The following is a 143209-nucleotide window of genomic DNA, read 5'->3' on the forward strand; positions in this document are numbered from 1 at the left end:
TTTACCTCAATAGTAATCACGGAAATGCAAATTAAAACCACGATGAGATACTGCAACACATCCACCAGAATGACTAAAATTTTGTAAAGATTAACAATGCCAAGAGTTTGTGAAGATGAGAAGCAATGGGAACTTTCATGCCATGCAGGTAAGGGTGTCAACTGTACAACCATTGTGGAAACCAGTTTGGCTTTTTTTTTTTTTTTTTTTTAGGCCTGCACTTTCGGTATATGGAGGTTCCCAGGCTAGGGGTCGAATCGGAGCTGTAACCACCAGCCTACGCCAGAGCCACAGCAACGTGAGCTCTGAGCCGCGTCTGCAACCTACACCACAGCTCGGGGCAACGTTGGATCCTTAACCCACTGAGCAAGGCCAAGGATCAAACCTGCAACCTCATGGTTCCTAGTTGGATTCGTTAACCACTGAGCCACGATGGGAACTCCCAGTTTGGCATTATTTACCCGATCTGAACATATCTGTACACTAGCGGGGTAGAGAAACAGAAATGTGCCACTCAGATTCTCCTTCACGGAAGGACATTCTGCACAGGTATGGGAATGCCATCAACAGATAGCCTCCAGCTGCCACCTCCTTCAGATCTGCCTTAGCTGCAGAGCGTTGCTTTGCCTGAGGTCATGCTCTTCCTAAGGTGAATGAGCAAAGCAGGAGTGTCAGTGAGCAAGGCCTGACGCAGAACACACTGATGGGCACTCCTTGTTCCCAAGCTCCACGCTGAGTTGACTCAAGATGTGTCACACTTGTGTCACAGTTCATCTTCTCCCTCAGCCCAGTCCTACTTCCTCTGCCTTTCTCTCATGGGCCTGGGTCCTAATAAACATCTTGCTTTCAACACCCCATCTCGGCCTTGGCTTCTGGAGAGCCCCCAGCCTGTGACACCTTTGACCCAGGAATTCCACTAGAATAATACACCTTAGAGAAAATTATTCTTATGTACACCAAAATCTAGGTTCAAGGATCTTCATAGCAGCATTTGTCCATAATCGCCAAATACTGGAGTTCCCTGGTGGCCTAGTGGTTAAGGACTTGGCATTAACACTGCTGTGGCGTGGGTTACTGCTGTGGCTCTGGTTTGATCCCTAGCCTGGAAACTTCTGCATACTGCAGGCATGCAGAAAATAATAATAATAATAATATAATAGCCAAATACTGGAAACCACCCAAATAGTCATTAGGAGGAGAATGAATGTGATGTATTCATATGATAGAATATTATACATCAATGAAAATGATAGCTATATACATCTACATGCATGACCATAGTGAATGAAATTAGCAAGATATAAAAGGGCGCATACTGCATGATGCCATCCATACTAAGTTCAAAACTAAGCGGAAGTATTTATGGCTGCATTCATAATTGACAAAACTATAAGGAAAAGCAAATAAATGATTACCACAAAAGTCAAGATAGTAGTTAGGTCCAGGACGATCTTCAAAAAATTTAACGACCAGTGTGACTCATCATAGAGAAGCTTTTATACCTCGTGAGACTATGCTGGCGCAGTAGCAACCCTGGTTTAATTCTGGGTGTAGGAAGAAGGGGTGATCAGAGAGAGAAGCACCTGGTATGGGGGGCGTCTTCCAAAATGCTAACAATGTTTGGTTTATTGACCTGGATAGAGGTCACAGGAGCATTCACTTTGTAGTAAATTGTTAAGCTGTATGTATACATTTTATGCACATTAAAAGAAGAAACTAGATGTACTATAGGAAGATATAACTGCTTTATAAACATTTACTTTAAAACTGAGAAGCACTGAGGAGATAGTGGGGGAGTGAAGATAAGAAACATCAGAGCTCATGCTGTGCTAGCTCATCCTGTGCTTATTTGTTCTGTAACAATATGATGCAAAACAGACCTTGAGAAATTCCAAGAAGTTCCATAAGAGGTACATGAAGAAAAACACAGTTGTTCAGAAGAAGGAGCATTCTTTTCCAGCTGAGAGGTAGCAGGAGGAAAGCTTCACAGAGGAAGGACTACTTGAGGTGAGCATTGAAGAACAGTGAGGATTCCAGCAGGTACACCTGCAGAGGAGGCTGGGGGGAGAGACAGCGTTAATGAGATGCAAAGAAGTATGAATTGCATGTGATCAAGAAATTAGTCAAATTGATCAGAGCAGCATTTCCCAACTTCTTTCGATGCTTAACATCCTTGGGAAAATTCTAAATCACCCATTATTTTCTGCAAGGGAAATCTTTAGTGACACAGCCACCTTATGGAATAACTGCTGTGCAAGTTGCTAGGTATACAGCCTTAGCAAGACAGACGAGGTTGTAGAGTTTACCCTGCCTATGTTGGGACGTAATTTCTTTCTACAGGCACCATTCTTCCTGAGATCAGAGAATGATCTAGAATTATCCATGTCAACTCAGTCAGTTCATTGTGTGTGTGTGTGTGTGTGTGTGTGTGTGTGTATGTGTGTGATTTCATGTTTAAACTCAGTCCTCTTTAGGAGTCCCCCGCCTTCCCTCCTTCAGGCCCCTCACCTTGATTTTGAACTCCAGAGATTACGGAAGATGAAAATAGCAATGGAGGGGAGGGCGTGTCTACTTCTTAGGGTCCTGAAATATTCTGTCCCGGTCTTCTCTGAGGTGTACAGTCACCCTGTCGTTCATTCCTGCTGCCATCTGTTAAGGTGGCCACCTCCAAATCAGGCCTTTAATGGCCCCGGTCCCCCACTTCCTCTTGTCATAGTCACAAGACTCCAGCTTCTAAGTTTTCTTTTCCTATTCATCTCCTTCTTAGTTCTGAGGCTCTTTTTGTTTGTTTGGTTGGTTGGTTTTGGTTTTTTTGCTTTTTAGGGACACTCCTGCGGCATATGGAGGCTCCCAGGCTAGGGGGTCTAATCGGAGCTAGAGCTGCCAGCCTACACCACAGCCACAGCAACATAGGATCCGAGCCACGTCTGCGACCTACCCCACAGCTCACGGAAACGCCAGATCCTTAACCCACTGGGTGAGGCCAGGGATTGAACCCACAACCTACCTCATGGATCCTAGTCGGATTCTTTTCCACTGCACCACGATGGGAATTCCTGGTTCTGAGGCTCTTATATTAGGGAGGAGGGATGGGAGTAAGTAACATAACACATCTTTCCCAGGAAGTATTCTTCCCAGATCTTTCTGGACTAAGACATAAAACAATAGCCTAGAAACCAAGAATATGTTCTGCACTGAAATTGAGACCAGCCTCGTGTGTCATGTCCTGCCTCAAAAGGTCACAGGGTTGAAGTTCCCGTCATGGCGCAGCGGTTAACAAATCCAAATAGGAACCATGAGGTTGCGGGTTCGGTCCCTGCCCTTGCTCAGTGGGTTAAGGATCCGGCGTTGCCGTGAGCTGTGGTGTAGGTTGCAGACACGGCTCGGATCCCGCGTTGCTGTGGCTCTGGCGTAGGCTGGTGGCTACAGCTCCAGTTAGACCCCTAGCCTGGGAGCCTCCATATGCCGTGGGAGCGGCCCAAAGAAAATAGCAAAAAGACAAAAAAAAAAAAAAAAAGTCACAGTGTTGAAGTTAGAAGAGAGCTTGGGTGATCTTTATAAATCATCCCATTGCATCCATCACAGGGTAGACTAAATGCCCCAAATAGACAAAAACTGCTTTTAAGACCTGATTGGAATTCTTGAATTTTGCACTTTAAAAAAATACCAGCTTGTTTATTATGTTAATAATTTTTGTGTTTAGCCTCTAAATGATGACATTCGAGGATGGTTTTACTTGGTAGATGTGGATAAGTTTTACTCCAGATAAATGAAAAACTGAGATGAAGTCAGGCTTAACTCTGTATTCTTTTTTAGGGTTTTCAAATTATTATAGACATCTTTATGTGCTTTGTAAGAATTTTGATCAGATAAATGCAGCTTATGGGTCCGATAAGTATCCTCTTGAGAATTTGTAGAATTTTAATCATTTTTACGATCTGCATTTCAACATCAGCATCCCTTTGATTCCTTGTGGATATATTTTAAACAGCTTATGACCAGTAAAAAATAATTTAACGCTCTGTAAGGGTCAAGACCAGGATGGCAAGTTAGAAGTATTCGACCAGATGAGCAAAGGGAGCACCTGAGTCATGAGCACACCTGTCTGCTCGCCACCAACCACTGCGCTTGTTCAATTCCTAAGAGAAATACGGAGTAGAACATAAGGTTTGTTAAGAGTCGACTTGGTAGGTAACTCTGGAAAGATTGGTTCAGGACAGAATCCTTTTTAATAATTTTTAGATTTCTGAGGGAGGAGTTCCCTGGTAGTGAAGCAGGTTAAGGATCCAGCATTGTCACTACTGTGGCTCAGGTCGCTGCTCTGCCATGGGTTCAATCCCTGGTCTGGAACTTCTGCATGCCAGGAGACTGGCCAAAAAATAATAATAATAAAATAAATTTCTGAGGGAAAGTAAGCTTGGCCGATACCAGACCTGGCTATGGGATTTGTAAAGCAGAAAGGAGATCCTGGCCAAGCAGAATGAAATAGGGGAGGAGGGCGAAGGGAATTAAGAAACTAGCCAGGGAGCTCCTGTCGTGGCACAGTGGTTAACGAATCTGACTAGGAACCATGAGGTTGTGGGTTCGATCCCTGGCCTTGCTCAGTGCGTTAATGATCCCACGTTGCTGTGAGCTGTGGTGTAGGTTGCAGATGCGGCTCAGATCTGGCATTGCTGTGCCTCTGGCATAGGCCGGCAGCTGTAGCTCCGATTAGACCCCTAGCCTGGGGACCTCCATATGCCTCGAGAGCAGCCCAAGAAATGGCAAAAAGACAAAAAAAAAAAAAAAAGAAAAGAAAAGAAGCTAGCTAAGGCAGGAATACAGTAGCAAAGGGAAGGTGAGATGTTGAGAGGAGGAGGGTTGGGGCGTCAAGTGCCAAAGGAGAAGGTTATTACCGAAGGAGACTAGCTCCTCCGCCTGCCTGCTGTGCCTGACCTTTCGAATAAGTCTTTCTCACTCCTAATTCTATAAGGAATGAACAGTATAAATGAAAATATATAAATCAAAATGAGCTCTTCGTTACGCCGCTCTGCATGGAAAGCAATATCTGTGTTGGATTTGTGTGTGTGAAAAGCGAGGCTTTTCAACTAGTGGTGATTTAAAAATCAATGAATCATTTATGCCTCTGCTTGGCCTGCCTTCCAGCCCCTGGCTGCTGACTCACCTACGCGAAATCTTCCACCCCAGCCTCATCTATGTCAGGCACGCAGGCCTGTTTTTGCCTTTACAGGCCCTACCTATGCTCTCTTACTGGTGAAGGCTTCGGCCAGCATCATATTAAGTATATCAAAATGCATCCCCATCCTGCATTAAAAATTTATATTTTTGCTATAAATTTTTGAAAGGGCTTTTGTAATTTTGTTCTTAAAATTATTTGTCAGTGCATAGCGAATTTAATTTATAATGGCTGTGATTTCTCCATAATTATTATGCATACTTGGAAATTCTTGGGAAATGACAGATCCAACCTAAAAAAATTTTTTAAAGACAATGGATTTTTTAAAAATAAATCTAAAATTTAGCAATTAATGAACTTGATAGACTGTTATATTTTGTAGCCATTTAATTAAATTATTATTTTTGGAGTTCCCATCATGGCTCAGTGGAAACAAATCCGACGAGGAACCATGAGGTTACAGGTTTGATCCTTGGCTTCGCTCAGTGAGTTAAGGATCCGGCGTTGCTGTGAGCTGTGGTGTAGGTCTCAGATGCAGCTCGGATCTGGCATTGTTGTGGCCGTGGCATAGGTCAGCAACTGTAGCTCTGATTAGACCCCTAGCCTGGGAACCTCTGTGGGTGCGGCCCTAAAAATAAAAATATATATATATATATATTATTTTCACATTTTTCATTTTCTTCTAGTATTTTACAGTCTGTTTTCAGGATTTCGCTTTTTTATTTTGTCTCTAAAATGCCCTTAGGTCCTAAGGATTTAGTTATAGTAGCTTAATGGATGAAAGGCAGGCACCGGGGGGGGGGGGGGGGTTCCTGTCGTGGCTCAGCAGTAACGAATCCGACTAGTATCCATAAGGCTAGCATCCCTGGCCCTGCTCAGTGGGTTAAGGATCCGGCATTGCCGTGAGCTGCGGTGTGGGTCACAGATGCGCCTCGGATCTGGCGTTGCTGTGGCTGTGGTGTAGGATGGCAGCTATAGCTCTGATTCAACCCCTAGTCTGGGAACCTCTATATGTCACAGGTGTAGCCTTGAAAAAAAAAAAAGAGGCAGGCACCAGACACCCATTTACTCGTGTATGTGTGCGTGTGCGTGTGCGTGTGCGTGTGTGTGTGTGTGTGTGTGTTGGGGGGTGGTTGTGGTGATAGTGATGAGACTAGTGCTTTCTTGAAGGTACGGTTTCATTTATTAGAATTTTGTTCAATGACCATTTAACTCTGCATTGGATATCTCTTGTATGTAAATACAAGTATAAGGCATGAGACCTCTGTTCAGTTAGGCAAAATACCATCTGGTGATGATAGGTGAGAATGAGCAAAGCTATATATTAAGGAATTTACTATTGAATTGATAAAACTTGAGTTATTGGATATCAGAGATGAAGAAGAAGAAGGGTTCACAAATCAACCTGAAGTTTCAAACTTGGTGACTTGTTAAATCGTAGTAGCATTAACAACCATAGGTAAGTCAGAAGGCAGTTGTGGGTAAAACAGTAATTTTAGCCAACTTACAAAAATTGCTTAACACATGCAGAAGTCCGTAGGTAAGCATCATCCCTCAAGTGATCCTAAAAAAAATGAGGTACTTGCTGCAGGATCAGGCTTAGGGAAATGATGAAATTAGTCAGGCTTGCCTTGATTCCCCTCTGCTGGCCCTAGGCTGAGTGGATACGTTTCTTTACACAGCTTGGACTCCAGGGTCAGTTATTTGGTTACATCCTAAACCACTTCAGACTCCCTCACCCATGACCTTCCGTTCTGCCTGCTGTACCAATTCTTGAGCCGAACGCACCTTCTCGGGATATTTTCCCTACTCCTGCTTTCCATCTGCCAAGCCTTACCAGAGAAAGTTGCAGACCCATGCTGGTTTGAACCACTGCGGAAATCTACACTACCTGCCTCCAATTGGGCTCTCTCTGTTGCTCTGAAACCTTTATTGACTTTTCTGGATTTGCTCTCACTCTCCATCAGTACCTGTCCCTTCCTCTGCCTTGTTCAAGTTCCCAAACCCTCTACTTTCAACTTCAGTTTCATCAGAAATTTCATCAGATTAAATGTGATCATTCAGGTAGAGCAGTTACCATAGCACCTGATTCTAAATAAAACACTTGATGTTATGACTGTTAATAGTGAATGGACAGTATAATGTATTCGATTAAAAGCTCGGGCTTGGAGTTTTTGTTGTGGCTTAGTGGGTTAAGGATGGGATGTTGTTTCTGTGAGGATGTGGGTTGGATCCCTGGCCTCAATCAGTGGGTTAAGGATCTGGTGTTGTGTTGCCATGGCTGTGGTGGTAGGCCTCAGTTGCAGCTCTGATTGGACCCCTAACCAGGGAACTTCCATGTGCTACAGGTGTGGCCATAAAAAGGAAAAAATAAAAAAAAATAAAAAAATAATAGGCAAGTTGCTAAACCTCTCTGAGTCTCAGTTTTCTCCTCTTTAAAATGGAAACAAGGAGATCCCGCGTTGCTGTGGCTATGGTGTAGGCCGGGGGCTGTAGCTCCAATTGGACCCCTAGCCTGGGAACCTCCATATGCCTCGGGTGCAGCCTTAAAAGACAAAAAGACAAAAAAAAATAAATAAATAAAGAGAGAGAGAGAGAGAGAAAATTATCATCTCCCTTGTGAGAGACCACATTTTTTAGTGTCCTCACCTCAATATAGTTCCATTTTTTCACAACCTCTTATTTTTTAAAAAATTATTTCTCTCTCTCTCTCTCTCTCTCTCTCTCTCTCTCTCTCTCTTTCTTTTTTTTTGGCTGCCCCATGGTACATGGAGTTCCCAGACTAGGGATCAGATCTGAGCTGCAGTTGCAGCAACACCAGATCCTTAACCCATGGAGCTGGGCTGGGGATTGAACCTGTGTCCTGGCCCTGTAGAGACAGTGCCAATCCTGTTGCTCCACAGCAGGAACATCTAAAATTTTTTAAATAGTTTTTAAAAAATTTTATTGGGGTGTAGTTGACCTACAATGCTGTATTACCACCCGGTGCTATCAAATCCGGTCAGATCAACTTGGAGATTTTAAAGAAGTAAATATTACAGAGACAGCTGCTATTCCCTATATGGCCCTCCCCAGTCTCAGTCCTCTCAATCCTCTTGAACTTGGTGATGATCATGCCCTTTCATGTCTTATGTATTATTACCATGTTTCTGTAGCTGTAAGCAACAGATATTTTCAGACCTTATATAAATGGAATACTCTGCAACTTTTGTAATTTTCTCTTTATGCTCAACATATTTTTGAAATTTAACTGTTACGCATGTAGCTTGAGTTACGCATTTTAATTTCAAAACAGTATTCAACATCATGAATACCGTGATTTATTTATTCATTCACCTACTGCTCGACATTTAATTTGCTTTCATTTTTTTTTTTTTTTTTGTCTTTTTGTCTTTTCTAGGGCCGCTCCTGCAGCATATGGAGGTTCCCAGGCTAGGGGTCGAATAGGAGCTGTAGCCACCAGCCTACGCCAGAGCCACAGCAACGCAGGATCTGAGCCGCATCTGCAACCTACACCACAGCTCACGGCAACGCCGGATCGTTAACCCGCTGAGCAAGGGCAGGGACCGAACCCGCAACCTCATGGTTCCTAGTCGGATTTGTTAACCACTGCGCCACGACGGGAACTCCGTGCTTTCATTTTTTTTTTGAGATGATCAATCGTGCTGCAATGAGCATTCTTTTACATGTCTCCATGTGCACAAAGGTTAGAATTTTGCCCAGGTCTACAGCTAGAAATGGAATTTCGGGGTTGAAGGTTATTACCTATGCAACTTTACTATATGATGTCAAATTGCTCTTCACAGCGGATTTACCAACATATACTCCTTGTAGCAGTGATCATCAGAGTTCTATCTGTTCTACAGTCTCAACACTTGGTGTTGTCTGAATTTTTATGTTTTGTCAAACCAATGTTTGTGTAATAGTATCTCATGCTTTGAATTTTCTATTTCCCTGAATAGTAATGAGGTGAAGCATCTTTTCATGTCTTTATGGGCCATTTGGGTTTCCTTGACTCTGAATTGCTCATTCATGTATTTTGGGAGCCCCTTGGTGGCCTAGCAGTTAAAGATTCAGCATTGTCTCCGCTGTGGCTCGGGTTCAATCCTTGGCCTGGAAACTTCAACATGCCACGGGTGTGGCAAAAAAGAACCCCCCGCCCCAAAACCAAATAAACTCATATTTAGTCAGTTTTTCTACTAGGTGTATTTTTTCTCACTGATTTGTAGAGGTCCCTATATATTCTGGACACCAATTCATTCATTCCTTTAATCAGTATTTTTCTAACATCTGCTTTCTTCACGGAATGGCTCTAGGCACTGGGAATGCAGGAATGAACCAAACAGACAAAAAGCCCTGCCCTCATGGAACTTACATTCTAGTGGGGGAAGGTAAACAATAAACAAAATTTCTAAGTAAAATAGATAGAATAATGGGTAGTGATAAATCCTCTGGAGAAAAATTAACAGGGAAGAGGGATAGGGAGCATGCATGTATGGGAGTGGGAAAGGAGATTATTGAGCTGCAATTTTAAGTAAACTTGTCTAGCAAGACCTCACTGAGAAAGTGACATTTGAGCAAAGACCTGAAGGGCATGAGAGTGCAGGCAGAGTGAACTGCAAGTGTAAAGGCCCTGAGGCAAGAATGTCCTAGAAATAGCAAGGAGCTGTGGGATTAAGCAGAGTGAGTTGAAGAGAGTGGTAGGAGAGGAAGTCAGAGAGGTGATGACAGCTAGAAGTGTAGAACCTTTTAGAGTATCCCTTGTCGGTTATATGCATTGAAAATATCTTCTTCCCAATCTGTGATTTGTCTTTTAACTTGTTTATGTTGTTTTAAAGTACATACTTTTTTTTTTTTTGCTTTTTAGGACCACACCCGTGGCATATGGAAGGTTCCAGGCGAGGGGTTGAATAGGAGCTGTAGTTGCCAGCATATGCCACAGCCACAGCAATGAGGGATCCAAGCCGAGTCTGTGACCTACGCCACAGTTCACAGCAATGCTGGATCCTTAACCCACTGAGCAAGGCCAGGGATCGAACCAGCATCTTCATGGACCCTAGTTGGGTTCATTAACCGCTGAGCCACGAAGGGAACTCCCTAAAATACATACATTTTGAAATTTAAGGTATTTAAATGTGTCAATCAGTTCCCTTATTGTTTGTGCTTTTTAGTGTCTTAAGTAATCATTCTCATTCCCTATTCCAAGGTCAGAATGATATTCTGTTTTCACCTACAGGTTGTAAAGATTTGCTTTTCACATTTAGATCTTAAATGCACCTGGAATTGATTTTTTTTCTCTATGGTGTGAGACAGGGGTCTAATTTTATACTTTCCTATATGGATTATCAATAGTTCCAGCACCGTTTAGTGGATAATCCATTCCCCCCAACGTACTGATTTGAAATGTCAAATATGCTGCATATCAGCCTTCCATATGTGCGTGTAACTGTCTTGGGGCTCTGTATTTGGTTCCATTGGTTTGTCTACCTCCATTCTATACTGTCTTAATTACCGTAGGTTTAAAATCATTCTTTTTTTTTTTTTTAAGGGCTGCACCTGCAGCATATGAAGTTCCCAGGCTAGAAGTCAAATTGGAGCTGCAGCAGCAGGCTTATACCACAGCCACAGCAATGTCAGATCCAAGCCACGTCTGCAGCCCACAATGCAGCTCACGGGCAAAGCCAGATGCTTAGTGGGGCCAGGGATGGAACCCATGTCCTAGTGGATACTAGTTGGGTTCGGTATCACTAAGACACAGGGAGAACTCCAAAATCAGTCTCGATATATAGTTCATTGCAGATTTGAGCAAATGAATAACACAGTGGAAACATTATTCTGGGAAGAACATTCTTATGACTGTCGACACAGTAAAATGGTCAAAGGAGATATCACAAGGGCTTACACTTAAGCAATGGCAGTGCAAATGGCAAGAAAACACGGAATCTAAAAGTAATTCCAAAGAACATATTAACAAGGTTTTGGGCTGACAGGATACAGAGAAATTAGGAGAAAGGAGGAAAACACATGGCTTTGAAATTTCCAAGCCTGGGTCGCTGTGTGAAATAACCATGGGTTAGGTTTGTCATCCAATGCTTGCTATATTAGGCAAGGGATCTGGGCCAGGGATAATATATTTGGTCTTTGCCTGTTTCGAGGTGACCTAGAGGGGGCCAAAAAAAGCAGAGGTCTGATTTGGGAGGTGGAAAGAAGAAGGGTGGGTGGGGGAGCGGGGGCATCTAAGAGGTAAGCTAAACAGCACAGTGCATTCTATTAACCATAACAAGGATGTTTTGAATGGATGACATGGGTCCTAGTGGCCCGAATGCCAACGAGTTCCCCCATAGATGTGACTGTGCTTTGTTTCTATGGCCGTCTTCAGAGTCCCCACAATAAGTCTGGTGTCACAGGCAGCACTGAAAACCTATCCCTTGCTGGACGTGGTGGAGACGCCCCCAGTCCGTCGGGTCTTCCCCTGCAGTTCCGCAGGTTGGCCGCAGGGGGCGGAATCTGCGGCGGCCTGGAAAACTGGCGGGGGCGGGAGGCGCCGCTCTCTCTCGGGTCAGGCTCCCGGCTCTCGGCTCCCGGTTCCCGGCTCTCGGCTCTCGGCTCCCGGCTCCCGGTTCCCGGCTCCCGGCTCCCGGCCCCCAGCCCCCGGCTCCCGGCCTGGAGCCGTTTCTCTAAGGACGCGCAGCCGAGGCGAGGGGGTGTGAGGACGCGGGAGGCCGTGTCGTCGGATCCGCCCGCAGTCCGCAGCCCCGCCGAGCCTGGAAGCCGCCGGGATGGAGCCGCCGCTCCCGGTTGGAGCCCAGCCCCTCGCCGTATCCGCCTGAGAGAAGGGGGAGGGGAGGCCGCGCCGGGCGGGGGCGGGGGTCCGCGGGACTGCGGATCGCCGCCCAGAGGCGGCTGGGGGGCGGTCAGGCCCCGAGGCCGAGCCGAACGGGGGAGGGGGACCGGCGCGGGAGGCGCTGCCTCGGACAGCGGGGAGGGAGGGAGGGAAGGAGGGGGGTGGGCAGAGGGGCGGGAGCCTGCCTCCACCCCGCACCGCGCGTCCCCTCCCGGGCGGCGCTTCTAGAGGAGACCCTTAACTAGCGCCCGCATACTCTCGAGGGTATGGAGATGAAGGGTCCTCTCCGGGAGCCCTGCGCCCTGACCCTAGTCCAGAGGAACGGGCAGTATGAGTAAGTAACCACCTGATACCCACAGAGGAGGGGAGCCTGCCATTACCTCCCAACCCCAAACCGCGACAAGCCACCCACCGTTCTCCCACTGAGGCCCGCAGGCAACAGGTTTGGGCCCAGGTGTGAAGTGCCAGTGCTCTAACCACCGGGCTTTGTCCCCCACTTCCAAGGCTGTAGATGGATTACTCCTGGCCGTGCGGCTCCGTGGAAGGACTCAATGGGCGGAGAAGCAGGAAGCCTGGGTTCTTAGTTCCTGCCCATGCAACTGACATGGGTTGTGTAATCCTGGGCTAGTCAATAAAGTTTTCTGGCCCCTAGAGTCCTCGTTAGTTTAATAGAAGCATTAACTGCCTTACTATGGCCTTTGGAGTTTTAACTGGGAGAATAATAAATGCAAAAGTGCTTTACAAAAAGTAAAAGTGCTGTAGAAACGCCTCATTGTTAACCTTACAGAAGTGCTTTTTCTTAACCTCATTCAACTGGTTCCTCCAGTCTCCCTGCCCCCTTATTCCATTTGCTTGAAGGCGTATTCATTAATTCAGTAATGGTTTTGTGTAGGCCAGTAACTGCCTCACTTATTGACGTGACTGTTAGAAAAAGTAATGAAATGTGTAGAAAATGTAAACCACATTGGGCATTTCATCAGGGTGTGTTAACCTTCCACTCTGCCTTGCACATAGGAACTCAGTCAAGATTGTTGGCTGATTGATCAAAAGATTTTGATAAGCTATCACCATAGCTGCTGATCGGCCTCCCTTGCCGCTAATGTCTCATCTTCAAAGTATCCCTTTGTGACCAAGCCACCTCCCTTGGTTGTTCACTGGTTTCTTGACATCAGAGTTTAAAAATTGTTGATCCCTTAAATCCTGCCAGCTCCCAGCATTGGATTCTGACTAAAAACAGTTTTTTCTGAGTCCTTGCTTTTAGATTATCCAGACCCAGCCTGTGTCTGTGGTGTCCAGTTTACATAGAAGAAATTCCCCCTGGCCTAGCCTGCCCTTTTCTGAGACTCCTGGGGCCACTCTAAGTGGAGGTCAGCTCCTATGGAGTAGCTCTTCCCTAGTTCCTGCTTAGTCAGTTCTGTTGATGTGCTGAATTCATTTTATTTTTCCCAGATTTCATCAAACCCTGGAAGACCAGTTTAATAAAAGTAAATTCAACAGAAAAGTGAATTGAAAAGTGGAACACCACTGCCACTTCCCAAGGCAAGAATAGGGTGGGAAAATGTGAGCCTTGGGCAAATCAGTAAAATTTTTGCGCCCTCGTTTCCTCTTCTTAAAAACAAAATTATGTGGATTAAATAAAATAGCTACATTGTTGAGATGACCATAGCCCAGAATCTGGTCCTTTGATCCAGTAGGTTTGTAGCTCTATTCAGCTGTTAAAGGAGTGAGCGGCTGGCCTTGAGATAAATGCTTCATTCTGTTTGGTCTCTTGTCCTGGGAGAACTTTTAAACCTGGCAGGGTGGCTCTCCTGACTGTGCGCCCTCCCCATAGGGAAATAAAATTCTGTGTTCCAGTTCGGTATAAGTTACGAGCCTAGCACAACTAACACTCGATGGCTTGATGTCTGCCAGCACATTTGTGAACTAGTTCATTTAACCCTCAGGTGAGGATTTCTGTGAAATTGTAATATCATCGTCATCCCCCTTTTCTAGATACAGAAATTGAGGTACAGAGAAGTTAAGTCACTAGTTCACAGTTAGGAAGTAGCATAGCTTAGATTTGAACCCATGTAACGTATCTCAAAAGATATTACATTGTCTGAGAAGTTTCTTTTGAAATCATTTGTTAGAGGCACCTAATACTGTCAAACCATCTATAATCCTCAAATCCATGTCTCTGGGGTGCCTTCTTTGATTTGAGTGTCCAGAACTTTCTTACTTTGGGCCTTTTAATCTTAGAACTTGAAGCCTATTGTAATCTTTAGTTCTGTAGTTCTTGCTATCAACCGTATGAAAAATTTACCTGAGACAAATTACAATTAAAAATAAGGGTTTTTTGGTACACAATGGATCAAACACTAACATTCGTTTTTTAAGGCAAGTGGATTATGATGAAAACATAAAAAGACAACCTGTTGTCTCATCTTAAACCTTCCTTAAACAAATTGAAGTATTTCTTAGGGATTATACTGAGTCCGCATCATTTGCAATTTATTACTCTTTTCTGTTTCCAACTACCAAATTCTGATTGCCATATTGTTTTGCCATATCCCATTATTTTTCATCTTTCTGTGTTGAATGATTACATTTAGGTAGAATTTTTTATGTTTATTCTTAGCCCTACTCTTTTGCTACAGTTTATTTGGTGACTGACATGTAGTAGATATTAAATAAATATTTGCAGAATTGACTTAAATTCCAAATTTACCTTTTTTTTTTCTCCCCCGTGGAGTTTTAGGGCCACACCAGCAGCACATGGAGGTTCCCAGGCTAGGGGCTGAATTGGAGCTACAGCTGCTGGCTTAAGCCGCAGCCACAGCATCATGGGATCAGAGCCACTTCTGAGACCTACACCACAGCTCATGGCAATGCTGGATCCCCAGCTTGCTGAGCGAGGCCAGGGATCGAACCCTCATCCTCATGGATACTAGTTGGATTCATTTCCACTGCACCAAAATGGGAACTCCCCAAGTTTACCCATGTTTTTGTGATGGTCTTTTTTTTTTTTTGGCGGGGTGGGGGGAGGTATTAATTTTTTTCTCTCTTTGTTTTGTTAGGCCACACCCATGGCATGTGGAAGTTCCTGGGCCAGGGATTGAACCTGAGCTGCATTTGCAACCTGTGCCACAACCACAGCAGTGCCACATCCTTAACCTGCTGCGCCACCTGGGAACTTCCACATTTTTTTTAATTGGGATGTAATTGATATATAACATACTAGTTTTAGGTGTACAACATAATGCTATTTGTATGTATTGTGACATGAACACCACAGTAAGTCTTGGTTTTTTGGTTTTTGGTTTTTTCTTTTTTTTTCAGGGCTGCTCGTTTGGCATGTGGAAGTTCCCAGGCTAGGGATCGAATCAGAGCTACAGCTGCCAGCCTACACCACAGCTCATGGCAATGCCAGATTCTTAACCCACTGAGCGAGGCCAGGGATCGAACCTGAATCCTCATGGATACTAGTCGGGTTTGTTACTGCTGAGCCACAGTGGGAACTCCCAGCCACAGGAAGTCTTGTTAATGTTCATCACCACACATAGTTAGCAATTTTTTCTTGTGATGAGAACTTTTAAAATTTACTCTCAACAACTTCAAATATACAATACAGTATTGTTAGTTATAGTTACCATGCTGTACATTATATCCCCATGAGTTATTTATTTTATAACTGGAAGTTCATATGTTTTAACCCCCTTCATCCATTTTACCCTCCTGCCACCCCCGCCTCTAACAACCACCAATCTGTTCTCTGTGTCTTTGATTGCAGTATTTGGGGATTTTGTTTTTCAGTTTCACACACAAGTGAGATCATATGGTATTTGTCTCTGTCTGACTTATTTCACTTAGCATAATGCCCTCAAGTTCCATGCATGTTGTCTGTTTTGTGTTGGTTTTTAACAATATAATCCAGTTGAAACTTTACTGTGACTGTTCAACACCATTTCTAGTTTATGATACTTGGAAATCATATTCATTTCTGTTAATTTTCCTCAAAGAAAACTCTTCATCCTTGCCCCTTGTTTGGTTAGCCTTATCTAGTTTCTGGTTTCCATCTGGGTTTACAGAACTCTCTGCTCGACTCATGAACTTTGCAGGCTGGAAAGGGCCTGCCCCATATTCCTCTGGTCCTCTTAAAATATAAGCCCCTGGCAATTAGGCAAGCAGGATCAGAGCAGAAAGACAGCATTAATACTTTTATTTCTCTTAGTTCCGTCTAAGCAGTTCCTTTCCACAAGTTATCTCCTTCCAGGTTAATGCTTTAGAGAAAAATTTCAAAAAGCTAAAACAATAAGTCCCCCCCAAAACCAAAATAGAAATGAAACCCTTCAAAACAGTTGACATTTTTAATGTCAGAAGTTAAGTATATTTAGAAACGCATCTCTGTTTATAGCTTAATTAAATTGTTTATTCAGCCATATTTATTGAGCATCTATTAGGTAGGAGACAAAACTGAATATGGTAGAGTCTTTGCTTTCAAGAAGCTCACGGCAGGGAGGGAAATAAATATAACTATTGTGGAGTGTGTTAAGTTGCTCTATTCGAGGGACAAGCAAAGGGCTTGAGGCCACTAGTTCTGCTTAGGGCTATATTGGGAGACGCTTCACAGAGGAGGTGATCGTTGAGCTAGGTCTCAGGAAGAAGACTGTTCCTGGCAAAAAGAACCACCTGAAAAGTGATTTGAGGGAAGCTAGGAAATGTTCAGAATGGCCATTTACCAGTAGGTTATACCTTGATTCTGAGCTGCAAAGAATTATTAAATGAAAATTAATATTCAGGAGTACATAGGAATTTAGAAGTCTTGCATCTCATACTGGGGTGCTAATTTTTTTTTTAAGGTCAATCCTGTTTACCAGAAATACCAGCATGAAACTGGAAACCAGAGTAAAAACACAAGGGGTGTAACGGCAATCTGGTTGTGATACCTGCTACTGTTATTGGTCAGTGGGATTCTTTTGACTGATCCAGCTGGCTGGGTACCTCCTCTTGCATCGCTATGAACTTGTATACTTGTTTGACAAGACAGAACCATTCTTCAGTAAAAGCTATGGGAGCATAATCGGAAAGCTAATTGATGACATTTTTAATTCGTTTTTTCAACAAACTTGAGTGACTGCTGTGTGCCAGGCACTGTGCTAGGTTCTAGAAATACTACGGTGAAAAGACATCTGTAGCCCTGCTCTCATGGACTTCACACCTAGCTATTCTTCACCCTGGTAGGCGTGATTGGAAGGTGTGTGCAGTGTAATTCATGCTCTTAAGATTGTAAACTGTTCTTAGGAAACAGACTAGTTCTGTACTCTATGGCTTAGAACAGTGCAGATATTCAGGTATTGATCACCGCTAATATCCTTTTAGACTAAAACAATGTCTATCACGACGCTCAGATCCAGGGAACGAGATACAGCAAGTCTAATAAATACAGACTAGATTTGTATAACAACACAGCAGTGTATTTTGTTGTTGAATGTTTGAGTTTTTCAGTGGCTATTCGTTGATGCATTCTTCTGTTTCCTAGGCTAATAATCCGGTTGCACAAGAAGGAAGAGCTTGTTCAAGATATCATTCCTATAAATAGCCATTTTAGATGTGTTCAAGGTACTAGCTTTAATTGCTTAGTTAGTTTTAAAATGTTTTCCTCAGTCATTATTGCATTATGTAATACCATCCATATTTAAATTTGTCACTGCACATAAAATGAAATGTATTATTCTCAGTATGAAAAAGATAACATTACTGATCTAGCATTGAGAAGATGATAAATGTTTTCTCTAAGAGTGCTGAAAGAATATATTGAAATATATATATTCTCACCTGCTTCCCTGGCTGGGGTTAGAGATGTATGTGGTCTGTTACTATGTAGGTGGTCTTTTATGTTTATGAACCTGTATATGGATTTAAGTCACATTCTTGGGTTTAACTGATAAACTGCTTGTTGTAAAGTATCAAGGTCACTTGGATTCAGACGCGTTCAGCACTTTTCTCCCCACACTATTTGAAATTAAAACATTTGGCAAGACGCCTTGCCAGATTGTGATACCTTACACTTAATTGTGCTGATTCTCAAACCTTGACATTGGTGAATCATAAGAAAATCTACTCCGGGGAGGAAATATTTGGCTTCCTGCCCTGAAATTTGGGGAAAGAGAACAGAAAATCTGTTGTTTCATCTGCTACAATGAGACTCAAAAATTGGGAGGTTTGTGTAGGAGGTGTTGCTTCTGTCATCTCACACTGCTCCAGAAAGGAAATTGATTATTAGAGAACAAATGCATTATGTTTCCGGTGGGTCCATTGGATTCATCAGACAGGCGTTCTGTATCAGCTGCGGCTTCTTGGAAAACCTGAATCCTCTCTTGCATGGATTCTTTCTTAAACTACATTCAGCTTTTTTGATTGCAAAAGTAATATATGCACTATAAAAAAGTTTGGAAAGAACCCAGGATTATAAAGAAAATAAGTAAATCCACGTCCTTCAGAGAGAAACACCTTACATTTTCCTTTTTTTCTACATATGTAACTTTTAGGGTAGGTAGGACTCATACTATATGTAGTTTTTGGTCTGTTCCACATGCCATCCTATTACGAGTGCTTTTACATGCTCTTAATAACTATATACTGTTCCATTTTATGAATGGCCTATAATGTAGTTATTCTCTGTGTTTATCATCTGTGTTATTTTTTATTAGTATAAATAAGTAAGGAATCTTCCTGCATGAATTTTTTTTTCTTAGGATTTATTCCTGTAAGTAGAAATGCTAAGTGGGCATGCATTTATTAAGAATTAAAAATACCCACAATGAATAGCATCCACATTGTATAGAAGAATCAAGTCTTTTATTTAGCCATTTAGCCTGCCCTGTGTGAGAGACACATTGAACAAGGCACCAGCATGCCTTAGTAAGTTACTGTGGTCACCTCGCTTTTCATAGTGTAATTAATGCCTTTTGTTACATACTCAGCCCTTTAAGGAGGAGAAAAGCTAAAGAACATAACTTTAGTATCCTAGTAACTCTATACCTTTTTGTGCTACTTCTAGAGGCCTTTTATCCTATTTGTCTTTTTTTTTTTTTTTTTTTTTTCATTTTTGGCTACACCTGTGGCACGTGGAAGTTCCCAGGCCAGGGATCGAACCAGCGCCATAGCAGCGACCCGACAACACCAGATCCTTACCTTGCTGAGCCGCAAGAGAACTTTTCTTAGTATTGTTTTTAATAAGAAATAGAAGGTTGCTGGATTGGAATCTAGGAAAATATGTATACATATACACAGTAGTTCCCCATAACAGAAGGAACAGTTACCTCCTTGAGTTTTCACATCCTTTCTGTCTCCTGACCTGTACATCTATTTTGAAAAGGCTACAAGTACTTAGGTTTTAAAGAATTAAAGTTACTGAAGAGCAGGGGTCAAGATATAATTCCTGTGTCCCAATGCACTGTTGTCCCTTGCTTCATTTGTCATGCTAGTAAGACTATTGAGACTATACCACTGGACAGCTTAGTTCCTTACCAGTTGCTTCTGTTGCACCTGAATAATGGAGCTGGATATACACACCAGGCTTGTGAGGGAGCTAGAAAAGGCTGAGACTACTCCATCTGGTCAAGGTAGATCCAAACTAATCCCAAGCAGTTAGTACCCAGAGTTTAACTAACCAGGAGACTTTGGCAGATGCCGTAGACCAAATCCAGGGAGGTCAGAGAGGAAGAGATGGGTTGGGTCTAGACACCAGACGTAAGAAAGGAGGTCCAGGTGAGCCATTGGGAGAAAAGAGAACTCCGAACTTGGAGACTGTGCTTTGGCCTATTTTGTACTTCCTTGTTGGGTCTGGTAGGCCTTGGACCCACAGACGTTAATGGCAGCCTGAAGATAAAGAACCTCAAGTATTCTCTGTTCCTGTATGGAGCAGGGGTGAAGGTCATGAGATCACTGGGAAATTTTGAGAAACTAGATTTGAGTTAAGAAAGTAATTCTCCTCTAGGCCTTTGGGATCACCTTCTTGGCTTTTTATAAGAATTAGCTAAATGATACGGCGAGATTATTTTAAATTAGTATGTTATGGTTGAGGGGAATTAAACTCACCTTCGCCTGTGTTAACATGTTATATTCCCTACTGTTGTCATTGCCTGATTTGCTTTGAGGCCTTTCATTTGGTTGCCTGTTCAGTTCATTTTTCTTTTTGTTGAATTGCTCATAATCTTTAGAACCTAGTGCTGTTAAAAAAATTCTAAACAAAAAAGCAAAGGATTGTTTTAATGTATTCTAAAAGCTAGGAGTGGTGGTTGAAAGAAGTAATTGTTTGGTTAGGTGTGTACTTCTTTTGGTTGTAATAAATGGTTTTCTCTTCTCTAATCCTGTTCTTCTTTTCCTTCAGAAGCGGAAGAAACTCTTTTGATTGACATAGCCTCAAACAGTGAGTATCTTTCTGAATGGAATTGATTTTTCATCAACAAATGTTTACTTGAATACCCACTATATTTAAGACACCTTTTGTGCACATCTTCCATCTGACCATCTTATCCTTTATTCTCCATTTTCTTAAGGCAGGCAGCCATGCAAATTAGCATTGCCTCTTCAAAACATTTAGCCTTAGCTTAAGAAAAAGCAGGTGGCGGAGTCTCCTTGTGGCACAGCGGGCTCTGGATCCAATGTTGTCACTGCTGTGGCTTTAGTAACAGCTGTGGCATGAGTTCAGTCTCCAACCTGGGAACTTCCTCATGCTGTGGGCACAGCCGCCAAAAAAAAAAAAAAAAAAAAAAAAAAAGGAAAAAGGAAAAGCAGGAAACTGGCAACAAGAATCTTTAAAAAGTTGAAAATGTCACCTGCTTTTCTAACACTGAACTTCTTCGAGCTACCAGTATTGTTGCTATCAGTTAAGTCACTGCTGTGGAATTGAAAATTGTAGGAAGGGCCAGAAAGTGTTTAAAGCACATAAGGTTTATGAGTGTTTTTTCAAACCGCTGTTATGTTTTAGGCTTTCCCCCCAACACGTACTTTTTTGTTTTTGCATGTTAGATCATACTGTTTTTGTCATATTATTTGGGGAGGCAACAGAGTCCCTCTTATACTAGGGGTACTTTTTTTTTTTCTTAAAATAATTTTGGTCTTTTATTTAAGCCCATCCTCTCAAGGTCCTTTAACAGAGAGAACGTGGTCTTCTTTCTTCTTTCTCTCAATTCCTTTTCTCTCATTTTTATCTGTTTGAAGCAGATCATCATTGACTTTCTGTGCAAGCTGTTTTCCACTTATCATCTAATTGTACTCTATTAACATGGGGAAGAGAAAATGGGCACTTGAATGCTACTGTGACTACTCTGTGGTTGCTATGGAAAAGCATATGTGATCACATTAGTCTAAGTCAAATGGGTTGCCTTATCTTTTGGTTGAGTCCTTGGATGAGTGGATGAGTGGGGTTTGGCCCTTAGCTTGGGGCTATTAGTTTATACATAATTTTGCTTAGACACAGTCCCTCTCCATGGCACTGTTATTTTGTATTCAACAGTTTAGGCAGGCTTTTCTGGTTTGAGTCGTATTATTCTTTTCTTTGGTATTGGATTATAGAAGTCTTTAAGTAAGGGCTGATCCTGAAAGGTTAAGTACATCTGCTTCTGGCTTCCACTGCAGATACCCAGGAGAGCAAATAACTTAATATCTATGTCTTATTGTGCTTAAAAAGGAGGAGACAAAACCAACACTCATAAAGCAAAATTTCAGCAAAGGCAGTTCAGCAGCGACTGACGCTGCTGCTGAAATCGGATACCTAAATGTCCTGTTCTTGGTATGGAAATAGGTATTTGATCCAAAGCTGAAAGTTAAACTGAGCTGTGCCTTTTCTCTTACAAATACCTAATTTATGGCATTCATTTTTTTGGCCTCTCCTACATAGAAATTACCGTGTGTTCCTCTGTCTGGAGTTCAAGTTACTGGATCATAGATGGAAGTGAAGTAACCACTTAAATCCTGTGTTATTTCTTCCCATTTATTAATATTTGTACAGAAACCAGATTTTATCTTGATCCTTGGGCTTCATACAAAAACCTTTAGAGCATACAGTATGTTGCTAGAGGGGATCTTGGGTTTGTTAAGTGGGCTTAATTTTATTGTTACTGTGTTTTCTCACTGTCTGGATGTTGGTATTAAACATTTTGAAAATTTTTTCTGATTATAGAGATAATACATGCTCATTATGTACAATTTGGAAAATTCAGAGACGTTCAAAGTATCAAATGAAAATTATGCTCATGCAACCTAGAGATCACCGCTATAATTAACATTTTAATGTATTTCCTTCCAGTCTTTTATTTATGTTTTCACATAATTGGAATCCTCATATGTAAGTTTTAGCCTGCATTTTCATTTAACATTATATTGTGACCATTTCCCATTTTAAATAATTTAAAATTATTTAAAAACATGATTTTTTTTCTTTGCTTTTTAGGATCACACCCACGGCATGTGAAGGTTCCTGTGCTAGGTTCAGCTGCCGGCCTACGCCACAGCCACAGCCAAGCAGGATCTGAGCCATGTCTGTGACCTACACCACAGCTCACAGCAATGCCACATCCTTAACCCACTGAACGAGGCCAGGGATCGAACCTGCAACCTCATGGTTCCTAGTCAGATTCATTTCCACTGCGCCACAACGGAAACTCCTAAAATCATGATTTTTAATGGCTAATATTTCACCGTAAGTAATGTGCCAAGTTTTAGTAGATTAATTCCTTTATAAAATTAAGTCACTATAAGGAACTTGGTATACCTCTCACTACTTATTCAGGTTCTCTTTATATCTCTCAGTAACTTTCTGTAGTTTCTTCATAGGTATCATACATTTATAAGTTAAGTATTTTTTGATGGATTTTTATTTGTTTGCTGCTATTGTCAGTGGAACCTTTTTTCTCTTCAAATTGTTTATTACTAGTACACAGAGCAGCTGTTGAGTTTTAGATATTTATCTTTTATCTAGCCACTTCACAGAAATTTATTTTTAATTCTGGGGAGCTGTTTATGTTCTTTTCTGGTTTTGATAGCCCTAGTCATCTGCAAACCTGTGTCCTAATGGATGCTATCAGATTCATTTCCGATAAGCCACAATGGGAACTCCCGAGTTTGTGTGTTTTTGTTTTGTTTTGTTTTTTGTCTTTTTGGGGCCACACCCGTGGCATATAGAGGTTCCCAGGATAAGGGTTGAATCGGAGCTGTGGCTGCCAGCCTAAACCACAGCCACAGCAATGTGGGATCTGAGCCATGTCTGTAACCTACACCACTGCTCGCTTGTGGTAATGCTGGATCCTTAACCCACTGGGTGGGACCAGGGATCTAACTTGCATCCTCATGGATGCTAGTTGAGTTCATTACTGCTGAGCCACAATGGGAACTCCAAGTTTTTCTGGTTTTTAAAATCATAAATGTATATTGAATTTTTTCAAGTGTCTTTTCAGTATTTATAGAGATGATTCTCTTATTCTCTCTCATTTGACCTATTGATGGACTGTATTATACTAATGCCTAATATTAAACACTCCCTTGTTCATTATTCAACAAATATTTGAATGCCTTCTATTTGCTAAGTGCTGCACAATCAGTAGAGAACAACGCAGATAAGGTTGCTGCTCCTGCTTTGCTTCTTGCCTCTTTGATGCTTGGTACTAGTGTCACATGGATGCCTATAATCCATTAATGCATCCCATAAAGATATGAATACCTTTTATGTGCCAGGCACTGTGCTTTAGGGATATAGCAGAAAGCATTATAGTTATGGTACTTCATGAAATTTAATGCATGGGAGTTTCCATTGTGGCTCAGCAGATTAAGAATCCAGCATAGTCTCCATGAAGATGCAGTTTCAATCCCTGGCCTCACTCAGTGTAACCCAGGCTGTGGTGTAGGTCACAGATGTGGCTTGGATCTGGTGTTGGTGCTGCTGTGGTGTAGGCCTTAGCTGCAGCTCCAACTTGACCCCTAGCCCAGGCACTTCCATATGCCTCAGGTGCAGCCATAAAAAGAAAAGAAAAAGAAAGAAACTTAGTGCAGAAAACAGACTTTAAACTGATAAGGTATGGTTACACATTTGAAGGTTTGATAAATGCTTTTAGGGGGAAATACAGACTGAGTGCTTATAAGAGTGCTAACTAAAGTAGGCAGGGTGCTCAGAAAAGGCCTCTTTGAAGTGACATTTAAATTGAGTAAGAGACAGGTGAAAATTGGGAAGAGAAGGGTATTCCAGGTAAAAGGAACCGCATGTGTAAAGGCCCCAAGTTGGGAAGTAGCTTGACACTTTCTTTAAAATGAAAGAAGTCCAGGAGTTCCCGTCATGGCTCAGCGATTAGCAAACCTGACTAGCATCCATGGGGATACAGGTTCCATCCCTGGCCTTGCTCAGTGGGTTAAGGATCTGGCGTTGCCGTGAGCTGTGGTGTAGGTCACAGACATGGCTCAAATCCTGAATTGCTGTGGTTCTGGTGTAGGCTGGTGGCTAGAGCTCTGATTTGACCCCTAGTCTGGGAACCTCCATAAGCTACAGGCGCGGCCCCAAAATGACAAAAAAAAAAAAAAAAAAAAAAAAGAAAAAGAAAAAAAGAAAGAAGTCCAGGATGTCTGAAATAAGGCTTAGGCACCAAGGTAGGACAGCTAACACCAGAACCAGTAGGATCTTAAAGCCATGATAAGGAATCTGGATTTTTTTATTTTAAAAATTGAAAAGATATGAAGGATTTTATTTTATTTTTAAAATATATTTCCATTTTCTTTTTTTTAAATTTTTTAAAATTGTTATTTCCCCAATAACAATTTTTTTTTCTACTATACACCATAGTGACCCAGTTACACATACATGTATACATTCTTTTTTCTCACATCATGGGAACTAGGCATAGTTCCCAGTGCTACACAGCAGGATCTCATTGCTAATCCATTCCAAAGGTAATAGTTTACATCTATTAACCCCAAGCTCCCAATCCACCCAACTCCCTCCCCTTCCCCCTTGGCAACCACAAGTCTATTCTCCAAGTCCATGATTTTCTTTTCTGTGGAAAGGTTCATTTGTGCCATATATTAGATTCCAGATAGAAGTGATATCATATGGTATTTGTCTTTCTCTTTCTGACTTACTTCACTCAGGATGAGTCTCTCGTTCTATCCATGTTGCTGCAAATGGCATTATTTCGTTCTTTTTTATGGCTGAGTGGTATTCCATTGTGTATATGTACCACATCTTCCTAATCCAATCATCTGTCAATGGACATTTGGGTTGTTTCCATGTCTTGGCTATTGTGAATAGTGCCATCATGAACATGTGTGTGCATGTGTTTTCTATGCTGGATGTCATCATATGCATAGAAGCCAGTTAGGAGGCTGTTTCAATAGTTTAAGCTAGAGGGTGTGGTGGTGGTAGGGATGGAGAGAAGTGGACAAATTTGGTAAATGTTTTTGGAGGTTAAATCAGCAGAGGTTGGTGTGCGTGTAGGGGGTGAGTCAAAGAGAAGTATCAAAGATGAATCCCAGGTTTCTGGCATGAATGTGGTTGATGGTACCATTTGCAGAAATAAGAACATTGCAGACAGAAGGAGTTTTTCTGCCAAGGTGGCAACAGAGGGGTGGGGTAGTAGTCACGAATTCAGTTTTAACTGTGTGTACTTCTAAATTTCTTTGGCATATTTGAGTGTAGATGATGAGTTGTGGTTGAATATATGCATCTGAAGCTCAGAGGTAAGGTCCGGGTCACTAGCACATAGATGGCATGTGCTACCACAAGAGATGTTGTGATTGTGTACAGAGCTGTGCTATCAGATACAGTAGCCACAAGTCATATGTGCCTATTTAAATTAATTAGAACAAAATTAGAAAATCAGTTCCTCAATTGCACTAGTCACATTTCAAGTCCTCATTGGCCACATGTGGTCATTGGTTACCATATTGGACAGTGCAGTTATGGAACATGTCCATCGTCAGAGAACGTCTTATTGGACAGTTACTGATATAGAGTGAGAAAAAGATTTAGGATTGAACTCACTCAACTTTTTGAAGTTCAGAGAGAGGAGGAGACCTCAAAGGGCATTACTAAAAATTAGCGACCAAAGAGAGACTAACTAGATGAATATGGTGTCATGGAAGCCTTTGGGAAAGACTGTTTCAAGGAGTGGTCAACTGTTGCTTTCTGCCAGTAGGTCTGACAAGATGACTGAAGAATATCCATTGTATTTAGCAATACACAAGTGATTGGTGACCTTAACAAAGCAATTTCAGAGGATGGTGGGAGCCAGAGTCATATTGGAGAGGATTAAAGAGAAATGGGAGGTGATGAAGTAGCAACTGTGTGTCTTTTCAAGCTTGACTCCAGAGGGGAATATAGAGATGGACTGGGGCTGGAGGGAGATATGGGGTTCAGGAAGGTGTTTTTTTTGTTTTGTTTTGTTTTTTGTTTTTTTTTTTTGTCTTTTTGCTGTTTCTTTGTGCTGCTTCCGCGGCATATGGAGGTTCCCAGGCTAGGGGTCCAATTGGAGCTGTAGCCGCCGGCCTACGCCAGAGCCACAGCAACACGGGATCTGAGCCGAGTCTGCAACCTACACCACAGCTAACGGCAACGCCGGATCGTTAACCCACTGAGCAAGGGCAGGGACCGAACCCGCAACCTCATGGTTCCTAGTTGGATTCGTTAACCACTGCGCCACGACGGGAACTCCCCTGTTTTGTTTTTTAAGTGAGGAGGATTTAGAGCACAGTTTATTTTAATGCTGATGGGAGGGAGCCTGTGTGAGGGAGAGAGGTCATAGATATTGGGGAGAGGGGTCTAGGGAATGATTGTGAGGATAAGCTTCCCAAGAGAATCCAAGGGGTTGTAATTGAGAGAGAAGGTGGCCTTTGTTAGGAGGACTTTTTTTCCTTGTAACAGGAGGGAAGGGAGAAGAGGAGTACAGATACAGCTAGTTTCTGTGTGACAGCTTCCATTTCCTCTGAAGTTGAAAGTAAAGCAGTCTGTTTGGAAGGAGAGATCTTAAGAAGAGGAGGATCCAAAGATTGAAGATAAATGAGAAGGTGTGAATAGTTGTTCCAGATAGTTGTGGGAAACTAGTTGACTATGGACCTTAGATTGCTGCCTATCATAGAGAGTCCCCTGTTGAGGTCAACAGGTAGTTTATAATGGGGTGTGGGTGTGTGTGTGGTGTGGTTTTTACTCCCTCTTACTGCTCAGGTATAAATACAGAGAAGGCAGATAGTTGGATTTCTGAGGGTTGGGAGTTAGCCAGGTAGGTGTTGTGGAAGAATAGAGCGGTAAGGCAGTTCTGGGTTTTTGCAGCAGAGTAAAAGATGGCATATTTTTGATAAGAAGGCACGTGAAGGCAGGAGGGAACGAATGGATAGAGAAAGTGGAGAGATCAACACGCTGGAGGTTCCCATAAGAGCAGGTAAACTGGAAGGAGTAACAGTTCAGAGTGGGATATTAGAGACTTCTGAGGGGATGGTGTTTCTATGATGAAAGGTCCAGGGTGTAACTGAGGCAGTCCCAGTAGGGACTGAGGGAGTAGGTGGCCGAGATGGAGGGACAAGGTTGTTGGGTGAAGACGCTGAAGGGGCTGAGTTTTCTGTGCTAATTTTGAAGGGACCCAAAATTCAAGCAGGGGTGTGAGTGGAGAGGAAGTCTTATGTCTCAGGTGTTGAACCCCGGATTCCAAAGTTTCTGGGAGGATGGTACATGATCTCATGGAGGCAGGAAGGAAAGAAGCTGCCATTGCTCAGTGGCTGAGCCTATAAGGAGAAGGAATTTTTCCTGAAGGAGGAGGAGAGCGAATGGTCTGGAGACGCCATTAGGGCAAATAAGGACACCAGTCTTAAATTACATAGGGTGTGAGAGATGATAAATAGCCTCTGCTTCAGAGGGCCGCAGAGGGCGCACTACTCTCAGGGGCCAGCCAGTTTGCAGGTGACTCGGATTTTCAATGTGGATGCACTAGAATCACCTCGGGGAGTGTTTAGAAACCCTCAGTGCCTGGGCTTCACCCCCAGAGATTCCATTTTATTGGCCTGGGGTGGGACCCAAGCAAAGTGCCTCTGGTAATTGTAACGCACCCTTACTGAGAACTCCTGAGAGATGCAGGGGGTACCCAGCGGAGAAGCTGAGGCTAGAGGAGGGTTTACTGATGACAAAGAGCCCAGAGGGGCTTGGGAGGGAGGAGAGTAGAAGATTGGGTCCTCTTTCCCATGCAACACGATGAGAGAGCGTCTAGTGTTATTTTGTAAGCAATTTCTGGCTCTTCTATCCATTAAATGGGTCAGCTTGTTTTTTTGTATTTGCTGAAATTTATCTTTTAAGGGTTGTGGGAGAGCGAGAATTTGTGTTCTTGTTCTCAGTTTCTATCACATAGAAACTGCTCTTCTGCATTTTTTTCTGCTTTTAATATAATTTATCTGAGGAGGAGAGGACTGCTTGTCCTGAAGGAGGTTTTCCCCACTCTTCAAGGCTGCTCTAATTGACAGTCCTTATTCATGCCGCCTCCTTTTTTCTCCTCCTTACAGTGGATTAATTTTCTCATCACTGGTCCTCTTGGGTGCCTTCTTTTTCAGTTTTTTTCCTCTATTTTTATCTCTTCTGATCACTCAGTCTGTGAAGATGGAAACTGAAGTAAATGCAAAGAAAAAGCGAATCAAAGGTTCTAAGTGGATTTCTACCATAAGAAACTAGGATTTTCATTTCATTTTCTCATCTCATTGTTATTTGCCAGTGGGAAAGAATCTAGTTCGATAGTCATTAAATGCCTTCTATCCGTGAAGTCTATGTCATTGTTACCAAAAAAGTGACTGATGGATGAGCTTTCGAAGTCCTGAGTCCTGAGAAGCCCCTCAGTCCCAGACTACCCTGGGAGACCATCGAGAGTATTATGTTGAATAACCTGCATGTGCAGCTTGCCTCTTGCCCTCAAGGAGCTCATAGTTCCCAGGGCCATGAAAAAGCAGTATATATAATAAATCAGTTAAAATAAGAATATAATCAGGAACATAGGTTTCCTGGATCACCACGCCCAGACATTTGATACAGACGATAACTATAGGGCATTAGAAAATGGGAGGCAGGAGTTCCCGTCGTGGCGCAGTGGTTAACGAATCCGACTAGGAACCATGAGGTTGCGGGTTCGGTCCCTGCCCTTGCTCAGTGGGTTAACGATCCGGCGTTGCCGTGAGCTGTGGTGTAGGTTGCAGACGCGGCTCGGATCCCGCGTTGCTGTGGCTCTGGCGTAGGCCAGTGGCTACAGCTCCGATTCAACCCCTAGCCTGGGAACCTCCATATGCCGCGGGAGCGGCCCAAGAAATAGCAACAACAAAAAGACAAAAAAAAAAAAAAAAGAAAAAAAAAGAAAATGGGAGGCAGTAGGTTATATACATAAGAAACTAAAATCCTAGATAACTTTGCTTCTAATTATACTGTTTTCCAATTGGCTATACTTGAAACAGACCACTTCTGGACATAGGTCATTATGTTGCTTTTGTGAGTTTATTCAAGACATATGTTTTTTCACTTGAGGTAAATGAGCTATAGATGCTTCTTGTCAGACTAGTTCAAACCAATCCCATTATGCTTTTCTTGTTTAACTAGTTTGTAAATTCAGTCGTCTGGGTACAGTCTATACCTAGGAACAAACTATCCTATTTCCATTTTTCCCTTCACACTTGAGAGACTCTTACTACATGATTTAGATTTGAAATGGTAGGAATTTCCAGCTAGAAGATGGGGGAGGATGGCTGAGGACTTGATCTTTTGGTAGAATTTGGACGTTGACATCTGAGTGATAGGTCAGAACACAGGAGACCATATTTCAGTACATGTCATATCGCTGCATTGGGCTGCTCGTTTATACAGTTGATGAGCCTCCGTTAGATTTTCCTCTCTGCACTGCCTCCAGCATCCCCACCACACCGAATCACTTGATCTTATAGGCATGCTTCCTACATTAGAGGTAGGAAGAAGTAGAATATTTGTAATCTGGACCTTCCTCCTATTAAATTGGTAAATTAAAAACATGACCCCAAGAAAGCATTATATTCCGTAGCTGTATGTGTGTGGATCTCCATTCTTTTTAGGTGGCTGCAAAATTCGGGTTCAAGGGGACTGGACCAGAGAGCGCCGCTTTGAAATCCCTGATGAGGAACACTGTTTGAAGTTTCTCTCAGAGGTCCTTGCTGCTCAGGAAGGTAACTCAAGATTCAGCAGTTTTCTTTCTACTCTTTGACTGGGACATGTTCTATAGAGGCAAGTGGCCCGTAGCAAAGTACCTCACCCTTTAAACCTTGATAGGCGATTTTTTTTTTTTTTCCTTTAGGAATGAACCCATGGATAGGTTAAGGAATAAGTCTGTCCAGCTTTAAGGATACTGAGTCAGTTCCCAGAATCTTCAGTTTTATGTCTTGGAAAACCTACTGCAGACTATAATCCTCCTCGGATATTAGTCTCTTCCTTTGTATTCGGGAAGGGCCCTGGGCTCTGCACTTAAGGAGTGCTGAGTGAATGGCCTTTGGTTATAGTAAAGTCCTTTCAATGGAGGGCTCCTCAGTTTCTGACCATGACCCTTTTCTCTCCAGCACAGTCACAACTTCTTGTTCCAGAGCAAAAGGACTCATCCAGCTGGTACCAGAAATTGGAAACTAAGGACAAAACTGTGTTTTCAGGTACTGAGAAGATTCTTTTCCCCCCTGGTTGCTGTGATCATTGCAGAGCCAATAGATTTTATCAGGGAGGATAAAATAATGTGAATTTATGTCAGTATCAGATACCTTCACCTATAGAGTGGTTTAATGAGTCAGTGCCCACTGACTCGTGTTCACTCCACTCCTGATCCTTTCTGTGGCTCTTTGGGAGCCAGCTTATTAGCAGAGAGCTAAAAAGTGCAGCCTCCAAGGCCAGACTGCCTGGGTTTGAATCCCAGTTCTCTGACTTACTAGTTACATGACCTAGGTCAAATTACTTTGACAACTCTGCGCTTCTGTTCTTTTTCTAGAACATAGGATTTTTTTTTTTTTTTTTTTGCTTTTTAGGGCCACAGCCGTGGCATATGGAAGTTCCCAGACTAGGTGTCATATTGGAGCTGCAGCTGCCAGCCTACCCCACAGCCACAGCAACACGGGCTCCAAGCTGCATCTGTGACCTACATCACAGCCTTAACCCACTGAGCCAGGCCAGGGATCGAACCCGCATCCTCATGGAAACTGGCTGGGTTCTTTATCACTGAGCCACAGTAGGAACTCCCCCATAGGAAGATTTTTGATAGTATGTGTCTCATGGGGTCTTTGTGACAATTAAGTGAAATAATGATATAATCCCTTCCTATCAACCAGGTATTGTGTTAGTAAGTCTTCTGTATTATAAATGCTAGCTCTTGTTATTCAGGTTCCAAATTAATGTAACTTACTATCATTGTAGTTAATATGTCAGTGCTTCAGGGATAGATGTGCTTCTTTCCCCGATCTAAGTTAGCACTACTCTTAAACCTCTGTGTTTGGTGAGACCAATGAGCAAATAGTGATCAGATCAAAACTATTGCTCAAAGCAAAGTCCTGTCTATCCTGCATAAGTTGGAGGTTATCTTTCACCCCCTTTGACTCTGGGTTTTATGTCCTTCAGGGCTTCTTGAATTTGAGGATAATTTTTCATCTATGAATTTGGACAAGAAAATAAATTTGCAGAATCCACCTACAGGGGTTCATCGGGAACCTCCACCCCCACCCTCTTCAGGGAATAGAATGTAAGTCCTTTGTTGAAATATGTTTCCCATGTGGGAGACTTTCCTGTGTAAGGCAATTTCACTTTTGAATCCCTCATTTATTTGCTAGGCTTCCACGTGAAAAAGAAGCTTCTAACAAGGAACAGCCCAAAGTGACCGACACCATGAGGAAGCTGTTTGTACCAAACACCCAGTCTGGGCAGCGGGAGGGTCTCATCAAACACATCCTGGCAAAGCGAGAGAAAGAATATGTCGACATTCAGACTTTCAAGTTAGTCTCTTTTACTTACTGAGGCTGAAAAGTAGTAGTTATAGCAGAAAATGGGCTTTTGGTATTTAAGGTATTAGTTTAAGTAGCTTAATTAAGAATCAGAGTATAGTGAAAAGGAATGGTGAGCTGACTCAGGCCCCTGTCTTTATGCTGATCAATAACATACATTTCCAAAATAATGCAAATGCCACAATTTCCCTTGGATTTTCTAATGACTAAGGATACCACATCTGATGTTTCTGTCCACTCTTAGAGAACTGATGCAAGCTCACATGTGATAGAGAATTGTCTCCATAAGCAGGTGTGTTTATCTTATCTGACCTGCTGAATTTCTCCTTACCAATATCGGAAAATTAAGTGTACCATTACCCCTAGACCTTAATTTACTTTGGGAAGTTAGTAAAGGAAGTCTCAGCCAGTCCTCTTGATTGAGAGGTCTATCTTGGATTCTTTCCTCTGTTATATTTTTCATTTCCTATTTACTTGTTGATATCCTCTTTTCTGGACCCTCTGTGTGTGGTGTGGCACGGTGTAGCATGTATCCCAATGTGTAAAGCAGCAACACTTTTCTTCGTTATTTGCGAACAGCATGTACCCTTTTAGTCCAAGATTCCAGTCCCATCTGCTATTCTATTATGCCTCATTTATTCTAATTCAGTCATAACTATATCCCTATGCTGAAACCTCCAGTTCTTCAGATTCCCCATGATGCTTATATTTGTATGTAAACAGTTAAGACAGTCATGATTTTTCCCTTCTGCTTTCCCTCTTAATACTATATCTGTCTCAACAGAATTTCCTACACAGATGTCTTTGTAATCCTTCGGGAAGTGAGTTTTTGGATTTAACTACAGCTCCTTATGGAACAATTATCCATATTAGACATCCTTACAGCATGAAGATACCTCTTTCCCAAAAACATGCTCTCCCTTTAAGTATGAATTTGGGTGGAATTTAATTGAAAGGAAATGTGATAGAGCAATTAAATGTGTGTTTTTAAAATAGAAACTTGGTTCCTTTCTGTAGGTTTACCTGATATAAAATTTCAAAAGAATAATCCCACTGCCTTTGTGTTCTACATGCAAGAGGGGGTTTTTGTGTGTGTGGCAAAACAGTTGGAGAAATCATGTTGGCTGATTGTGAACATACCCTTGTATAGAAGTGATGAGAGACTTTCCATTGGTTCACACTTGACCTTTGTTTTTAAATTATTTTTTGGTATTATGTATTAGATTTTTTGTTGGAACTTGGAACGTGAATGGCCAGTCTCCAGACAGTGGGTTAGAACCTTGGCTGAACTGTGATCCGAATCCTCCTGATATCTACTGCATTGGGTAAAATACATGTCTGGAATTTCATTTTGGCTGTATGTTTGGTGTTAGTTGATGTGACTTTTGCCTTCCTTTTCTTAAAAAAAAAAAACTATTTATAAAAACCTACTGTAGACTGTATGTGAGAGTTAACTTGTGGTTCAAATTTGTGAGATCATAACGGAACAGAGGCCGAAAGTGGTGTAAGGAAGCCTCGAGTCCTCTCAAAACCCATAGAAAACTATCTTATTCATAGAAACTGAGACCTGAGATTAATTCTTTTTTTTTATTTTTTATTTTTATTTATTTTTTTTGCTATTTCTTGGGCCGCTCCTGCGGCATATGGAGGTTCCCAGGCTAGGGGTCCAATCGGAGCTGTAGTCACCGGCCTACACCAGAGCCACAGCAACGCGGGAGCCGAGTCTGCAACCTACACCACAGCTCACAGCAACGCCAGATCGTTAACCCACTGAGCAAGGGCAGGGACCGAACCCGCAACCTCATGGTTCCTAGTCGGATTCGTTAACCACTGCACCACGACGGGAACTCCCTGAGGTTAATTCTAATAGTGACTATTCCTAGGATATATAAGCAAAGCTCAACTTTACCCCCGTGGAGGTTTTTTGGTTTGTGTTTTACATAGCTTATGCATATAATTGTCGGGGAGTCTTTTCTTTTCTTTTCTTTTTTGCTTTTTATAGCCAAACTCAAAGCATATGGAGGTTCCCAGGCTAGGGGTCGAATCGGAGCTACAGCTGCTGGCCTACACCACAGCCACAGCAACACCAGATGCTTAACCCACTGAGTAAGGCCAGGGATCGAACCTGCATCCTCATGGATACTAGTCGGATTCGTTTCCACTGCGCCACAACAGGAATTCCTAGGGGAGTCTTTTGAAAAGAAAGCTGCTTGTCAGTAATGATCACCTAAGTCAGCAGAGCAGTTCTATAAAATTTCTCTCTCTCCCATTCCTTTTTTCACCTAACGTCTCAGAAAATAGAACAGGAAATAGAGATAATTATGGGATGTGTGTAGGTCTCACATCATCCTGTTTTCTCAGATTCCAAGAGTTAGACTTGAGCACCGAAGCCTTTTTCTACTTTGAATCTGTGAAGGAACAAGAGTGGTCTTTGGCTGTGGAGAGAGGTTTGCATTCCAAAGCCAAGTATAAGAAAGTAAGCCACATTTAATTGTCTTTTTTAGAATACGACTAAGCAGAACTCACTAGAAGTTAATTCTGTTATCTATACCTTGTTCCAAAATAATGATTTAATTGAATTATACCCTATGTATAGTAATAGGACAGACTAATCTTTTTTATTCCTATTTCGTAGAAAAAAAAATCCCTCTAAGTTTCCTGAGCCTATAGTTTCATTGCTTAGATAACTTTTAGGAGAAAAGAAGAATTTTATTGTTCTCATAACAATAATTAACTCAAATGATGTCATGTAAGGTAAATGATTTGTGCAGTAAGAGTTTAAAATTGAAAGTGTTCACTGCCATGGTTAGACTGGATGCTTTAAAGAAAAGCAGTTTGAAGCATGTTGATGCATAGGATATGCTTTGGAATTGGAGCAAGAACAGGAGTGTTGTGGAATTTAAATGAGCTTTAAATTTGGTTGTAAGTCAAGAGTAGAGTTGACTTTCGCAGGGTGGGCCAATTTGTTGGTCTTTAGAAGGCACGTGGTAGAGGCTACCAGAAGAATTACTTTAATTACAGGCTACCATACCAAGCCCTTTAAAAGGAGTCATGACCTAAGTAATTTTCTTCTGCATCATCTAAAAGCTGACATAGGTAATAAGACTCTTGAAATGTTATTCCTCTCATATAGGTCCCTGCTTAATACTTGTTTCAGACATATTTCTAACTCTGGTTCACAGACTTAATCAAAATTTTAAAAAAATAATCCAAGTAAAAAGGATTGCTATTTTATAAATTTTAATTTCTTAGGAGACAGTACATCACAAACTAGGAAGGAGAAGCAGAAGGAACAAAATGGGATGGAGGCTTTCTCTTTGTTAACTGAGTTGTTAATGCTGCCTACCATGGTAGGCTAAAGGTGACGAAAACAATGAATCTAGAGCTGAGTATATTCATTGTCCTCAAAGACTTTTAACTTTTACTGGTCCAAGCCAGATTAGAGCTGTCCCAGGGAAGTTTCATCGCCTCTTCAAGGGGTCCACTAGGAAATTAAGAGTATTTAGATTCAGATTGGGGCATGGTTATATCTTGGTGGAGAACTAGTTATGGCAAAGAGGAGTGTTAACACAAAACTGTTCTAAATCCCTGGAACCCATAGGTTCAAGTAGTCCGCCTTGTTGGGATGATGCTCCTGATATTTGCCCGAAAGGATCAGTGGCCATATATCCGTGATGTTGCTAAAGAAACAGTTGGAACTGGAATCATGGGGAAGATGGTGAGTTACTTTGGACCTGAGCTCGATTATGACTTATGACCCTGTGAAGTTCAGGTGCTAGTTGTATCTTTGTACTAACTGTGAGTAATTACTCTTGCTAACAGGGAAACAAAGGTGGGGTTGCTGTGAGATTTGTGTTTCACAACACTACCTTTTGCATTGTCAATTCCCACCTGGCTGCCCATGTGGAGGACTTTGAGAGAAGAAATCAAGATTATAAGGACATCTGTGCACGAATGAGTTTTGTGGTCCCAAATCAGACCTTCCCACAGCTGAACATCATGAAACACGAGTGAGTGGTTAAGTTTCCGTTAGCCTTTGAATAGTGGAGCTGAGAAGAGATTGAAATGGAGAGAGAAACTATAGAAATGTGAGGAGTGAGAGATTACTGTTTAGGTATTGGAGTCACGAAGAAGAGGGTTCTTTTGGAGGAATAGCAGATACATTGAATTGGAAATTAGATTTGCTGTCAGAGGAAAGCACATAAGTGGGCATCTAGAGTAATGGCGGAGGGGGTCTGTCAGTCAATAGGAGTCAGCTTTAGTTTTTATTGGCCGCACCTGCAGCATGTGGACGTTACTGGGCCAGGAATCGAACTCCTGCCAAAGCAGCCACCCAAGCCATTGCAGTGACAGTGCCAGATCCTTAACCCACTGTGCCACAAGAGAACTCCCTATTGAAGTCAGTTTTTTATTATTTTTATTATAAAATAGAGATGGTTGTCACAAATATAGTAAAAGGAAGAGTAAAAAATCCCTCATTTTTTTAATGGCCACACCCATGGCATATGAAAGTTCCCAGGCCAGGGATTGCATCTGAGCCACAGCTGTGACTCTGCTGCAGCTGCAGCAACACCAGATCATTTAACTCACTGTGTCAGGCTGGAGATCAAACTCATGCCTCCACAGCCACCCAAGCTGCCGCAGTTAGATTCTTAACCCACTGTGCCATGGCAGGAACTCCAAAAAATTTCTCATTTCTTATCTCTACTCTCCTTGGCCAGTCTCTCGCTCCAAAGAAAACCATTGTCAACAATTCAGTGTGTATCCTTCTAGATCTATGCTGTCCAGTATGACAGCCAGTAGCCATAGGTGGCTGTTGGGCACTTGAAAGTAGCTGGTCCAAACTGGGATGTGCTGTGAGCATAAACCCTACACTGAAATTAGTAGGGAAAATATGTGAAATATCTCAATTTTTTAATATTGATTACATGTTGAAATGACAAATTTTGGATATATTGAGTTAAATGAAATTCATTATTAGTTATTTTCACTTGTTTTATACAGCTACTAGAAGATTGTAAATTAGTGAAATGTGTTGTATTTCTTTTGAATAGTGATTTTCTAGATTTTTCTCACACATACTCATTATAAAAGACTGTATTACCCAATTTATTGTGACTCTCTTTCCAAACCAGTAAATATAGATCTACATAATTCTTTTTACTGGCTGTGTATGATTAAGAATAGGGGCCATGAGAAGTTCCCATTGTGGTTCAGCAATAACAAACCCAACTAGTATCCATGAGGACACGGGCTTGGACACTGGCCTCGCTCAGTGGGTTAAGGATCTGGCATTGCCATAAGCTGTGGTGTAGGTTGCAGATGTGGCTCGGATCCCACGTGGCTGTGGCTGCAGAGTAGGCCGGCAGCTGCAACTCCAGTTGACCCCTAGCCTGGGAACCTCCGTATGCCGAGGTGTGGCCCTAAAAAAAAAAAAAAAAAAAAAGAATAGGGGCCATGGAGATGTAAAGACACCAAAGGATGATATGAAAGGTTAGTGAAGAATGTGACTTAATAAGAATAAAAACAGAAATCAGTCGAGGAATAGATTGTTGGCAGAAAATGATGAGCTATAAGGAAATTAATACTAGTAATTGAAATTCTGAGAGGGTGATGAGATTTGGAATAAGTGGTTCTAGATGTGAATTAGTAAGAAAACAAAAGATAATTTGGTGGTATTAGAATCAGTAGAGAGTCGGGTAATTGAGGAAAGAGAAGGGAGAGGTGGTGAGGCTGGCCAGTTTCCATAGTGTCTCAGCAATTAGGATCATATGGAATTCTGGTTCACGGTGGTAAAACAAGATCCTGCACCAGTGGTCATAAAGTGGCCCGGAAGTTCCTTACATTTATGTACCGAGGATTCCTTAAATTCCATGTTTGCATTTAAGGTTGGCAAAGAGACCCACTTGGAGCTTGAGATAGCTCACCACAGAACCCATTTGGATGTGATAATTTCAGGGTCTCCCCTGTGGGTCTCAGCCCACCTAGGGGCCTGTTGCTGTGACTGGGAGCCCAAGGCTGTCAGAGCTCGTCATTCTCCTTCCTGCCTGGGACTTGAACCGTGGATTGGGGGCAGGAGTAGACAGACGGGCTACAGCAGAAAGCCCCAGACCTACGTTTGCTGGTGGGCCCTGCCTGAGCGAGCTGCCATTCAGACCATGCAGACCTTAGTGGAGAGCCTGCAGAACATCAGGGCTCGGAGAGGCAGAAAACGTTCAGATTCTCTTCCCCTAGAGACCTGGCAAGCAGCCAGGCAAAATTTTGAAGCTAGTCCAGCTACATGCTTCTCCCAGGCAGTTAACTCCTTTGCTTCTGAATCACACACGTATGCTGGATTTCACTGTCTCTATTCCCCAAGTGTGGAGCACCTGTCCTCCTGCTCTGCCTAGTCCCTCTCGGGGGTTGAGAGTCCTTGCCCCCAAAGGACAGTTACAGCTGTCCTTGGCAGATAGTGATAAATGAATGCCTGTCAGTACTCTACCCGATGTTGTTCTCTCCATTCTCGTCCAATTGATGCTTATGCTAACTACTGCTACTTTTCTTCATGTATTTCTTGATCCTCAGTGTTGTCATCTGGTTGGGAGATTTGAACTACAGGCTTTGCATGCCTGATGCCAATGAAGTGAAGAGTCTTATAAACAAGAATGACCTTCACAGACTTTTGAAATTTGACCAGGTAAGTAAATTTTTACAAGAACTTTCCTAGAGAGCAGATAAAGTCGTTGGGTTTATGAGTTAGACCCATGAGAGGCATATCGTACTGTAGAAGTAGATGGAAAGGTCTCATTGCCTTGGGAAAACATTGCGAATAGTGATGTAGTGAATACACACAAGGTTTGTAGTGCTGTTCTTAAGTGCTTGGATGGGAGGAGGGCAGACAATTTTGGTGATGAAAAGTCAATATAACACTTATTCACTAAGTCTTTATCACGAAGAGATTTCAGAGATTTATATAAACGAATTGGAGAATGGGTGGGTTAATTGGAGAACACTTCCTGGAGGAAGTGGGCCTTCAGCTCTGTTGATGTGGTTTGGCAGATGGAACAGGAAAAGCTGCTCTATGATTCCTTGGCAGGCTTAGCAACAGCTTGGAGGTAAAAGAGGGAGGCCCTGTGACGGGGTTGGGAAGCATAGAGGAGAAATTTGTCTGGGACAAATACCACAAACTGTGGTCTAATGGGAGCTGATGGAGAAATTGGGGCTAGCTGGCTTATAGATGTTAAAAACCTGTGGGAGAAGCATTGATTTGGTAACATTTATATAAAACTTGATATTCAGGAACCTAGTTTTCTATGAATTTGCCTGGGATCCTGGCACAGGACTTGAATTTTCACTTCAGCATATGGATACCGGCTGCTAAAAGTGAATGCTTCTTATTGAGGGAAGAAAATATTTCAACTTGATTTGAATGTCTTAAATCCTCATGTGAGACTTTTGACCTTCAGACATAGTGAGAATTCTGGTGTTTTGCAGAAGAATGATTTTTACAGTGAGCTTTTCTTGGCTGTGCCCACCTTCACATCGAAGTTGGCAGGCTAACCTTGTATTTCTTCCTCTGTCCCGCCTCCAGAAGGGGTACAATTGGAATAAGTTCTGAATCTTACATAATTCTGATAAAAATATTTGAGTGACGATAACTTTCAAAATCATCTGTAACTATTCACTGTATTTGGCTTTTGGAATTACCCATTCAACATTTGTGTGCTTTTGTTTTTAAATTAAAATTGTGCTGCGAGTTCCCATTGTGGCGCAGCAGAAGCGAATCCGACTAGGAACCATGAGGGTGTGGGTTTGATCCCTGGCCTCGCTCAGTGGGTTAAGGGCCTGGCGTTGCTGTGAGCTGTGGTGTAAGTCACAGATGCAGCTCGGATCCCGCATTGCTGTGGCTGTGGCGTAGGCTGACAGCTCTAGCTCTGATTAGACCCCTAGCCTGGGAACCTCTGTATGCTGCGGTTTCGGCCATAAAAAGCAAAAGGAAAAAAAACCAAAATTGTGTGTTCCCGTCAAGGAACTTAGGGTTACTCAGTTTCATTTTTCCTTTTTACCCTGAGCATTATCAGTGATAAAAAAAAAAAATTAGTGATGTGCTCACTAGTAGCATCCTATCTGTGGGTGAGTTTAGATGCTGTAGGAATGTCAGAATTTAATTCATAAGGCATGGAAATTGCTTGTATGTACTCTGACAGTTGTTCAGACATACAGAACCTAGAGAAATGGCTGATCAATGTGATCATCACTTATATTGACATGGTGCTACCCTGCTTATGTGATACTTTTTTCTATCTCTAGCTAAATATTCAGCGTACACAGAAAAAAGCTTTTGCCGACTTCATGGAAGGGGACATCAAGTTTATCCCTACTTATAAGTATGACTCTAAAACAGACCGATGGGATTCCAGGTAAAATAACAGGAACCTCTTCCTGGGATAGGTTAAGGCCTGATCTTATTTCTCTCCCTCGGTATTGATGAATAGCTGGGAAGTTTTTAGATCTTGCCAGAAGCAGATCTAAAAACCTAGTGGCTCAGTGCTATTACAAAAGAGTTTTTACTTCAGGTGTCCTCACAGGTGAACTTAGGCCAGTTTGAACTGTCCTGTCAGGCTGTGGAAGTTTTATGGGCTGCCTGCAGCGCCTTCTTGCCACCTCAGCAGACTGGCTCAGACTTTTGCCCTCCTGACCTTGCCCCAATTTCCTTATCCACTGCCCTATTCTGGCTCTTTTCCAAACTGTTTCACAACTCTACTCAGGATACCAGAGGTGACAACAAAGCACCACGAAATGTTCTTCCAGCCCAGTGGTTCTCGATCTGGAGTACACCTTAGAATATCTTAGAGGATCTTTAAAAATACCGGTGCCTGCACACGAACCTATTTACAGAGAAGAAACAAACTCATGGACATGGAGAACAGACCTCTCCCCTTGCCAAAGGGGAGAGGAGGGAGTGGGATGGACTGGGTTAGTAGATGCAAACTGTTGCATTTGGAGTGGATAAGCAATGAGATCCTGCTGTATATAGCACAGGGAACTGTATCCAGTCACTTGTGATGGAACGTGTTGGAGGATAATGTGAGAAAAAGATTTCATATATATATGTACAGCAGAAGTTGACAGAACATTGTAAATCAACTGTAACAAAAAAATAAATGAAGTCTTAGAATCCTTAAAAAAAAAGAAGAAAATATTGGTGCCTGGGCCCTAACCTCCATAACTGCTGGAGAAAGCTGAGGGTCCCTGTCATGGGGTTCCTTTGATTTCCTGACCACCCCCTAGTAAAGTGCCCACGTCAGTACGTTCCTGGTGACTGTCTTCTTCCTGCCATTTCTTTGTTTCCTGTGGTTTCCTAGCTGGCTGAGCCCACACGTTTGAAAAAGAGAATCCCTAGGCCTATTCGGCTTCTTTAGACTTTGAGAGCGCTAGGGCAGGGTGAGGAGGGGTCTGTATCCCTGTCCCCTGAGGGAGCTGCTGGGCAAGTGAAAGTGCCTCTGACAGATCTTGGACACATTGCCTTGCCTTGTTTCTTCCACTCACCTGGCTTCAGAGTCAGCTGAAGAGCTACTGACAAGAACTTTATTTGTGTCACTGCCTGGATCAGGTGCACAGGTGTTGCTTATTTTAACAGTGTGATGACTAGGCTTTTTTTTTCCTACCCTTGCTGTTCTTATGGGTTGTTATGTGTTCAAACTTGCATGCTTAGATGTTAGCACCTCTTCATTTGAGGAAGCTAGGCTTGTCCATAAAAGTCCAGATTTAACAAAATCTCTACTATTACCCATCTCTAGCAATTAAGCCCAGTCTAGGAATATAGGATTGGCTTTTTAGATTTTATTTAGTTATCTATGTGTTGCAAAGTGTCATTGCAGTTGATAGAGCAAATGAAGAGTAAATGTTCTGAATATAATCCTGCCCCCTTCTGAGGGTATTTTAAGAAGGCGCTATTATATTTTCCCCCTGGGGCAACATTGTTGAAGATTTAGTCCAATCATGGGAGCACTGCTTATTCATTCATTAAATAACTACTCATTGAGCACCTACTTTGCATCAGATACTGTGCAAGGGGCTGGGAATTCAGTGCCAAACAAGCAGACACAGTCCCCTCACAGAGTTTGCAATGCAGTAGAGAAAATAACAGGTGAGGTCGTTAGGGAAGGAGAAGCATGTAACAAGAGGACCTGACTCAAGTCTGAACCAGTGTGGTAGGTATTCTGTTCTTTTGTGATATATCCTCCTTCTAATTCCTTGCTGTATTTGCAGTGGGAAATGTCGGGTTCCAGCCTGGTGTGACCGAATTCTTTGGAGAGGAATTAATGTTAATCAGCTTCATTACCGGAGTCACATGGAACTGAAAACCAGTGACCACAAGCCTGTTAGCGCCCTCTTCCATATTGGGGTAAACTCTTGTTCATGCGTTCATTTATTTGTGTGTTAAGTATCTATTCTTAGAGCTGTTATTTAGACTCAAAATGGATCAGTAATTCAGCGAGCCATAAATGTTTCCATAACCAAATAATCGTTTGCGGCATTGAGAAGTTAGTGCCCTTGACCCTCCTGTGCTGTCCACATGGCTCTTAACGTGCTAGTCCTTTTAGTGATGCACATGTTTCTCATGTTGCGTAAGGGCTGGGTAGCAACTTTAGCCTCCTGAAGTCATTATACATAAAGAGGAGTTCAAGGCTAGGTTTTAAAGGATGAACAGCTTCTTATCAGAAAGATAGTAGGGAGAAAAAGCAGCGGGAGAGAGGTTCCAGGTGGAGGGCTGGGGACAGCAGGAGCAAAGGCACACACTGGTCAGAATACAGCATAATGTGTATATAACCTTAAGAGGCATATTTATTAGTCCTGCTAACTAAGACAGTGAAGTCTTCCCATCCAGGAGCACAGGTTTTAAATTTCTCTTTAACTCTATTGCATCCCCACCGGATTGATGGCCAATTATTTATTTATTTTTGGTTTCTATTGCAAGTAAAGTTGTTGTTTTCCCATTGTATTTTATAGCTGTGTGTTATTAGCATGCAGGTTATGTCTTGGGCTCCTGTTGATGTAATTTGCTACAGGTAGTACATTTAGATTATTTCTTGTAGATTTTCCAGACCCGTGGTTGTGTAGTCTGACAGATACTGTACAGGGAAATGCTTAATAGAATGGACGTTGTAGCTAGACTGCCTCAACTGGCATCCCACCACTTTCTAACTGTAGCCATGGAGAATTTATGTAACATGCCTGTGCCTCAGTTTCCTCCTCTAGAAAATGGGGATAACAATGGTAGCTACTTAAGAGGATTAATGAGATAAGACATGCGAAGAGCACAGGAGGAGGGTGGATTTCTTTCCTCTGTATACACGTTGATATCTTTGGCTTCTGAGATAGATTATCACCAATGTGTTTTATCCTGCTCCTGTCTTAGAGGGGAATGACTTTGGGGCATTTCCTTTCTGTACAAAATTAGTTCTTGGCCCTAGAATAGATTCTGAATTTCATTGAGACAGTCATGTCTTGACTTTTGTCCATTTTGAAATTTAAAAAAAATGAATAATAATAGTACATGTTCCTCAAATAGTAGCTAGTATGGACCAGAGACTATGCTAGGCAATTTACACACATCTCATTTACTTTTTCTTTTTTTTTTTTTTTTTTTTTTTTTTTGTCTTTTGTCTTTTTGTCTTTTGTTGTTGTTGTTGTTGCTGCTATTTCTTGGGCCGCTCCCGCGGCATATGGAGGTTCCCAGGCTAGGGGTTGAATCGGAGCTGTAGCCACCGGCCTACACCAGAGCCACAGCAACGCAGGATCCGAGCCGTATCTGCAACCTACACCACAGCTCACGGCAATGCCGGATCGTTAACCCACTGAGCAAGGGGCAGGGACCGAACCCGCGACCTCATGGTTCCTAGTCGGATTCGTTAACCACTGCGCCACGACGGGAACTCCCTCATTTACTTTTTCAACAATGCTTTCAGTTAAATGTTTCTCATTTAATAGATGAGCAAATGGAGAACCAATGAGTTTAAATAAACTTTAAGAGCATTCAGCTGAAAGGAGAGCTGAGATTCAAATCCTAAGCCTATTTTTTTGTTTGTTTGTTGGCTGCACTTGCAGCATGTGGAAGTTCCCAGCCCAGGGATCAGACTTGAGCCACAGCAGTGACAATGCCAGGTCCCTAACCTGCTGAGCCACTGGGGAACTCCCTTAAGCCTGTTTAATTCCCAAACTTATAGATGCAATTTCCACTACCCCCACCATGCCTCTAGAGTTCCAGAGAACTTCCTGACTAGATATACCTTCAGATACTACTTTTAGCCCACCTAATTTCTAGCTTATACTCGTGAACTACCCTGTTTTCTTCATTTGAATTCTCTTAATCCATTTTTAAAAGGATATCTTTCCCCCAAACACTGACCTTTTTGATTTAATCAGCTGTGCCTAGCTTTTCTGTTTGTATTTCTTTTTAGAACCTCAGAATATTTGTAATACTCCATACATATTAATTCAGAGCTTTCAGCAGAATATTTAAAAATTTTCCATGTTTCCTGTGTATTTTTATGTACTTTGAATAAAGGTCTACCTTTCTAGTTGTTTAATACTTTTTAAATTACACAGGAATCCAAGTGTTTTCCCTTTAAAATAAAAATAAGCAAAATTCACAGATTAGGCTGAAGTTCATCAATCCTTGTATGTTCTATCCCCCACTCCCACTTTTGCCAAACCCCTACTCCGTAGCCTGGCCACCCACCCTTATGAATTCATTTCTTTCTAGACCAGCACTGTCCAGTAGGTTTTCTGCGATAATGGAAGTGTTCTAGATCTGCCTTATCTAGTACACTAGCTACTAGCCACAGGCGGCTGTTACTTGAGTGTGACTGAGAGAACTGAATTTTTAATTTTATGTAATTTGAGGTAGTTTAAATTTAAATGTCCTTATGTGACCACTGGCTATTATATTGGACACCACAGTTCTAGACCTTTCCATATGCTTTTCTGTTTACCTATATACAATATGGGTATTGTTTTGTATATTGGTGTGTACATATCTCATACTGTGTGTGTTGGTCTGCACCTTGCCTTTTTTTTTTTTTTTTAACTCAGTGTTGTAAGTATCCTGGAAAGCTGTCCGTGTTATTACATAAAGATGTAAGAGTTCCCATCATGGCTCAGCAGAAAAGAATCTGACTAACATCCATGAGGATGCAGGGTCGATCCCCGGCCTCACTCAGAGGGGTTAAGGATCCAGCGTTGCTGTGAGCTGTGGTGTAGGTCGCAGATGAGGCTTCAATCCTGCGTTGCTGTGACTGTGGCATAGGCCAGCAGCTACAGCTCTGATTCGACCCACAGCCTGGGAACCTTCATAGCCGTGGGTGCGGCCCTAAAACAAACAAAAAAAAGATCCAGCTCACTGTACTTATTTCTTAATTCCTAATTTTGTTGGACATTTCCTTTTCTAAAATGGATGTATCAGGTGGGGACATTCTGTGGTGACATTTTCCCCTTCGTTATCCTTAATGCACATTAAGGGTATGATCATGATAAACCACTGAGAAAAGCTTTGATTTTATTGGGTAACCACACTGTATTTTGGACTCTTGGGCATGCTATGATTAGGTGCTTTAAGAACCACAGTACGTTTTTACCACTATTCACATCAGTGATTGTTAACGAAGGTGCTCAGTGGTGAATTAACTCCAGAAGATTTGCTGTGGGCTGGCTGAGATTAAGCTGATATGGGGTTCACACCGTTGTAATTGGTAATGGGATGGGATCTGATGCATTGGTTCTCAGACTTTGGCGGACATCAGAATTGCCTAGAGAGGTTCACAATGCATGGACCCTGCCCCATAGAGATTTTAATTAGTGGGTTGATGCATCTGTTTTATTTGTCTTTTTAGGGCTTCACCCAAGGCATATGGAAGTTCCCAGGCTAGGGGTCAAATCGGAGCTGCAGCTGTCAGCCTATGCCACAGCTCATGGCAATGCTGGATCCTTAACCCACTGAGCGAGGCCAGGGATCAAACCCACATCCTCATGGATACTAGTCAGGTTATTAACCTGCTGAGCCACAAGGGGAAACCTGTAAAATACTTTTTGAAATTAAAAGTTGTAAAATGGGGGAGTTCCCGTCGTGGTGCAGCGGAAACAAATCCGACTAGAAGCCATGAGGTTGCGGGTTCCATCCCTGGCCTCGCTCAGTGGGTTAAGGATCCCGCATTGCCGAGAGCTGTGGTGTAGGTCGCAGATGCAGCTCGGATCTGGTGTTGCTGTGGCTCTGGCGTAGGCCAGTAGTAACAGCTCCAATTAGACCCTTTAGCCTGGGAACCTCCATATGCCGTGGGTGCGGCCCTAAAAAGACCAAAAAAAAAAAGTTGTAAAATGTTGTAAAATTATTTAAAAAGTATAAAATTCTTCTTAACCTAACACTATACTAGAGACTCTGGTGACGCTAGTGATTGCTTTTGCTTCAGTTTTCTAAGTGTTATGGTTCGGATTTGTAAAAAGCTCCCCAGTCTTTGAGATATTTGGCTCAAAAATATTGTTATTTTCCATATTTGCTTTACAGCCTCTATTGCATACATCAGTCTTTTTTTAATTAAATTGGTGAAGTTTTCTATTCTAAGAAATGAAACTGGAATCTAAATAAGTAAAAATGCTATATTAATTATGTTCATTTGGTGCATCCGTTTGTATAAAGTTTGTTTGTTTTTTTATGGCTGCACCTGGGGCACATGGAAGTTCCCAGGCTAGGGGTCGAATAGGAGCTGCAGCTGCTGGCCTATGCCATAGCCACAGCCACAGCGGATCTGAGCCGCATCTGTGACCTATGCCGCAGCTTGCAGCAATGCTGGATCCTTAACCCACTGATCGAGGCCAGGGATCAAACCCACATCCTCATGGATACTAGTTGGGTTCTTAACCCACTGAGCCACAAGGGGAACTCCTGTGTAAAGTTTTAATAGTTAAAAAAACATAGCTGTATCAGGAAGCTGAAAGTGCTGTGTCAGATGGGAGGGTGTTTTTGATTAGTCAAGATGATTTGTTTGTCTGTTGTCATCCTTTTAGTCTAATCTGGGACATTTTTTATCAGCCATTTTCTAAAATGGCCATAGGGTCTATTTACTAACACACCTTTCATGTAATCTGAGCATTGATATTCTGATTCTTAGCATTGTGCATAACAGCTAATAGACTTAAATGCTGTTGTCATTTTTCTGCTGTTTTAGCACTTTATGGTCATTGTCAGAAATAGTAATAGGTATGTTTTGTCACTGTCAATATGTACGGAGCAGGAAGTAATTTTTAGCACAACCGTCACATTTTCTCCACCTCCAGATAACAATGGAGCAAGAAAATATTCTTCCCAAATAGTTATTATTGCCAAGCTTCTTTGCACAGAGGTTTAATTTTTCTAAGAAGTTAATCATTTAACCTTACCTTTATCTTAAAGTTTGTGATCCTTTAATGCTTGGTTTTTTGTTTTTGTTTTTGTTTTTTGTCTTTTTGCTATTTCTTGGGCCGCTCCAGAGGCATATGGAAGTTCCCAGGCTAGGGGTTGTATTGGAGCTGGAGCCACCGGCCTATGCCAGAGCCACAGCAACGCAGGATCCAAGCTGCGTCTGCAACCTTTACCACAGCTCACAGCAACGCTGGATCCTTAACCACTGCGCCACAACAAGAACTCCTTAGTTTTAATTTATGTTTGTTTTAGTGACTTTTTAAAGATGATTAGATTCTTAGAGATATATGAGTTGAGAGCACATAAGACTAAACTAAGGACCTGTTTGTTTTTTCAGGTAAAAGTTGTGGGTGAAGCAGGATTTCAGAAAGTAATTGAGGAGATTGTTTGTACCACAGTTGATTTGAAATGATTGCTGTAATGACCAGTTTTAAACTGTTAGGTAATCTCAAAGGAAGATGAGCTAGGAGCATGTAAGACTGAAAAGAGGGTTCTTTTTCTTTCAGGTGAAGGTTGTGGATAAACGGAGATACCGGAAAGTGTTTGAAGATTCTGTACGCATCATGGACAGAATGGAAAATGACTTCCTTCCTTCATTAGAACTCAGCCGGAGGGAGGTGAGCAAACATACATGGCCACCCATCTGCTGCCCATCGTGGTTAGCACAAGGGAAATTATGTTTCTTACTAGGAACAGGCAGCACAGGAAAGTTGTGAAGGCTGTGTGACCTGAGGGCATACTGCCTCCATTCCAGCCCCAGCACTGCCATCTGGTAGAGGTGTGACCCTCGGCGAGTGTCTTACACTCTCAGAGCCACAGTTTCTTTTCTGGATAAAGGGGCGGTTGTGAGGATTACACAAGTTAATATGTGCAGGGCCCTTAAAACAGCGCCTGGCACGAAGTTAGCCCTCAGGTGGTAGCCACTCTTATCTAATATTTCGGAGTCGCTGGCTAATTCATATCTCAGGGACCAGACTTGGTCACGGGATGAATGCCCTGACCCAAAGTCGGGTTACCCTCTTCGGATCCCAGGACCAATCAGAGTAGCCTAGAGAGGTAGCAAGAGCTGCCTAGCTGCCCCTCTGTGTCGTGAGTATAATAATACAAGAGCAGGATGGTGGACAGCTGGCTCATTTGGTGACTGTGTCTGGCAGTTGCACACCTGGTTAATTACCCTATTCTTTATTCATATTCTCTATGGAATAATCCAACTGACGTTCTTCCCCTACTAGTGATGCATGTTTGTGTCTGTCTGTTATTCCCCAGTTTGTGTTTGAGAATGTGAAGTTTCGGCAACTACAAAAGGAGAAGTTCCAGATCAGCAACAATGGACAGGTTCCCTGCCATTTTTCTTTCATCCCTAAGCTTAATGACACCCAGTACTGCAAGCCATGGCTTCGGGCTGAACCTTTTGAGGGCTACTTGGAGCCAAGTGAGTTTCCCCTTTACCATCGTCTCTGCTTGCGATGTACCATCTCCTCGTGACTCCCACCCCCTCCCTTTGTTTAACTTCTTGTATTCTAACCACACGTCTCTTACCTTCACTGTCATTATATTGGGGCTCCCTCTTTCACGTGTCCCCTTGCTCCTTCATCACTTGATTTTTTTAGAAGACACTTCTTCTATTGGTTCTCATGCCCTGCTTTTCCACTGAAAGTTTCTGTTACCACACATCATGTTTACATTGCAGATGAGACTGTGGACATTTCCCTTGATGTGTATGTCAGCAAAGACTCTGTGACCATCCTGAACTCAGGGGAAGATAAGATTGAAGATATTCTTGTCCTTCACTTGGACCGAGGCAAAGATTACTTCTTGACCATCAGTGGAAATTACCTCCCAAGCTGTTTTGGTACATCCTTAGAGGCTTTGTGCCGAATGAAAAGACCAATCCGAGAAGTTCCTGTTACCAAACTCATAGACTTGGTAAGAGGCATCCTAAGACATGAATCTCCTTTAAGTAGAGCTTTCACAGTACTTAAGTCATGTTCTCCTTGTCTCTGTGCTTTCTCATTGGACGGGTCTGGCGGTGCGGTGGGTGGGGGGGTGCGGATGGCAAGTGATAAGTAAGAATGTCCCTTTACTCCAGCACGCCTTTCATTGGATTAAGCCTAACAGGAAAGAGGAGAAGCTAATCTGTAATTAGTTCCTGTCAGGAATGTAATAGATCATGCGAAGTTCACTGAATTAGATTAAAGCGTCCCTTTTCAAAGATAGAATGCTTACTTGTTACAGGCCTCCTCCTTTCAAGTCATTTTTGTATAAATTAGCATGTATGTGAGGTCCAGTAAGTGGGGCGGGATGGTATTATCCTCGTTAAACATGTGAGAAAACTGAGGCATAGAAACAATAACTTGCCCGGAGTGGAATAAGTTAGCGACAGATCTGTCGCCCAGATTTTCTGACTCCAGTCCAGAGCTCCTCACTATATCATCATATATAATCCAAGACAAACTCAGCTGCTTGTTGCGGCCCAGATCATACATGTGAACCTCAGAGAACCTGTTTCAGAATCCACCCCCACCTCGCCCCCCGCGAGGTCCTTACGCAGGTACAGGCCCCTCCCCTCACTCACCTGGCCACGAAATCAATGCCTTAGGGTGTGACGCCTAGGGATCTGCATTTTATCAGCATCCCAGGTACAGTATGGTGCCCCGAAGTTTGATACAAGTTCAGTGTGACTCATTTAAGAAAGGAAAGGAGGGGGACCTCCCTTCCCCAATGCCAAGCTATCCTCGTGATGTCCTTATGGAGGAAGTGCCTATTATCTTCAGAAACATAAACTGCCTTAGTAACAAATTCATCCTGTTAAGAACCTTTCTTTTAAGTGAAAATATTGTTGGAGTTGTGTGTAGACCTCTTTGGGCTATGAAAGTGTATTCTTGATCTTTTACCAAAGGAAATTAGATGGCCTGACAGCCATATGTTATCATTCCCGTTAGTATTCACATTGATTTTTTTCAGCCTAGCCAGAGCAGTGATTGTATCATCTAGCGGGGAGGGCTGGACCCGCCAGCAGGCTGCTGGCTGGTCAGAGCGGGATCTGTTCTGTTGCCATGGAATTGTTTCAGTGATGACTCAGACGGCCGATTAAAACCCTTGAGTTCAGTCCCAGCATTCTTTCTTGGAATTACGCTTGTTTCCCTAGAGCCCTGGTGAGTGAGTGTATTACCCTTGGTTGAGAGAGCCGTTTCCTTCAGAAATTGATATCCTGACATTGTTATTTTCCGTGATACTTATTTTTCTTCTACCGTGATATTCCTATCTTTTAAATGTATTATTTACCTTTTAGAATATGTTCTAAAAAGAAATTGTTTTCTTTTTCCTACCCACATCCCTCCATCCCAAACACCATTTGCCAGCTTTCTTTTTCCTTTTATTATGAAAATGGCAAATGTGTAGAAGAATCGAAAGACCAGTGCAGTGGACACCCACATGCCTTACACCCACATACACAGACATGCACTTGTTTTTTGCTATACCATTTATTTTATTTTATTTTATTTTATTTATTTTTTTTGTCTTTGTCTCTCTTTAGGGCCACACCCACGGCGTATGGAAGTTCCAAGGCTAGGGATCCAATCAGAGCTGCAGCCGCCAGCCTATGCCACCGCAATGTGGGATCCAAGCCGTGTCTGTGACCTAGACTACAGCTCACAGCAACACCAGATCCTTAACCCACTGAGCCAGGCCAGGGATCGAATCTGCCTCCTCATGGATGCCACTCAGGTTCGTTAACTGCTGAGCCGCAACGGGAACTCCTGTTTTTTGCTGTACCATTTGAAATTAAGTGCTGATGTGTCACGTCACCAGTGAACACTTGGGCCTGCATCTCTTAAGAAAAAGAACAAAAAAAAAAAAAAAAAAAAGAACAACCTCTGTATCAGCACAATGCCTTGTGATATCTAAGAAAATGAGCCAGTTGCTATTTAGATTTCTCCAGTTGTCCCAATAATTTCTTTCATAGCTTTTTTTTTTTTTTGGGGGGGGTCTTTTCGCCATTTCTTGAACCGCTCCTGCGGCATATGGAGGTTCCCGGGCTAGGGGTGGAATCGGAGCTGTAGCTGCCAGCCTACACCACAGCCACAGCAACGCAGGTTCCGAGCCGCGTCTGCGACCTACACCACAGCTCACGGCAGCGCCGGAACCTTGACCCACTGAGCAAGGGCAGGGATCGAACCCACAACCTCATGGTTCCTAGTCGGATTCGTTAACCACTGCGCCACAACGGGAACTCCTCTTTCATAGCTTTTTTTTTTAAAGCCAAGATCCAATCTGGATTCATGCAGTAATTTTGATGAGCTCTCGTGCAGTCTCTTTTAGAGTAGGACAGTTCTCCCCTTTTTTTTCTTAATGACATTGGCTTTTTTAAGAGTCCAGGACAATTGTCCAGTCAAGGGTCTACCATTTCCTAAATTCGATTGTTTCCTCTTGGTAATTTTTTAAAACTCTCATTTTGTACTCCCTCCTCCCACCCTATTTCCTATAAACAAGAATCTTCCGGTCAGAGTTGGAGAGGTGGCATTTTACTACCTTTCACTGTAATTGCCCATATCAATTAAAGTGACTAGAAAGAGGCTCAACAAACGTTAAAAATTTTTATTTTATTTAAAATATTATTGGGGGCATCCCCATTGTGGTGCAGCAGAAAGAAATCTGACTAGTATCCACAAGGATGCTGGTTCGATCCCTGGCCTCGCTCAGTGGGTTAAGGATCTCATGTTCCCATGAGCTATGGTGTAGGTCACAGACAAGGCTCGGATCCCCCATTGCTGTGGCTGTGGCGTGGGCCGGGCAGATGTAGCTCCCATTCAGCCTCTAGCCTGGGAACTTCCATATGTCACAGGTGCTGCCTTAAAAAAAAAGGGCATTAAATAGATAAATAAAATATTATCAGGTAATTCAGCCACATTTGACCATGAATAGGAAGTGGCCAAAGTCTTTAGTGAAGTTAATGGCTCTATAGGAAGGCTTTTTCCTTCTTTTTGTGCACAAATGATTCATCAGAGTTTTAAAAAAATAGAACCCTGATCATTTTTTTCATTACAGAATTGCTGAGTTCTTCTTAAATTGTATGTGCTGGTCACCATTTATTCTGCTAAAGCTTTTATTTTGTAGGATTTAGGGTTCTGATTCTTTTCACAGCCTATTGTATTTAATTATTATTAAATTCCTGGATGTCGGAGTTCCCGTCGTGGCGCAGTGGTTAACGAATCCAACTAGGAACCATGAGGTTGCGGGTTCGGTCCCTGCCCTTGCTCAGTGGGTTAACAATCTGGCGTTGCCGTGAGCTGTGGTATAGGTTGCAGACGCGGCTCGGATCCTGCGTTGCTGTGGCTCTGGCGTAGGCCGGTGGCTACAGCTCCGATTAGACCCCTAGCCTGGGAACCTCCATATGCCACGGGAGCGGCCCAAGAAATAGCAACAACAACAACAACAAAACAACAATAACAAAAAAAAAAAGACAAAAGACAAAAAAAAAAATTCCTGGATGTCATTGATGAGGAAATTATCCATACTGGTGTGGGGCAGTAAATAAGAAATCTAAAATTATCTGTACCCTGTTTAGAAATACCTTCCTGCCCTGTCTTGGCTTGATTTGACCATCTGAAATGCTTTCGTAGGTTGTTTGTTCATGCTTGTTCCAAGACCCAAGATGATCTTTCAAATCCCATGAGACAGTGCTATTAATAATGATACCTGTTGTCCTTTATTTATTCTAAAATTTGAGTGAAACCAGAAATGAGTTCAGTGCCTGTGTTGACTCTCCACATACTGTTTCGGAAAGATTCTTGTGCCACATGCTCTTCCCCACAAATGCAGAGTGAAGTAACTGGCAGAAGTGGCACAAGTCCTTTTCATTCTTCCTGCCAGTGACTTTGCCACTGCTAGAATAGTTGGGGTTAGCTCAAGTGGCAAACAGAGGGGAGCCTGTTTGTAATTATCTTTATTATTTTCCAGAATTAAGATAGATTTTTCCAGTTTATCAACTAGCACATTAAGTAGTATGTAAGCATCAATATTTATTCATTATACATTGGATACAAAGCATTATGGAGCTTATGTAGGTTTTTGTAATTTAATGGTGATGAAAGTTTATTTGAATGTGTCATAAGTTCTAAATCACAGTTAATAGGGAGTTTGGTTAGAAATAATCTAAACATTAACCACCTTTACTGGCTCGTGTCCAGTATGTTTGGTAAGTCAATATTTTGGAAAGTCACTTAGAATGAGAGTTGTGGAGCTTGTAATTTGTATTAGCAATAGATTCCTTTCCTGTCCTGTTTACTCAAGCCCTTATATGCTATAAAATCTTATTGATTGACCAACTAATCCCTGTGAAAATCAATGGCAGAATCAGCCTATTTTGGCTTTAGTGAATATTTGATGCATGTAACATTAACATGAGTAGAAATAAGTTCAGCACATAAGAATAAAGTGGGCTAGGAAAGGGATTTGGATTTTGAATCACGTCCAAGTATTTAAGAAACATGTATTAATATATTGGGTGAGCAGGCCCTTTCACATGTAAGGGACATCATGAATAAATGTTAGAACTTGGAGGCGAGAAGACCATGTATAAAAAATTGTATGATTCCCCTGGGTAGAGTGAAGATGGAGAATAAAGTAAGGTATGTGAAGCTGGTTAGGTAGGGCCGGAGCAGGGGATAGAGTCTTGAGGTCAACACATGAGTTCAGACTGGAGCCAAAGGGCCTCTGGAACCATCAGAAGGCTTTGATGAGTAGCATGTGGTTGTAAATAGACACATTTGGAGGAACATTCTGGTCTGCATGTACACTGGACTAATGGAGAGGAGACCAGGCTTAGACCAGTCAGATCTAGTTAAAGCTTTGGCTTGTAAATACAGAGCTGGAAAAGGTTGAGGGATGAGGAACCAGCTATATTTGCTTGGGGAAATGTCTATTAGGAGAATGATAACCACAGTTTTCAAATAACAAGAATAACAACTTGATTAATTTATTCCCAGTGATCTCTCTAGTAGGTGTTTACTTTGTTGTACTGATCTTATCCTGATGGGTTTATGGTTTGTGTTTCTTCTTTATTTTTCTTAAGTTTTTTTCCCTTTTTTGGCTGCACCCCAGCAGCGACCTGAACTGCTGAAGTGACAACACTGGCTCCTTAACCCACTCAGCCACAAGAAAACTTGTGTTTCTTCTTATATTTCATGTGAACAAATCCTTTCTAGAACTTCAGTATCTGTTCAGTTTTCTGCTATTTTTAAATTTGAATCTGCCTCTAAATGACTCTTTTTACATGATTTTAGCTGCATTTACTGCTGGGAAAATTTCTCCATGGGTGATGCTGGGGTAAAGGATAATTTGTAGTGCTTTTGTGCTATGCCGGTGTGGCACCGCTGAGGACTTCTGAACTCTTTCCCCTTTCTTAATGTGATCAGCACGTAGCCTTTTACAGAGTGGGCAAGTCAGTTGAACTAAGTGATTAGCAACAACCTTAGAACCACCTTAGGAGAATGTTCTTTATTAGCGGGGCTAAGTGGTGTTTCTGTTGTCAGGGTTGAACCTGGTGTTGAAATCAATAGAATTTACATCTACTCTATTTGAAGACAGAAAAATAAACACTCAATATAAATCTGCTGCCTCTCAACCAGTATCAAAGTCCTTTTGATTCATCTTTCAAAGTTTTCTCGTGTCCATTCATTTTTTAAAAAAATATTATTTTCCCAGGGAGTTCCCGTCGTGGTACAGTAGAAATGAATCCGACTAGGAACCATGAGGTTGTGGGTTCGATCCCTGTCCTTGCTCAGTGGGTTAAGGATCTGGTATTGCCATGAGCTGTGGTGTAGGTCGCAGACGCATCTCAGATCTGGCATAGTTGTGGAAATGGCGTAGGCTGGCAGCTGTAGCTCCAATTCGACTCCTAGCCTGGGAACCTCCGTGTGCCGTGGGTTCAGCCCTAAAAAAAAGGCAAAAAAAAAAAAAAAGTTATTTTCCCATTACTAGTTGTGGTGCTTACTCTCTCCTGCTTGACCTACCTCGATAGCCTTTTAACGATTCCCTTCACCTCTATTTCCCTAGCCTTCTTTTTTCCTCCGTTAGACTGATCTTTCCATAATACAGGTTTGGGGCCTATCACTTCCCTGCTTAAAGGCAGGCATGTGGCTCCCCCAAGCCTGCTGAGTACAATCCAGATTGCTTTACCCATCATTCAGGCCCCACAAAGTCTGGCTTCAACACACCTTTTTAGATTTGTTTCCTGCTATTTTTCTCATTATCTGCCCCCATGCTCCCTACAAACCAGATGACTAACTTTTCCCTAATCTCACTTTGTGACTTGCCTTCTCTGCACCTTTGTTTATTTCTGCCCCCTTTCTTTTGTAATGTCCCCACCCCATCTCTACCCTTTACAGTCCCATGAGTCTTTTAAGGGCTAGTTAGGTTGCATCTCCATTGTGAAAAGTCCCCTGACAGCCCCCGCTGAAAGCCATCTCCTTTGAACTCCTGGGATGTTTGTTTGTTTGTTTTAACCATTTATTGAGAACTCAGATTGGTGAATTACAGTAATACCAGGTCATAAATTCTGGGACTCCTTACCCCAACTCGGTTGCAAACCTGAGTCAAGGACCTTGTCTTTCCACTCAGGGTAGTCCCATTTTTCATTTTCCCGCCACCGCTCAAAGATGTTTAGCTCAGTGCCTTGAGCTGGTAGATGGTCAGCGCTCAAAGAAAACTTTGAGGGCTTGGTTTGACAGGTTAGTATATAAAAACTGCTTGGTTTTACTCACCACATCATGTGGCACATATTCATGGGAGGGAAAATAGAGAAGTCTATCAGACAGGCAGACTCTATTTGTTAATAAGTAGTCCTAAATTTAAAAACAGGCTGTGCTCCAAAATTGTGTTAAATTAGGTGTTTAGCATTCAGAATTAGCTTCCATGTTTAAAAGTATGGTAATTACAATACTATAAATATTGTATACTTTAAAAGCACTATTACTGTGATTATTTTTATTTCATTTTATATGTGGTATTTAAAAGTCTAGGTAAACCTACAAAAGCATGTGTGATTCCTAATGTATCTAATAATAGTGCAGACCCTACCCATCATATATAGCAGTCATTTAGGGGAATTGCAGTCAACGTTACTACTAGGAGGCACAGGGAGCACATACTTCCCACTTGTAGCCTCCCACGCATGTCCAGTGGGAAGATCAGGATTTCTCCTTGTACTGGAAGATCAAGGCACAGGATTGATTTTTTTTTTTTTTTTGGTCTTTTTAGGGCCACACCCATGGCATATGGAGGTTCCCAGGCTAGGTGTCTAATCGGAGCTGCAGCCACCGGACTACATCACAACCACAGCCACACAGGATCCAAGCTGCATCTGCAACCTACACCACAGCTCACAGCAACGCTGGATCCTTAACCCACTTAGCGAGGCCAGGGATCAAACCCGAAACCTCATGGATCCTGGTCTGGTTCTTAACCTGCTGAGCCACAACCGGAACGTGGAGATGCAGCATTTATGTTCAAGTTCTTGGCGGCCCATGGCAGGGCTGGGAGTTGCTGGGGAGGCGCAGGGAGCTTTGGGAAACCAGGCCAGCTGCTGGCATCCTGCCCCACTCCTGCTGTTCCTGAGAGGTAAATTTTATTACCTCTGTTTTAGAAATGAAGGAACTGAGGCTCTGTGAAGTTCAGTAACTTGCCTGAGGTCTGTACACAATTAATACGAAGTAGAATGAAGATTTGTACCCAGGACTGTCTAACCCTGATGCCTGTACTCTTTCCACTAACTCTGCTGCCGTGTAACCGCCTGCAAGGGAGAAGAGTACATTCTCACAGCTTTCCCCTGCCTCTCTCTCCAGGATGCAGCCACTTTATCCTTTTTGAGTTATCTAAGGGAGCAGAGTAGCAATGCCTGTGGAGTCAGGCCTGACTTCTAATCCTCATTCTGCCGCTTAATACTTAGTAGTGTGACCACGGGCAAATAATTTAATCTCCCAGCGCCTCAGTTTCCTTGTCTGTAAGATGAGAATGATATCTGCTTTGCACGCATGTGCAGACCAAATGACACTGTACAGTTTTACTGCTGCATGGCAGATGCCCCTAAGTGGTGGCCTTAGTTATAGTTGCCGTTGTTGTGGCATTGTAATAATAGCACAAAAGAGCTGATTTTAAAAAGTACCTTCTTCCCTCTCCCCTGCTTCTCTTTTTGTCTTCTCCCCCGTGGGAAAACACAGCAGGGGCTAATGGTAGCTCTTGGAGTCCCCAGAAATCTGAAATGAAATGAACTTGCATTTCAGAGGAACCTCCATATTTGGGGGCTCTACTGGCCCTTGAAGAGGGGAGATGGAAGGGAGTATGGATACCGTTTAGGAGGCTCGCTAGGGTGAGAGGCGAGGCAGTGGAAAGGAGAGGAGCTTCATCCCCTTCCGAATGGCCGCTGTCAGGCTCACAACAAAATCCTTCCGTTGAAGTGACATTACGGTGAGCGGGACTCCGCCCCGGGCGGCAGCAGGGCCTGCCTCCAAGCAGCTTGTGAAAGGGAAACATCAGTGGGCGTCTGGCCAGGGCAGCTGGCAGCTGCCAAAAGGACACGAGTCTAGGACAACACATGTATGTTTCTTGAGTGATATTCTCGATAAACTGCACAAAAATCTAACATGCATAATAGAGAACTTGGCATATGAGAATGTGTTGCATTTTCAACAGTCATGATTTATTTGAAGAATTTAAAGCTGTTTAAAGTGTATGTAGCTAGTAAACTAGTTCATTCTAATAATACTGATCTGTTTCTAATTCTGTAAATTAATTCTAATCATTTTCTATCTGTCAATGACTTTCTTTTCCTGCTCTGCTCTCAGGAAGAAGACAGCTTCCTAGAAAAGGTAATGCAATCCATTGGCGGTTATGCCTTTCCCCGTGCCTGATTAACAATTAACCGTGGCCCCTGAAATTTATCCCTAGGCTTTCCCATATCAGAGACCTGTGACTCCGTCACAGTCCCCCAGATCCTGCCAGCTGTCTTTAGATGTGTCTGAAGTACAGGAAAGATAGTCCCTGCACCAGTCAAGTCGTGGAGACCCAGTAGATAAGAGCAATAGGACTGAAGGTTCCAGATATATCTTTTTGAAATGAGAAGTAACTAAAGAGCTGTCTTGATAGATGTGAAAGCTTGTGAGACAAAGGAGGATGCTGCCTAGCTGTCCTCCATTGCCAGTGATAATAAAAGCAGAAGTGGATTTCTGTTGCCTTGAGAGTGATTTGGGGATAATGATTATAGTGATCAGTTACTGAAAGAACATGCAGATAAGGTCAAGAAATAGAACATAGACTAGAATCCTAGAGCTGAATGAGGTCATAAGGGATCATCTGGTAGAGCTCCCTGCCTTCAGACAGGGTAAGATGTTATCTCCATTCTAATAGATGAGACAAGCAAGGCCCAGGAAGGTGAAAAACTTGCTCAAGTCGTACTGCTCTTGACCTCAGGGGTATGGTTGGAGGGGACTAGGACCCGGGTCTCCTGAGTACCTAGTGAAGGAACCAAGTGAAACGCTCCTTCTGTGGTGCTTTGCTGCCACCATCTCCAAGCTAGAGAGAGTGCCTGGCTCCACACAGGGCCGTCCGGTAGAGAAACATGGGCTTGAAAAGCATTCCTAAAGCACTTTCACACAGAATCTAACGTGGTCTCCCCATTTGGTGGAGTTGAGTGCATTTCAGTGGTGGGGATGGCATACTGATTTTGTGCTTCGGTTACTAGCACTAACATTACCAAGTGTGGGCTTGTCAGCCACTGCACGTGTCCCACTGAAAGAAGACAAAGCATTCCTGGTTTCCCTTTGAAAAATCAGAGCTCAGAATAATTTGTGGACTTTTCAAAAAGTACTGTTTCTTGTGCATAATCTTTCTCTAGACTTTAGAGACACAAGTATGACATTTCATGTTATCACATGTGAGTTCGAAAATGGATAGTGGATGGTGTATATAACCTACTGGCATTTTATTAACCTTTTTAAACCACTAAGGATTGAGACAGCTCTACTTCCCGGCCCTTCCCTGTTAATAGCAGGCCATGTTCTGTCTTTTCATTGAACAGTGCCTTGTGTTGCCTTAATGCCTTAGCACAGGAAAAGTGCTAATTGGTTGTCAGATTTTTAAAAAGTACATGAATCAGTGCTGAATAATTTATATATGGTAAGTTTGGAGGTGTCTGCTAAAAAATCTGTACATGTGTTGCATTTGCTCCAGAAAGTGAGCAGAGTGCACTGTGGACAGTGTTTTGGCTCAGATCCCATGCGGATGCCTGGATTTAATACTTGCAACTGGAAAGAAGTTACTGGATGAGCCATTGAGAGAAGTTCTGACGGTTGTAGGCATCGTGAATATCAAGTGATACAATCCCAGGGAAAGAAGGAAAGAAAGCAAAATGAATGTGAAGAAAATAGATTTTAAACGATAACCAAGTGTCATGCTCCCTTCTCTTCTTTACTCTCTTAGAAAGGCACGACGGCTCTAAAAGGTCACCAGGGCGTATAGAAGAACAGAATGTTAAGAGGAGCCCTCTGTTCTGCTCTAGTGTACACTCTGGAAGTAGTGAAACGCTTCTTTTCTTTCCCATACAGTGACATGGCTGAGGGTTGCGGGTAGAATTGACAGCATTTCCTGAAGTTGAACATACATAGTGTATGACCTGAAGCCAGAGGTGTAGAAGGGGGCAGACAGATGCCCAAAAACTGGTCACCATTTTCTCCACTAGAATTTTTCTGAAGGCTGACTTCAGATGCCTGTTAATCTATTCTAGAAATCTTTTTGATAGAGTTTATATTTGACTATATAAACATAAGACAGTTGAGTCTCTTCCCCAGCCATTTGCAAGTTCAGATTTAGCTGTTGATCTAATTTATATCACTTCTGGATTTTCCTCTGAGATTCTTCCAGGAGAATTTAACAGAGAGTAAAAAATTAGGTGAAAGAAGTGAAGGCCCCGAGAAATCTTTGCTGAGCTGTTACTATAAAGAATAACTTCTGGACCCAGAGCCTAAGTTTTTCATGGTACTTCTGGCTCTTGGTATGCTGTTTTCAGTTTACTATTTTTGGATCTTAAGGATTAAGTGTTTGAGTACCTTAAGATTAGACATTCTGTCAAGCCTGAAATATTCATGTATGTAGGTCCAGTGTGGAGAAATGTTTTTACTTCCTGATGACCAGAGAACCTCATTTAAATTAGCAATGAAAGCTCTGATATTTGTAGTAAGACCTGAAGAAGAATAAGTTAAAAGTCAACAAAAACGTAAGTAGATGCTGCTCTTTCGAAGTGCTGTGTTGACGGTTGTAATTTAATGGTCCACAAGTCTCCGGTGGTGCATGGACTCTGCCGTGACTGTATTGCTGGTTCTCAGTGTCACCCTTGAAAGGATTTACAACATGCAGTGCATCCATGTGATAAACATCATAAACCCAAATGGAATGCTTAACGCTTAAGTGAAGCATTTAGAAAAGGAGATCGTTAACTGTGGGAATCAGTATTGACTGCCTTCTGACCAGGAGTGTCCCAGTGAGAAAAAAACAGAAAAATCCTAAGAGACGAAGATCAGATTGTATCCACATAAGCAGAATTTGAAGGAGGTTATGTTACACCCAGAGTTTTTATCGCGACCCCTCTGATTCTCACCCCTTTCCATCTATTAGGAGAAATCCCTTCTGCAGATGGTTCCCTTGGATGAAGGTGCCAGTGAGAGACCTCTTAAGGTCCCCAAGGAGATCTGGCTTCTGGTAGATCACTTATTCAGATATGCCTGCCACCAGGTGAGTGAGAGTGGGCCTGCCCTGCCACTTTGGAAGATGTGTAAGTCCAGTGGGAAATGAGAATAACTCGCGTCAGTATATATAGTACTTGTGACTTCCCCAAGCTGCCTCCACGGAGCAGCACTGTCACATCAGATTGCCTGGGCAGATGGAAGTGTCCCTGTTTACAGATGGGAGAGCCAAAGCACGCAAGCCGTGTGATTTTACCCAAGATGCGGCCTAAGCGTAATGGCAGCCAGGGCCAAGCAGAGCACACCTGTCTCCTGGCTACACACGCTTTCCCTGGCCTGCTGAGCACCCGAGTCTGTGATGCCTGCTTTAGCTGTCACATTAGGCATTGCAGATTTCAAAGTCCAAAGCAAACTTGAAGCCCCTTTCTTTAACCTAGTCCTGACTTTTCTTTCTTTCTTTCTTTCTTTTTGGAGAATTTTTCTTTTTTTAATTTTCTTTTTTTATTTTTTAATTAAAAAAAATTTTTTTTGTTTTCCCAATACATTTTTTTCTACTGTACAGCATGGTGACCCAGTTACACATACCTGTACACATTCTTTTTTCTCACATTATCACGCTCCATCATAAGTGACTAGGCATAGTTCCCAGTGCTACACAGCAGGATTAGTCCTGACTTTTCAATTCTACCCCAAATACTTGCCAACCCAACCCATTTTCCCAAAAGAGAAAACTTTCTTGGGACTGAATTGAAGGGTAATGTTGTCTCACCTACAGAAAAGTGATAGAACTAGAGAGCAAGGCTTGATGTGGACATGCCATTTACTCCTGCCCTCGCATTCTGTATATCAGTATCGCAGTGTGCTTCTGCTGTTTGGACTCTGCCCTCTACGCCTCAGGAGGCTGCAAGTGGGACCACCTGGTCTCCCCATCTAGCCCTCTAGTCTCTTCCCATATCCAGCAGAGGCTCAAACCTTTGAAGATACTTTTCTAGCTTGAAATAAAATTTCAGACGGATTACAGAGATGATAAAGGGAAAGGTGCCATTGTCACACCTCCGTTCCTGATCAGGAATATGCATGGCACCCTTCCCTTGGCTTCTCCTGCTCTCCTGATCCCTGGGTAATCGGCAGAACCTTAGGGCTGGTTTTCTTGACTTGTTCCGGTGATTGTGACCTCTTTGGTAGGAGGACCTGTTCCAAACTCCTGGAATGCAAGAGGAGTTGCAGCAGATCATCGATTGTCTGGACACCAGCATTCCCAAGACAATCCGTATCCTTTTTGACAAAGGCCTAAGAAGCTGGATATTTTACTTGCCCCAAAAATCTTCCCACTGGGATTTGATTTTTGTGCTTCCATCTTTATTTTCATCATAACTCTTATTATAAGGTATTCAATGACTATATAGTTCCCAGCTCCTGTCAGGAACTTTTGACCTCCCTCTGTGTCACACTCTTACCAAAAGAAATCCAGGATTAGATAACAGTGTCTATTTTTTTTTTCTTTTTAGGGCCAGGCCCCCCCAGCATATGGAAGTTCCCAGGCTAGGGGTCGAATTGGAGCTGCAGCTGCCGGCCACAGCCACAGCAACATGGGATCCGAGCCACATCTGCAACCTACACCACAGCTCATGGCAATGCCGGATCCTTAACCCACTGAGTGAGGCCAGGGATCGAACCCGAGTCCTCATGGATGCTGATCAGGTTTGTTACCGTTGAGCCACAACAGGAACTCCGACAACGACTTTTAATGGGCATGGGACATAGGACCCACAGCATGGGTACTGTGCTGCTTTAGGCCAGTGATCACTCCTGCCACCACATGTACTGTCTCTAGGACAGAGAGGAGGCTGGGAAACATTGGTGACTAGTTTGCAGTGTGAACTGTCATTCCGGAGGCCACATTCCTTTGACTATCCAGTTGGGCCAACCCCGCCTCCCGCCCCAAGACTCTGGTCAATTCTATAACAACGCAGCTGCAGCCTCCATGGACCAATAAAATATCAAACCCCAGTTAGGATCAGGGTACCCTGAATAAGAGGAAGGAAACCATCCCTGAAGGAGCTTGAGGAAGAGAGCAAATAGGGTCTCTGTGGCCTTTTCCCTGGAGCCTGTTTCCCTTGACATAAGGCAATCCAGCTGGCAGTAACCACTCGGTGGCTGAGGCACTGCTCATTTTCCTGGAAGCTCTGCCAGAGCCTGTTATCTGCTACGAGCTGTATCAGCGATGCCTGGACTCTGCTCAGGACCCCCGGATCTGCCGACAGGTGAGTTTTCTTGCTCTAAGCATGTGTTTGAGGGACATTTCCCTGTAGAGAAATCATTGGCTTTACAAAACCAGGTGGGCAGCCAGCTCTGCGGTAGGATGGGTCTGGATCCGTTGTTCGTGGCAGGACACCAGCATTGGGAGTTGGGACCCTTAAATTTTAGGTTGTGTTGTTTCCTGTTATATTTGCCACCCTTTTCCACTTGGCCTCTTGAGCAGGGTGAATACTCTACTCTGGGGTAAGACTGGTGAACCTGATCGTATGTGGGATTCTGGCTGTTGTGACCAGGAAGGGTGGGTGACACTTGTGATGAGCCTTTCTTCTTGGTTTTTGTCTTTAATCTTGAAACGATTTTGATATACAGTAGCTGAGAATCCCTCTGAATCAGACTAGTGAGTATCGGGAGGCGTTCCCATCCCATACTAGTGGGTCACACTGCAGCTTGGCACATGCCACAGCTACCTGCCTGGGGAGAGGGGAAGAGACCAGGGTAACACCGACCTGCTTTTGAGGCAAAGTGTGCAGGTGGAGGGAGGTATGATAACCATGTGGACAGGAGCCAAACAGTATGACCATTCTGCCTCGGGAGTTATCATTTACTAGGTCCCATCTTGGTCATGAGTAAATAAAGGACGACTGTGACAGATGAATGGGGTCCTGTAAGGGTTGGAGTATAAACTACTTCTGCTTCTGTGGCAGCTGTGAGCTCTTCTTACTCCTGCCTCCACCTCTTCTCCTCATTGCCCACCCCCTTTTTTAAAAAACAGGTGATTTCCCAGCTTCCGGCATGCCATAGAAATGTTTTTCGTTATTTGATGGCATTCCTTCGAGAACTCTTAAAATTCTCGGAATACAACAACGTCAGTGCCAACATGATCGGTAAGAATACTTTGTAAGAACAGCCACACCGGGTGTTGGTCAGGACAACCTGGGTATGTGTCCAGGAGCATGGCAGTCACTTCCCTCCCACAGCCCTCATCCCTGGCCCCCAACCCCGTCCCTGAGGCTCTGCCTAGGTTGTGTGTGACCAAGGGTTTTTCCCCTTTTCTTTCTCTCTCCTTCTAGCTACTCTCTTCACGAGCCTCCTCCTAAGGCCTCCACCCAACCTCCTGGCAAGACAGACTCCAAGTGACCGCCAGCGTGCTACCCAGTTTCTCCTGGGTTTTCTGCTGGGAAGCGATGAAGACTAATGATAAGCCTTCTCCTCTTACTACTCTCTGAGATTCTAGAGGCGGAAGACCCTGGGCACCAAGTATTTCAGAATGCTTTGAAAAGTCATGCCACAGGAAGGGTCTGTTGCAGAAAAAATTGTGAGGCTGTTGGCATGAAGAAGTTCTGTTTCTAGTGCAAAAGGAAGAGCGTTTCCTAATCCCTCCCTTGCCATATCCTACACAGCAAGATACTTTTAGACTTATATTGCCAAGCCAAAGTTACCATATTTTGGTGTTTTTGTGTTCTCTCTTTATAAGGCAAAGAGATCTGTATTCACACTCTTTTACCTGGGGATGTGTTTGTTGCCCTCCTGCCCAGCTGTCATGATTGTCCGTGGCACCCTAAGCCTGGATTCGGAGATGTTCCCATCTAGGCCTGCAAGCACTACTTGCCGTAGCTCAGACTTGTCTGCAGTCCTTCGTCTAAAGCACTTTGGCCCCACCCCCTCCCCGTCTCCCCGGTGCACTCTCCTCCGCTAATAGTGTAACATCGAGGAAGGAAGTCTGGGTGAGGCTAGGGAGTCCTTGGGTGTCCCCAGCAGTGATTTAAGCATCTCCATTGGTTGGCACATGCCTCTGCATTTCTACCACAGTGGCATCTGTACGTTTCTGTGACATTGGCCTTACATGGCTTGGCAGTGGGGGGAACCGTCTTTTCTTGTCTCAGACCACTTAGTAACAGAACATTGGGGATTATTAGAGATGACATCCCATTGATGTGAGAGAATTCCACTCACAGTGGAAGCACTTGGAGTCTTTCAAGAGTGAGAATGTTCATGTGTGACAGGTCCTGCTTCCTACCATTGCCTTCTTTCTCACATTTTACGCAAGAACCAATCCTTGGTGTCTGTGGGACCCGTCCCCCACTTTGAACTCCACCACCCCCTCCCCCCCGACACCCCCCCCCCGCACAGTACTTGTTCCACAGTCAAAAAGGTAGTCTGCACCCCAAGTGGGCCTCCAGTGGGCCTACACTGGGAAACTGCTCTTCCCCCAGCAAGAGTATTGAGCATAACCATTAGAAGCCCCTGACCGGTCTCCTGAGGTACCAGGGGGCAGATGTCACACCCTGCCCCGAATCACAGCTGACTCTGGGCCAGCTCCCCTTGGCTCCCAGTCACCTTCTCAGTGCTGTGTAAAGAGACTGTGCAGTGGGACAAACCAGGTACCTTCTCACCCGCCCAAGACAACCCTCTGAGCTTGTTGTTTGCTCGAACTCCTCTGGGGCAGCCCTATCTAAAAAAAAATTAGTCTGTGTTGGTTGGCAAACCAGCCACCAGCCACTGACTGCAAAACTGCCTGATGCAGTTGGCTTCCTCCTGGTTTTCTTTCCTTAAAATCACCCTGAGTTGACTCATTTTCACATGTTTACATGAAATCCAAGGAGCCTCGTGTATAGGCTCTGTGCTCAGTCTTGGGTATTGACTCCTGACTTCTAGAGCATCGAAGGAGAGAGCCAGGGAAACACAGCCACTGAATGGTTCTCCAGTGCCCCCGTCTTTTATGCGTTAAGTTCTTTGGGGGGAAGAAAAGTTACGTATCCTGTGATGCTCTGCTTCACTCCTTTCCTGATTGGGAATGATGGAAGTAGGAGACAAGTTATTGGTGCCAAAGAGCTGCAGATCTGACAGGTTGGGCCTGAGTGTTGAGCTTAGTTAGCAGCAGGCTGAGCAGAGCACGTTTGTCATCTCCGCGAGGCCCGAAAGGGGTCACAGGAGAAGCAGATGACAGAAGCTGGGGCAAGGTCATAACTCAAAGAGCCAAACGCCTGTCCTGGGCACGTTTTCCCGTCTGTTGCCGCCCAAGGCCTTTGGGTGGTTGGCGGGGGCCGCGTGCAGCATCCGGCTCGCTCTGCACTAGACACGTGCACTCGGTTGCTTCGCTGCCTCCACCTTCTTTCCAGCTCTGGCTCTGGGATGTACAGAGGGTTGAGGGTTATAGACAATCTCCAAGGGGGCGGGACAAGAAACAGAGCAGACAGAAGAGATGTGCTTTCCTGCTGTGCCTCCCCCAGCACTCCACCCTCTTAAGTCCCAGGTACCTCCAGTGGGCTCTTTCCTCCTTCCTCTGAAGTAAGGACTTTAGAGCCGACTGGTAGGGAAGGACTCTGCATCTGTTGTTTTAGGGAAGAAATGGTTCAGCCCCACGTGGTGATGCTGCCTTTCCTGATTCACTGTTTCCTGATTCTTACTCTGTAATTGTTTGTTATATTTCCCCCCCCGCCCCCGATGTCTTGGTCACTAAGCAAAGCTGCTAGTGGGATCCTGTATTTCGTGTCATCTTTTTTTATTATAATTTATTGCAAATTTTTTTCTGAATAAATATATGTTGTGTGAAGAATCAAAGTGTGATCTGAGGAAGAAGGCTTATGTCCTTGGGTCCCACTTGTCTGCTTCAGTCCCCACAACTGCGCCTGACCTGTCATTTCCTGTCTTAACAGGGAAATATCCTAAGAATTCTCGTATACTCACCCTTGGAGAGGAGAAGCAGCCGTGTATTTTCAGAGGCTAATAAAGAAGTCACACTGCTTTCAGAGGCCAGCCAAGGATCCTTAGTTTAACCCCGGGGGTTCAGGCAACAAAATAACACCACCAGGAGAAAAGATGTTGATTCTTACTGCACATAAAGGTCACACTGGGTCAGATCCATGATTGCTCCGGCCCCGGAAATCTGACAGACTCTGTCGTACACATTTTGAGAGAGCCCATTTGTCCTTGCCAGCATAGCCTCAAGTAGTCGAGAGGCTGCGTAACTTCCCAAAGCCTCTTTCCACATAATTCATTCTGCAAACTTTTGAAAAATCAGTTTTGAACTCATGTTACCTTGGGGTGACCAAGTTCATAAATTTAGTACCTTGGGGGGGGGCTCTGATCTGAATGCTAACACTTTAAGAGGAAACCCCCCATTTAAGCAGGGTGTCTTTATTCCCCTGCCGACCTCTAGTATGAATCTGAACGTTCTGATTCCCTTCTCGTTGAGACTTCAAAGGGGCCTCAGCCGAAGCTTTCTTCTCAACCAAGGCCTTCTTCCAGCCTCTGACTGTGAACTTGACCCTGATGCATGTGCTGATTCAGTGTTGTCATGAGCAGCTTTTCTAGCCCCACCCGAAGCCTTGGCAGACGAAGGTGATCCTTCTTGCGAGGGCGTCCCCCCAGTGGATGGAGGCCGACAGCCAGCAGTTTGCACACAGCAGCAGCAGGCAGCTTGGCAGACGGCCTCCACGACTGCCTTTCCAGAGGTGAGCAGCTGCGTCCCTGGCTGCTGCTGCAGGAGGCCTGCGAGGGCTTTCCTGAGCACCGGGCAGGTTGCAGACCTGGCTCTTGGTGTAGTCTGGTGACCTAAGGCCACACACTGCCATGGCGAGATGGTCACCAAGTGTTAGGGAGAACTCTGGTGGGGATCTAATGCAGCCACATTGTTCTGATGGGCAACGTCGGGCTCAGAGGGGACAGCGAATGACTTACTGTCACATAGGTTAGTGACATGGCATGGCACAGTAGGAAAGAAAGAGCTTAAGCTGCAGAGTTAGACACAGTTCTTTTTCCCAACTTTTTACTACAAAATTTTTCAAAGGTAATAGAAAAGTTGCAAGAAGAATACAGTGAACACCCTACATGCACCCTAATCTGTGCTCCCCAACTGTTAACATTTTGCCACAATTGCTTCATCTCAGAGGGGCCCGGTTTTCAGTCTGGGTTCTGCCCCCGCCTCCTGGTGTGTGGTCCTGGACCAGCCAACCTCTAGTTGCCTGGTCTATAAAATGAAGTGGGCACAGTGCTGACCTTACAGGACTCAACCACATCAGCTTCATCACTTCCCTCTTAAAAACCTTTCAGTGACTTCCCAGTGCATTTAAGAAGAAAATCCAAACTTTCCCATGCCCCCCCCCAGGCCCTGCATTATTAAGTGAGAAAGAACAAAGTGGCAAGCCTGGTACCTGGCCCATAGTGGGTGCTATAAAGATGTCACTCTGTGCCACTGACCCCAGCTCTGCACCATGCACTGTGACCCTGACGACAGCCGGCCGCACTGCTGAAAGCTTTATGGCTCTCACTTGCATTGACAACCTCGTCAGCCAGGTAAAGCCTGCTCCACCGCCCGCCCTCCCCCCACTGCAGACACACCACTGAGTCACCTCCCATGCTTCTCTATTTCAGACTTTCGCCCCAGATCTGGGAATGGGAGTGAAGTGTAAATTAAAGGCTGACTAATGAGCTGCCGTCACCAGCATGTGACACCTGGCTGCTGTGAGCCTCGAAGGGATCCCCACCTGCCGCTCTGCCTCTCCCCCCACCGGCCTCGTTTTGCTCTTTCTTATGCCGCTGTGCCCCACCCTCAGTGCCTGGTTCCTGGCCCTTCTTCCTCTGCTTGCCTTCTGGGTAAATCCCCCTCTAGTTTCCACCTTTGCCGCTCCTCACCCAGGTTGATTTTTTCCCAACCAATGCTGCCTTCTCCCTCGCTTCCGTCCTGGGCAAACTATTCCCACGCCAGGGTTCCCAGGGAGGGGATGAGGGGCTTGCCTCTTCCTCCATGATGCTTTGAAGTCATGCCTCTGTGCTATTCACTGTCCTCATCTTCAGTTCAGATGAGTAATTCTCAGCCTCGGCTACTCAGCATCATCTAGAACATGTTTCTCAAAGTGTGCACCCCAAACCAGCAACACCAGGAAACTAGTCTAAATCAGTGGTTCTCAACTCCGGCTGCATAACCTGGGGTGCTTTAAAAAAGACCAATGCTAGAGTTCCTGTCGTGGCTCAGTGGTTAACGAATCCGACTAGGAACCATGAGGTTGCGGTTTCGATCCCTGCCCTTGCTCAGTGGGTTAAGGATCCGACGTTGCCGTGAGCTGTGGTGTAGGTTGGAGACGCGGCTCGGATCCCGCGTTTCTGTGGCTCTGGCGTAGGCCGGTGGCTACAGCTCCAGTTAGACCCCTAGCCTGGGAACCTCCATATGACCCGCGGCCCTAGAAAAAGCAAAAAAGACAGGAAAAAAAAAAAAAAAAGACCAATGCCTAAGCTCACCTTGGACTGCTTGAATGCCCACCTCCCCCACCCCCGCCACTATACTCTGACCGTGTCCTTTCACTCCTCCCAATGAACTGAGCTCTTTGCCACCTCAGGGCCTTTGCACCTGCTGTTTCCTCTGCCCAGAAACCCCCTTCCTCACGCACTTCCGAATGCCTCAGCCTCCATCCTTGCCATGCCTAACCCTGAGTCACTCCCCACTCCATCCCATTCATTCTCTTTGCTCTCATTCCTGAGTTCCTGGAATGAGCATGCTAGCTGGCTGGCTGCCCCAGGCCTGCCAGGTACCATTCATTCCACAAGCCTCTCTTTGTCTCTTGCTGGCCCTTCACAGATCCTCTCCTCAGGGACTGAGGTGGCAGGAAATTGTAGTGGTTCTTCACACAGGCTCCAACAGCCAGACTGCCTGGGTTCAAATCCCAGCTCTGCCACATGCTAGATGTCTGACCTTGGGAAAAAGTTAATTGACCTCTCTGGACTTCGGTTTCTACATGTTAAAATGGAAGTAAGAATTGTGCCTTTCCTCGTAGGATTGTCATGAGATGAAATCCACTAATACGTTTAAAGGGCTTGGACCAGTGCCTGGTGCCTAAGTGCTAAATAAATGGCAGCTGCTATCATTATTCCCAAACCCTCCACTAGCCTCAAAGCCTAGACCCCTCTTCTGCTGCCCTTCAGCTCTCAGCAGGTGACCGTACCCTTTCCTTTGTGAAAAATGTCAAAGCGGTCAGCCAAGCAGCCCTCTTCCCCGCTTCTTCCCACCTGTCTCGGAAATAAATGGCCCTTCCTGCCAAGGCCAGCTCTTCCACCCCGCCTCCCTCCACCCTCACCTTTAGCCTTGACGGTCACCTTATAGAGTACTGCTGTACCCCTCTTTCACAGGTGAACAAAACTGAGGCTCAGAGAGGCCAGCTAACTTGGCACTCAGCTAGTGGCAGACCAGACTATGACCCCAGACCAAAATTTGTGCTCTTAAGCATAGCCACTCTCTCCCTAGCTGGAGTGGGGTGAAAGGGAAGATGCTCCTTAAAATCCCTCTCCCTTCTAGATGCATCGCAAGATTTCAAGTCAGCTGGGTAACCGGCCAGGAGCTCAAATGCAACCTGACTTTGACCCTGACCAGCTTCTCCCAGCATTCTCCTCTCTCCCCATCGGCTTGAACACTTGGTTAATTTTTGGCACCTGCCCCACTTGTAGGCAGTCCCCAGTGGCAATCCCACAAATATTAATCAAGCCCCTGCTCAGTGTTGGCCACTGTGCAAGGTTTGGAAGGAAACCGAAATGAGTAAGACTGGTCATCCGAAGATGTATGTGAAATCTTTTAAAAAGAAGGAGGGAGGGAGAAAGGCAAGAAGGAAGGAAGGGAGGAGGCAGGAGGGGAGAAAAGGTGTGATGGGACATCCACAGACAAGGGGCCAAGGTCAGGTGGTTTGTAGTCTCCTCCGTCTGGCCCCTCCTTTCCACTGCCTTCCTCCCACCCCCATCAACAAACTCAACCGCTCATTGCCTCAGGCCTGGAGTGGCCCTTCTCATCCCTTCTAACTAGTTTCTCAGCTGCCAGTGCCTCTCCCTTTCAGTCCATCCTACACACGTCACAGCCAGGGGCTCATCTCGCCAGCGCCTCTCCCCCACACCCCAGAAGCACCAGTCCCTCTGCCTGGCGTTAAAGCTCTCGCTTGCTTCCACCCACCTCTCCTGCCGAATCTCCCACTCCTGACATTCTCATGCCCTCCCTGTCCCTAACCTGACACACATTTGCCTCTTTGGTTCCGTCTCTGCCAGCCAGCTGGAACCCTCCAGCCACCACCACTCCACCTGCCCAAACCCTATCCACCCCCAATGTCACCTCCTCCTGGAAGCATTTCCCCATGACTCCTGCCTCCCCTGAATTCTTAGAACCTTCCCTTTGTAGCACTAGTTGAACACACCCCACACTAAAGGGTGTTGGTGCCACTAGCAGCTACTTTAGAGTGAGGATTCCCCCCAAACCAAGCGAGGCATAGTTTGGGTTTCCCCATGAGGCCTCGCAGAGAGCAAGTGCTCAAGAAGATTTGATGAACAAATGTCCCTCAAAACACTTAGAGACATGAGTCTGTATACAATAGATGTTCCTGAAATGTGTGGACATTTAATTATTCGTATCGAGCTCTATTAACTTTGGAGGAGCTCGCATGTGTGTACTTCGTAAATTATATTGATGTAGTCCAAGAAGATAGCTTTTAGCAGTCATCCAGTACTACTTTCTATTGTTTTGTAGGCAACAGAATCGGCCTTGCTGAATTTGCTTCCTAAAAATCATTCTCCAAGTTCCTCAAAAATTTAAAAATAGAGCTACCACGTGATCCAGCAATCCCACTTCTGGGTATTGATCCAGAAGCATCAAAAATAGGGATTTAATAGATATCTGGGAGTTCCCGTCCTGGCGCAGCAGAAACAATCCAACTAGGAACCATGAGGTTGTGGGATCAATCCCTGGCCTCACTCAGTGGGTTAAGGATCCAGCGTTGCCGTGAGCTGTGGTGTAGGTCACAGATATGGCTCAGATCTGGCATGGCTGTGGCTTGAGGCTACAGCTCTGATTAGACCCCTAGCCTGGGAACCTCCATATGCTGCGGGTGCAGCCCTAAAAAGACAAAAGACAAACAAAAAAAAAAAGATATCTGCCTATATATTATTCACAAGAGCCAAAACACAGAAGCAACCGAAGTATGTACTGACAGATGAATGGAGAAACAAAATGTGGTATATGCATGCAGCAGAAAATGCAGCCTTAAAGGGAAAGGAATTCTGATACATGCTGCCGTGTGAATCAACCCTGAGGCCACTACACAAAGTGAAGTAAGCCAGTCACATAAAAAGACAAATGCTGTATAATTACACTTATATGAGGCACTTAGAATAGTCAGATGAATGAATAGACACAGAAAGGAGAATGGTGGTGGCCAGGGGCTGCGGGGAGGGAGAAATGGGGAGTTGTTGTCTATTGCAGACAGAGTTTCGGTTTTGCAAGATGAAAACATTTGGGGGACCTGCTGCGCACTACTGGACCATACGCTTAATAATGAACCAACAGTGGTAAATTGTATGTTAGGGTTTTTTTTTTTCTTTTTGCCATGACTTTAAAAAAAATTTAGTTAAAAAAAAAAAAAAGCGATTCTCAAAAGGCAAATTTGACCACACCACCCCTCTCTTTAAGACCAGTCAATGACTCTCCGGAATTCTTCCTGGGATCTACAAGGCCTGGTGGGTCAGAGTGTCACTGACTCCGGCCCCCTCACACAGTCTGCCACCCCCATTCTCTTGGCTTCGGCCATGTGGGGACCTGTGTCCTTGCCCGCTCTCTGCCCCCCTCACCGCAGAGCCACCCCCTCCTGTGCTATGTCCTCCTCACACCCTTCCCCCCTCCCCGAGAGCATCATCGCGGTTGCTAATTATACATTCATTATTTGATCAAGGCCACTCTCTCCCAGCAAGTCAGAAACTCGGCGGAGGCGGAGACCACGTTCTTTTTAAAATGCCCTCACTATGGTGTCTCCAGCAGTGTGTGTCATTTATAACTCGGGCGTTGGCAAAGGCGAGGGTCACCTGGCTAGAAGCAAGATGGCAATGTGTCTCAAGAGCCTAGAAGCATTCGTCTAGCAATTGCGCTTCTAGGAAATGACCCTAGAGGAGCACATGCGAAAAACAATCTACCTAGCCTTCCAAACCGAAAGGTGGATCAACACGTTGCAGATTTGTATGGCTAAAACATCATGCAGCCTTTACAAGGACTTTTGCTGAGGAACGGTGACACAGGAAAATGCCAAGATATAACATCGAGTGGAAAAGAAGACACAAGCAGATGTGTAGAGAATGTCCTAAATTTAAAAAGATCAGATATAGAGATAAGACATAACCACATGTACAGCATGACAACTAGAGCTAACGATGCTGTACTGTATATTGGAAAGCTGCTAAGAGAACAGGTCTTCAAAGTTCTCATCACAAAAAGAAAAAAAAAATGGAACTCTGTGCAGCAATGGGTATGAACTAAGCTTATTGTGCCGATCACTTCGCAATACATACAAAGGTCAAAATCATGATGTTGTACCCCTGAAACTAATATAGTTATATGTAAATTATATCTCAATAAAAAATAGATTTTTTTGTCTTTTTTTTTTTTTTTTTTTTTTTTTGTAGGGCTGCACCCACGGCCTATGGAGATTCCCAGGTTAGGGGTCCAATCGGAGCTATAGCCACTGGCCTACGCCAGAGCGCACGGCAACGCTGGATCCTTAACCCGCTGAGCAAGGCCAGGGATTGAACCCACAACCTCATGGTTCCTAGTCGGATTTGTTTCCGCTGAGCCACGATGGGAACTCCTCAATAAAAAATAAATTTTAAAAAGATAGCACACATTCACAAAAACAGCAGACAGCCGTCACCCCTAGGTGGTGGCCCTGTGGTCAGCAGGCACTCCAGAAAGTCTATAAAGGAAGATTTAGAAAACTTTCGAAGGGAGGGTAGGAGCTTTCTCCTGAAAGTACAAGCTGCTTTGCACGGCAAGCAGAGTTTTTCCTTAAATTGCATGAGTACTTAGACTGACTTTGGGGGTGCTGGTGGAGATTATAGTAAGGCCCCCGGCCAAGCCACCCTCTGGGGCCAACCTAAATGATTTGTTTTCACTTTTATATCTGTTTGGTTTTCTAAATGTTTTACAATGAGCGTGCATTACTTTTCATATCAGAAAAAGATTAAAGAAAACATTATTCATCAAAGAAAGAAACGTCTGTGTGTTGGATGAACAGACACAGTGTCCTGCTCGGGCACGTAGGCGGCAGGAGGTGGTGGCCTGCGGGCACGGAGCCCTGCCCGCAGCTCCCAGCTCCCCCACATGGCAGGCCTGCTCTGTCCTTCACATTGGCAGCCTTCTCCCCTCTAACATCTGACACTTCAGACCAGAAGGCCACCAGGCAGCCTCGGGGCTCCACGGGACGTGTTGCTCAAAGCCACGTCCATGCACAAAGGCCCTTGCAAGGGCCATGTAGCAATCCTGGGGCTGCTCCTCCACCTCTAATGATGGCCCCGCCTCGGCAGAGCAAGGATCATTTACTGCTTGTAGCTGTGGCCAGCAGATGGCAGAGAATGACCGTCCCCAGCTGTAAAACGGGTATTTAAAGCTGCCATGACTTTTCTGGTTTCCTGATCATTTCTTTCTATTTTGAGGGATTTGATTGACTATTCTTAGAATCTCATACCTTATGGCCTGAAACATCAACAAAAACAAAGACTTTTTTTCCAGACTGGCTTGTAATCATCTAAAGTCCGTGGAGGTTTCGGCCCTAACTTTTGCTGAAAACCCGGTGGAATTAAAATCTATTTTCCTCACTTGCCTCCTTCACTGTCCCTCTTCCGGGTTATTTAGAACTCGTCATTGAGGGTGGGGAGGTCATTTTGTGGCTGAAAGCTGAGGAGTTAGATCTTTTCTGGAGAACGGTCAGCTGGGAAGGAAGGATGGAGATGAGGCAGCTGGCAGAGAGGGAGGCACAGATGTGAATGGGGAGAAACGAATGATCTCTGGCAAGAGATGACAGGACAGGAAGTGGAAAGAATGAGACCAAAAGGCTAGTTATCTGTTGAACTGCGTCGCCTCCACCCCCTACCCCCGCCTCCAAACTTGTATCTCAGAGTCCTGACCCCAAGTACCTGTGAATGGAACTTTATTTGGAAATAGGGTCATTGCAGGTATAATTAGGTAAGATGTGATCATATTGGAGTAAGGTGAGCCTTAATCCCACATGACTGATGCCCTTTTATTTGTTTTTTGGGGTTTTTTTGTTTTTTGTTTTTGTTTTTTTTTTGTCTTTTTGCCATTTCTTGGGCCACTCCCACGGCATATGGAGGTTCCCAGGCTAAGGGTCTAATTGGAGCTGCAGCCGCCGGCCTATGCCAGAGCCACAGCAACGCGGGATCCGAGCCGCGTCTGCAACCTGCACCACAGCTCACGGCAACGCCAGATCCTTAACTCACTGAGCAAGGGCAGGGATCGAACCCGCAACGTCATGGTTCCTAGTCGGATTCGTTAACCACTGCACCACGACAGGAACTCCTTGACGTCCTTTTAAAAAAGATCCTTTGTGGGGCAGCTGGTTAAGGATCAGGCATTGTCACTGCAGCAGCTCAACTTGCTGCTGTGGCGTAGGTTCAGTTCCTGGCTAGGGAACTTCCATATGCCGTGGGCCAAAAAAAATAAAAAGTAAATTACAAAGAGGAAATTTGGACACAGAGACAAACACACAGGGAGAACGCCATGTGAACGTTAAGGTGCAGATCCAAGTGTTGCATCTATAAGCCATGGAATGCCAGCAGGCGTCTGGGAGCTAGGGGACAGCCTGGCACATACGTCCGCTCACAGCCTTGCTCTCTGACCTCTAGCCTCCAGAACTGGGAGACAAGAAGTTCCTGTTGTTTAAACCGCCCAGACTGTGGTACTTGGTTAGGGCAGCCCTAGCATCCTAGGCTCTTTCCGGCAAGTCTCTCAGGGCCAATGAGATGATGGCAGAAATGGACAGAATTCCTTAGCTCACCCCGGGAACCAGATGTCCTGGTGCAAAGGAGTCACACCTGCAGGATAGAAACCTCCCTGCTCTGCCAATCCATCACCACCCCTCTCCCTCACCCCTGCCCCGGGCACACTTCTCAGAAGAGTCCTCTTCACTCTCTGTGCCCTCTGTCTCACCTCGTCTCATCCCTCCACCCTTTCTGGCCTGTCCCTCTGACACTGCTGTTGCCAAGGTCACCAGCAACGGCCGTGTTGCCAAAACCAAAGATCATTTTTCAGCCCTCACCTTCTCACCTCTCAGCAGCATTCCACCCCTTCTTCTGGAACACTCCCCTCCCCGCCCCCAACCAGGCTGCTAGATCCCAAAGTCCTGTTCTCTTCCCACCTCACGCACCACTCTGTCTCAGGCTCCCTCGCAGGCTCGGTGTCCTCCCCGGCCCTCCCGCAAAAGCTAATGACAGCACATCCTGGGCGCTCGGCCACAGGCTGGAGCGCTTCTCCACTTACTCTGTATTCGCCCTCAGTAACCCCCGCCCCCACTCCTCCGTCTGCCACCTACGTGCCAGTGAGTCCTGAAACTCTCTCTGCAGCCACCTTCTACTTCTTTTTTATTTTTTTTTTTACTATTTTTTTTTTTAAATTTTACCTTTGGGAGTTCCCATCGTGGCGCAGTGGTTAACGAATCCGCCTAGGAACCAGAGGTTGAGGGTTCGATCCCTGCCCTTGCTCAGTAGGGTAAGGATCCAGCATTTCGGTGAGCTGGATCCTTAACCTACTGAGGTCACAGACGCGGCTCGGATCCTGCGTTGCTGTGGCTCTGGCATAGGCTGGTGGCTACAGCTCCGATTCGACCCCTAGCCTGGGAACCTCCATATGCCTTGGGTGCAGCCCTAGAAAAGACAAAAAGACAAAAAAAAAAAAATTTACCTTCTACTTTTGTTTACAATGGCGTCACATCCCATTTGGGTCTACTTTCTAAAGTCAGTTTCTTTAGGCAAAAGTTGTATATACTCAGAAAAACCCTTAAATACCCCAAATATCAAAGAATGTTCCCAGGAACCCGGCAGGCTCATGTGCACACACACACACACACACACACACACACACACGCAAGCATACACGCACGCATGCATGCACCATGTACAATGGCATCTTTTAAATACACAGCCCACCCCCAGCCCATGGATGAGGTCCTAGCACGACAGGCATGGAAAACAGAGACCCGGTGAAGAAGGAGCAGACCCACATGCATTCCAGAGCACAGGGCTCCCTGGGCCAAAGAGCGCATGGACTCACTAGAAAACGTTTTGTTGCCATTTTCTCTTTTTCTTTGGCGTTGTGAGCAGAGTTGAATTCAGGTATGTGCATGCTGGTAGGAAACTAGCCCCTGGCTACTTCGGCTGTGATGGCCCCCAGCCTCGCCTGAAACATCACCATACCCCAAACTGAACTCCGCATACCCCATAAACCTCCTCTTCCTGTGTCTTCCCTGACTGGCAGCACCAGGCCCTCCTGGCCAACCTTATGGCCCTGCTCTCCCTAGACACGGAAGGGCAAGGGGCAGCACAGGGTTGGCTGGCGGTGTGCTCGGCTTCGGCCAGTGAGCAGCCACAAATGGTTTGGCACAGTCAAGAGGCAGTTACTGATGTGCCATGGAGTTACCTGGTGGAGATGGCAACATAAGCCAGCCACAGCCTGGGAGACACGGAATGCCAGGATGACCTGCCCTGTGACGATGGACACAGGATACGCTGTGGAGGGACCCTAGCCAGAGGCCCCGCCCATCCAGCCAAAGGAGCCCATTTAAGACTCTCGGTGACCCCATATTCCACAGGGCATGCGCGTGTGTGACTGACGTGTAATTTCGCTCTGGAGACGTCGTGTAGAATCATGTCTCACTTGCACTCAGGGGTTGGCAAAGTGTAACCTCGGGGGCCATATCCAGCCCATCGTCTCTTTTTGGAAATAAAGTTTTAGTGGAACACAGCCTTGCTCATTTCTTTTTTTGTTTCTTTTGCTTTTTGTTTTTTAGGGCCACACCCATGGCATGTGGAGGTTCCCAGGCTAGGGGTGGAATCAGAGCTATAGCTGCCCACCACAGCCACACCATATCCGGGCCGCATCTGTGACCTACAACACAGCCACAGCAACGCGGGATCCTTAACCCACTGAGCAAGGCCAGGGAACAAACCCGTAACCTCATGGTTCCTACTCGGATTTGTTAACCACTGCGCCACGATGGGAACTCCGTAGATCTTTTTGTTTGTTTGTTTATTTGTTTGTTTTGGTCACACCCGAGGCATATGGAAGTTCCTGGGCCAGGCATTGAACCTGTGCCACAGCAGGGACAACACCCAAAGCTTAACCTGCTGCACCATCAGGGAACTCCAGTCCTTGCAGAGACTCGATCTCAGACCCCAAGAAGTATTCATCCTAACAACGACAAAGCGCTTTACTCTCTTAACTCATGTAGCCATGAAGAGAGGATTATTATTATTCCCACTTTACACATGAGACACATGATAAGTTGTATGTTTCTCCAAAGTCCTGAGCCCTGGAAAATAGGTGCCAGGGTCCCCAGGAGCCATGGCAAAGGCTGATGGTCAAAACCCGCTAGAAAGCAGAGGGTGTGCCCGTCCCCAAATCCAGCCGTGGGTCAATGATCACCACAGTCTCTCCCCACAGTCTGGGATGTTCCCATGCTCCCAGGGCAAGTGCCTGGGGTCAGAGGGCAAGGCAGGGAGCTGCATTTCCTGAGCCAGGCTCCTCAGACTTTTTTGGTAATCCTTCTGGGGCCTCACCTGCGGCATATGGAGGTTCCCAGGGGTCGAATTGGAGCTACAGCTGCCGGCCTACACCACAGCCTCAGCAATAGGGGATCTGAGCCTCGTCTGTGACCTACATACACCACAGCTCATGGCAACGCCGGATCCTTACCCACTGAGCGGGGCCAGGGATTGAACCGGCATCCTCATGGACACTACATCAGTTCTTAACTGCCTGAACCACACGGGAACTCCTTAGAAGACTTTTTCAATTCCTTCAGACCCATGAGGCCATCTGAGGCTCCATATGTCTCAGCTCCCCGGCTTGGGGCCCAGAGCTCTGGCCCTGGCCACACACTCACAGGCCCTGGTGTGGAAGAGAGAGCAGGTGGGACATGTACTAGTTTCTGACCAGCTGTGACCCCAGAGAGGGTTGCGGCTTGATGCAGAGTTGGACAGCCACCCTCTCCGGTGGCCAGGCCCACTGGTTGGCTGGCAACATGTACATCTGTCACACTCAGTCCCCAAATCCAGGTTCCCGAGCGCGGAGGTCCACAAGCAGGTATGGGCTGGGGTGGGGCTCAAACACAGCTACCTTTATTTGTAGGCTGGTTTCTGTCAAATATGGAAGGCTGGGGCTGTAAAGGACTCTGACCAGGTCAGCCCGGAGCGTCTTCCTGAGCCCCGCCAAGAACAGAGACCCCAGCCCTAGATCCTTTGGATATCATCTTGGGCCACCGAAGAGATGCTTTGTTCAGATCTGTAAGAGCTGAGGAGTGCCAACAGCACTGGTAATGGATGGCCACCAGCAGGGCCGGGCCCCCCTGCGCCCTGCCAGGGATCAGGATGCTGAAGCTTTCCCTTCTAAACCAGTGCAAACACCAGCCTGCCAGCTCCCCTCAGCCCGCAGTGTGCTGTGTGACCACTGGGGGGCACTGTTGGCTCACAAGAAGCTCTGAGAAGCCAGGCCGGCCCTCTGGTGGTCCCAGCATTCTGGCAGGGAGAACGCCCCTAGGGAAAGCTGTGGCTTTCTGGGAATGTTTGGGATTTTCCTCCTGGCAGGAAAGATCTGTCCTAGTCAGCCCGGAAGTCCTGGGCTGGGCGCCTCATGCTAGATGTGCGGCAGAGGTGTGGGGGCAGAGGCCTAAAGGGGCCCTAACTGGACTTCGGGCACCAGCCCATGGCTGATCAGCTGGACCAGACAAGGAGTAAGACCAAAATTCAGAACCAGGCAGGTGTGGAAGCCAAAGAGCCAGGCAGAGCCAGCCAGAGCGGGGGCCCACCGAGGTCTGGAGGGTGTCTTGGCTCCTGGGTTCAGGGGTTCTCTGGGAGATTTTAGGAAGGACCCTTGACCTCGGTGGGTGTGGTGTTTGGCCTGGGGTGCAGTTAGAGGACCCGACACAGAGCAAATAGGCCAAGCTGAGATGGGCTGTGACGTGTGACACCTCCCTCTCCCTCTTTCTCATCCACATCATCCCCAGCTTCTTCCATTTCCATCTCCCGAACACCCCTGGAATTGTTCCACTTCTATCCAAGTCTACGACCTCCAGCCTAGCCCAGGCCCCCATCGTCTCTCCTGATGACTCTAGGATGATAAACTTAAACTCCAGTTAAATTTGAATTTCAGGTATACGAATAATTTTCAGTATATTCCAGACAATACTTGGGAGAGACTTATACTAAAAATTGTTCTCCATCTGAAATGCCAATTTTAGTGGGCTTCCTTGTTTTTTGCTTCTCTTCGTTTTGTTTTTAAATCTGGCAACCCTCCCAAGAGCCTCTCGTCTTACAATTCGACAGCCCATTCTCTCCAAAGCAACCAGAATGAACTCACAGAAATTCACATCCAACCACATAAGCACCCCTCCCAAATCCCCTCAAGAATTCCCTAGTCACCCAGGGATCAGATCCAAGCGCTCCGCGTAATAAACAAGACCCCCATCCTCTGACCACCTGCCAGCTCTCAACTTCATCTCCCATAGTCCCCAGCATGGCCCCAGAATATGAAACGTTCTGTCATCCCTTGCATATGCCCTGTGCCCTCACACACAACCTATGCCGTGTGCCTTTAAACACAATCTCTGTCCAGAAGGCCTTAACGATCGAAAAGTCAGTCATCAAACTCAACGACAACCTCTACTTGCTAAGGGCTTCCTGACATGTCCCCTCCCCCACCCCAGCCAAACATAATGACCTTTAACACAGCCCGTATTTAACTGTATTACAATGATCTGTCTGTCTGTCCCAATAGACTGCAGCCCCATAACCAAGGCCCAGCAGTGAGGCCAGGGAAGAATCATAGGATTGGAGATACATGAAATATAGCCCATATTCCAAAAATGTCTCGGTTTATTGGATCCAGCACAAGGCAGAGTCTGGTCAGAGTAGGGAAGGTACAAGAGGGTAAGGACGCGCTCCCGGGAGAAGCCCACGATGGAGACATCTCCCCACAAGCGGCGGTCTCCAGCCTGGACACGGTCTCATGACAAGTGTGATCGGGAGTTGCCCTTTGTACTCCCAGGGTCTGGGACAGCGACACTCAGAACTGCTCCCAGCAGCATGCAGCCAAGGTCCTCCAGCCAGGAGTCTTCACATGGCTTGGCTCAGTGGTCCCTTTTTGAGTCCATGGGTCAGTCGGGTGTAGTAGTTACTCTCCAAGGGGCCTGGTCTCCATCAGTTGCTCCTGTTCCAGTGAAGCCTTTGTGGATATTGCCAAACAGATGCCTTATCCAAAGTGGCACTCTTGGAGTTCCCGTCGTGGTGCAGTGGAAACGAATCCGACTTGGAACCATGAGGTTCTGGGTTCGATCCCTGGCCTCGCTCAGTGGGTTGGGGATCCAGTGTTGCCGTGAGCTGTGGTGTAGGTCGCAGACGTGGCTCGGATCCCCAGTTGCTATGGCTGGGGTGTAGGCTGGCAGCTGTAGCTCTGATTCAACCCCTAGCCTGGGACCCTCCATATGCTGCGAGCGCAGCCCTAAAGAAGCAAAAAAATAAAAAAATAAAAAATAAAGTGGCACTCTTAAGACTCCAGCCCTAGACCCGATGTTTCAAAACCATGACTATGGAAGTTCACTTTGATCGCTGTGACTCCACTTAAACTGCTTACAGCTGAACATAGCTTAAATCTAATGTTTCACAGAAGATAAGTACAAATCATAACACAAAAGAAACCACATCATAACAAGCCCCCTTCAGGGAGGGGTCCTAGTGTCATTCGTTTTTGTACGCGCAGCGCACAGCACAGAGCTTGGCCGGCAGTGAGGCCCTCAGTGAATGTGTGAGGCATGAATGACCAGGAGTCATGACTCGCAGTCCTGAAACGTAAACGGCCTCGGCAGTGACTGCAGGGGCAGAGGAGTCCACCAGGGGGCAGAAGAGCCTCAGTTTTGTTTGACTCCCTCAGGGAGTGGTACAGAAAGCTGCCTCCCTGGTATGTGGCTTCCTTCTCCAGTTCCGAGTTTTTGTTGGTGTTCTGTTTTGTTTTTAAATCATGGAAACACGGAACAGGAAGGGACCTTAGGAAAACATACAGACCAGCCCTCTGCTCCGAGATAGTTAAAAAGTGCTTTCTATTTCCATGTAATATCTGCTTTCCGTTAGTTAAAAACAGTCTTGAAGTTCCCTGGTGGTGCAGCAGGTTAAGGATCAGCTGGTCAGGTCACTGCTGTGGCTTGGATTAGATCCTTGGCCTGGGAACTTCTCCATGCTGCAGGTGTGGCCGAACAAACAAGCAAACATTCTTTGATTTCTTACAGGCCAATCAGAGAGGTTTGGAGACCTACTCGAAGCTACACAGCAAATGACTGGTATGAGGTAGACTGGGGCCCACAGTCGGGCAGGCAGACCGGCTGCCGTTGCAAGAGGCGCCACCATCACCTTACAGCTGAGGACATGGACGGGGATGCGGCATTTAGCCGGATCACACGGTGGAAGGGCTGGGACATGAACACAGGGCCCCAATCTTGCTTTCCAGTGCTCGCACACAAAACTTTGCTTGGCTTTTTTGAGGGGAAGGGGCGCTGGGAGATGCTCCTTCCTGGCAACTTTGCTACAGATATCATCCAGGCTTCCCCTGGGGGCAAGGCTGTTCTGGGCATGCCCATCTAAGTCAAGGTCGGCTGGCGTACCAGCCCCAGACCCCATTCACCCCTCAAGCTGCTGTGTCAGCCTAACCCCAGAGGGGCCCCAAGGATGCCAGGGCTGTGAGAGCATTCTGAAGGAAGATGGGCGGATGGATGGCAGCGATGGTGTTTCACACTGGGCAACTGCCTCACTGCGGGATCTCCACTCACTGGGGTGCAGACATAGAAAGCTTTTCTTTTTCTTCTGTCGCTACCCCCAACCTGGGACCGGTCTGGAGCCCCCTCCCTGCCCCCCCACTTCAGAGTTCCCGGATGTAGGAGAAGCTCTTTGGCCATTACTTTTTCCAGGCATCACCCCCCCCACCCCCTACCCCCCCACCTGCCCTACGCCCACTTTCCCACATGCCTCCCGCCTTTGCTCCTGCAGGCCCCTGGCTCAGCGGCCCGGGGGGCTCAGGTAGACTAACAAGAGACAGCTCAAACCTCACCACCCCTCGGCTGACCCAAGGAAGACGCGCACTGCCTGGTCACACCTCTGCCGCCCTGGCCTGCTGCCCTGTCCTCCCTCCACTGCCCCTCGGTTGCCTCTTATAGGCTCAGGGCCGAGCCACAAAGTCTGCCACCCGAGCAGATGTCCAATCAGGATGGATGGGCCACTCTCCTGTCCTCACAGGCCCCCCTCACCTTGATGGCATTCTCTTGGGTCCCCTTACCTAGCTGGAGGCTCAGGGGAAGGAGAAGCCTCCCACCTTCGCGCCTCCTTGGGCTTATTAGAAAGGTCAGGAGGAGGTTGGGAGCAGTAGAACCGGGTCCATAGGCTCTTAATAAGCCCTAAGGGAAGGAGTTCCCATCGTGGCTCAGTGGTTAACGAATCCGACTAGGAACCATGAGGTTGAGGGTTTGATCCCTGCCCTTGCTCAGTGGGTTAACGATCCGGCGTTGCCGTGAGCTGTGGTGCAGGTTGCAGACACGGCTCGGATCCCGCGTTGCGCGTTGCTGTGGCTGTGGTGAAGGCCGGCGGCTACAGCTCCAATTGGACCCCTAGCCTGGGAACCTCCATATGCCGTGGGAGCGGCCCTAGAAATGACAAAAAGACAAAAAAAAAAAAAAAAAAAAAAAAAGCCCTAAGGGAAGCATCTCCAATCCTCACTGTTGGAAGAGCATTGGCAGTTCTCTCCTGTGACTTGTCCTCAGCTCTGGGCCCTAGTCACCTGTTCTAGGCTTCCAGGAGGGGTCCCACTCCCATCCTGTGGAGTGGTAATTGAAGAACCCTGTATGCCTCTGCTCCAGCTCCCAAAGATTGGAGAGAGAATGAGTCCCTTTATGGACTTGAGCTATTTTCCATAGTGCAGAAATGAGGCATGAAGCACCATGATGCCTGGAGAGACTGAAGGGATTCGATGGCGCCCAATTTGCAAGTAAGAGGCACCCTAGGGTAGCAGGAAAAAAAAAAAAAAGCAACTTGGTGTCACTCACTCATTGGATGTGTGCCTCCTGCAACTCTTGGAACTCTCTGAGCCTCAGTTCTTCATCTGAAAACTGAGGATAACACAGATATCTCGGGAATGCAGTAAGGAGCAGGTGGCATCAAGTATGCAGAAGCCCCATATAAACTGTGAAGTGCTGGTCTGAGGAGAGGAGCTAATTATGAACCAGTTAGAAGAAGCTCTTCCCATCCTCCAAGGGCTTGCAGGGATTGGGGAGCAATTCAAAACTGATGACAATGGAGGCTGAACTGTGGGGGGTGGCAAGAGGGAGTGGCAGTTCTGCAGGGGTCTTGGAATCTGACAGGCTCTGCTTCATGAAGCTAGCTGTGTGACTTTGGATAAGCCACTTCCGCGCTCTGAACTCAGATTTAAAGTAGGGCTGATTTTAAAAAAAAGAGTTCCCGTGGTGGCGCAGTGGAAACGAATCCGACTAGGAACCGTGCGGTTGAGGGTTCGATCCCTGGCCTCACTCAGTGGGTTCAGGATCTGGCGTTGCCGTGAGCTGTGGTGTAAGTCGCAGATATGGCTCGGATCCCATGTTGCTGTGGCTGTGGTGTAGGCCGGCAGCTGTACCTCCGATTCGACTCCTAGCCTGGGAACCTCCATATACCGAGGGGTGCACCCCTAAAAAAAAGCAAAAAAAAAAAAAATAAAACAGTAGGGCTGATAACACCCCCCTCAGGGTCCAGAGGATCCGGTGAGATCTCAAACAGGAGGTATGAGCTGGTGGAGGGCTTGGTACCTAGAGGCATCCCATAAATTTGGGGTGTAACTACTATTACTGGGAGGTCACAGGCCTTACAAAGGGAGGGGGGAAGGGAATGCTTCTTAGGGGAGATTCAGAGCTGAGCTTGGCTTTGAAAGAGGAGGAGAAATGATCTCAGCCTTGTAAATTAACTACACTTCAATAAAACTTAAAAAAAAGAGAGTTCCCTCACTGGGTCACCTTGCTGTACAGTAGAAAATTGACAGAACGCTATAAACCCGTGCTTAAATAAAAATCATTATAAAAAAATAAAAAAAGAGAGAAGAATCTGGAAGGCAGGATGGAAAGAGATGCTTGTAGGTAACTCCTGCTAAGCGTTTGAGTGAATGAGTGAATGAATGAATGAATGCAAGGCCTCCAAATTCACCTCCATCCTCTCTCAGGCATGATCGTGCAGGTAGGTGGCCTGGCCCGGGAGGACCATACCAGTGAGAAGTCACAGGCAAACTGAAGTAGCGCCATGGCCCTCCTGCTCCTGATGAAATTCAAACCTTCCCATGGGTAGAGGAGGGGTAACCCTGGGCCCCGCTGTGTGGTCTGCCTCCAATTTATGACCCAGGATCTGAGAGCCTGGGCCTGTCCGTCCACCCTCCCCTACGAAAACCATCCCTAAGAAAGTGCCTCTTGGCTGTCAGTGGATAATGAGGGACCCCTTCCAGGGAACTGGTATGCATTTCAGCAGGGCTGCCTGTCTGGAGACAAAGCCTTATCTCCCAGGGTTTCCCAGCTCTTTAGCCCATGGAGCTCTTGTTTTCTCACTTGCAACCTCAGCGGATTCCTTGAGCAGGCTACACCTTCATTGCCGCCTGAATCCCAGGACCCAGGGAGGACAGTTTGCATCTGTCCAGATACCAAGACCCCCTGGGTCCACCCACAGTCTTGGGGGGCAAGCGGGGCCAGAGGGCAAACCGCTGCTGGTGCGCCTTGGCTTTTGCTCTAGTTTGAGCCAACACGGTGTGTACCACGTTCTTTTCTCTGCCACTGTGCGTTGCCCAAGGTAAGCTAGGTGACGCTGCAGTACCACAGAAACCCTGCCATCTCAGTGGCTTAACACAGCAGGGAGAGAGAGTGCGAGAGGTGGGGAAGCCTGCGTCTCAGCTTAGGCTGCCGTGACCAACTGCCGCAGACTGGGTGGCTGAAACAACAGGAATTGATTGCTCATGGTTCTGGAGGGTGGGAAGGCCAAGATCAAGGGGCCGGCTGATTTGGTTTCTGGGAGAAGCTCTCTTCCTGGCTGGTGCCACCTCCTCACTGAGAGCTCTCTGGTCTCTCCTCTTGGAAGGGCACACCTTCTTTGAGATCAGGGTCCCACTCTTATGACTTCATTTGACCCTACTTACATCAAAAATGATGTCCGTGACCCTCTACCCCTGGCTGGAATTCGCCCCGTGGCCCAAACCTAACAGCAAGGGAGGCTGGGAAATGTAGGGGAGCCACCACATGTCTCGTTGAGCGCGATCTGTGCCACACGTGGTGGGTCGTCTGGGCTGAGGCTGCTGAAGGAGAAGCCGCTTGGGGGTCAGAAGCACAGCGCTGAGACCGAAGGTAGGAAACACCCACTCCTGAGACGGGCTCCCAGGCAGTTTCCAGGAGCCAAGCAAGACCTGGAACCTGATTCTGAATAGGCTTCTTGGGGCGGGCGGGGGAGAGGGTAGGAAACGTGTCTGTGGGTTTGGGATATTTTGAGGTTTACTCTGTCTCCTGCCCAGGATGTGAACACAAATGTTTCCTCACAGATAGAGCCATAGAGACTCAGGAAATCCAGATGAATTGGGCAGAGACCAGGCTTGGGATTCAATTTTTTTTTTAATTGAAATATTGCATATTTCCCTTCCCCAAACTGTTTCTTATTTTTTTAACGCTCATTGTCCACTGCAGACCCATAGGAAGAGAACTGACACAGTTCTCTTTTGGTTGCCAGGGAGGAGGCTTCGGGAGCCTGCTTGAATGACTCGATAGTTGAGCAACGTGTTCTGACAGGTGGTTTGAGGGGAAGGTGTTCATCATGGCTTCTGGCACAGAGGCACCTGTCTCTCCAACCTCATCTCTCTGCTTTTTTTTTTTTTCATCCCTCTGCTTAACCACCCAGATACACTGGCCTCCCTTCTGTTCCTAGAGACCCCAGACCCTTGGCTCCTCGGGGGCATTTGTGTTTTGCGGCTCCCTCTGCCTGGAATATTCTTCTCCCAGATCTTCGCAATCTGCCACCTTTTCATCTTTCAAGTCTCAGCTCACATGCCACCACCTCACAGAGGTCCGACTCCGCATCTAAAGCCGTAAAATCTCCTTCCTCCCCTGACCCCTGCACGACCACATACACAGATCCTCCACCATCAGCCAGTTTTTTTCTTTGATGGCAGTGATTGCAGGCTGCACCTACCTATTTCATTACTTCCTTTGGAATGGCTTGCAAATGACTTCTCAGGGCTGGACCTACTGGACTGAGTTTCCCCAGGGAAAATAGAGGCGGTGGTATGTATACCTTTTGTGCCCCCTATAAGAGGGAGGGGTATCGCTGACTCACCTATAAGAATGTTTGAGTCCTGGAGTTCCCGTAGTGGCTCAGTGCTTAACGAATCCGACTAGGAACCATGAGGTTGCGGGTTGGATCCCTGGCCTTGCTCAGTGGGTTAACGATCCGGCGTTGCCGTGAGCTGTGGTGTAGGTTGCAGATGTGGCTCGCATCCCGCGTTGCTATGGCTCTGGCGTAGGCTGGCGGCTACAGCTCCAATCAGACCCCTAGCCTGGGAACCTCCATATGCTGAAGGAGCGGCCCAAGAAATGGCAAAAAGACAAAAAAAAAAAAAAAAGTTTGAGTCCTAACGTGGCAGGAGTTATCAAAACCCTAAACGAAAGTCACACATGATAGTCAATTGTACACCTGCTGTGTGTAAGTTTCGTGCTCACCGCCTTCTAGGGCTCTAGGCAGCCTTGGCCCCTGCCTGCCTTCAGGGAGCTTGCAGTTCCTACAGAAGACACATCAATCAAGTAGTACCCCTCCTTAAGTCATTATTCTGGACCTGGCAGGGGGTGGGGAGGAGAAAGACACCCCCTCTCCCGACACATTCGTTGTTCTAGAAAGAATCATAGAAATAGTAAGTGACATTTCTATTGTGCTCATTACATACCATGCCTTGTTCCAAGCCCTCAACATCTATTAATTCATGCTCAGCCCTATAGCGCCCTGTGGCCCTGGCCCTACGAGGGAGGCGATATTATCATTCCCATTTTTACAAACAAGGATACTGAGGCTCAGAGAGGTCAAGCAAGTGGCTTGAGGTCACCCAGCCAGTGAGTGTGAAAGGAGCTATTCTTAGTCACTAACGGGACTTCCCCCGTTGCTGTTGTGGTCCTTGTTGACCCGGGTTGCTTAGGAAGTACTCCATCAATTCCTACTGCAGTTTAGATCCTGTCTGCTGATAGGCGCGGTAAACAACAATGCTGGAGGAGACCCGTGTGCGCCCAAAGCACTGCTGGATTTTCTCATTGATTCCGCGTGAGGTTGAATAGCTTTGAACCTCAGCGAGGCCCTTCCTCAAGAGGGATGATGGCAGTAACGGATCTAGGCAGGGAAATCATGTTTAGGAGCCTTTTTCTTTGTTTTAAGTTGGGATCTCGCCCCGGCCAGTTTAATGGCTGTCTTCCCAACACCAGGCCTGCCCCTCGGGGATGGCTGAGAACGCACGAGGAGGTACCTATCATCCTATTTTGCACTGTGCTCCAAAATGGTAGAAACCGGTGAATTCATTCAATCAACAAAGTCTTCTTGGAGTTCCCATGGTGGCTCAGCAGGTTAAGAACCCAACTAGGGTCCATGAGGATGTGGATTCCATGTCCGGCCTTGCTCAGGGGCTTAAGAATCTGGCGTTGCCCCAAGCTGCAGCATAGGTTGCAGATGCGGCTGGGATCTCCCGTGGCTGTGGCTGTGGTGTAGGCCGGCAGCTGCCGTTCCGATGTGACCGCCAACCCGGGAACTTCCATATGCCGGGGGTGCGGCCTTAAAAAAAAAAAAAAAAAAAAAAAGACAAATTCTTTTTGAGCACCAACTGTATGCAAGGTACTGCAGCTACAGCGGTGAGCAAAACAAGCCCCCTGCTTTCATGATCCGTACAATGTACTAGAGAGAGACAGACAATAAAAAAAAAAAATGAATAAGGAAAAATAATCACTCCATGGTAAATGCTATTGGAGGGTCAGAGATGGGTGCCGTATTAATAGGGTGGCTGGGGATGGCCTCACTGAGAAAGCAAGTCGAGAGAAGATCTGAAGGCCTAGTTGGAGGCCCTTGTACACTCATGACGGTGGGCCTTGGCTGGCTTGCCAGTGCCTGGGAGGTGGAGCTCCTCCTTCTGCTTGCACTCAGCAGTTGTTGGGTGGGGTTTGGCACCCATAGCTCAGACCATGGGCGCCCACCCACCCTGCGGGGCTTGGGAAGCTGCTGTGTTGAAATGACCCCACCCCCAGGCCTCCCCTGCAACCAAAAGGATAGGTGGACAACCACGAGAGGCCCCCCAAAGTCTCAAAGGGGCAACCCTCCTCCACGGTGCTTTATCAGTTCCTGGCTGAGAACCCCAGCTGACGTCTGTCCTTCTGGCTTTGTATCTTTAGTGTGGAGGCAGCCCTGCCACAACTCCCCACCACCACCGGCCCTGCCCCCGGCCCCGACCCCTCCAAACCCCGGCAGCCTGCTCTGCAGTCACACCCCTGCTGGAGGTTGCAGTATTTACAACATCTAAGATGTTCCCAAAGCTTGGAGTGCATGTGTACCCGTGAGTGGGCAGGGGTGTGTGTCTGTACATACCTCATCAATTCACGTCCTGTGCTTTGAGCACAAGACTGCTGAGGCCAAAGCCTTCACTCCACCGGGTAACCAGGGGTGATGAGGCTGACACCAGCATCAGACAGACTCGAACTTAAATATTGGTCCAACCGTACACTTGCTCTATAACCTCAGACCACTCACTTCTAACCTCTCAGAGAACGCGTTCTCTCATCTATAAAATGGGGCAAAAAGCGGCCCCTTCCTCATTGGCTTGTCCACACTGAATGAAGCTAAAATCCATGAGGCACGGTGCCTGGCACATAGCAGGGATTCCAGAAACGGCAGCTCTTACCACTCTTTGTCGGTGAGGCCTGGCTGGGCCCTCGCTGGGTACCAGGCACTGTGCTAGGCTCAGGAGGGGAGGAGGAGAACAAATTTACGGATGAGTCCAGACAAGGACCAGCTTGGCCTGGTTCCTCACTCATGAGCCCTTGCAACTAGGCATACAAGCGCCTGGTGTAGTTCCCGCAGAGTCAGGGCCACAGAGAGTCACCAGATCAGCGCAGTAGAAGGCTGCGGCGGGGCCTTTGGACAGATGGCTGCAGAGGCCAAGGAGCCGCCCTCTCTCTTCCCCTCACTCTGTTCTCTCTGTAGCCTTTCTTTTCTGCACCACTCCCCCTACTCTCCCTCCCTTCTTTGAGTCTCATCATTATCCTCCCCATCTCTCTCTCTCTCTCTCTCTCTTTTTTTAGGGCTGTACCTGCAGCATGCGGAAGGTCCCAGACAAGGGGTCGAGTCAGAGCTGCATCTGCGACCTACACCACAGCCACAGCATCTCCGGATCCTTAACCCACTGAGCAGGGCCATGGATCGAACTCGAGTCCTCATGGATACGAGTCGGGTTCTTAACCCACTGAGCCAAAACAGATGCCTCCTCCGCTTCTTCTAAGTCTCAGTGGAGGCTAGAGGGTCCAACCGTACACTTGCTCTATAACCTCAGACCACTCACACTGGCTTGTCCACACTGAATGGTCACCTCGGTGTCACCTCTGCTGCTTTCTGGTCAGGTTCTGAAATCTGATTCCCTAAGAGCTGCTGCCTTAGGGCGGCCCGTCCAGGCCCCGGGGGCAGGGCGTGAGGGTCCAGATCTCAGATCCCCTGCCCCCACTTGACTGCTGGGGGCTGTGGGACAGGCCCATTTGACGGCTCACCCAGGCTGGAGATGGGGGACAATGCCAAATCTAGAAGTCGCGCTCTGCTTCCAGAGTCCCATGGCTTCCTCTCAGCACCAGTCCCTTTAAGAGGAGAGGGAAGCAGAGGGGGAGCTCTTTGATGTTGTTCAATTGAGAAATCCCGTCAGGTGGGAGCGAGCCGGAAATGCCAGAGCCACGGGCTCCGCGGTCGCTGCATCGGAGGAGCTCTGCCGCCCCGGGACTTTGTTGGTTTCCGACAGCAAATGTTCCCCCGACATAAACACAGGCGGAGCAAGGAATAACAACTGCAGTCCCCAAACAAACAAAACAGGAACAGGACCCTGCCTCGCATGGGTGACGGCTCTTGCTGCGGTGATGCAGCTCCAGGGGACTTCACTGTGGAATTTCCTGCCTGGAGCATGATGGATTTTCCATTCATGTCCCCGAACCAAGCCCGCTATAGTGCTTAGTGGATGGCGAGGCCCATGGAGCAGCGGGCAGCCCTGTCCTAACAGGGCCTGGAGTCCGAGGGGCGCGCCCCCTCTCCCGAGTCGGGTCTGAGGTTGAGCATTCCTGTGAGACCCTCACGTACCTGAACGCTAACCTTGAAACCCCCTTCCTTGCCTGTCCCATTTTTGCCCTTGTGTCCTCCCTGCACGAACCACTCCAGTCACAACAGATGCCTGTCTCCTTTCCAGGAGGGGACCGTTTTTTTATCGCATCCCTGACCATCTGCTCATTCCGTTCCGTGGACCACTCTGCTGCCACCCTATGTCCGCCCACCCAAGAGGCAGCACAGCCTAGTGGCGACGAGCGGAGACTCTGTCTAGGTTGGATTCTGGGCTCCATTTTTTTACCCTCCGGGTGGCCTCTGTGCCACCATTTCCACATCCCTTAACTAAGGGCTCTTACTTCAGAGGTTTGTGGGTGGCCCTAGACGAGTGACTCTTCATGTTACATGCAGAAGAGTCTCTGGTACGTAATATGCCCTCTACAAAGGGTTAGGGATCAATAACCAAAGCCTTTCAAAGTTCTGCTCAAACGCCACCTCCTCCACGAAGTCTTCCTGACCCACCCAAGTGGAAACACTCTCTCCCTCCTCTAGCTTCCCATAGTCTCTTAGCTGGAGCTGTCCCACGGAACTAACTACTTGATGTCATAACAAGGTATGCCCATGTCTCAGTTACCTGAGGGCTGGGACCCTTCCTATAATTCCCACGGGGCCTTAACACCCAGGAGGAGAACACAGCTGGTCCTCGGTCAATGTTGGCCTCCCCACGGGAAGGTGAGGGACCTGTCACCAGGGAGGTATGTGTGCCGTGGTGGGGGCCAGCTCACAGTGGATCCACCACTGCTCCCTGATCAGGCCTTGCTGGTGAGCACTGGCGAGACTGGGGCTCAGTGGGCAGCAGACAGAGTGAAGGCATGACCCCAGGAGCCTCCACCGTGTTGGGCCCTGACAGTAGTCGAGAGGCACCCTGACCACGTCTGGGCTGCTCACTGCCCCCTCTAATCCTGGGATTCTCGGTCTGCAGTACAGCCAGAGGGATCAGAATCTTAGAGCCAAACCCCATACAGCCCCCCGCCCCCAGGCAACCCACTGCTTCCCTTCCCACATGAAGGACCCAGTTCTGGCTGATCTTGGGCTTCAGATGCTGCCCAGTTTCCTTCCCTCCTCTGCCACCTGGCCAATGATTATGGATACATCTAGCACCTCCTTGAGTCAGGCCCATCATCCATGGGGCTAGACTTGGGCCCTGCAAGGGTGCTGAGCTGTTTTCTTGCCTTGTTGATGTTGGTGCTTGTTTGTTTCTTTTGAGCTGCTTTCTGGGTGGCCCCAACAACACCCATATACCTTTGACCACTCAACTGGGATCTTCGTGTTCACTGCCTGTGTCATCTCTTGTTGAAATGACTTCTCTGTGGGCTTCAAGTGGCCATGGCTTTTTTTTTTTTTTTTTGCCATAGCTTTTCTGTACACGTCACAGCACCTAGCAAGGCAGAGCTGAAGGTTGGCCTTGCACCTAGTAGAGGCTTCCTTAATCTTTTGGGGTGCAGTTGCTGAATTCAGGGGTGGGCGGAGGGAAATAAAGCTGCAGTCAGTCACTCTAATCATATTCTTCTTCACATTTAAAATCCTGAGCCTAACAGCGGGTCCCCAAGTTACCAGGTCCCGCGCTTGCCCCTTGAGATCTCAATGACACTACTTTGAGTCCCCCCACCCCACCCCTACCCCATGCCAGGACCCAGGCAGGTCAAGAGCCCTGTCCAAGGTATTTGTGAGTTTCTTGCATGGAGGAACATTTATATTCCCATGGCCACCTGTGCTGCCCGGGTTCCTGTAGCTTTGGGCATGATCTCTGCTTCCACTACATTGACCAAGGCAAGAAACCTGGACCCTTCCTCCGTTCCCACCAAGAAAATGAGAGTAGAATTTTACGGTCTTTGGTTGATGGAACACTGGGGGAGGGGTCACATCCAACACAGCTCACAGCCGCCCTCCCTCTCCCTGCCTCCTCTCTGCTCCTGACTCTTTCCCTCCAGGGTTTCTCCTTGCTCCAGATTCCTCCTCCGCCCCCTGAAGCCTTTGGTACCTGCTCAGGGTGTGAACGAAGGTCAAGGACAGTACGATCACTTTCTTCCCTTGAGATACGCATCCAAGTCTTTTTACCCACATACGTCATTTTTGCCCTGTGGATTCTTGCCACTACGTAATAAAATTTGGTCTAGGTCATTGCATTCCCTTTCTGGGCCTCAGTCTCATGATCCGTGAAATGGGCTGCAATCGCTATATGGGGCCTGACCAGTAGAAACATAATGCAAGCCATGTATGTAATTTGAAAATTCCTAATAGCCGCATTGAAAAAAGAAAAACAGGTGAAATCGGTTCTTGCTTATCCTCTTGGGTAGCAATGGAAGAGTTCCAAAAGAATTTTTTTTTAAACAGCATTATTGCGGTATAATTGACACATAATAAATTGCACACATTTAAGGTGTATGGTGTAAGATTTGGCATATGTATACACCTGTGAAACCATCCCTGCCATCAAGATAGTGAACATATCCGCCAGTCAAGGGTCCTTGTGCCTTTTTGTAATTATATATGTTTAATAGGATAAATTTATCAAAAATAGCCATTTTTTAGAGATCTTGCTGTGGCACAGTGGGTTAAGAATCTGACTGCAGAGTTCCTGTCCTGGCTTAGGGGTAATGAACCCAAGTAATATCCATTAGGATGCAGGTTTGATACCTGGCCTTGATCAGTGGATTAAGGATCCAACTTTGCCACGAGCTAAGGTGTAGTTTACAAGACGTGGTTTGGACCCGATATTGCTGGGGCTGGGGCGTAGGCTGGCAGCTACAGCTCTGATTCGACATCTAGCCTGGGAATTTCCATACGCCAGAGATGCAGCACTAAAAAAAAACAAAAACAAACAAACAAAAAAAAAAAACAAAGGAATCCAACTGCTATGGCGCGGGTTTGATCCTGGGCCTGGCACAGTGGGTTAAGGATCCGGTGTTGCCTCAGCTGTGGTGTAGGTCACAGCTGCAGCTCGGATTCAATCCCTGGCCCAGGAACTTCCATAGGCCTCGGTGTGGCCATAAAATTAAAAAAAAAAATAGTCATTTTTACATATATTCAGTGTGAACATTGTCAATGAGGTATTTATTAACATTCTTTTTTTTTGGTACCAAGTTTTCCAATTCTACTGTGTTTTACACTGATGTGGCATGTGGTGACCATTTTGGACAGTGGAGATCTCGGTCCCCTTCCCTCTCTCTCACTGAAGGATGGATGCCGGGTGTCTGACTCTCTCGCGCGCATCTCCTGACGGCCGCCCTCAGTGTTGCTCTCCAGGCTCTGCAATACTCTGTCCCTGAATCATGTAGTGTGGTCCTCTCCAGGTGCACTCCAACTTTGTGGTGTGTGACCCAGGTGGTGAGCAGGCTGCTTCCCAGGCTACCATGTGGCTTGAACACAGCTGTGGCTGCCATGCACCCAGCCCAGGTAGTGGCCCCGGGAGCGGCCCGCCATCTGGACTCATGATCACCCCTACCCTGGCTGAACCCCCGAGAGGAGGGCCACTCACTGAAACCCCTCTTAGGCAATCAAATTCCAGACAAGGCTCTGGATGAGGTCATTTCTGTCAACCACAGAGTTAAGGCAGATGGGCTGCGAGGTGTGTTACTAATAATACAATAGCAGAGTTTACACACGAGTGACCTTTTTTTTATGAGAAATGCAATTGGATTCCGGATTTTTCTTATTTCAATAAGAGTGGAGTCAGAGTTACTCCATGAATAAGGTCACTTTCGCCCTCCCTTCTTTCTTTCTTTATTTTATTTTATTTTTTGTCTTTTTGCCTTTTCTAGGGCCGCACCCACAGCATATGGAGGTTCCCAGGCTAGGGGTCGAATCGGGGCTGTAGCCGCCAGCCTACACCACAGCCACAGCATCTCGGGATCTGAGCTGCGTCTGCGACCTACACCACGGCTCACGGCAATGCTGGATCCTTAACCCACTGAGCAAGGCCAGGGATCAAACCCGCAACCTCATGGTTCCTAGTCAGATTCGTTAACCACTGCGCCACGACGGGAACTCCCACCCTCCCTTCTTAAATGGGAGAGAAAGGGTGGCGTTAGAGCTTCCGTGCTCAAATGCACACGGTCCCTCGCCTGTCTTCCCACCCTTGAGCAACCAGTATGGATCACTAACGGGTGTGGCTGTGGCTGCTACATATTTCTGTGTGTAGTGGGGGCCATTATCCCGAGCCAAGGATGTCAACAGGAGCATGCTTAGAGTGAGCTGCCGTGTAAAAACATGATTGAGAAGTCCTGGAATGGGGCATCGATGGAAGGGGAAGACGTGCAGGCCGGACATGCCGAGCCAGACCACGCTGGGATGGGCCCAGGGAAGGGGCCAGAGGGCAAGTGATCTTCCGGACTCCAAGGCCCCCAGAAGCAGCCCCTCTTTGGGCAAAGGCAGCACAGGCCTGGAGTCAGGCAGGGCAGGAGTTACAGCAGCCCAGCTTTCCCTTAGGCCTCGGGGGGCACCCTGCTGTGGGTTGAGGAGGCTGCCTGCTTCCCTCAGGGACAGGGATGGGAGGCCGGGAGTAGGGGGTGGTCTGGGGCCTGACCGCTCCCAACCTCTAGGGCAGCCACTTGGGGCCAGAGGGAAGCTGCCGCCTTTGCTTTTGCAGCTGCAGCGGCAGTGAAGAAAGCGGGAGGGCATCCTGAGGCGGGAAATGCCGATTGGTGTCATCCCCAGCTGCTTCCGGCTTCCTCCTTCAAGGATTCTGCGGCTCCTCTGTATCCCCGCCAGCCCCTGTCCCCTGCCCCAGGCTCTGGCCTGCAGCTGCGCACCCCCCACCGGAGGCCCACGTCACAGGGCTGCCTAGGGGCTGTCAGCTCCCCATTGTTCTCGGGGCTTCTCCGGCATTCCTTTGGCTCAGGAGGGGAAATGCCAGAAGCTTCCCCTCCCACCTCCTCAGAGATACTTGGCCAAAGAGTCACTACCACTCCCAGCCCCTCGAGGGTCACTGCCGGGGAGGGTCTGGCCAGGCTGGCCGCACCACGAGTACACCTGCTGGAGGCCAAGGACGGAACCTGAGTTGCACACTAGGTCTCTGCTTCTTGGGCTGACCCTCAAGGCCCCCTTTCCCCCCTGAGCGCAGTCACCCCACAGTTCCACACACAGCCGCACCCCCTGTTCCCAATCCTACCCATTGCCACAGGGTTCTGTTCACACTCCCTGCACGCACCCCCCCAACCTGTTCCTCCCAGGAAGCCGTCAGGTGTGGCAGGGCCAGAAGCTGCTTGTGCTGTGGACATGGCTCAAGAATCTTTCACAAATCCTTCGCTGATGATTGGCATACCTTCCCTGGTGGAAGCTGTGCCCAACCCCGCCCACTGTGTGCCGGGATCATAGGCACTGGGAATACAGTACAGAACACACCTGATCAAAGCCCCAACCCTTCTGGAGTTTATGTTCTAGTTGAGGGTGGAGGATAAGAAGCAAACAAATAATATCTATAATATGATATGTGGAGCTATGTGCTATTGGATAAAAAAAAAAAAAAAGGAAGGAAGAAAAAAGAACCATGACTAGGAGAGGGTTTTGCAATGTTAAACATAGCAGATAGGGAAGGCTGACCAAGAAGATGAGACCTAAGCAAATTCTGAAGGACGTGAAGGAGTAGACGGTGCTGAGATCCAGAAGAAGAACTTGCTGGGTTAAGAGAGTAGTGAGTGCAAAGGCCCTGTGGTAGGAGTATGCCTGGGTGAGCAAAGACTAACAAAGAAGCCAGCTGGTGTATCTGGAGTGGAGGGCTGGAAGGAGGAGCAGCGGGAGGTGAGGCTTGGAGATGTAATAGAGGCCAGATTCTGTAGGGCCTTATTTGCCACTGTAATGAGAGACATGGGGGCTACTGAGGGGTTCTGAGCAGAGGCCTGATGTGATCTGATTTAGCTTTTAAAGGAGTATTCCAGTTGTTGTGTTTAGAATAGGATGTAGGAGGAGTTCCCATCGTGGAGCAGTGGTTAACGAATCCGACTAGGAACCACGAGGTTTCGGGTTCGATCCCTGGCCTTGCCAGTGGGTTAAGGATCTGGCGTTGCCGTGAGCTGTGGTGTAGGTCGCAGACTCGGCTCGGATCCCGCGTTGCTGTGGCCCTGGCGTAGGCCGGCAGCTGTAGCTCCAATTCGACCCCTAGCCTGGGAACCTCCATATGCCGCGGGTGTGGCCCTAGAAAAGGCAAAAAGACAAAAAAATAAAAATAAAAATAGAATAGGATGTAGCAGGACAAGGGCAGAAACAAAGTGACCCATCAGGAGCCTCCAGGTGGAAGGTGATGGTGTGGCCACAGCGGTCATGGTGCGTGAGACGTAGCAGAATCTAGATACATCCCGAATGTTGAGGGGACAGGATCTGCCGCTGGATGAGAAGGGAGGGGTGAGATGTGAAAGAAAGAGAAGGGTCATGGATGACTCAACAGATTTCCACCTGAGCCAACTGGGAATTGCCATTTGTTGCCATTTGCTGCAGGGGGAGCAGGTTTGGAGGCTGTGGCCGTGCTGACTTTGAGAAGCCTATTGGAGACCCAAATGGGGAGGGCACGTGGGCAGTTGGGTACCTGAGTCTGGAGCTCCGGAGAGAAACCGATACCATTCCCAGGCACATTTTTATGCTTTTATGATGCACTGTGTGTATAAACAATTTCTAGGATTGCTTTATGAGTGTTTAAACTTTTTAAAACGATACCATGTAACTTTTCTAGGTTTATCATGTTGAAACAAACCGTTGTTTCCTTTTAACTCTCTACTATTTTATTGTACAATTATGCCTCAATTTATGTATCCATTCCTCTATTAATGGATTTGAATTTGTAGATGGTTTTTCTGTCTCCGGAGCAGTGTGATGCACTGCTTTCTGGTGCTGGGCACACAGATACTAAATGAACATTTCTGTTTGCCTCCATCTGTGCATCTGGGATCATTCATTTCCAGGCAATAGGGAATAAACCATATCCATTGATTTCATCAGGCCCTACTCGCTAAGCAGAGCCCAGCCAAATCGCTCCCTGATAATACTTGGTTAGCCACGTTGTCCAAACTGCTGGAAAGTAACAACAATGATTTGAACTTTTCAAGTTACCCCCAAACTTCACGGCTCAAGACAACAAGCATTTATTATCTCCTGGTTTGTGCAGGTCAGGAATGGGATACAGCTGAGCTGTACCCCAGCACATTTGAAAGCCAAGGGGAAGGAGCCAGTGGAGAGGGACCGTTGGCAGATGGTGAAGGGGGAAGGGGAAATTGTCAAGCCGGACTCCCAGGCCAGCAGGACAGGCATCCTGTCATCTACTCCTGAGTATTTTTTTTTTTTTTTTGGTCTTTTTAGGGCTGCACCCTCGGCATATGGAAGTTCCCAGGCTAGGGGTCCAATCGTTGCTGTAGCTGCCGGCCTACACCCCAGCCACAAAAAACGTCAGATCTGAGCCGTGTCTGCCACCTACACCACAGCTCACAGCAATGCTGGATCCTTAACCCACTGAGTGAGGCCAGGGATCGAACCTGCGTCCTCATGGATGCTAGTCAGATTCGTTTCCACTGAGCCACGACAGGAACTCCAACCTGTGAGCACTTACATAGCGCACAGGTGCTCTTCCTCGTACGTTCTTACTTGATCCTCATCTCAACCCAGTGAGGTTGAGGGAGCAAGTTAGAGCATCATCTCCATTTTACTGATGAGGAAACAGGTGCAGAGAGATGAGGTCTGGGCCAGGGCTAGAATTCAGGTATTCCGTCTCCAAGTATTTCGAGCCTGGTGCTGGTTCCTCGTGAGGTCCCCAGACTTTCAGCACACTGGTCCACTGCTCAAGAACCAGCCTTGGCTCCCTCGTGCCTGTGAGGTTGAGGAGCTCTCCTCACCCCCAAGGGGACTAAATGAGGGACTACGGTTTCCGTTAGAGCAACTACAGATGGAAAGGTGTAAGAATTCCTTGACTGGCAAGGGGGCTGTCACTCAAATGGGGTGGCTTTGGGGTGCGAAGACGACCCTGCAGAGCGGCCTGGTGAGATCTAGGGTTAGGGTTAGGGTTCGGGTTCGGGTTCGGGTTCGGGTTAGGGTTAGGGTTAGGTTTAGGGTCTCTTTAGACTCTTTAGGCCCAATGAGGAGCGTGTGGGGGAGAGGGACCAAGTCAACACAGGCCAAGCAAGGGCCCTCGGGGCAGGCCCGCCACGGCCAGGGAGGCTGACTCTCCCTGCAGAGGGGTCGCCCCGTGGTTCCCTCTCCCAGCTGCTCCAGGCGGCTGGCTCTCCAGGCTTTGTCCACATTTGGAAACCCAGCAGGGAGATGGATGGTGGTCTCCCTCTGGGGATTTCGGCCCCGCCCGCCCGCCCCCTCCCGCACCCTGACCTTAGCCCTTCCTCAGGAGGCCTGGAGCTGGGCCTCCCCCAGCAGGCAGGGAACCCAAAGCCTGCCCTTTGGAAGCCCTGGGACCCACACGAGGAGCCAATGACACCCAGCCACGCGGAACCACCTGAGCTACAAGGGTACTCAGAGACCTTCTAGAGCCTCACTTTCTCCAGAAGGAAATTGAGGTAGAGAAGAGGGAGGGAGTTAGTCCAAGATCACAAAGCTGCTGCATGGCCGAGTCGGGGGCGGAGCACAGGCTGAGGGAGACGGGGCAGCGCTAAAGCAGAAAGGCCTGCTGGGCAGCTAAGGCGGGAGTTCTTCTAAGCACAGTGTAAAGGAGTTGGTGCAAGCAAGGCCTGAGAGTGGCATGCAGTAGGTGCCTAACAAATGCATCATAAATATACGAAAGTGATTCTTGCTGCAGGACTAGGGGAACGACCAGGCCTCAGGGGTTTAAAACATCGCTACTCTGAGGCCTGCTGAGTCCAATGAGACTGGCTGGAATTTCTTCCCAAGGGACACAACTCTGACCAGAAACCCAGGTGGGGGTGATGGAGGGGGACAGTTTTAGAGGGGGATGGAGAGCTCCCTCCTTGCTTGCCCTTCAAATTTTTTTTTTTTTATTTGGCTGTGCCCACAGTATGCAGAAGTTCCCAGATCAGGGATTGAACTCAAGCCACGGTGGTGACCTGAACCACAGCAGTGACACCACCAGATCCTTAACTGCTAGGCCACCAGAGAACTCCCTCCCCTTCAATTCTCTCCCCTCCCTTCAATTCTTTTTGATTACTTACTCAATGCCAAGCAGTTTAGACACACACACACAAACACACACACACACACACACATAGCAGTGACACACACTATCAACGCCTCTGTTCTACAGATCAGAAAACTGGCCTTGAGAAGGTCAGGACCTTGCCCGTAGTCTCACAGCTAATAGCAGCCATCTGGTTCCTGATCTGGGCTCCTATCTGCTGGACTCCACTGCTTTTTGGCTGTAGAGACAGCAGGGCCCTACGGAGACTGTGCTGGGGTGGGAAAGTGTGAAAAGGACAGGAAGAAGGATGTATAGGGCAGTTCGTCATTATCTTATCCTTTAACACTTATGAAGCACCTACTGTGTACCTGGGTAAGAGGTGGAGCCACTGACATGGGACAGAGAGGCCTGTCTCTGTAGTCACAGAGCTCCCAGTCTGCAGAGGGAGAGCCGCGCTAGCCCTGAGTGACATCGCCGTGTGACAGGGGCCAGCAGAGGGGCAGTGAGAGGGCCAAGGGGGCCCAAAAGAGGGGCCGAATCTAGATCTAGTCCAAGCCTGGTCTAGTGAGCTGGGGAAAGTCTCCCCGAGAACGTGACTCCTTCAGCTGAGATCTTGATTGATTCTCACCACAGCCCAGTTGACGGAGAGGACAGCTGAGGTCCAGAGAGGTCAGATGACTCGCCTGGGGACACACAGTCAGTGAGTCACAGAGCTGGGACCCAGGGTCAGGACTCAGACTCCCAGGCTCCCGCTGCAGCAAGAGCAGATGAGCTCCAGCGACGGAGGGCACCTGTGCCATGGGGGAGAGGCAGGCAGAGCTCGAGGGAACGTGACCCCACAGGAGACGGCATCCGAACGAGGGAAAGGATGACTTGAGAGAGCTCAGGGCTCCTTGAGCCCCAGTAAAGCCCTGGGAAAGCCTCGGGCCGCATCCCAACACACGCACACGCACCCGCAGGCAGTTCCTGGGGGCAGACAAAGGAGGGCCACGCCCACCAGGCCACCAGCTGGGGAGGTAACTCCATCTGCTGCTGCCCCGGACCTTCCACATGATGGACATGGCGTTCGCGACACCTTCCCGAGTTGCCATGGCAACGAGGAACTCTTCCCCCCTCCGCCCCCCGCGCGCATCCAACTTGCAAGATGTTCTGCCTGTTGCGACCAGCAGCTGTGTTGGGTTGTGAATAACACACACGTGGCCTTGGAGACTAGATTTGCTCTCCCGTCATCTCTGACGGGACAGGGGTAGCTACAGTTTTAGTTGTGGGTGGAGTGGCGGACAGATGGTAAAGGGTCTCTAATGCTTCGAATGCATCCACCCATCTCAGCTCAATGTCACCAAAGCTAGACCATCATCAGCACTCATCCCAGAATCCCCCGCTGGAGCCCGTCAGGCGGCATCCCTGCCGAAGAGATGCTCAGTGTTGAAGAGACGCAATCTTTGGTTAGCCCCCGAAGCTTCCATTTTCTCAGCTGTTTAATGAAGACAGTTATGCCTGTCTAAATAGTTTGTTATGAAGAAGAAGCAGTAGGTGCTCCAAAATGTAGAATTCGGAAGGTCCTCTTTTGCCTGTCCCCACAGGTCCTTATTATAACCTCCGTGAATAGGCACAATTCCAGAGGCCCCAGCAGTCCTTGGGAATTCAAAGAGCCCAAGTTAGGTCACCTAGAGGTTCATAACACATTGGTTTATTGTTATAAACCATGAGAGTCCTGCCTGTACTAATGACAGGCTGTGGGGCCTTGGGCAAGTCCCCTGCCCTCTCTGGTGCCCAGTAAGTCTTTCCATCTGGGCTGGCTTAAGCTGGAGGTTTTTTTCAGACTATGTTCCACAGAAGCTTAGGTGTGTTAGGGGACACCAGTGAGGAGAGGGATACGACTGCTTTGATGGCGTTCATTTGTGCTACTGCTTTAGAGGTAATTGGCAGAGTTCCTGCTGGGGTGCCAGGGGATTGGTGGCGTCCTGGGAGCCCTGGGATGCGGGTTCGATGCCCGGGCCTGGCACAGTGGGTTAATGAACCCTTGTTGCCTGCCGCAGCTGTGGCATAGATGGCAACTGCGGCTTGGATGCGATCTCTGGCCCGGGAACTCTGTGTGCTGTGGAGCGGCCAAAAAAATAAAATAAAATAAAAAATAGATTAAAAAAAAAGTAGTTTGCAAACCCTGGCCTCATGCTCCTGGATTCACTAGGGGGCGATGGTGCCTTGGCTACTTCCTCCACCCCAGAGGGTATGAGCCCTGCGGCCCAGGAGCAGCCACACCAAGAGATGCCCCCACCCCAAAGGTGCCCCAAACTCCATTTTCCCCCAGGCAAAATCAGCCCTTCTCCCCGACTTCCCAAACCCTGGCTGCTTCCTTCGGCCAAACACCCCCAGGGCAGTAGGGTGAGGGGGCCTGGGACAGAGAGGAAGCTTCTGAGGGGGAAGGAGCCCCACTGGCTGATTCTTCTCCCTGAAGGGAAACAAGCCCCCAGGCCCCTGGGCCTGTGGCCTGCCTCCCAGGGCGTTCTTGCTGAGTGTGGTAGGTGGAGGCCTAATCTGCATTTGGGACAAAGCCTACCCAGTGCTTGAGTGTTGTTGCCATGGAGACCCAGAAAGGTGTTATTAGCATCTTTTCAACTCGGTGGCCCTGTGTGGTCCAGTCCCGTGCAATCTTAGCAGCAGCGCACCATCACCCTGGCAACCCATTAGCCTAGTGTTGTTACCATGGAAACCCCAGCAAGGTCGATCAGCCCAGGAACTTCCCTGAGGAGAGGTGCACGGGGGGGATCCGCCCACGGCAGTGCCCACTCCTCGGGCGTCCCAATTGACAGTGACCTGCTGCATGGGCACTGAGGATAGTTTAGGATCTTTTCTGGAGCAGGCTCAAAGTCAGTGTAACAGGACAGAATTGGGCCCTGCAGAGTGGCAGATCTATATGCTTCGTTACCATGGAAATGCTGCTTTTTAAGGATCTCAAGGCACAATGCAAAACTAACTCTTCCAGGAAATTGAAGCTGGCAGGAAAGGAGGCTGTGAGCCCCATTCACTTGTCCATTCATTCATCCAGCATTTATTGACTACCTATTAACACAATGAGTGCTGTATATGTCTTGGTCTCTAACTATAGGACCATCTGCTCACTCGCTCTCCCCAGCTGAAAGAAGGCTAAGGAGATAGGGGCAATCACGCTGCTTCCGGCTTCAGTCTCCCTGCGAGGAGAAAGTATAGGCATGCCGAAGGGAATGGGATCAGAGGGTCTGTGTGTGTCCCGGGGGTACAGGGAGAATATTTGCTCTCTGTAGTCTCTTGGTCTGTTTGTTTGTTTGGGGCTTTTTGGTTTGTAGGCGGTTTTTTGGGCTGCACCCGTGGCATACGGAAGTTCCCCAGCCAGGGATGGAACCTGTGCTGCAGTTGTGACCTATGCCACAGCTGCAGCAACGCTGGATCCTTAACCCTCTGTGCCACACAGGAACTTCCTGTAGTCGCCTGTTTTGACCCTACACCCTGCTTGGGTCTTCAGGGAATTGGGATCTTTATGTGGTCTGGGTCACCAAAGGCTTGGCCAGACCTTCGATTAGCTTCTAGCAGCCGCAGCTGTGTGAAGTCAGAGTAGGGTACCTTTGGAAGTAAAGAGCTCCTCATCACTGGAGGTATGCAAGCAGAGGCAAAACAACTGCTCGGTGAAGACTGTGTAAAGACCTTAGAGCACAATGTTTAAGAGCCCAGGTGACCACCAGGTTTCAAATCGTGGCCCAATTGATGAGTTATAAGTTATGTGACTTTGGGCAGTTTGCTTAAGTTCGTTGAGCTTTTGTTTCCTTGTCTATAAAGTGGAGATGGTCAGAGTTTCTACCTCGTGGGATTGTTGTTGGATTAAATGAGTATAATATATGTAAAACACTTAGAACCATACCTAGCATATTATAAGTGCTCAATATTAGCTGCTTTTTTTTTTTTTTTTTGGTCTTTTTAGGGCTGCACGCACAGCATATGGAGGTTCCTAGGCTAGGGGTCAAGTTGGAGCTGTAGCTGCCGGCCTAAGCCACAGCCACAGCAATGCAGGGGCCGAGCCACGTCTGTGACTACACCACAGCAATGCCAGATACTTAACCCACTGAGGGAGGCCAGGGATTGAACTTGAAACCTCATGGATGCTAGCCAGATTCATTTCTGCTGAGTCACGACGGGAACTCCCAATATTAGCTTCTATTATCTACTAATGGCTCAAGTAAGGTCCCTGCCAACCCCGGGACTCTATATGACTGTTGCTTACAAATCTTTCTGGACACCATGGGGATAGAAAAGGGATTCTGGGGAGTTCCCTTCGTGGCTTAGTGGTTAACGTACCCGACTAGCATCCATGAGGACAAGGGTTTGATCCCTGGCTGGCCTCGCTCAATGTGTTAAGAACCCGGCATTGCCATGAGCTGTGGTATAGGTCACAGACATGGCTCAGATCTGGCGTTGCTGTGGCTCTGGCGTAGGCCTGCAGCTGTAGCTCCGATTGGACCCCTAGCCTGGGAACCTCCATATGCCGTGGGTGCAGCACACACACACACCCCCCGCCCCCACCAAAAAAAGAAAAGGGATAGGGATTCTGGCAAGGATGAGACTGCCTTGCTGGGGAGCTGGCTGAGGGAAGCCCTCACCCCTTCCATGCTTCTAACAATGGTTTCCTTCTCTTTCGGAATCAGAGTCTCAAGAAAACTCAAGAAGTACAATTATCATTCACATGTTAGACATAAGGCGGGGGGGTGGAGCGTGGCGCAGCTACCAAGTAGCAGGGCTTGGATGGACCTGTCTATCATACCACCTTGCAGCCCTCAAGGGCTGGCACATGGGGAAGATGGCAGCTGGAAGGGGCGAGTCCTGGGGCGGGCAGAGGAGGAGCCCTGCTTGGCAGTGACCGTGGAGCACAGCTCCCCACTGTTTGCCTTTCTTCCAGGGGGAGCGGAGGCCAAAGCCCAAGGGCAGGAGAGGGTGTTTCCTAGAAGGGCTGCGGGTGTGGCTGGTGTGCCCTGCCCATGGGCAAAGGACAAGGCTAGGCCTGCTCAGGAGTACTGACTTGAACCTGAATTTGAGTCCTCCTGAGCTCCCATCCCTTTTGATCTCACTCAGAAAGCTGGGTCTTTGGGCAAAGTCCAAGGGCGTCATTAGACTCTGATCTGACATTGCTGTTCTCAACTTAATGGCGCAGGTATTTAACTGATGACCTGACTGAGGGATTTTGCCTGCTAAGACTAGTAAGGTGGACTAGTGTTCTCATGCCACCTGGAGAGCTGATGAAGAAGAAAGTTTTTTCCAAAACAAACAAACAAACAAACAAAAACACAAGCAAGACAACTTTCTTTTAGGCTTGAGAACAGGGGTAATACCCTAACTCCCGGACTCCTGAAACTCAAGATTAATATATACATCCATGGGGGCATAGGAAACGGACAGGCGTGATTGGAAATCTTGAATCACCAGCATGGCATGGGCACCAACTGATCAGAATGTTCAGAGACACCCCAAAAAAGGAAAGAGCAGCCCTGGGTTGGGCCTTGGCAGTGTGAGGGTGCTCCTTTGGGCCTCTGCCATGAGCACATGCAGAAATCAGATTTGCTATTGCTGCCAGAAGCTATAGGATTTTCCCTGGTCGCTGCAGAGGATGCGGTGGGGGAGGGGGGCTGTGGTATCTGGTGTGGGAAACAGCTAGAACTGAAGGAAACGCTCTTTAGAACAGCCCAAGAACCAGACAGCCTAGGGCAGTCTTGTATGGATGCAAATAGGGCTTGGCCTGGACTCTCAGAGCCGACGGAGGCCCTTGGAAGCCACAAGCTGGAGAATTTTACCCCTGCACCCTGGGGTGGCAACTTCTCTCCCTCCCCACCCCACCCCCCACCATGCACAAGCAGGTAGCACGCACACAGGCTGTTACACAGTGCACACCATGGAGCAAATGCACAAGCCTGCCCAGTCAGTGTTCACACACAGAGCCCGTCTGTGCCCATGGCCTGCAGACGCCCTCTCAAGCCATGGGGCGTACACTCTCACACCCACAAAATCATTCACAGACAGTCCTGCAGTGCAGAAACCTAAAAGAGTCAGTTTTGACTAACTCCAATCGGTTGCCCCTCCTTGGTCCTTGCCCTTCCTCACACCTTCTGTGAAATAGGACAGCTGAGGTGACCTCAGGTGCTTTCCTTCAATGGCCAGATAAGTCCCTGCCATTCCCAGACTTAGCCAGCAGGGGGCAGCCTCTCACGCCGCACTGAATTTCATCCAAAGACTAAGGAGCCTGGCGGAGAAAGGGAGGCGGAGCGCAAACGAAAGTGGAACATGTAAGAAGCTTGTAAAATATCCAGCCAGCCTTCGAGCTGGCCCAGGCACAACCAGCCACCCAGTCCTGTGGGTGTGGGGCCTCAGCCCCTCCTGCCTAGCTGATGAAATCGATAGAGCCTTGGGCAAGTGATCAGGAGAGGATGTTTTAGTTACCAGAGCTGGGCCCTGCTGTGGCTCTGCCCAGCCTGGAGCTGGGAAGGGAATCAGCCAGCACACAGGGGTTGAATGGAATCTCTCATTTTGCCAATCACAGGCCCTCTCAGAACCCACTTCCTGTCTGTGAAATGGGTTTAAGAATCCATCATGGAGTTCCCGTCGTGGTGCAGTGGAAATGAATCCGACTAGGAACCATGAGGTTACGGGTTCAATCCCTGGCTTTGCTCAGTGCGTTAAGGATCTGGTGTTGCCGTGAGCTGTGGTGTAGGTTGCAGACGTGGCTCGGATCCTGCATTGCTGTGGCTGTGGTGTAGACTGGCAGCTGCAGCTCTGCTTCCACTCCTAGCCTGGGAGCCTCCATATGCCGCAGGTGCAGCCCTAAAAAGATGAAAGAAAGAAAGAAAGAGAGAGACAGAGAAAGAAAGAAAGAAAGAGAGAGACAGAGAAAGAAAGAAAGAAAGAAAGAAAAAAAGAAAGAAAGAAAGAAAGAAAGAAAGAAAGTCACACATGCTACTCCCTCCTTGGCCTTTGGACCCAGGCCGTGTTCCCTCTGTCAGGACTCCTCTTCTCCTGCTTTGCCTCCACTCACCCTGAGGTCTCTGAGCACATTTGTCCTCAAGGAAGCTTCTCTGACTCTCGTCCCTAACTGGATTCCACACTCTCTCCGTGATAAACTTCCCAGAGTCCTGTGCTTGGCCCTAGAGCCCTGACCACCGTCCTGGTCAGACCTGCCCCCGTGATTTTCAAATAACATCGGATCTCCTTCACCAGGTAGGAAGGGATGTGGCACAGACTAGGTGCTCAATAAGCATTGGTGGACTGTTGAGAGATGAATTTCTATGGCCCTTTGCAGGTGACAAAGCCCTTTCACTTGCAAAAGGGGCCACCTCCGAGGTGGGCAGTGTTCACACCTGCATCACCCTCTTTAGGGCACCGAAGCTTCTCACTTCAGACACTTCACTTGAGCCTCACGACAAGCCGGTGAGGAAGCTAGGGATTATTATTTCCATCTTAGAAACAATAAAACGGAGGCCCGGAAACAAGAAGTGTGACCCAGGCTTAGTACTTGGAGGAGCCAGGATTTGTAAGCCTCCGGATCCCGTGCTGGCAGGTAGACCCATTAGATTCCTCGCTGCAGGCATCGTCACCTCCCCTGTGGCGGAGGCCGTGCTCAGATGGGCAAGAAAGTGTGTTTGGTGAGAACACGGGCTTTGGTGGGGGCACAAGGCCAGCTTCCCATCGAGGTCACCTGCCTGTGACCTTTAGGGCTGGGGGAGCGCCTGCTAAGGCTTCATGGGGAAACAGCCTTAGTGGTACCTGATGGACTGGGAGACCAGGGGAGGCAGAGAGCCAGGGAAGGGAAGGCTAGGGAGACTAGAGGAGCCCTGGAAAAGGGGGTTTGGGTGACTTAGGCTGAGGTTTCTCAGCCTCTGCTACCCTCACACTCTGCTGGGCCCAGCGCAACAGACAGGGCAGTGAATCGGGCTCAGTGGCAGCCACAGGCAGCAAGGGCTGTCACACCCTCGCCATACACGGATCCCTTGAGCCTCTTAGAGGCAAGGCGAGGAGCAAGTCCTCTCTGCTGTCCCTTGTGCGCTGTCCTAAACAGAGTAGGCATCTTTTGGGGGGGGGGTGTCTTTTTTTTTTTTTCAGGGCCCCACCCGCGGCATATGGAGGTTCCCAGGCTAGGGGTCTAATCGGAGCTGTAGCCACCGGCCTACACCACAGCCACAGCAACAGCAGATCTGATCTGCGACCTATACCGCAGGTCATGGCAACGCCGGATCCTTAACCCACTGAGCAGCTCATTCAGGCTCGTATTCCCACACTTGCTGGGGAGGGAACCAGAGACATCTCCTCCCAGATGGCAAGACAGGCCAACCTCCCCGGTCCCACAGACACAAGCACTTCTCTGGCCCTGGGACTTGAGGACACCAGAGTGGAGCCCTCCCCGCAGCCAGGAGGGGACCACAGCCCTTGAGAGAATGCTTGGCATTTCAGCAGGGCCTTTGCCTTCCTTTAAAGCGATGTCTCCTTGGTCCTCTCGTTCCATTACATGCCACAGATCCTCGACGAACTTAGCCTCTCTGTGCCTCAGTTTCCTCAGCTCTAAAATGGGGTTGTGGGAGTTCCTCTTGTGGTTCAGCGGGTTAAGAACCCAACTAGGATCCATGAGGAGGTGGGTTCAGTGGGTTGGGGATCCGGCGTTGCTGTGAGCTGTGGTGTAGGTCGCAGTTGCGGCTCAGATCCTGAGTTGCTGTGGCTGTGACGTAGGCCGGCAGGTGCAGCCCTGATTCGACCCCTAGTCTGGGAACTTCCATATGCCGCAGGTGTGGCCCTAAAAATGAAAATAAAATAAAAATAAAATGTGATGGAACATGATGGAGGATAATTTGGAAATAAATGTACATGTATATGTATAACTGGGTCACTTTGCTGTACAGCAGAAATGGACAGAACATTGTAAATTGTCTATAATAAAAAAATTTTTAATAAAAATAAAATAAAATGGGGTTGTGATGGGAGCCAGTTAGAACAGGCGACATGCTTGAACACTGCTTGGCACACAGGCAGCGCTCCCTCAGTGTCTGTTCTTATGCTCCAGCTCTGTCCCTTTAATGAGTCGCTTTCCCTTTCTGAGCCTGACTGCCTTTCTTCATCCGTAAAATGAAAGGGCTCAGGAGACTGAACGGCCTCCCAGGCGCCTGCTGGCTCTGACCTTCTAGAATTCTATATATCTGAGGTAGTAAAAGCAGACATTGTTGTCCTATGAAAATAGATGGGGGGGATGGGACCCCCCCAAAAGATGAACTGAGCTTCCTAGGGTTACACAGCTAATTACAGACCAAGGCAGGGTTGGGATCCAGAGTGCTGAGCCATAACCACTGGGCCCTGGGCCCTGGGCTGGCTCAGCCACAGCCCGCCAGGTCTCTAACACCCAGGGAAGGCCCCAAAGCATTTGGTTTGCATGATGGGGGAGGTAGGAAACTTGGGCAGACCCACATAACCCAGCGGTAGCTTCCTCACTGGCCAAGGTCCTCATTTCCTGCCATATGCCTGTTTCTTCTCCCAGAGCACAGATTCCCTCTGGACGGTGGCCTGAAGCATCCTCACTGTTTGCTGGGACCGCCACAAAGCCCTGTTCACAAGCAGGTGCTTCCCGCCTCCCCACGCCTTCCAAGGGGCCCAGGCAAGTGAAGAGGCTGAGACCCAGAAAGGGCCAAGCTGCCCAGCCAGCCTTGGGCAGAAGCAGATTCGGGACTGGAACTCAGGTGTCTGGGCCCCTGGCCTTGTGCAGACAGGAACCCGCGGGCCAGGCAGGTCTCCTGGAGCAAGTCCCAGTCAGGTGCTGGCCAAACGAATGCTGCCCCGGGGGAGAGGGTTGAGGGCCATCCATCCCTGGGGAGGCCTTATGGGTTATCTAGGATGCTTGAAATTCCCAGTGGCCAAGGCACACTCAGGGTGGGGACACAGACCCCTAGCGGGTGCGTGGCAGCTAACACAAGCTGAAGATGGAGCTGGCTCTGAGGCTTCACTGGCCAGTTAGTGGCTGTGAATTTGAACTTGACCTCTCTGAGCCTGTTTCCCCTATCTATAACCTGGGCACAGTGATACCTTCTCTGTCCACCTCTCAGGGTTTGAATGGAGATAATATTAGTTCCCACCAGGGAGCCCATACCATGGGCCAGACACCGTGCCCAACACTTGACCTGCATCATGGCATTTAATCCTGGCCCAACAGGTGGGCAGCATATCCCTCCCTATGTGGAAACAGTTCTTTAAGGTGGAGACACTGGCTTTCAGGTCTCACGGACAAGTAAACAGTGGCGCCGGGATTTGAACCCAGATCTGACTCCAGACTTCCCCTTTCACTGAAAGCCCTCTCTTGGTATGGTTATTATCAGATAGCATGGCAGAGAGACCAGCTAGCTCACCACCAGCTTCCTAAATTCTCTTCATTCTAGACCTTGCTGCACAATGGGAGTCTGCGCCTCGGGCCCCATGCAAGGATTCAAGCGCTGAGTTGCAAGGCTTGCTGGTGCTTCCTGTGAGACAAACTGTGGCAAACCGTGGCCTGCCACTTGTTTTTATCAATCAAGTGTTGATGATTGGAGTTCCTGTTGTGGCTCAGTGGTTAATGAATCCGACTAGAAACCATGAGGTTGCGGGTTCGATCCCTGGCCTTGCTCAGTGGGTTGAGGATCCGGCGTTGCCGTGAGCTGTGGTGTAGGTCGCAGACACAGCTCGGATCCCGCCTTGCTGTGGCTCTGGTGTAGGCCGGCGGCTACAGCTCCGATGAGACCCCTGGCCTGGGAACCTCCATATGCCACGGGAGCGGCCCAAGAAATGGAAAAAAGACAATAAAATAAAATAAAATAAAGGTGTTGATGGACCCCAGCCACTCTGATTCATTTACATTTTGTCCGAGGCCACTCTGGGGCGGCGATGGCTAACTTGAGTAGTTGGGACGGAGACATCACAGTCTACGAGGTTCATTTACAGAAAGTTTCTTGACCCCTAATTTGAAACATTCCAAGAAATGTGCTGGCCTGTGACTGAAGTGCAAGGCAGCAGCCAGGGGCTCCTCTCTGGTTTTTAGCTGAGCCCTGGAGAGACCTTCCATTTGAGGGTTCCAGAGAAATGCTGGCTGAGTCAGCAGCCCCTCATAGGACCAGAACAGAAGCGACTAAGGGGTTGAGAAATTTCCATTGAATAACCTTCAGGCCTGAAAGACAGAATTCCAGAAGCACCTCAAAATGACCACTTGGGCCAGGGGTCAAAGGACCCCAGCCCCAACTGGGGGTACCGCGTCAGGCTTGTGGGAGAATCCGAAATCTTAGGCTTCTAAGTGGCTGTGGCTCATTTTAAACCGCATTTGGGGTCCTGAAAAGCCTTGTGTGGCCTGAGGCTGTTTATTCCCTAATCTCTGTCATTTCAGGGGCTGCCTAATTTCTGGGTGGATTTGAAGCACTGTTGTTTTTTGGGTTCTCTGCTCACACCCCTGCCACCCTTCAACCTCTTGGTCCAGAAGCATTCAGTGAACAAAAGGCGAACTCCTTTTTCTTTTTTCTTCTGCATCTTCAAAAACATCCCTTGCTCTGATTCTGTTGTATTTCTTTGGTTAAGTCAAGATCTCTCTAAAGGATGGTAACCCATATGCCCCACCTTCTTTTGGTTTGATGTCTAATTATCTTCGCAGAAAGTCACCAGCTTTCCTTTCCCTGGTCCTTTGCCCCACCTCCCGCTGTCAATCATCCTCCCGCTGTCAATCATCCTCCCGCCTACTTAACCAAATGCAACTGGGTCTTCTGGGGCCAGTGCTACTTGGTCAGCCTCCACTGGCCTTCCTCTGATCTCACAAGTCCACACCGCGTCATCTCTTTCCATTGCACTTACTGAGATTTAAGCACATTTTGAACTTGAGTCTTTTCTCTCTAATCAAGGGACCTCCCATAGTACCATAGAAAGAGTTTACATTCTAGAATTCAAAGTGCAAATTCTAGAGTCACTTACTGGCTGTGAGCCTTTGGACGAGTTGCTTCTCCTCTCTGAGCCTGTTTTCTCATTTGTAAAACGGGGGTGGTGGTCTGTGTCACCCAGCTGTTAGGATAATAAAATGAGTCGCTATTTTTTAAAAGAGTTCTGCACACTCTTAAAGGGCTACACACTTATGGGTCAGTATTAAGTTGTCCCGCCCTGCCACCGCCCCCTGTCTCCTTGGTTTCATGCGAAATTAGAGCTTTGGGGGTGATTAGGGTGGTAACAGACCAATGAGCATAAAGCCAGCCCATCCCAAGCCTCCTTGCCTAAAACCAAGTTCGTCTGACGACCAGTTTGCCTAAAAGTCAAAGCAGTAATTTTGCAAGAAGGCATTTTGTACCAATTTTCCCAAGAGGCACTTCCAACATTTTTAAATCTCTCTGTCACAATCTGCAACATTTTGTCAATGATGAGATTCTTTTGTACACTTGCAGGTGGTGTTTTTTATCTTTCATTGAGCAGGTTTATGACTTTTTAGCAAGTGTCGGAAAACCCTTTCTTCAAATTGTATATTTAGAGAACTAAATACGTGTCAAATCTGTAGATTTCCCGAGAGATCTATCGAATGCACCTTTTGAATCACTCCTGTCTCCTCCCTGGGTTTTACTCTGTATCACGTAAGCCTGGGTGCACCTAATGAGTTGATTAACCAAATTAGCATGTACCCAGTATTCCTTTCTGTTCTCCAAGATATTGGCATTTTGACAACAAGCGTGAAGAAGTAAGACAGATAGGGCAGAATTGCATCGAACTCCATTTTATTTCTCAGGCTATCTCGTGCATCAAGCAACTCGACTTTGTGAAACATAAAATGATACATACAAAGTCATTACCAAATATATTCATTGCAAGAAACAGAACATTTCTCAAGAAAGGCAAACTGGCTAAAAAGTCCCGAGAGTGTTCAAAAGTAGATAAAAATGGAAGACACGCACCAAGGATACCAAACAGTTTTTAGTAAAAAATCCCACCTTTAATCAGAATGTTCTTAAATAAACTGCTTTTCAAAAGTAGATAAAAATGGAAGACAGGCACCAAGGATACCAAACAGTTTTTAGTAAAAAAAAAAAAAAGCCCACCTTTAATCAGAATGGTCTCAAATAAACTGCTTTTTAAAAATCCTTTAAATGACACTGCCAAAAAAAAAAAATTAGGACACTCAGATGCCCACTCAAAAGTGGACTGCATTTTATGTGGACTGGTCATTAAACATAAGATTCCTTTTGCGAGTGTGTGGCAAATTAGTTTGAAGCCATTTGACCTGGTGCCAATGTGGGATGCAAGCGCTTCCCTCCCTCCATGTGAAGTTGAAGTTCGTGGGCGTCGTCGGGGCCAACCATGGATCCCAGGAGAGAGGAGTGCCCGTCCTGAACATGACCTCCAAGACTGAGGGTGAAGCGTCAGGTTTAACTCTTTATTATAAAGACATATTTACACTGAACAATCTTTACAAACACAGTGAACACAAGGATGGGAGGGGGGGTGATTTCTTAATGAAGAGAGCCTTAATATCTTTGTATAAATTAGTATAAGAATCATACACAACCACTTTAAATAAGACAGCGCCTCAGAGCCTCCGCTGCCCTCCTCCGCCTCTGCCTCCACATCCTCTTGGCCCTCCCTCCCCCCCCTCCCCCGTGGGGCTGGGCAGCTGAGGCGGCAGGAGATGCAGGAGGAGAAGGGGGAAGAAGGCCCAAGCCCTTCCGGGGGCATCTGTGGCAGAAGAGGCTTTCTGGACACGGGCCGGCCCCCACTCTGGGCTGAGGGGTGCTGGGGGGCGACGGGGTGCCTGGTCTGGCTCCCCAGAGTGGGCCCGAAGCAGCAGCAGCAGCAGCAGCAGCAGAGGGAAAGGGGAGGGGCAGGTGGTCAGAGTTGCTGTGGGACTGGGGGCGGGCCCTGACTCCCCCTGTCCCCCTGCTACACACATAGGTGGCCCTCAGGCTCCTGCTTTCCCTTGACTCCCTCCCACGAGGCCTCCGAGCAAAAGCCTGCTCGGACCTCCCCCACGTCGTCCCATGCTTCTCCCCCATCCTCCCCAAGAAAAGGCCACTGGGTGAGAAGGTCCAGTCCATGCGAAGGGAAGGCCATGGAATCCAACGGGTTAAGGCCACTTCCTGATCCCTGAAAACCAGTGTCAGGTAGCAAAGGTAGTCTCGGGGCCTGAGCTGCCCCTACAAAAATACCCGGGGGTCTTCGAGTGCTGCAGCCCCTTTCAGGCCAGGTTGGGGAATGCGGGGGGGGGGGGGTGTGCAGCTAGGGAGGAGGGGCCGGCTCCATCCCCACAACACCGTGGGGCAGTTCACCGCCGTCCCCTGTCCCTTCCCAGCCACCCCCAGCCCCAGCCCCCGGGGGAAAGGCACTTAATGGGATTGGAAGACATTGTCAGGAAGGAAGAGGACCTCCTCCGGTGGGCGTCGGGAGACCTGGGCCCTCATTCGGGCTCCGGCTCAGTGGGGACACTGAGCAGGTAGGTTACCATCCCCGTCCAGGCTCTGGGTTTTCAGGGCTTCGAATAAGGAGGTGGAGCTAAGTGATGGCCCAGCTTCCTTTTGGCTCCGATGGTCTGTGATTCTTGGCAAAACCAGTCCTGCTTGGCTTTTGCTCCCCTGGGAGGGTCTAGAGCCACCTCAGGTCCAGCACCCTCCCCTCCTGAGCGGAAGCTTGAACTAGCTGGGGGTCGGGGTGGGGGAGTGCATGGGAGTGTCAGGCGGCACAGCAGGTGAGAGAAGTGACAAAAAAAGTACGTCGTGGCCCCTCTCCTTCGCCTCTTCCTCAACCGGGGCCAAACACGGGGATGAGCAAGAGGCCACAGTCAGCTAGTCCTCCTCTGCTCAGTGCTTTACCCCCTGGGCCAGCGCGCCCACTCCCCATTCCCACCCCCAAGGCACCCCGCCTGCATCCCAACACCCCATCCCTCTCATTAGAGTCGCATTGCTTGGTCCTCTAGTCCCTTCTGGAGGCCGGGGGAAGGGCTGACCGAAAGCAGGGGATCTGCTGGAGCCCCTGCGATAAGGGCGGTGCCCCCTGGCCCCCCAGGGCATACCTGAGGAAGGAAGGGCCCAGAGAAGGTGAGGTGTTAGGGTATGAGACCGAAGAGGGGGAGCAGAGCAAGGGGCGCCTTCCAGTGCAGGGTCTCCCAAGTCAGGGGGAGGGGCTGAATGGATCCTTGAGCCCAGGAATCTCTAGGGAACTAGGGGCAGGAGCGTGCCATTCACGGAGGCTGGCAGGGGAGGAGAGCCGGGACCATCAGCAGCCAGGACAGGTGCCAGACGAGCAGCGAACGGATATGAGGGCTCCAGAGAAGCAGGCTGATCTGCCGAGGAGGAGAGAGAACCGCAGGGGTGGGCATCTGGGGGCCCCTTCCGTCCTAAAGAGACAAAAAGGACCAGAGCAGTCACTGATGGGTCCTAGGTCCAAGGAACCTCGTGGGACAGACGAGGAGACCCCTCCCCCCCCACAAGTCTGACCCTAAAGCCCGAGGCCGCTGAGTTAGTGCCACCCTATCCTGGCCACAGGGGAAGGACTGCTTGCCAGGCTTCATCTCTCCCTCCCTCGGCTCTGGGCAACTTTCTTCCTGTTTTCTGCCTCCCTCCCCGTCTCTGGGAGGATCCACACTGCACACCTGCACACACAGTTTAGGGCACCCCTCCCCAGCTCATCAAGGACCCCCCAGGACTTTCAGAACTTTCCAACTGGGCTAACCAGCCCAACCCCAGGCAGCAGGGTGGAGGAGAGCCAACACCTAACTCCTGGGCATCAGGAGATTGGCCTCCAGGGTCAAGCCCGGCCGGCCGGGGCCTCAGTCTCCCTGTCTGTGAAATGAGGGGGCTGGGCGGGTGCTCTGCCTGCCGGCCCCTGTGCCATGTGCGTGGGTGGGGCTGGGACTGCTTGGTCCAGGGGTCTGGCCGATGATAAGCAGCAGGGTCACCCAGATTCCAGGCTGTCCGCCCCTCCCCCGCCCTTCCACCCACCCCCACCCCCGCCCCCGACCAGAGGCTCAAGTACCTGCTTCAGAAAGGCATGGGGCCCTTGTGGGAGAGGCGTGGCCGCTGGCGCCGGAACTTCCTCCGACCTCCCTGCCAGGGTCCTGGGCCGCTCCTCGGCCCTCTGGGCTGCACCAAATAGCGGACGTTGCCTTCCTCCATCCCCTTCCCGCCAGAGGTCTGCAGCAGGGGCCCTGGGGAAACGAGAAAGCCTGTCAGCCCGAAAGGCTGATGCAGATGGGCCCGGGGAGAGGCAATCTCTCCAGGAGGGGGCGCTCTCATGGCTTTGTTCTCTTCCAACCAGCGGTCCATTGGCAATGTTTACACTGTGCTGGACCCCAGTACCCACATCTTGCAAATTATGCAGCTGACTTTCTGTCCTTTTGACAGTTCTATCATGTCGCCAACGGGCACAGACACGTTCTGTGTTTAGAACATCGCCGAGGGGTGCAGCTATGCCTGTACTCGGGCTGGGGCACAGCACAAAACACCCTCCCACGGCGCCCTTGCCACGGATACACTTCAAACATACAATATGTCAATGAAATGGACTCCCCCGCCACGTGCCCATCGCCCAGATTCAACCATTACCCATTGCAACAGTTATAGGGAGGGACCTATGCTTTAGTTCTCCAGCTTCTTTTTTTTTTGCGGGGGTGGGGGGGTGTGTTTTAAAGCAAATCTGGAGCATCGTGTCATTGTGCTTCTACATCCTTTGATACGCAGGCGATCCACTTTTGAGCACCAGAGCTCTCAGACCTTACCCCTGGGCATCGCATCAGTGTTCAGTGTTCAGTGTTCAGGGCTCACTTGGCTCCTGTGGCCTCCCTGTGGGTGTGACTGCGGGATGGCTGGTGTTGGGGGAGGAGGGGGGGTGACTCTGACTCTGTGGGCCTTATGCTGTGCTCTGTTCAGCCCGTGAGCAGATTCAGAGGCCAATAAATACTGCACAAATGAATGCGCAAACAAATGAGTGAATGCCACCCGAGGCAGCAAGCGCATCAGAAGGGGGGTGGGGGGCTACAGTTGGCAGCCCCCCTTGCCCTAACTCCTTTCCTCCCTATGTCATAGCCCCCTCCTGTGTCTGATGCCAATTCCTTCGTTCCAATCCCCGATGGCTTCTTTTCTGCTCTAGGCGGGCTCCTCTCTACATCTGTCCACAGCTGGCTTACAGAAGACGCCTCCTGATGCCAGACCAAGCCCTGACAATAGACTCCAAGTGGTGCTGGGTATTGCTGGGGGCCGAGAGGGACAAGACACACTGGCCACATCTCATGGAGGCTGCAGTCGGGCCAGGGCAGGTGAGTTGGCACCCCGCAGACAAGCCAGCGGCTGGAGGCAAGCAGCGAGGGGAGATGCGCTGGCGCTGGGGAGAGGCAGACAGACAGAAGGCTTGTGCAAAGCCCAGGACGGGGCTGGTCTACAGAAACAGAGCTTCTGAGGCCAGTGACGGTGAAACCCCGTCTCCCTTGCCCCACACCATCAGATTCGCCTCCAACTCTATCCCTGTCTCTGGAGACCTGTTTCCCTCCATCCAGGAATCCCCACCACTAGCTCACAGTTTCCATATAATCACCCACTGGCTGCTAGCTCCGCCCCCCAATCATACCCCTGGCAGCTCTTCCTTCCCTTCCTCCCTGCCTCCAGCATCCCCATGTCCTGGTTCCCTCCTCGGCTACTTGGCTCTTTGATTTCCACTTGCACACAATTTCCAGGCATTTATCCTCCTCTTGGGCCAAAAGCGGGCGAGGTCTGCCCTGAGGGCCCTCCCTGCCCAGGCTCCCGAGGCCTGCTCCTCTCCACGCTCTTGTTTAGACACGCGCACAGGCACACACGCTCTCTAGCCCGCCACCCTCCCTCCCGGAGAAAAGTCACCAGCCCTTTAGGATCTCTCTGTTTACCGGCCACCCTCCAAGCTTCCAGTTGGGGGTAGGTTAATATGTCAGCCCCTCCCCTAAAAGCCCATCACTAATGAGAATTAAAACATACATTGTATTCATACTTTGGGACAGTAGGTATGGGGGGGGGCGCCCCACAGGGCTGCTTCCTTCTGTCCCAGGGTGCCTCTGGGGGCCATCTGCAGAGGGGCTGCGCCAGGGACCCACCCCAGCTGCTTCGGCTTCTGCCCAGCATTTTGGAGTCCCTTCGGGCTGCCCTGCCCTCTGAGAGAGGACAGGAATGATGCTGACAAGGAGTTAGGACCAGAGGAATTCTCAGGGCAAAAAGGCCTGTGCTGAGAGTCTGGCCGGGTACAAGGAAGGACCCTATGGGCCTGAAGGTGTCAGCGAGGTTGTGGTCCTCGCGTCCATGCCCTCAACTACTGGTGGTGGGAGGGTGGCCAGTGGCACAGGCCACAGCCCCAGGGATACTGCAGGCATCGAGGAGAGAGGTTCAGGGCCCAGGTGGGGAGTGTATCCTCTCCAGATGCTCAGAACCAGGGCTGAGAGTGGTGATGGTAGTCGGGGAGGGAGGGCTGGGGGTGAAGGGCTTTAAGAAGAGGGGGTGGGGCAGAGCCAGGAAGAGGAACGTGGCTGGTGGGTTCAGACTCCAGCCAGGGAGATGTTGAGACTCCAGGCCCGCAGAGAAGAACTACCTAAGCTAACCGAGCACTCGCCCAGGCCCTGGAGCGCAGTCACCCAGAAGCCCCTGGCATCTTGCACCCCATTGGATGGCGCGGGGCGTGCGGGGCGGGGGGTGGGGGTGGGTGCTCACTGTAGCCGGAAGTCTGCAGTTCCTCCACCACCCTGATCCCATCACCCACCTGTTTCCTACTTTTGATTCTGAGTGGTTCACCCTAAGATAAGCTGACACCTGAAACTCTGGCTTTGTCTCGTGCAAAGGGACAAATCGGAGGCTGGAGATTCTCATCACTGCAGAAGTCCTGGCTAGGCTATACAAAAGGATCCCCCTGTAGAACCGGGCCCATCCCCAGTGCACTTAAATATTTTCCTCTACCTCATCTGCTCTTTAAAGGAAGCCTGAGGCCATCCTGCCCAGAGCCTCCAGCCCGGAGGGACGGAAGCGCCATTAGCAATGAAGCTACAGCATCTCCGCTGTGAGCCAGGGCTAAACAGACTCCGTTCCCTGAATTCCAGCCCTGCCAGCGCACGAAGAGGTGTGTGCTACTTTTCAGGAACAGGTCATCCTCGCTTGGAATGAAACATCTTTTTTCTTCTCTCGCTGTCCAGCCTATCTTGTGATTGCCTTAAAAGTCCATGCGAGTGCCCTGGTGCACTGGCTAGGTCCCCTCCCTCCACTAGCTTGGGGTCCCACATGCGTCTCCAGACTGAGGCGCCCCTCCTTTGTCTGCCCAGCCTCCAGCCCAGTGCCCTGAGCTGTCTTCCCACGCCAGCCGTGCCACCTCGGACACATCATGCTCTGGGCTGCCTGGTCCTTGGCTTCAGCGGCATCAGCCCTCTGCCGCTGAGAGGCCTGACTCAGGTTGCCTGGGTGCTTGGCGCTGAGGGATTGGGGATGGAGTGGAGCTGCCCCCTCCCTGAGAGGGAGGGATACACAACGCTGCCCTCATGCTGTCACTGTGACTGCCAGCCTCGGCCAGGGCTGGGGACGGCGAGGAGGAGGACCAGAAGAGAAAGAGGTGCTCAGACAAAGAGCAAGGTCTCCTCAGCAAGGTCAGCAGCTCTCAGACTCAGAAGAGCAAAGTGCATCCCAGGTCAGGAGGCAGCAGAGGAGTTGGTGTGTGTTGGTGCAGGTGCCTATTCCAAGTCAGGACAGAGCATGTTGCAGAGGAAGCACAGTTTTCAAGCCTGGAACTTTGACAGGGGACTGTGGCTGAGGACGGCATGCAAGCCTGCGCCAAGGGCAAGGTGGCACAGAAATGGCCCCTTTTTCTGGCCCAGGACAGGGGGCAGGAGGAGCAGGACATGTGTCCCCAGACCCTGGGCTGGTGGCTACCTGCATGGAGGTGTCCCTCCTCCTCGGCTCCAAGAGAGAGCAGGGGGTGGGGTGGGGAGGCAGGGGGAACTTTGGACATTTCCAGTGCCAGGGCTTGAGCAAAATGTGAGGGCAACAGATTTACCCAAAGCAGGCTGTGGGGACAGGTGACCTTACAAAAACTCCCGTCATGGCGCAGTGGTTAATGAATCCAACTAGGAACCTTGAGGTTGTGGGTTCGATCCCTGGCCCCGCCCAGTGGGTTAAGGATCCGGCGTTGCCGTGAGCTGTGGTGTAGGTCGAAGTCTCAGCTCGGTTCTGGCATGGCTGTGGCTGTGGCGTAGGCCGGGGGCTACAGCTCCGATTAGACCCCTAACCCGGGAACCTCCATGTGCTGCGGGTGTGGCCCTAGAAAAGACAAACAAACAAAAAAAACCCCAAAAAACCAAAAACAAAAAACTGGTGAAGTGAGGCAGGAAAACGCAGGGCCTGGGCCAGACACAACGTTCCCTACCCTGGAAACCAGCTATCCCTTGACCAGGACCACCCCAACAGCTGGACCCTGGAAGGCTCCGAGTGGCGGTCAAGGGGAGCCAAGGTTCTCCCCGTAGGCTCTGGGGGAGCCCCAAGGGTGCAGATCAGGAAGGGCCATCTTCCTCTGGGACGCCCTCTCTGCACCCACTCTCTCTTCCCTGAAGGCACCACCTTGGACTATTTGCCAGCGGTGGTGTCACGTGGTGCCTGGTCTCGCCAACTGCACGGGATGGCATGCTCCCAGAGGGCAGACCCGTGCCGTGTCCTGCCTTCGGACCTTTCGTTCTCTTTCCACCATTGCCGGCCCGATGGGAGTTTGTGAGGAAAAGGCCTGCTCCCTTCTTACCAAGGACGTGGCTGCCCCAGGGCTTGGGCCCTGCGGAGAGAGACCACTGGACAGCTAGCTGAAGGCAGGTGGTGCCAGATCCAACCAATTCACCTTTCTGAGAAGCCAGGCAGAGCTCCCAGGGCCAGGGCAGTGCCAAAAGGCAAGAGCAGAGAGAGGAGGTGACCTACAAAGAGAGAAGTGGCGCCCCGCCAGGTCCCTCACAGGCTCCAGGGCTGTAGGACATCCTTCTGTTCTGAAGAATCTGGAACCAAGTAGCGCCCTGGGCCCTTCCTCTAAGAAACTTACTGTCCTGCTCTCTCCTTCCCCCTGCACCCCTCTTCCTGCGACTCCAGCCCTGGCACTGGCATTAGTCCCCCTGGTCCCCGCCTGCCTATTCTGCAGTGACAGCCAGATCACAGGACTGTGGCAGCTGGAGGTAAGAGCTGGCAGCCCCAGGAGACACTGACGCACGGAGGACAGGCAGCCCTGTCTGGGGCTGCTGGGGTGTGGGTGGGGACCAGGCCTGGAGAGGGTGAGGGAGCACGGGTGCCAAGTATGCCAGGTGGGGGTGTGGTGCAGGTGGGGGCGAGTTGCATGGAGGTGTCAGGTCGGGCGCTGCTTCCTGGTTTGGTGCCTGGAGACAGAGACTGAGGTCAAGCATGCCCATGCCTGGGGCAGAGAGGAGGCCGGGGCCAGGATATCGAAGAACCGAATCCCTGGTGGGGAACAGAGACTGCGAGGAGGGCCTTCTGCGTGGGAGCAGGAGAGCAGACCAGACAGGACTTGGGGGTAAGGGAGGAGACCAGCCTGGCCCGGCCCTGCCTGGCCCAGCCCAGGGGAGGCTGCCTCTGCTCACATGCAGGCTGAAAGGAGCAACAGCTGGGCTCCACGCCGCCGCCCTCGCCGCGCGCTCCTGCCTATGCAACAAGTGTCACGTCTGCATCTTGGCACATCATCCCCAGTGGCCCGCGCCCCCAGACCGGCCGGCGGCCCCTAACCGCTGGGAACCAGAAAACCTTCCACGCAGGAACCCAGCCCACCGGACTCAGGTCAGTTCCCTCCAATGATCCACCAGGGCAGCGGGACGTGCCCCCCCCCTCCCCGCACATGCTCTCCACCACGTGGGGTGCGGGGCGCCGGACACCGAGAACACGCCCGCGGCCCTGAGCTCCTCAGGATGCAAGGGGGAGCCAGGAGGGGTCGGGCGCCGCGGGGGTGATGCCCCAGGCCGAGCCGAGCACCCCGGAAGGAGCGGTGCCCGCGGCCGGCCGGCCCCTGGCCCCGGGCGCCTTGTCAGTCGGCCGCCCGGCGCGTGGCGGCTGCTGCACGGCTCGCGCCCGGCCCCCCGGGAGGCGGAGAGAGCGCGATCGTCGGGGCGGAGGGCAGGGAGCGCGCGGGCTGCCGCCCAGGCGAGCGGGAGGGCGCGCACTCACCTCCACACACCGCGCTCAGGGAGAGCCAGAGCAGCAGGAGCGCCTGCACGCAGAGCCGAAGATTCATGCTGCTCCTCCGGCCGCCGCCGCGCAGCCCTGGCCAGGGGGCGGGGGCGGAGAGGCCGGGAGCCCCGAGGCCGAGCGAGGCGCGAGCCGCGGCTTGTGCGTGCGGGCGCGGAACTCGCGTGGCTCCCGGGCCGCGAGACCGTGCGCCCCGAGCCGCGCCGCGGGCCGCTGGCCGGCCGCCTCCTCCTCTCTCCCGCAGCCTCCCTCTGCGCCGCGGGGCAGCGCCGCCCAGCTGGCCGCGGCGGCTCCGGGGGCGGCAGCGAGCTCTTTCCAAGTGGCTGACTGCTCGGCCGCGACTCCAACGGCCCGTGGCTCAGGCTGCCAGCGAGAATGCGCCCCGCTCACTCCAGGGGCTGCATTTTGTAGCCTGTGGCTTGGCCGCGAGCCCACTTGGTCATGTGGTCATCGGGAGGGCTGGAGGGGGGCCAGGAAGAGGGAGAGGGAGCGAGCCTCCCGCACCGCCCCCCTCCCGGCGGCACGCACTAGGCAGCCCCAGCCAGGGCGCGAGAGGGAACCTCGAGGTGGCCCCACAACAAAGGCTGCGAGGCCGCTCCGACAGCCCACAACCGCTCCCCGGGACAATGCCCGCCTGGCCAGGGGCCAGAGGGTTTGGAGACCTGAGGGATTTCAAACACAGGAAGCATTTGGGGCAGTGGAGGGGCACATTTAACCCTTTGTCACCAGGCTTCCTTAACAGTTGTCAAGAAACCCAGGGTGCTGCCCCCACTCACCCGCCCTCCCTCTGATCTGGTCCTTTCCCACTGCCGCTCAGTAGCTGTAAGGACTTGGCCAAGACCCTCACTCATGGGCCCTCTTCTCTCCTCTGCATCTGGGTTTCAGTCCTGCCCAAGCCTGCCTAACTGCCCAGCGTCCCCATTTCTCCTTTCGCCGGCCCCCCCAGGAGACACCCTCTACCTGGAGTGCCCCCACCCCACGCCATCCCATTCTTCCGCTGAGTTCTTCAAGACTTAGAGCTGCGCCTCCAATCTCATCTCATCTCATTCAGAAGACTTGCCAGGATAACAGTAATCCAGGAGAGGCCGCCCCTGGGCTCCTCTTCACCATTGGGACATGCAACAGCTTCTATGGCATCCCCTCTCTTGCTCCCCATCATCATCAGAGGCCTTTTACCCAACTCCAAACAGTCTGGGCTGGATTCATTGTGCATGTACCCTTTGTAAGTGGGTCCTGAAGTTGCCTCCCTTCCCAGACCAGATTGTCAGCTCCTACAGCCTGGGGGCCCCCGACAAAAGAGACTCCGTCTTTCACGACGCTGGGAATCCCCTCAGATAGGACCTTGTCTCTTTATGCTTCTGCATCTCTCCAAAGTCCCCAGTATCGGGCTCTGCACATAGGTGGCACTCAACACATGTTAAAAGCCTAAATCAAAGGTGTTTCCACATTTCAGCCAGCCAGGCGGTTTGCTCAATATGCAAGCCCAGATTTCCACAAAAAAAAAAAACACAGCCATGTGTATGGTGCCACCAAAGATAGGAGGGACCACAGTAGAGGTAGCGTATTTTTGAAATGTTAAAACAATCCAGTATAAGCACAATTTTTAAAATCAGTCTCCCTCCACGGTAATTGTCAGCTCCATAGCAGGGATCTCTGCTTTGTTCACAGCTGAATCCCCAGACCTAGGCAATGCCTGGGACATGGTTGGTGGTCCCTACATAATTTTGAAGATACACACGAACTTTTCGAAACCATTCCTATTGTGTATGTCAAGGTAGTGGGAAGGGAATAAATAGGGTTCTAGTTCATGGCCTATGGCCCCATTACCCCAGTCCAGTAGCGAAAAGGCGGAGAGGTGGGAGGGAGAGCACCTCGCTTCATTTGTGAGGCCCAGGCAGGGAACAGGGGGCATTAGCAGCCCTCCCTCCGTGCTGCCCCTGGAAAGAGCCTTCAACCCAGGAGGAGAAACACCGGATCTCTCATCTCCACCCTTATCTGCTGTAGGGCCTTGCTGCTGTCACTTAAATGTACCAGACCTCTTGGGGATGGTGATCTCCATGCTTCCCGATGCAGTGCTGGCATGGGGTCGAATGAGATAATAAAGACACCATGCAAATTGGGAATCAACTCTTTGCAAGATGGTTTTTAGGGACCATGATCCTCCAACACCTGATTGAACAAGTCCATACATTTGCAGAGGAGTGTCTCCATAACTAGGTTCATAGAAGCATTCAGATTAAAAAAAAACAAATGAAAGAAAGAAAGCAAGCATTCCCGCTATGGCACAGTGAGTCAAGAATCTGACTGCAGTGGTGGAAGCGCAGGTTTGATCCCCTGCCTAGAGCAGCAGGTTAAGGATCAGGCATTGCCATAGGTCGCAGCTTTGGCTCAGTGGCTCATATTCAGTCCCTGGCCAGGGAACTTCCATATGCCAAGGGTGCAGCCATTTTTTTAAAAAAAAGAAGAAAAAGGAGTCCCTGCTGTAGCACAACAGAATCTGTGGCCTCTTGGGAGTGCTGGGATGCAGGTTCCATCCTCGGCCCGGCACAGTGGGTTAAGGATCCAGCATTGCTGTGGCTTAGGTAGCAACTGCGGCTCAGATCTGATCCCTGGCCTGGGAACTCCATACTCCATGGGGCAGGCTAAAAAGGAAAAAAAAAAAAAAAAGAAGAAAAAGCATTCAGATTTATTTAATTGCTCCTTTGCTAGGGTGTGTATGGGCTATTTGCTAAATGACTAAGGCTTTCCAATATAATATGATAGATACTAACAACATATTTATTTATTTATTTATTTGTCTTTTTGCCATTTCTAGGGCTGCTCCCGTGGCATATGGAGGTTCCCAAGCTAGGGGTCGAATCGGAGCTGTAGCTGCCAGCCTACACCAGAGCCACAGCAATGCTGGATCCCAGCCGCATCTGCAACCTACACCACAGCTCGCAGCAACGCCAGATCCTTAACCCACTGAGCAAGGCCAGGAATCGATCCTGCAACCTCATGGTTCCTAGTCGGATTCGTTAACCACCGAGCTACGACGGGAACTCCAACAACATTTTAAATAAAATGAAAAATTAATTTCCTGGGTGGCACTGGCCACATTTCAATTGCACAATAGCCACCTGCAGCTAGGGGCCACTGTATTAGACAGCACAGAATAGAACTTTTCAATTTCTACAGGAGGTTCTACGGGACAGTGCTGGATCAGAGCACCCCAATCATTCTTTTTCCTATAATTCTTTTTTTTTTTTTTTTTTTGGTCTTTTTAGGGCTGCATCTGCGGCATATGGAGCTTCACAGGCTTGGGGTAGAATAGAAGCTGTAGCCGCTGGCCTATGCCACAGCCACAGCAACACCAGATCTGATCTGCAACCTACACCACAGGTCATGGCAATGCCAGATCCTTAACCCGCTGAGCGAGGCCAGGGATCGAACCTGCGTCCTCATGGATGCTAGTCAGATTTGTTTCTACTGAGCCACGACGAGAACCCCCTTTTTTCTATAATTCTTTCTCCCACCTTAGGTAGTCTTCAAAATGCACATGGGAACAACATAGAAAGGAAAACCCAATACAAATTCGCGGAAGGCAATGCTCAGGAAGTAGAAGGCATGCATTTAATAAGCAAGATTTAAAGAGCCCATCATGTGAGAGAATTATGTTTTCATCTAATCCTTCTCTCCATTTACCGAAATTGCATCCATTTTTCCAGTCCTAGATCCAAGCTCTCTCTCCTTTCCCAGGCCACTCTTGCCCCCTGTGACTTTGTCTTCTTTGTAACAGCTATGGCTATAACTTTCATTGGCAGTTATTCTGGCATGCACTTTTGTATCTGCAGGCCGTGTTCTGCGGGCCTGTGGAAAGGATCCACCACCAGCGTACTCATTCCGTAACCAAGGCTGGTGAGGCAAGGGATGCTACTCGGATTGGTCACTCTGAAACCCCCATGGGCTCCTGAATATCTCAACACAGCTTTTTTTTTTTTTTTTTTTTTTTTTCCTTTTTAGGGCCGCACCCGCAGCCTATGGAGGTTCCCAGGCTAGAGGTCAGGTCAGAGCTGCAGCTGCTGGCCTACACCACAGCCACAGCAACTCGGGATCCGAGCCGCATCTGTGACCTACACCACAGCTCATGGCAATGCCAGATCTTTAACCCACTGAGTGAGGCCAGGGATCAAACCTGCAACCTCATGGTTCCTAGTCGGATTCATTCTGCTGAGCCACGATGGGAACGCCATCAACAGCATCTTCAAATGACCAGTTTTCACACCTGTCTCTGCCCACCAGACTTGAAGGTCTTGGAAATGATAGCAACTAGCACCGTGCCTGGTGCAAAGTTGGCACTTGTTGAAGAAATAAACAACTTAGTAGAACTGTGTGCTGTCTTTCGTTCAGGAAGGTGACACTGTTGAGTTAATACCAGCAGAATAAATGTTTAAAGGTGTTTCTCCAGGGATGGGGAGGAGGTACAGAAAGCCACCCCCCCCCATCCTGCCCTGAGGCAGCAGCCACTGTGAGGTACATTGTTGCACTTGGGGCTCCCCGCTGTGGTCAGGGGCAAGACTCAGTTTCCCATCAAGTTCAAGGGCAATTCTGGGGTCAAGGGTAGGATTCAGTATACTGTTGGGGACAGAGATGAGAGAGCCTGTGATTTGTTGCCTTCATTGGTGCTGCACACAACCTATTCAGTTCTGCTTAGTGTCCTATGTCATCACTGCCAGCCAATGATGCTCAGTTGACTTGTCTGGCTCCCTGTCCTCTGGGTTTGAGTAAGGCAGTGTGATGTATTAGTAAGAACTCAACTTTAGGAATTTCGAATAACTGAACTTAAATCCTTCCCCTCAATCTCATTCATTAGCTGTGCAACTTTGGACAAGTTATTTAAACTCTCTGAACCTAAGTTTCTTCAGTTATGAAATGAGGATAGTAATAGTATCTGCCTTATTATATTGGGAGATTAAACAAAATAATGCATGTAAGGATTCTTAGCGCAGGCCCCAGCCCACAGTAGTTGCTCATTCAATGTTGGTTTTCTCCCCTTCCTGATATGTTTCCTACCCACCCACCTGTAGGCCCTGGCCTCTGACCTCTTAGAGCCGATCAGGAAGGAAACAGCTCTGTCTTTGCCCTGTTTCATCCATGCCTGTCTCTCTTTTTTTTTTTTTTTTTTTTCTTTTTATGGCCACACCCACGGCATATGGAAGCTCCCCAGGCTAGGGGTTGAATCAGAGCTGCAGCCGCAGGCCTATATCACAGCTACAGCAATGCCAGATCCAAGCAGCATCTGTTACCTGTGCTGGAACTTGTGGCAATGCCAGATCCTTAACCCACTGAGTGAGGCCAGGGATCGAACCCGCATCATCACAGAGGCTACATTGGGTTCTTAATCCACTGAGCCACAATGGGTACTCTGACACTTGTCTCTTAGTAGCCATCAAAAGTGCTCACTGTCATAGTCCCCCAGAGCACCAATCTCTGCTGGGGCTAATCTGATGAATGAACTTGATCCAGGGAGTTAATGCATGCCAGTAGTTTGAGCTTTTGGCTCCCCCGTGTCGTCTTGTGACAGTAGTCCTATGAAGTATGTCCTATCCCCCAAAGTAATATAAATCTCCACCTTTTCAAGCAAGGAGACATTTTTGTGACTTTTATTTAGCTGCTCTACATAGAGCTCACCTTGCTTCAAAGTCAACTCAAAAAAGAATCCCCTCTGGCAGCTTAAAACCCAACTTTCTTTTTTAACTTTTTTGTTGTTGAGCTATAGTTAATTTACAATATTATATTCGTTTCAGGGGTACAACATAACGATTCAACATGTTTATAGCTTATACTCCATGTATTTTATTTTATTTTATTTTGTTTTTTAGGGCTGCCCCACGGCATATGGAGGTTCCCAGGCTAGGGGTCTAATCGGAGCTGTAGCCGCCAGCCTGCACCACAGCCATAGCAACGTGGGATCTGAGCTGCATCTGCGAGTGACACCACAGCTCACAGCAATGCCGGATCCTTAACCCACTGGAGCAAGGCCAGGGATCAAACCCGCGTCCTCATGGATGCTAGTCAGATTCGTTTCCGCTGAGCCACGACAGGAACTCCTTCATTTAAAGTTATTGTAGGAGTTCCCGTCGTGGCTCGGTGGTTAACGAATCCGACTAGGAACCATGAGGTTGCAGGTTCGATCCCTGGCCTTGCCCAATGGGTTAAGGATCTTGCATTGCCGTGAGCTGTGGTGTAGGTCACAGACACGGCTCGGATCCTGCGTTGCTGTGGCTCTGGCGTAAGCCAGTGGCTACGGCTCCGATTAGACCCCTAGCCTGGGGACCTCCATATGCCGCGGGAGCAGCCCAAGAAATGGCAAAAAGACAAATAATAATAATAATATAAATAAATAAAGTTATTGTAAAATTTGGCTATATTCCCTGTGCTGTACAATATAACCTTGTAGCTTATTTATTTTATACATGGTAGTTGGTGCCTTCTAGTCCTCCACCCCTATCTTGCACTTCCCCACCCCATTCCTCTCCCCACTGGTTACCACTAGTTTGTTCTCTATATCTTTGAGTCTGTTTCTATTTTGTTATATTCCATAGTTTGGTTTCTATTTGAGATTCCACCTATAAGTGGTATCACACGGTATTTGTCTTTCTCTGTCTGACTTATTTCACTAGGGGTCATGTCCTCCAGGTCTATCCAGGTAGTTGCAAATGGCAAGATTTTGATCCTTTTTATGGCTGAGTAATATTCCATTGAATATATACCACAGCTTCTTCATTCATTCATCTATTGGTATACACTTAGGTTGCTTCCATATCTTGACATTCGTAACTATAAACAGTGGGATAAACCTTCAAATAAGTGTTTTCATTACAACCCAGCTTTCAACCCACAGGTTCAACAAGTGAAGCCTCAGAGTGAAATCCTGTTGCAACCCATTCCTCTCTGCCTGTCCCTACAGAGGAGGAGGAGGAGGATGTAGATATAGTAAAATTTATTGAGCATGTGCTGCGTATCAAGTACTGCTCTGAATGCTTTACATACATTAACTCATTTAATCCTCAGACGAGGCAACTGAGGCTAATGGGAGTTATTTTCCCAGGTCTACCTCACCTGAAAGCCCACATACTTCCCTCTCTGGGCTTTGAGAAGCAAATTCTCACTTCTCTGGGCCCACATATCACTTTATTTGCACTTCTAACACCAATCTCACGCTGTCTTGAATCAAATTAGGAAACAGTGGAACATAGTGTTTAAGCACATTGATTCTGGAATAAGGCCGCTCTGTCACTTACTAAATAGGTAATTGGGGGCAAATTACTTATGTTTTCTGACCCTTAGTTTCCTCATCTGAAAAAAGGAGGGGGGCTTAGTGTCCTGGGTTATTGCAAAGATTAAATTAATCAATACCTAAATACAGCAGAAATTGACAGAACATTATAAATCAACTATACTTTTTTTTATTTTTTTATTTTTAGGATCAAACCCGAGGTATATGGAGGTTTCCAGGCTAGGGGTCCAATGGAAGCTACAGCCACAGCAATATCAGATCTGAGCTGCACCTGTGACCTACACCATAGCCACAGCAACCCAGGATCCCTGACCCCCTGAGCGAAGCCAGAGATCGAACCCATGTCCTCATGGATGCTAATCAGATTTGTTTCTGCTCAGAGGCGATGGGATCCCTGCACTATACTTTAATTTAAAAATTTTTTAAATGACCTAGGAATTACTTGATACAGTGCTTGGCCTTCCCAGTAAGGTAAGCATGGTATAAATGTTATATATTCTTAGAAGTATTTGTGTATGGCTTATCAATACTATGAGATAGTAAGACTATGCCTTACTTATCTTTGTATTCTTGCTAGCAGTACTAATGTCCAAAGCAAATAATCAATCAATATTTATTGAATGTGGGAAGAAATTATATAGTCATATTAACAATCACTCTGGGTTTATTAATACAGATCAAGTATCCTTATGTGGGCGAAATCATCAAAGCTTGTCCAGCAGGTTTTGAGACTGGTCAACACCAGCCATTAGCAGAAATAACACAAGATGTGAACTTCCCCCACCCTCAATTGGTAGTGGCTATTTTTTTCTTTTGTTTTGGCCACACCCATGGCACATGGGAGTTCCCAGGCCAGGGATCGAATCCGTGCCGCAGCTGCAACCTATGCCACAGCTGTGGCAACGCATGGATCCTTAACCCACTTCACCGAGCCAGGGATCGAATCCTTGCCACTAAAGAGACAACGCAGGATCCTTAAACCACTGTGCCATGGCAGGAACTCCAGTAGTGGCTGTTTTGAGTAATCTAAAAAATACAGTGAGGACAGGACAGCTGGAGAATGGGAGAAACTGAAACCCAGAAAAGAATAGTGACTTGCCCAAGGTTACACACAAAACTGGTGGCAAAGTCAAGACAGAGATCTAGATCTAATCCACTCCTGTCTCCTGTTTTCTCCCCTGTGCCCTGGGGCTGAGCAGTGCCGCAGCCGACCATGAAGGCACTCAGAACGGCTGTGGTTAGGCCTGGGACTCTCAGTCCATGATCAGCCCTTCTGGAGCAGCTCATGATAATGAACCTTCCCCAAATCACTCATCCAATTTGTTCCCTAAGACATAAGCTATATTAATTATCAAAGAAATTCAGTAGCAGCAACCTTGGTGAAAAGTATGTAAGAAGAGCCTCAAAGCTTCCCCTGTCTCTGGAGCTGCTTAATAGGAACTTGAAAAACAGCAGAAGAGGCCAGCTGCTGGTTGATGCCTCACTAACTAGCTCCTTGATAAATGATCTTTGCTTGGCTAAGCACCAGCAAAGAACATGAATTTTCACTGTCTCATTACTAAGTATTTGTCTTTTTCATTCCATTGGCTGGAATTGAGCTTTCTAACTCATATATATCCTCCAGAGCAGCCAGTGCAATGTCTTGCCACAGAGGAGATGCTTAGGACATTTTGGAGGATTAACTTTCCTCCTTTGAGCGTGAGACCATGATGTTAATTACATGGAAACTAGCCTGAAACTTACTCTATAAATCAAAAGACCCTAATGGCCATCTAGAGGAAAAAACTCAGTTGTCAGGATCTGGGGACCTTGCGAGGGTTTCTTCTTCAGCTAGCCATGTGGTTCTCCCCTCCTCTTGGTGTCCAATGCCTGTCAATCCTTACCACCAACTGGATCCTAACCCTGGCCATAGACTAAGATTTTGCCTCTCACACTTGCCCTTTCCCCAAACATGCAATCAAATACTATCCATTATAAAGCATCACTTTTGCAAAAATTAGAGAGGAAGCCACTTTGCTGCGTAACCACACTACCTCTATTCACATCCCTGGCGTTTAATGCCATATCTCAGTCCTTCTACGTGCTAAATCCTTCCACAGGGCATATTTCAGTCCCTCCCAGATGGGCTCCAAATGTCCCGGAAATGTTTCTTCCAACTTCTCGGCTAACCGCATCCCTTCTCAGCTTCTCTTATATATTTAAGAGATCAGGGGTTCACTCACAGATACACCTCACTTGACACGTAACTATGTTCCTGCAAAGCATTATGGCGGTGGAATTCAGATAACGGGATATATTTCAAGTGTTTTCCATTGGTTCACTTGTCACTAGTGGGATCGGTCTTAAGAGGGATCCTCCTAGAGGGTGAAGAACTGCCCTTCTGCCCCCGCCACCACCCCAGCCCCACAGAGTTGCCCCCTTTTCCCTGCATCCTGCCTGATTCCTTCTGATCTTTTGGCCTCACCCAGAGCCACGCAGGTCCCTGTTCCTCCTGTTGGTCTTTCAGAGCCATTTCATTTCCTCTGCACATCCTCTATGACGTCTCCCAGGAGCCTCCATCCTTCCTCTCCTCTAGGGTCTATAAATACACCGGCCCCCCAGGGGACGCCTGTGAATTCCTTCCTCAGGCAGCAAAGCTCTGTGAACTTGGACGGCCACTCCCCAATGAGCAGGTTTATCTCACTTCCACTGGGGCCCTTGAACCTTTCTTCCTCTTGCTTTTCTGGCCAGTCTCATCTGGGTTTACATCAGGTGGGATATTGTATGATCTCAAATCTGGTACCTTTCTGTGCTGGTACCATAGCAAAGATGGTTGGGGGCTAGGAGTGGAGTCTGTGACCAGTTTGGCTCAGAGCACTGAGATAATGGGATGAAATCAGAGATCTCAGCACGGTCTGCTGTGCTCCGTCCCCAAATCCGAGTCTGTACCCCCAGGGCAATCAGAGATTGTCACCATCACCACATGGGACCTGACTCCCTCCGCTTCTCCCTTCTTCATCTTTCCTACATTTCCCGAACACATCAAGAGAGAGCCCCATATAGTAACACTGAAAAAGGTAACACTTTTGAAAAAAAAAAGAAGAAGAAAAAGAAACATAGCCATTTTACAACAAAATCCCACATATTAGTTTCCCCAGGCTGCTGGAACAAATTACCACAAACTTTATGGCTTAAAACCTCAGAAATTAATTCTCTTGCAGCTCTGGAGGCTAGAAGTCCGAAATCAAGCAGGCCCTAGGGGAGAACCCCTCCTTGCCTCTCTGGGCTTCCGATGGCTCCAGGCAGCCCTTGACTTGGAGCCTCAACATCTCCACATGGCCTTCTCTTCTGCCTAAGTGACCTCCTTCTGCCTCTCTAAGGACACTTGTCATTGGATTCCCCCCCCACCCCCCATAATCCAGGATAATCTCATCTTGGGATCCTTAATTTAGTGACATCCTACCAGGACCTTTTTCCAGATAAGCTTACACTCACAGGTTCCAGGGCTTAAGACATGGACACGGCTTCTCCCCTTCAACCTGCTACACCCCGCTACCTCCATTCATATCCCTAGCAGGCTGGGAAACCATAAGAGCATGAACTTTCTGTCCATTTTGCCTCCAAATACCTCTCAAATCTCCACGCTTCTCTCTGTTTCTGCTGCCCCATCTCCATTTGAGCCCCATCATGCCTCACACATCATTCTCCAAAGCAACCCGAAGAGTCAGGCTGGTCCCGCTCTGCTGGAAAGACTTCTGTGGCTCCCCATGGCTCTGAGGATCAAGACCCTACCCTTCGCCTTGGCCTGCAAGGTCCCACCCACCTCAACAGCCTCCTCCCTTGCCTCTCTCCCTCTTTCTATCTGCAACGCCATGTCCCATCCGGCCACAATGCCTTCCCTACACTCTTCCTTTCTCTTGGACAACTCTCTACCCCACCCCATCTTCTCCTGGCTAAGACCCATCCTGCATTGGCTCAGCTCTAAGGTCAAATCACACTTCCTCAAGAGATGCTTTCCTTGGCCCTCAGACCGGCTGAGATTCCCCTGTAATAATGTCTCTCATAGTTTGTGATTAGATTTGCTTTGTATTGATGTCTCTCCCCACCTCCCTTCCCCCGCAGCTCCACTAGACTGAGCTCCAAGAGGGTAAGAGCTGTGGCTGTCAGTTTCATCAGTATGTCTTCGGCACCTAACCAGTGTCCAACACATAATAGATGTTCAATCATTATTTGAATGAATATGTGAATGAATGAATGAATGAATCCAAACATCTGCGTTCTGATGGCTCACGTGCCTCTCCTAAAAATGAGAGAAACAGGAGGAGTTCCCGTCGTGGCGCAGTGGTTAACGAATCCGACTAGGAACCATGAGGTTGCGGGTTCCGTCCCTGCCCTTGCTCAGTGGGTTAACGATCCGGTGTTGCCGTGAGCTGTGGTGTAGGTTGCAGACGCGGCTCGGATCCTGCGTTGCTGTGGCTCTGGCATAGGCCAGTGGCTACAGCTCCGATTGGACCCCTAGCCTGGGAACCTCCATATGCCGCGGGAGCGGCCCAAAGAAATAGCAAAAAGACAAAAAAAAAAAAAATGAGAGAAACAATGCCTAGCTCATAGGGCTGAATAATAAGCAAAATGAGATCATGGCGGGGAAGGGGCTTTATAAACCATGAGATGTTTTTAATAACTTAAGGAATCATGATGCTATTGACCAATGTCATCAGCCTTTAGGGAGCCCCCAGGATGCTTGAGGTTGACATTCCTCTGGGTCAGAAGAGCTTCTGTAGGAGCGCTGCTATGTAGGATACAATTACAAGAACACTCAATTCCCTTGCCTCGCCCTCGAAGCTCCTAACTTATCATCCTCTGGGATCGAAAGAAAACAGCACTCTCCTCAGGGGTAAATATTGCCCCGAGTCACCCTGGGCATTTAGGGGTTTGCTTGTCTTCCTCCAAAGCATCGGCTCCAGGTGCAGGCTCAGGGAGGTGACGCTTTCCACGAGATGATCCATCAGCCATGGCACTGGCTTAAGGCGCTGCCCAGCTGACAAATGACTCTGAAGCGTGCCTCTTGGCTTTTCATTCTTTCCCTTCCTCGCCTTCTTGGCTTTCACTGCCAACAGGCGGGGAGGGGATCACCTCCTTCCTCCTGCTCCTCAAGCAGCACGTCCATCTAGGCACCCCTGGAGGCCTGACATTCCAGGTCTTCAGAGTCTTGCATTTGATTTCCCCAGACCCCATCAAGTCATAATCTCCTTTCCTGCAGGGAAGGGACACTTCCACCTCTTCCTCCATATCCTCTCAGCTCCTTGCATTTGGGTCAAGAGACCTAAAAAGGCCATTTCTCATTTCCATCTTGTCTTCCATTGTTTTTTCCCCTGGGATGTCTATGCATTCATGGCCCTCAGATGCCTCACTGGTCTGGAATGTCCATGGCGAGCCGATCCTCTGAATCATAGACTTCAAGAAATTGGAAAGAGCCGAGCTCATCAGGCTGCCGTTTCCCCAGCTTCCTCCTCTGACCTGGACGCCTTCCCACCGGTGGCAGTGCGCTTCCCTGCTCTGTGGTCCCCCTGGCTTTTGCAGCTCTGTCTACATAGTCCTAGAAGGTAAAGAACAAGGCATGTCTCTGAATAATTCAAGCAAAATCCCCAGTTTTGTCTCAATGATTTGGGCATCCTATTGCAAAGCACTATTTCCATACAAGGCTTTGGGATAATTCCCTCTAATGGGTGTCCCAGAACCAGAGCTGGAAAGGACCTTGCAGTTCATCTGTTCAAAAACTTGCTCCTGGAGTTCCCTGGTCACTCAGCAGGTTAAGGATCTAGCATTGTCACTGCTGTGGCTCTCATCACTGCTATGACACAGGTTCCATCCCTGGCCTGGGAACCTCTGCATCCTGTAAGTGAAGCAACAAATAAACAAACAAACAAACAAAAAACTGCTTCTTTTTTGCTTACAGTTTTTTTGAGATATAATCGACATAGAGCCACCTGCACAATTTGCCTGCCGTGTACAAAAAGGGTGCAATTTGCTAAGTTTTGACATGTACACACTTCCATGAAACCAGCACTACTATTGTGTTTCCATCACTTCCTAAATTTTCCTTCTGCCCTGTTGTAACCCTTCACTCTGCCTCTTCTGCAGTCTCCCATCCCCAGGCAACCACGCCTCTGCTTTCTGTTACTGTATAGTTTGCATCTTCTAGAACTTTATATGAATGGAATAACAGTATGCTTTTTTCCCTCGCTTCTTTCGCTTGGCAGAATTCATTCATGTTGTATGTATTAATAGTGTCATATGTTTCAGTGTTCATAGCAGCATTTTTCGCAACAGCCAATAAGTAAAAACAACCTACTGAGGCCAGGGATTGAACCCGAATGCTCCTGGATACCAGTCGGGATTGTCACCACTGAGTCATGACGTGAACTTCTGATAATCAGCTTTTTATACCTGCTCTTTGGAGAAACATCTCTTCAAATCTTTGCCTATTGTAAAAATTGAGTATAATTTGAAGTTCCCATCGTGGCTCAGTGGTTAACGAATCTGACTAGGAACCATGAGGTTGCAGGTTCGATCCCTGGCCTTGCTCAGTGGGTTAAGGATCCGGCATTGCCGTGAGCTGCGGTGTGGGTCACAGACGCGCCTCGGATCTGGCGTTGCTGTGGCTGTGGTGTAGGCTGGCGGCTACAGCTCTGATTAGACCCCTAGCCTGGGAACGTCCATATGCCGCGGGAGTGGCTCACGAAAAGGCAAAAAGACAAAAAAAAAATTGAGTATAACTCATAAAACATAAAATTCATCATTTTATAGGGTGCAACTCAGTGGTTGTTAATACATTTACTGAATTGTGCAACCATCACCCCTATCTAATTCCAGAAAATTTCCATCACTCTCAAAAGAAATTCCATATCTATAAGCAGTCAGGTTACCCTGCCTCCATCCCCTGGCAACCACTAATCTACTTTACATCTCTGTGGAATTTCCCCCTTTCATACCTTTCATATAAATGGAATCACATCATATGGGACCTTTTATGAATAGCGTCTTTCACTTAACATCATGTTTTCAAGGCTCATCCATGTAGTAGCATGTTTCAGTACTTTATTCCTTTTTATAACTGAATAATATTCCAGTGTACAGCTATACCCCTTTTGTTTATCCATTCATCAGCTGATAGACATTTCCGTTGTTATCACTTTTGGACCATTATGCATAATGATGCTGTGAATATTTGTGTACACATTTTTTGTATGAACAAGTTTTTTTTTTTTCTTTTTTTTGTCTTTTTGCTATTTCTTTGGGCCGCTCCAGCGGCATATGGAGGTTCCCAGGCTAGGGGTCGAATTGGAGCTGTAGCCACCGGCTTACACCAGAGCCACAGCAACGTAGGATCCGAGCCGCGTCTGCAATCTACACCACAGCTCACGGCAACACCGGATCGTTAACCCACTGAGCAAGGGCAGGGACCGAACCCGCAACCTCATGGTTCCTAGTCGGATTCGTTAACCACTGCGCCACGACGGGAACTCCTGTATGAACAAGTTTTCAATTCTCCCATATATATATACCTAGGAGTGGAATTGTTGAGTCACATAGGAACTCTATAATTAACTCTGTGAGGAACTGCTAAAATGTTTTCCGCGGCAGCAGCAGCAGCAGCACCAGCACCATTTTACATTCCCACCAGCAATGTATGAGGGTTGCCCTTTCTCCACATTCTCCCCAAACACACATTTTCCATTTTGTTTTTATTATAACCATCCTACTGGGAGTGAAGCGGCATCACATCATGGTTTGATTTGCATGTCTCTTATGACGAATCATGTTTCTCTCTCTGTCTCTCTCTCTCTCTCTCTCTCTTTTTTTTTTTTTTTTTGGCTTTTTAGGAATGCACCTGTGGCATGTGGAAGTCCCCAGGCTAGGGGTCGAATCGGAGCCACAGCTGTCAGCCTACACCACAGCCACAGCAATGCCAGATCCTTAACCCACTGAGTGAGGCCAGGGATCAAACCCGCATCCTCATGGAGACTAGTCGGGTTCATTACCATTGAGCCACAATGGGAACTTGCTAATGATGTTTCAGTGCTAGTTCAGTTAGTTCATATCTGTATGTCTTCTTTGGAGAAGTGTCTATTCAGATCCTTTGCCCACTTTTTACTTGAATTTTTTGTCTTTTTATTGCTAAGTTGTAAGAGTACTTTTATACTGCAGGTTACTAGACCCTTATCAGATATATGATTTGCAAATAAAAATTTCCATTCTTTGACTGTCATTTCGCTTTCTTGAGAGTGCCCTTCAATATACAAAAGTTTTTAATTTTGATTAAATCCAATATGTCCATATTGTCTTTGATTGCTTTTGGTGTCATATCTAAGAAACAATCACCTAATCCAAGGAAACACAGATTTACAACTATATTTCCTTCCAAGAATTTTACAGTTTCACCTCTTACATTTAGGTCTATGATCTATTTTGAGTGAACTTTTTTTTTTTAATGGCTGCACTCGCCACACCTGCTGCAGCAATGCCAAAGCCTTAACCTGCTTGACCACAGCAGCAACTCCCTATTTTGAGCTAACTTTTACGTATAGTATTGGAAGGAGACCAGCTTCATTCTTTTGCTTGTGGATATCCATTTGTCCCAGCACCATTTGTTGAAAAGACTATTTTTCCTCCATTGAATTGTAAACAGCATTGTTTTAAAACTTGTTTCCAAATTGTTTTTGTTGCTAGTATACAGAAATGAAAGTGATCTTGTATTCTGAAACCTTGATAAAGTCAATTATTAGTTCTAGTAGCTTTCTTGTGGATCCCATTAGATTTTCTACCTTTCCTAGCTTTCTTCTTTTCTTTTTTTTCTTTTTTTTTGGAGGGGGGTCACGCTCTCAGCATGTGGAAGTTCTTGGACCAGGGATCAAACTTGTGCCACAGGAGTTCCCATTGTGGCTCAGTGGGTTAAGAACCCCACTAGTATCCTTGAGGATGTAGGTTCGATCCCTGGCCTTCCTCAGTGGGTTAAGGATCTGGTGTTGCCACAAGCTGCAGTATAGGTCTCAGATACAGCTTGGGTCTTGTGTTGCTGCAACTCCAATTTGACTCCTAGTGTGGAAACTTCCATATGCTGCAGGTACGGCCCTAAAAAGAAAAAAAAAAAAGCCTGACCCACAGTGGCTACCTGAGCCACAGCAGTGACAACACCAGATCCTTAGCCCACTGAACCACCAGGGAACTCTTTTGCTTTGTTTTCTTGACTATTCGCACAGACTAGAGCGTCCAGTAAAATACTGAATAAGGGCAGACATCCATGTCCTGCTCCTGATCCTAGGGGGAAAGAATTCAGTTCAATATTACGCTAACTATATGTTTTTCATAATACTTTTTATCAAGTTGAGAAAGTTTCCTTCTATTTCTAGCTTGCTGAGAATTTTCCTTAGGAATGGATGCTGGGTTTTGTCAAATCCTTTTTCTGCATCTATTGAGATAATCATATGGTGTGAGGGTGTTTTTTGTTTATTAATAGGGTAAATTACATTGCTTGATTTTCTAGTGGTAAACCAAATTTGCCTTGCTGGGATAAACCCCTCTTAATCATGGATGTATTCTTTTTAAATATATTGTTAGGTTGATGTGTTAAAAATGTGCATCTATACTTACGCGAGAAATTGGTCTATAGTTTTCTTGTTATGTCTTTTTCTGGTTTTGTTATCATAGTAATGCTGACAATAAACAGAGACTTAATGGGAAAGTATGCTCTCCTTTTCAACTTTCCGGAAGATTTTGTATAGAATTAGTATTACTTTTAAAAATTTATTTATGTATTTATTTATTTTGAATTTAACAGTTCATTATGATTTATAAGTCTCATTTTAAAAACATCAGCTGTCAGCTGATGGTTTAGTGGTAAACCATGTAGAAACAAGTATGCACAAAGTCTGCAAAACAAAACATACTTCAAACATGTTTAAGTAGAAAGATTATCTGAAATGCCAGATTTTCAGTCACTTCATTATTATGCAATGGCAGCCAAGTAATCCTTAACTTCAGTTGGATATTTTTTTATTTTTTATTTTATTTTATTTTATTTTATTTTAGGGCCGCATCTTCAGCACATGGAGGTTCCCAGGCTAGGGGTCAAATCAGAGCTGTAGCCGCCGGCCTACACCACAGCCACAGCAATGCCAGATCCAAACCACACCTGCAACCTACACCACAGCTCATGGCAACACCGGATCCTTAAGCCATACTGAGCAAGGCCAGGGATTGAACCTATGTCCTCATGGATACAAGTCAGATTTGTTTCTCCTGAGCCACAATGGGAACCCTTTAAATGTTTCATAGAATTCACCATCTAAACATGAAATTATCTTTGTAGTAAGATATTTAACTATAAACTCAATTTCCTCTATGGAGGGCTATTCACGGTACCCTTTTCTTCTTGAATGAGCTTTTGTATTTTGCATCTTCCAAGAGTTCTGTCCATTTCATCTAAGTTGTCAAATTTATTGTCAGAAAGTCGTTCATAATATTCCAGTAGTATCCTTTTAATATCTGTAGAATCTGTAGCTGTATGACCTCTGCCATTCCTCATTTTGGTAGCTTGTGTCTTCTTTGTTCCTCTCCTGATCATTCTGGCTAAAGATGAATGATGTTAATGATCTCAAAGAACCAGCTTTTGGTTTCACTTATTTTCTCTATTTTTTATTTCTTTTCTATTTCCTTGACTTCTGCTCTGATCTTTATCATCTCCTTTCTTCTACTTGCTTTGGGTTTAATTTGTTCATCTTTCTCTAGTTTTTTATGATGGAAGCTGAAAATCATTGACTTGAGATCTTTCTTCTTTCCTAATATAAGCATTTAGTGGCATCCCACAATTTCTGTTATGTTGTTTTATATAGGTGTATTCATGTACTTATGCATTTATTTATTCTTTTTAGGGCCACACCTGTGGCATATGGAAGTTCCCCGGCTAGGGCTTGAATCAGAGCTGTAGCTGCTGGACTGGGCCACAGCCAGAGCAACGGGAGATCTGAGCCAAGTCTGCAACCCACATCACAACTCATGGCAACACTGGATCCTTAACCCACTGAGCAAGGCCAGGGATTAAACCCGCATCCTCAGGGATCCTAGTTGGATTTGTTACCCCTGAACCATGATGGCAACTCCTAAAAGTCCTTTTTATTTCTTAGCTTCATGGCTTATTTAGAAGTGAGTGATTTAATCTCCAGATATTTGGGGAATTTCCAGAGATCTTTCTGTTATTGATTTCTAATTTAAATTCATTGTAGTGATAGAATATACTTTGTATAACTTGGATTCTTTTAATTTTTTTAAGACTTGTTTTATGGCTCAGACCATGATGGTATCTATCTTGGTAAATGTACTGTATGCTCTTGAAAAAAATATGTATTTTGTTGTTCTTGGATGGGATGGTCTAGAAACATCAATTTTGGTTGATAGTGTTATTCTCATCTTCTATATCCTTGCTGCTGATTTTCTGCCTACTTATTCCATCTATTAATTATTGAGAGATGAGGGTTGAAATATCCAACTATAACTGTGAACTTTGTGTTTCTGCTTGTAGTTCTGTCAGCTTTTGCTTCATGTATTTTGAAGCTCTGTTACTAGGTGCACAAAAGTTTCAGATTGTTATGGTCTCTTGATGAATCGACCCCTTTATCACTATGAAATGACCTTAACTATCTCTCGTAGTAACTTTTACTTACTATCTACTTATCTCATTTAATATTACCGGTCCAGATTTCTTTTGATTAGTGTTAGCATGATGTATCTTTTGTCCATACTTTTAGGTTTTTTTTCATCTATGTTCAACTCTATAGTTCAAATGCTTTACAGAGAGTCCCTGACTTACAATGGTTCAACTTATGATTTTCCAATGGTGTAAAGGAAGACATACACATTCAGTAGAAACCATACTTTGAATTTTGAATTTTGCTTTTTTTCCTAGGCTAGAGTTATATGGTAGATAGTCCCCTGTGATGGTGGGTGGTGGCAGTGAACCACAGCTCCCAGGCAGCCATGTGATCTTGAGGGTAAACAACTGATACATTTCTGTACCCAGACAACCATTCTGTTTGTCACTTTCAGTACGGCATTCAGGGAATTACATGAGATATTTAACACTGTATTATAAAACAGGCATTGTGTTAGATGAGTTTGCCCAACAATAGACTAATGTAAGTGCTTTGAGCATGAGTAAGGTAGGCTAGTCTAAGCCATGATGTTCAGTAGGTGAGGCTATTAAATACATTTTTAATTTACAATATTTTCAACTTACGATTGGTTTATTGAGATACAACCCCAATGGTAAGTAGAAGGAGACATGTATTTGTAGGCAGCATATAGTTGGTTCTTGCTTTTATATCCAGTCTGACAATCTCTGCCTTTTACTTGGGTATTTAAACCATTTACATTTCATTTGATTATTGACATAGGTAGATTTAAATCTTTCATTTTGTTCTTCTTCTTCTTCTTCTTTTTTTTTTTTTTGTCTTTTTTAGGGCCGCCCCTGCGGTATATAGAGGTTCCCAGGCTAGGGGTCTAATCGGAGCTACAGCTGCCGGCCTACACCACAGCCACAGCAACATGGGAACCAAGCCACGTCTGCAGTCTACACCACAGCTCGCGGCAATGAAGGATCCTTAACCCACTGAGCGAGGCCAGGGATCGAAACCGCCACCTCATGGTTCCTAGTTGGATTTGTTTCTGCTGAGCCATGACAGGAACTCCCCAGTTGTTTTTTATTTCCTTTTTTTCTCTCATGAACCTAAGCAGAGCTTGTTCCATCCCC

The 143209-nt window shown here is 47.4% G+C and overlaps 2 protein-coding genes across 7 annotated transcripts; one reads left to right on the plus strand and one right to left on the minus strand.

Annotated features, from left to right (window-relative positions):
* Window positions 1–1851: 1851 nt before the first annotated feature.
* On the plus strand, window positions 1852–66998 carry OCRL (OCRL inositol polyphosphate-5-phosphatase). Of its 6 annotated transcripts, none has more exons than XM_085007277.1 (24): window positions 11723–11994; window positions 12266–12354; window positions 17539–17618; window positions 20392–20430; window positions 30090–30200; window positions 30588–30674; window positions 31627–31747; window positions 31836–31997; window positions 33230–33331; window positions 34368–34482; window positions 35608–35724; window positions 35829–36016; window positions 38571–38682; window positions 40296–40405; window positions 42258–42393; window positions 47949–48059; window positions 48709–48874; window positions 49133–49368; window positions 58287–58310; window positions 61111–61227; window positions 62364–62448; window positions 63315–63442; window positions 64210–64321; window positions 64508–66998. In XM_085007277.1, exons 1-24 carry the CDS (start codon window positions 11956–11958, stop codon window positions 64630–64632), a joined length of 2712 nt encoding a protein of 903 aa, XP_084863403.1. In that variant the 5' UTR covers window positions 11723–11955; the 3' UTR covers window positions 64633–66998. The 6 variants fall into 6 exon arrangements, with proteins under 6 accessions (XP_084863407.1, XP_084863403.1, XP_020935353.1 ...); XM_021079694.2 differs by having other exon boundaries at window positions 12275–12354; XM_085007278.1 differs by having other exon boundaries at window positions 12284–12354.
* Window positions 66999–113694: 46696 nt separating this feature from the next.
* APLN (apelin) lies at window positions 113695–123425 on the minus strand. The gene is made up of 3 exons (XM_003360446.5): window positions 123126–123425; window positions 116959–117130; window positions 113695–116320 (listed from the first exon to the last, which is right to left on the minus strand). The coding sequence occupies exons 1-2, from the start codon at window positions 123190–123192 to the stop codon at window positions 116964–116966; spliced, it is 234 nt and encodes a 77-aa protein (XP_003360494.1). The 5' UTR covers window positions 123193–123425; the 3' UTR covers window positions 113695–116320; window positions 116959–116963.
* Window positions 123426–143209: the final 19784 nt, after the last annotated feature.

The sequence above is a fragment of the Sus scrofa genome, chromosome X, assembly GCF_054392235.1.
Source record: "Sus scrofa isolate SSC_HxYL_T2T_F1_AM1 chromosome X, Sscrofa_HxYL_maternal_Yorkshire_Landrace_v2.0, whole genome shotgun sequence".
NCBI lineage: Eukaryota > Metazoa > Chordata > Mammalia > Artiodactyla > Suidae > Sus > Sus scrofa.

Coding starts and splice junctions, on each gene's coding strand:
- OCRL (XM_085007277.1), top strand. CDS start 11,956: ATGGAGCCGCCGCTCCCGGTTGGAGCCCAGCCCCTCGCC. Junction 17,619..20,391: donor CCATTTTAGATGTGTTCAAG/GTACTAGCTTTA, acceptor CTTTTCCTTCAG/AAGCGGAAGAAACTCTTTTG. Junction 48,060..48,708: donor TAGAACTCAGCCGGAGGGAG/GTGAGCAAACAT, acceptor GTTATTCCCCAG/TTTGTGTTTGAGAATGTGAA.
- APLN (XM_003360446.5), bottom strand. CDS start 123,192: ATGAATCTTCGGCTCTGCGTGCAGGCGCTCCTGCTGCTCTGGCTCTCC. Junction 117,131..123,125: donor CCTGAGCGCGGTGTGTGGAG/GTGAGTGCGCGC, acceptor TCGTTTCCCCAG/GGCCCCTGCTGCAGACCTCT.